The 115,476-nt window shown below is 40.8% G+C and overlaps 4 protein-coding genes and 1 pseudogene across 6 annotated transcripts; 4 read left to right on the plus strand and 1 right to left on the minus strand.

Moving 5' to 3' along the window:
• Positions 1–545: 545 nt before the first annotated feature.
• Positions 546–59,018, plus strand: CRY1 (cryptochrome circadian regulator 1). Its single transcript, XM_045826646.1, has 13 exons — positions 546–704; positions 32,971–33,079; positions 44,495–44,637; positions 47,552–47,736; positions 48,128–48,216; positions 48,781–48,921; positions 49,003–49,314; positions 50,467–50,618; positions 50,855–51,057; positions 51,161–51,256; positions 56,451–56,522; positions 56,597–56,703; positions 57,471–59,018. The coding sequence occupies exons 1-12, from the start codon at positions 547–549 to the stop codon at positions 56,701–56,703; spliced, it is 1,767 nt and encodes a 588-aa protein (XP_045682602.1). The 5' UTR covers position 546; the 3' UTR covers positions 57,471–59,018.
• On the plus strand, positions 22,436–22,548 carry LOC123810746 (annotated as a pseudogene).
• A 2,553-nt stretch (positions 59,019–61,571) lies between the features above and the next one.
• Positions 61,572–70,104, plus strand: MTERF2 (mitochondrial transcription termination factor 2). Its single transcript, XM_045826365.1, has 2 exons — positions 61,572–61,732; positions 68,546–70,104. Exon 2 carries the CDS (start codon positions 68,603–68,605, stop codon positions 69,758–69,760), a length of 1,158 nt encoding a protein of 385 aa, XP_045682321.1. The 5' UTR covers positions 61,572–61,732; positions 68,546–68,602; the 3' UTR covers positions 69,761–70,104.
• LOC123810585 lies at positions 70,098–74,823 on the plus strand. Of its 3 annotated transcripts, XM_045826366.1 has the most exons (4): positions 70,098–70,780; positions 72,703–73,027; positions 73,648–73,750; positions 74,714–74,823. In XM_045826366.1, the coding sequence occupies exons 1-4, from the start codon at positions 70,627–70,629 to the stop codon at positions 74,792–74,794; spliced, it is 663 nt and encodes a 220-aa protein (XP_045682322.1). In that variant the 5' UTR covers positions 70,098–70,626; the 3' UTR covers positions 74,795–74,823. The 3 variants fall into 3 exon arrangements, 2 of the variants coding, with proteins under 2 accessions (XP_045682322.1, XP_045682323.1); XM_045826367.1 differs by lacking the exon at positions 74,714–74,823 and having other exon boundaries at positions 72,703–72,953; positions 73,648–73,751; XR_006784277.1 differs by lacking the exon at positions 70,098–70,780 and having other exon boundaries at positions 72,168–72,953.
• Positions 73,383–88,649, minus strand: TMEM263 (transmembrane protein 263). The gene is made up of 3 exons (XM_045826368.1): positions 88,331–88,649; positions 78,656–78,722; positions 73,383–76,407 (listed from the first exon to the last, which is right to left on the minus strand). Exons 2-3 carry the CDS (start codon positions 78,717–78,719, stop codon positions 76,121–76,123), a joined length of 351 nt encoding a protein of 116 aa, XP_045682324.1. The 5' UTR covers positions 78,720–78,722; positions 88,331–88,649; the 3' UTR covers positions 73,383–76,120.
• Positions 88,650–115,476: the final 26,827 nt, after the last annotated feature.

The following is a 115,476-nucleotide window of genomic DNA, read 5'->3' on the forward strand; positions in this document are numbered from 1 at the left end:
GATCACTGCCTCCGTGCTCCGTTCTCACTGCTACCTCTGGATCCAGAAGCAGCGTGGCCCATAGTGGCTGAATCCTTGCTCATCCCGCTCGGTGGCTCGCCTCGGACGGGCCGCTTTTCCTCTAGGGCCGCCTCGGTAGGGCGAGGTTTCCGTGACGAACCTCCTGGGACTGCGGGTGCCCGCCGGGGCTGTCGTGGCTGCTTGAACTCCTGGAACTTGCTCGCCCTCTTAGGGTCTGCGGCCCTCGAAATTATGCGTGTCGTCCAGGCAGTTGCCGTGAGCGCCGGCTCCTAAAGGGCGTCACACGCGGACTCCGCCGACCCGGCAACCTGCGGTCAGCTTCCAGCTGTGCCTCCAGCGCCCTCTCCTCCGGTCCCTTCCTCGGACTCATTTTTTCCTTCCCCCACCTCTGCCGCCCTGTCCTCACTCTTTGGGTGCGGTGATCCTCCTGGAAGCCGAGGTGTCGGTTATGAGCTGGACCCTTGTTCCTTGAATTTCTCGGTAGAGGAAACTCAGCGGGGACCCACCGCCCGCCGCGCCCCCGGGATGGGGGTGAACGCGGTGCACTGGTTCCGAAAGGGGCTCCGGCTTCACGACAACCCCGCCCTGAAGGAATGCATTCAGGGCGCTGACACCATCCGCTGCGTCTACATCCTGGACCCCTGGTTCGCCGGCTCCTCCAACGTGGGCATCAACAGGTGGCGGTGAGTCAAAATCCAGCGGTGGGGGGTGGGGATTGATCTCGGTGTCTAATGAGCCAGGACTTTACACGCGATCGGCCCAACCTGAGAACTTCAACCTGGGACCGCCTTACTGTGCTGTTGTAAGAATTGTAGCAGCTTTGAGTATTAAATAGAGTGGGTTGAATAGTTCTCTGGCCAAACAGTGCTGGAACTCCTTGGCCTCCGTGTGTGAATTACGTGTGTCGGCGCTAATGGGAACTCTTCCCCTGGATTTATGGGGACTTCTTAGTGGCGAGAGTTAAACAAACGCCCTCCCTTTTCTCAGTGGCCGGTGGGTTGATTTCCTTGGCCTCTTTTGTGGCATTCGAAAGGATTGCGGTTTTTAGTGTTTACTTTTGTGTCTCAGGAAATCATATTATGGAGAAAATTATTCATTCAGTACAGTCGCCTCCAAACCTAGTTTTCTTCCACCTTGAGGTTGCCGAAGGAAAAACAGGGGAAATAACTGCCTGGTTTCTCTTTGCTCAGCTCTTCCTCTCGACTCCTCCTTGTGGTTGACTGGACAAATCACAGATTTTCTTTCTAGGCAAAGGAGAATGCTTCTAGGGATCAGAGCACTGGAAGAACCCTTAGGGACGCTTGATGATCTTTTCCTGAAATACCAGGCTGGATGATTGTTAGGCTTCCCGATGGAAAGGAATAATGGATCCACGAACAGATAATGGATCACCCAATAAAACAGAAAAATTCTTATTTGTAAAGTATATTTTATGCCATATGCTATTAGAGTTGTCCCAATTTTTTCCCCTTTTGCCCCTACTCTGCTCGGTAAACCCCTTCCCTTCAGCAGTCTCCTCCCCACCCCCACCTTAGTTCATGTCCATGGGTCCTGCGTGGAAGTTCTTTGGCTTCTTCACTTCCTATACGATTCTTGACACCCCCCTGTCTATTTGGTGCCTACCAGTAATGCTTCTTAATCCCTGCCCCTTTTCCCCCGTTTTCCGCCTTCCCCCTCCCAGCTGATAACCCTCCATGTGATCTCCATACCTATGATTCTATTCCTGTTCTGGATACTTGCTTGTTTTTTTTGTTTGTTTGTTTTTGTTATTGTTTTGTTTGTTTGTTTTAGATTCAGTTGATAGTTGTGAATTTGTTGCTTTTTTAATGTTCATGGTTTTGATCTTTTTCTTAAATAAGTCCCTTTAACATTTCCTGTAATAAGGGCTGGGTGATGATAATCTCCTTTAGCTTTACCTTGTCTTGGAAGCACTTTGTCTGCCCTTCCATTCTAAATGATAGCTTTGCTGGACAGAGTAATCTTGGGTGTAGGTCCTTGCCTCTCATCACTTTGAATACTTCTTGCCAGTCTCTTCTTGCCTGCAGAGTTTTTGAGAAATCAGCTGATAGTCTTATGGGAACTTCTTTGTAGGTAACTCTCTGCTTTTCTCTTGCTGCTTTTAAGATTCTCTCTTTATCTTTTACCCTTGACATTTTAATTATGATGTGTCTTGGTGTGGTCCTCTTTGGGTCCAGCTTGTTTGGGAGTCTCTGTGCTTCCTGGACTTGTATGTTGATTTCCTTTGCCATGTTAGGGAGGTTTTCAGTTTTTTTGTTCTTCCTCTTCTCTTTTCAGCACTCCTATGATTTGGATATTGGCATGTCTGGAGTTGTCCCAGAGGTTCCTAAGACTATCCTCATTTTTTTGAATTCTTGTTTCCTTTTTCTGTTCTGTATTAAAACAGACAAAAATTCTTGTCCTTTTTGAGCATATGCTTCATAAAGTTAAGATATATAGTATTTGGTGGTGATAAATGCTGTGGAGAAATATAGAGTAGAGAAAGGGGATAAAGAATACAAGAGGTTGGAATTAAAGTTGGAATTTTAAATGTGATTGGGAAAAATTGAGAGAAGGTGGTAAGAGAACAAGGTGATGAAACAAATACGGATTGCGGCTATCTAGGGGAGAAGCATTCCAGAGTGGTGAAAAGGCCCTAAGGTGGAAACATCAGGGAAAAGGCCCTAAGGTGGAAATTCCCTTAACCGTGGGAAGAAACAGCAGAAGAAGACAATATACCTGCAGCAGAAAAGCTGAGAGGAAAAGTAGTAGATGAGTCAGAGATGTAACAGGGCCATATTGAGGAGAACTTTATAGGTAGTTGTCAAGCTTTGTGCTTTTAATCATAACAAAGTGAGAATAATTACAGGGTTATGAGCCAAGAAGTGAGTGATCTGACTTAAGTTTGAAAATTTTCTCTGGCTGTGCTTTGGAGAACATACTGAATGTGATGGGGGAGGGGTGGTGCAGGTGGACAAGAAGCAGGAAGTCCAGTTAGGATGCTGTCTGTTCACCTAGGCTTGGACCATAGTGATAGTGGTATATGTGGTGAGAAGTAGTCAAAAGCTGAATGTATTTTGAAGGCAGAATCCATAGTATTTGTTGGCAGATTAGATATATGATGTGGGAGAAATAGAGGAATTAGGAATGCTTTCAAAATATTTGGCTCAAGGAACTAGAAGGATGGAACTACGCTTTGCTAAGAAAGTGAAGTTAGTCAGAGAGGCCATTGTCAGGGCGCTTGGAGTTCTCTTTTGAACTTGGTTAAGTTTGAGACGTTTATTGCACATCCAGATGAAGATAGCATTTATTCATTGAACATACTGGTCATGCACCTAATATATGCAGATACTGTTTTAGGTGCAGGACATTCAGCATAAACGAAATAGCTAAGAAACAAAAACAAACAAAAAATCCCTACCTTGTTGAAGCTGCATTCTAGTGAAACCATGAAACTATATGAGGGCATTAAGAAAGATAGAAAAGAGAATAGTATTGAATGTTAACTGTAATTGAGAAACAAAATTTAAAAGAGAGAGGGGAGGTCCATTGACCGAGCCTTGGGTACTCTAATGTGTGGATATTGAGAAGGAACATCTAGTAAGATAAGAAAACCCAGAGGACTGGAGTGTCTGAGAAGCTAAGAAATCACTTTAAAGAGTTTTTTAACCTATGTCAGGTGTTGTTGATAGATAGGTCAGGTGAGATAAGGGTGAAAAATTAAAAGTTGGATTTAGCATTTTGAGGCCATTCATAATCTTGAATTGAGTGGTTTCAGTAATGCAGAGGCAAAAAGCCTTTTTGGAATGGCTCAAGAGAAGCTGGCAGGAGAAAAGTGGGAGGCGGCTCACATAGACAGCTCTTCTAGCTCTTTTAGTTTTGCTGTAGGGGATCAGGGAAATGGTGTGGGGTATGAAGTCAAGAGAGTATTTTTTTTAAGATGTTTGGTTGTTGATGCGAATGATATAGGATGTATATATAAAATACTCATTAGCAGAATTAGTGTCATTAACATTGATTCTGGGAAAAGATGGTAAATGTAATATATATATATATATATTTTTAAAGATTTTATTTATTTATTTTTAGAGGGGGGGAGGGAGATAGAGAGAGAGAGAGAGAAACATCAATGTGCGGTTGCTGGGGGTAATGGCCTGCAACCTAGGCATGTACCCTGGCTGGGAATCGAACCCGGGACACTTTGGTTCCCAGCCTGCGCTCAATCCACTGAGCTACACCAGCCAGGGCTGAAATGTAATATATTTTAATGTATTAATAATATCTTGCAGTTATATAGTAATAATTCCCTCTTCATAGATTGTTAGGAGCATTAAATTACTTAACAAATGGAACCTGCTTAAAATGTGAGTGGTAGTAGTAAGTGCTTGTCATTTGCTATTAAATTGGAAGCCCTAGGTAAATACTAATTAAATGTCTGTAGTAAGTTTCTTCTAGAGCAATTTATAAGCTTATAAAATCTAGACTGTAAGGTTCTGTAAGAGAGGAATTATATATTGTTTAACTTTGTATATCCAGCAACTCACATTGTCACATAATGAGTGATATAAAACTGGTAAGCACAATAGGAATAGTCCCATATTTTCCTTTTTTAAAAAGATTTTTTAAGCTAGTAAATATTCCCTTTCTAAAAGATGGATAAAGATGTAAATAATGAATAGACAGACTGTTTTCTTCTACTGAAGACTAAGTTATAAAAAGGCAGGGACAGAGTTTTATTTAGTCTGTTCTTATAGCACCAAATTCAGTGCCTTTCATAAATAGTAGCTCAATTATTATTATTTGTTAAATGAAATTATATCCATGAGTCAGTAATTTTATATTTAAACAACTTTATTTATTTCCCTATTGATCATAGGATAATGTGCAGACTCTTTAGCCTGGATTCAGGCTATCATATGGGTTTCTGTCTTCTTTTTTTCATGCCCTTTCCTTCAATCAACATTTCTTGGATTTAACAGAAATCACATTTAAAAAAATTATTTTATCTAAGTGAACAAAACTACCTTTTGATATTGCCATCATTTCATTAAAGAAGATGCTTTAATGTAAAAAAAAAGTTTGAAGGAAGTTGTTGCAAAATAAAGGACAGTTCTTTGACTTGAATAAATTAAAGTTTATGAAAATTCTCTTTGCCTCATTTGATCTTAGACCAGTGAAAGCTTTATCTTGAATTTGTCACTTTTGGATTGAATGATTTAAAATAGTTCAATTCGTTTCTTCACTTATCTCGTAATAAAATTATATCACACAAAACATATGTATAAATGTTCATAGAATTACTCATAATTTCTTACTAGTCATAATAGCCAAAATATGGAAACAACCCAAAGGTCTATCTACTGATGAAAGGCTCCATAAAATATGGTATATCCATAAAATGAAATGTTATTCAGTTATAAAAGGAAATGAAGTAATGGTACATGCTACAACATGAGTGAACCTTGAAAACGTGCACAGTGAAGAAGCCAGTCACAAACCCCCCGCATATTATTTGATTCTATTTATATAAAATGTCCAGAATGGGCAAATATGGAGAGACAGAAAGTAGATTAGTGGCTTCTTAGCTTTGGGAGGGTTGGAAGAGTTGGGAGGTGGTAACTCAGGGTCACATGGTTTCTGTTTGAGGTGATGAAATGCCCTAGCAGGTTGCACAACTCTGTAAATATACTAAACACTATTGAATTGTATACGCATGTACACAAATACCAGCCCTTAAGGCCCAGTCAAAGTGCTGCCTTTTCCATAAAACCTTTCTCTATCACCTTGCCTGAGATGATTAACTCTTGTGAACCCTTAAACCATTTTACTCTTAGTACTTACCCTTAGTTTTTACCCTTAGTATTAATACTGATGTACTCCTTAGTGTGTAAATATTGATATACTCCTTATATATTCATTTCTCCCCTATTTAACAGATTGTATGTCTCCTTCTTGAAGAGAAGGTACCATTTCATTAAACCAAAAACTTATTTTGTGTTCCTGTTCATGGCAGGCACCATTTCTGGTATGGGGATACAACAATGAATACAACAGGAAAAAGTCCCTGCCCTTGAGAAGCTTCTAGTCTAGGAGGAGAATTAGTCAATAAAACAAATGCGATATGTCAGGTGGTGGTAAGTGTCCTGGAGAGAAATAAAGCGGAATGAATATGAGAAAAGAGACCTAAAGGAAGGGAGGAAAGAAGCTATACAGACATACGGGGGAAGAGCCCTCTTTTGCATTCTCCACAGTATCTAGCATTGTGTCTGTACAAAGAAGGCATTTGATAAATACCTTTTAAATTTCCTTTGTAAGTCTAGGGTTTAAGAGTGGGGCAGTTACTTCATTTAACTTAGATGCTAATGTATATCTTAAACTCATAATTCAGAAAAATGATTTTCAATGAACAGATTATTTTTAATATTTAAACTTCAGCGTGTTTATTATTACAGAGTTAATGCTATCACATGTAGAGTCTCTTAATTTTCAGTAACCAAATCTATAATTATACCTACATATTTACTCATTCTTTCTTTCTACTGCATGATTTCTGTGGAAGAGATAATGCTTCCTCTAATTCAAAACTAATCTCTTTATACCTCATTTTAAAAACTTTGCTCATATTTGTTCCAGGTTCTTTTAGGTGTAATACAAGTTGTATATACCATATTTAAGATGTACAACAAGTTTTGAGATATGTACCATATATAGTATATGCTGTGGAACACATTTTAATTATTCTTTCACCTTTTCTTTAGTCTTTTTGCAGATTGATTGCAATAAACATTTAAACATGCTTAGTCCAAGCTCTATTTAAAGAAAATGAAAACCAACAGAGGAGGAAAACCTACCCTTGACTGTATTCCTCTCCTGCAACTATGTTTCTTAGTTCTTATATAGCCAAGTTTCATGAACAAATTTCATGTCTGATACAGGCCTATTTCATTTCTTTATCACCTATTCACCCTTGAACTCACTTCACACTAGTGTCACTCCACATGGTACCTACTCCACCGAAACTGTTTTCATCCAAAGGGTACTTTTAAACTTTTCATTCCTTGACTTTCTACTGTGTTTGACACATTTGACCACACCTTCCTTTCTTCCTTTTGCTCTGGTCAGAGGGCCCTTCTATGTTTGTTTTTCTGTCTGAGCTATTAGTGTTCTTCCTTGACTTCTCTTTTTCTGTTCAACCCTTAAATGTCTCTGAGGTCTTTGATCTCAGCCGTCCTCGTTTTACAGCATTCCTAGTCAGTTACCGTCTATATGCCCAGAATTCACATCCACTGTATTTTTCCTGATCCTCAGATATGTATCCACTATATGTAGATCCCCTGCTATTTGAATGTAAAACAGTTCATCTTTTCTCTTACCTCTCTTTCAAAAACAAAAATTCCAAACTAAGTATTTCTGTGTTTCTCATTTTATAAATAGTGTCCCCATTTGCCCAGTTGCTCAAAACAATTTACAAATTACATTGTTCGTTATACATTTATTTATTCAACAAATATTTGAGTCTCTATTTGTATGCCAATCATTTTGCTAAATTCTGTGGATAAAATGGTAGTCACCAGATAATTTCTCTGTCCCTAGGGAGTTTACAGTATAGAGAGGGATTTATTCTGAAATAAAATAATCACAAAAATATCCCCATTTCCACTTTAGCCCACACCACCACCCATTGTGCCTAGATTACTTGAGTAGTTTACAAATCATTGTCCCCCCTTGCCCTTCTCTAATTTATTCTTTTTTTTTTAAGATTTATTTATTTATTTATTTCTAGAGAGGGAAGGGAGGAAGAGAGAGAGAGAAACATCAATGTGCAGTTGCTGGGGGTCATGGCCTGCAACCCAGGCATGTACCCTGACTGGGAATCGAACCTACGACACTTTGGTTTGCAGCCCACACTCAATCCACTGAGCTACGCCAGCCAGGGCTTTCTAATTTATTCTTTACACAGCAATTGGAGTGATCTTTTAAAATTGCAAATATGACCATGTTCTTAATTCTTTAAAATCCTTCAATGACATTTCCTACCCCTTAAAGTTCAAAAAGCCATTTGAGCTGAACATTGAAGCATGAGATGGATCTTAAAAAACAGAGAATGGAGTGGAGGGAATTGCAGGCAGAGGGGAGAAAATTCCAGACAGAGAAAATAATATGAGGGAAGGCACAGTATTCTGATACTCATGAGGGGGCTGGTATGACTTAATCATATGATTCATGAAAGATAGGGGGTGTGGCTTAGTGTTCTTTTGGCTTAGTATTCCAGATGATGGTTGCCTGACTCAAACAGGATTAAACAGAGAGAGTTGATTGGCAAGTGTAATTGAACAATCCAAGAGAAACTGGCTTCAGACATGGATTAATGCTAGGACCAGAAGACAATTTCTAGGACCAAATTTCTCTCTTTGCATCCCCAAACTTCACTTATACTGGGTTGGCTTTTCAGACAGGCTGTCCTCTGGATGGCCCAATTTCTGAACCAGTCACTGTGCACCTCTGATTGTCCAAGCTGGAACTGTGTGCCTCACGGGTGGAATCAGCTCAACTGGACTGAAGTAACTAACAAAGAATGAGTATGAAGTCAGTGGACGTGTCCTAAAACAACAGATGCCTGTTACATAAGAATTCAGATGAAAAAGTGGGATCAAGCCTGAATAACTTTGGTCCCTGTTTGAGGAAATATAACGCTGGCAGCTGAGTGAATAATAAAGGAAAGAGATGATGTGGTAGCGTGCAGGCTTTATCAACAGTTTCAGATAACACAGGCTTGAATTAGGGAAAAGGTTATAAGGAAGAAGATGCAAGAGACTGATTGTAGAGGTGCAGTGGACAGTTGATGTGACTGTCTGGACAAGGCAGTTCCATGGAGAAGGGTGTGAGGGAGGGAGTAGAGTGTCAGATTCTCATGCTTTGTGCTTCTTCGACAGTTATCCGTGAACTAAGTTAGAGCACACAGGAATAGACCATATTTAGATGAGGAAATGAATATGTTTATTTTAGGTCATTGATGAATGTGAGATACTGCTAAGATACCAACACGGGAAATGGAGAAAATAGGAGTTCAAGTTTGGGGATTAGAGACATTAGAGATGTGGATATAATATTCCACATATAAGTGAAACCTCATGGTGTTTGTCTTTCTGTGACTGACTTGTTTCCCTTAGCGTAATGATCTCCAGGTTCATCCACAAGGCAGAACGTATGAGATCCTCCTTTCTGGACATTCCTTGATGGAGATTCCTGAGTCTGTGTTCTAGTATGAAAAGTGAGGTACTAAAAAAGCCCTCTTACACCATTGGTTATTTCAAAAAGGCAAGCCTAAAAAATTGCACATTTTAAATATGTTAACTTGACAGCCTTGATGTAGGGTGAAACTCCAGATCTGAATTCTCCTACTCACTTCTTTATCCCATTTATTCCTGAGATGATCTCATCTAGGCACATACTTGAGTTCCTCAGGATTTCGTAAGGTCCATCTCCTGCCCTGACCTCTGTCTTGAGTTCCAGACCCTCACAGCCAGTATGTTTACTCAGATTTGAAATAAGCCTCTTAGGCGAGGCCTTGCCCCCTTTCCCTCATCTCTCATGGTTTTTCTAAATAATAATAAATAGAAACATTTACCTCATTCTGCAAAAAACCTAGGAGCCATCTTTCCTTCATTTATTTTCTCCTCACAACCCCACGTCTGGTCCTTCAGCAATTATTATGGCTTTTCCTTCAAAATAACTTACATACCTATTCAAATGTCACCCTTCCACTGCTGTCATACTATCCAAGTCACCAGCATTTCTTGCAGGATTACTGCAATAGCCTCCTGAGTTCTTTACTATCATTTTTATACCTGCCTTCCCAATCTGTGCCATGTGGAAGTCAGATGATTATTTTAAAAACCCTGATTAGATCACGTCATTCCTATGCTCAGAATTCTCCAGTAGCTTCCAGGGAGTGTGCATTTTCTGCTTCTTGGCCCAGAACCGTATTGCCTCAGACCACAACAGGGCCCGGTCCTCTGATGCCCATCCTCAGAGAGGCATTTTCTGACCATCTTATACAAAGGAATTGCTCCTGCTCCTTCCCCACATCTACTTTTCACCGTCTATCTCTGTGCCCTGTTTTTTCTTTATGGCATTTACCACTTCCTGAATTTATTTAATTATTGATTTCTTCCTTCATTAAATTACACAGGAGAGAGATTGATTCATTATTGGTTCCTCAGCCCTGTAACAGTGGTTTTCAGTGGTTGGTCCAAGGGCGCTTACAGGTTCCTGAGGCTCCATGTATCTGTGAAGTCAGAACTATTTGCATAATAACACTAAGACATTATTTGATTTTATAACTACCATTCTCTTACATGTGTACAGTCTTGTTTTCCGGAAGCTACATGATAAGTGATCACATTATTGCTATGATGGCTAATGGAATGTGTGCTGGTTTATTCCTGTTTTAAAATTTTTCCAGCTTTAATTTCTCACATACATGCTGATAAATATTGCCTGTAAGACAAAGCTCTTTGGCGTTAGTGAGTAACTTTTAAGGATAAAGGGTCCTAGACTAACAAGTTTGAGAATCGCTGCCCTAGAACACCTGGCACATGATAGGTATTCGAAAGTACTTGTGGATTGAATGTATAAATGAATACTGCTCTGACTTTTTAAGTATATTTTATTGATTATACCATTATAGTTGTCCCATTTTTTTATACCCTTTATCCCCCTCCACCCTGTACCCCCTCCTCTCCATCATTCCTCTTCACGCCCCCCCGTTCGCATCCATGGGTTGTACATGTAAATTCGTTGGCTTCTTCATTTCCTATACTATCCTAACCTCCCATGGTGTATTTCATACCTACCAATTATTTTTCTTATTCCTGTTCCTGTTCTAGTTTTTTGCTTAGTTTGTTTTTGTTGAAGGTTCAGTTGTTTATAGTTGTGAGTTCACTGTCATTTTACTGTTCCTGGTTGTGATCTTTTCCTTAGATAAGTTCCTCTAACATTTCATATAATAAGGGCTTGGTGATGATGAACTCCTTTAACCTGATCTTATCTGGGAAGCACTTTATCTGTCCTTCCATTCCAAATGATAGCTTTGCTGGATAGAATAATCTTGGATGGAGGTTCTTGCTTTCCATGGCTTGGAATACTTCTTTCCAGCCCGTTCTTGACTATAAGGATTCTTTTAAGAAATCAGCTGATTGCCTTATGTGAACTCCTTTGTATGTAACTCCTTTTCTCTTGCTGCTTTAGAGATCCTCTCCTTATCTTTAATCTTGGGTAATTTAATTATGATGTGCCTTGGTGTGTTCCTCTTTGGATCTAACTTCTTTGAGACTTTCTGGACTTGTATGTTTATTTCCTTTGTCAGATTGGGGAAGATTTCTTTCATTATTTTCTCAAATAAGTTTTCAATTTCTTGTTCTTCCTCTTCTCCTTCTGGCATCCCTTTGATTCAGATTTTGGAATATTTAAAGTTGTCCCAGAGGTTCCTAAACCTCTTCTCATTTTTTTTGAATTCTTTTTTCTTGATTCTGTTCCTGTTGAATGTTTACTTTTTCCTTCTCCTCCAAACCATTGATTTGAGTCCTGGTTTCCTTCTTGTCACTGTTGGTTCCCTGTAGATTCTACTTTATTTCACTTTGTATCGCCTTCATTCCTTCATTTTGTGTCTATACTCAATCATTTCTGTGAGCAACTTGATTACCAGTGTTTTGATCTCTGCATGTGATAGGTTGCTTATCTCATTGTTGCTTAGTTCATTTTCTGGAGTTTGATCTGTTCTTTCATTTGGGACATATTTCTTTGTCTTGGTACACCTGTTACATTATAAGGGACAGAGGCTTAGGCATTTGCCAGGGCAGGGCAACCTACCTCATTGCTTTTAGTGCCGTCTGTGGGGGAGGAGGTGCCAGAGAGGGAACAATGCCATTTGCTCAGCTTTCTCCCCACTTTTAGTAACTTCCCCCACTACACACAAGCAAATTGAGCCCTTCTGGGTGCTGATTCCCAGGTGTGTACATTCTAGGGCCCCATGGGCCCCTCTGGCAGACTCTTCTGTGAGACTGGCCATTTCTCCCACCACTGCAACACCCACAGAATTTTACAGCCATAGGTTTTTGAAACTTTCTTTTCCTGAGCTGGAACCCTGGGTTGTGCAGTCTCTCTCACTCCCTAGTTGTCCCTCCTGGTTTAACTGCACACCAGTGTGGGACCACCTGGTCCTCCAGCTGCAGCCTTGCCTCCTCCGCCCTGACCAAGGTCTCTGTCCCTGCTGTCAGTCTAGATGAATGTTTCTTCTTTAACTCCTTCATTGTCGGACTTCCATACAGTTTGATTTTCTGGAAGTTCTGGTTGTTTTTTGCTTTTAAATTGGTCCTTCTTTTGCTTGTGAGAGAAAGTGAAGTGTATCTACCTATGCCTCCGTCTTGGCCGGAAGTCCCTCTCTCTGATTTTGTTGGTGGAGTTTTATGTTGGCTTTCATGCATAAATTACACCCATAGCCTGTTTTTGCCTATCATTTTCTTTAAAACCTTAAACACCCTTGTAAAGTAAACTTGAGTACAGAATTTCTTTAGTATGTTTTTTATTCTGATCAATTATAACTGTCTTATCCACAGTTAATTAGAAACACTTTTTGGTGATTCACCTTTTATCAAGCCTTTGTGAAATATTCAATGTAGTTTTCAATAAAACAGGTTTCTTTTTACACATTTAATCAATATATATAAAATTTAATTATGTGGTTACAATAAAAAGTTCAGCTGGCATAAACAGGTTTAACTAATACAGTTGACTCTTGACAAAGTTCACTAATTGGAACAGGAATCAGATGTACTAGAAAAGAATAGCCTGCTTTTCTTAAGCTATAATTAACCATGGCCATCAGTCAATATGTTAACAAAGGATATAGAAGGATTATGTAGTTTCTGTATGGCAATAGCAAAAATAATTCTAGTAATATTAAAGATGTAACTACAGGTATTTAAATTTTGACTTTTTAAAATTAATTCTTACATAATTTTATTTGGTTTGGATTATTTATTTGTTTTAATAGATATTAGGGTTTCCAAGAGATGAAAGGAAAATGCTGTTTTATAAATGGGATTCTATTGACTAGTTATTTTTGCCATCTTTATTTAATCCCAGCTCTATCTCCACAGTAGTAACAATAATAACAAACTAAATATCTTAATGATGCTTGTGGATTTTTTTGTTTGTTTGATTGTTTTTAGTTTGCTCTTTTAAGTAATATGGGCCAGCAGGAATTAGAAGGCTATAAATAGGGTGACTTAATATAAAATTACTGTGCTGTAGTATATATGTACTGGAGAATGTGCTGGCCAATCCTTATATTGGTATTAACATATAGTGGGTGGTCATATTCTAATTTTGGTGTTAAAATAGGTTCTTTATTATAGTGTTTAGTGTAACTTTTTTTTGTAATGAGTTATAACTTTGGGTGATATAATGGGAATAGAAAGGAAAGAGTGAATTAAAAGGAAATACTAAAATGATTTGGTGACATATATGGGAGGTCTTAGGAAAGGAGGAGAAAATGATCATTCCAAGTCTGAGATCCCAGAGAGGACACATAAAATCAGAAGGGGCTAGTTTAGGGGGTTTAGTATGAAAAGCTTGTGTTTTTTTCTTTTCTTTTAATTGTTTTTCAAGTACAGTTTTCTGCCTTTTCCCCTCACCACCTCCCTCCCCCATTTCCACCCCCCGCCCCTTGTTGTTGTCTATATGTCCTTTATAATTGTTTCTGTAAACCCTTCACCCTTTTCCTCCTTTATCCCCTCCCCCTTTCCTTCTGATCACTGTGACAAGCTTGTTTTAAGGTGTTTCAAAATTAGGGTAACAACAGGATTCCAGGTATAATTGATTAACAACACTGAAGCTAGGAAGGGAAATTGGGTTGGATGTGTATATGAAATTGGAAGTCACCCTTTGTGAGGTGATAATTAAAGATAGGAAAATTCTGAGAACACAATAAGACACTGCTATACACCTTCTGGGTCAGTTGACTAAAATTAAAAGATCTGGCAGTACAAAGTACTGACAAGGATATTGAACAGCTAGAACTGTTTTTTCTTTTGTTTTTTGTTCTTTTTAAAAATTCTTTCTTTTGTTCTTTTTTTTTCCCCACTAGAACTTTCATACACTGCTGTTAGAAGTGTGAACAAGTTCACTTTGGGAAACTATGTTGAGTATTTACATTAACAATAACCTAGTGTGGAGTTTCCTCAAAAAGTTAAAAATGCTACTGCCTTTTCACCCAGCAATCCCGCTGCTAGGAATATATTCTAAGAAACACAAAAACACTAATTAGAAAGAATATATGCATCCCTGTGTTTATTATAGTTTTAGATCTGGAAATAGCCAAGATCTGGAAACAGCCCAAGTGCCCTTCAGCAGATGAGTGGATAAAAAAACTTGAGGTACATTTACATAATGAATACTACTCGGCCAGAAAAAAACGGAAGAATCTTACGCTTTGCAACAGCATGGATGGACCTGGAGATTATTATGCTAAGTGAGAAAGTCAGGCAGAGAAAGGAAAGTACTATGTATCTCACTTATAAGTGGAATCTAATGAACAAATTAAACTGATGAACAAAATAGAAACAGAGGCAAAGATAACATGGAACAGACTGACAGCTGTCAGAGGGGAGGTGATTGAGGGACCAGATGAAAGAGGGTGAAGCGAAGGGATTAACCAAAAAACATACATATGTAACACATAGACACAGACAACTGTGTAGTGATAGCCAGAGGGAAAGGGGCCCTGAAGGGTGGGTGAAGGTGGGCAAAGAGAGGGAAAGAGACTTTGCTTTGGGCAATTATGGGTACACGATGCAGTATGCAGGTGATGTTTTACTGACTTGTACAATTGAAAGCTGTATGGTTTTGTGAACCAGTGTCACCACAATAAATTCAATTTTTCAAAAAACTATCAAAGTCATAAAAGGCAAACTATCCTAAATTGGAGAAGGCTAAGGCGACATGACAACTAAAGGAATATGTGATCCTAGGTTGAATCCTGGACCAGAAAAGAGACATTAGTGGGATGTCCCATAAGGGGGATATTAAGTGTTCCCCTTAAGATGAGGAACAAGACAGGGATGTCCACTTTGACCACTCTCATTCAACAGAGTACTAGAAGTCCTAGCCATAGCAATCAGAGAAGAAAAAGACATAAAAGGCATCCAAAGTGGAAAGGAAGAAGTAAAACTGTCTTTCATTGCAGATGACAGGATGCTGTACATAGAGAACCCAAAAGATTCCACCAAGAAACTACTAGAACTGATCAATGAATTCAGCAAAGTAGCAGGATATAAAATTAATATCCAGAAGTCATTTTCATTTTAATATGCCAATAATGAACTAACAGAAAGGGAAATTAAGAAAACAATCCCGTTCACTATTGCTTCATAAAGAATAAAATACCTAGGAATAAATCTAACCAAGGATATAAAAGACATCTACTCAGAAGATTATAGACACTGGAGAAAGAAATTGAAGAAGATACAAATAAGTGGAAACACATACAGTGTTCATGGATAGGAAGAATTAGCATCATTAAAATGTCCACACTCCCCAAAGCAATCTATAGATTCAACACAATTCCTCAAGATTCTGATGACGTATTTCACAGAACTAGAACAAATATTTTAAAAAATTATATGGAAGCACAAAAGGCCCCACATACCAACAGTGTTCCTGAGAAAGAAGAACAAAGTTGGAGGAATTTGTTCTACCTAATATCAAACTATACTATAAGGCCTATAGCAATCAAATCAGCTTTGCATTGGCATTAAAAACAGACACATAGATCACTGGAACAGAATAGAGAGCCCAGAAATAAACCCACACCTTTATAGTCAATTAATATTTGACAGAAGAAGCAAGCACATATAATGGGCCAAAGAAAGTTTATTCAATAAATGGTGTTGGGAAAATTGGACAGAATATGTTCAGAAAAATGAACATATTACAAATCACCTTATTATATCACACACAAGAATAAATTCAAAATGGATTACAGACTTAAATGTTAGACCCCAAACCATAAAAATCTTACAAGAAAACATAGGCAGTAAAATTTCAGACATTGCTCTTAACAATATTTTTAGTGATATATCTCCTAAGGCAAGGGAAACAAAAGAAAAAATAAACAAATGAGACGATATCAAACTGAAAGTTTTTGCACAGCAAAGGAAACCATCAACAAAATAAAGACAACCCATGGAATAGGAGAACATATTTGCCAATACATCTGATAAGGGATTAATACCCAAAATTTATAAAGAACTTACAAAACTCAACACCAAAAAAAAAATCCAATAAAAAAATGGGCAAAGAACCTGAATAGACACTTCACTAAGGAGGACATAGAGATGGCCAATACACATATGGAAAGATGTTCAACGTCATTGATCATCAGAGAAATGCAAATTAAAGCCACAATGAGATATCACCTCCCACCTGTCAGAGTGACTGTCATCAATAAAGCAATAAACGAGTGCTAGCAGGGATGTCAAGAAAGGGGAACCCTTTTGCACTGTAGGTGGGAATGTAGATTGGTGAACCATGTGGAAAGCAGTATGAATATACTTCAAAAAAAGAAAAAATGGAACTGCCTTTTGACCCAGTGATCCCACTTCTGGGAATTTATCTGTATAAACCCAACACACTCTTTGAAAGAACATAAGCATTCCAATGTTCATTGCAGCATTGTTTACAGTTGCCAAGATATGGGGTCATCCCAAGTGTCCATAGTAGATGAGTGGAGGAAACAACTATGGGACATTCACACAATGGAATACTACTCAGCTGTAAAAAAAGAAGAAAATGTTATGATTTGCCACAGCATGGATGGACCTGGAGAATCTTATGCTAAGTGAAATAAGCCAGTCAGAGAAAAACAAATACCACATGTTTTCACTGATATGTGGAATCTAATGAAGAAACTGAACTAACAAGCAAAACAGACACAGACTCATAGACAGCAGGATGACAGCTATGGAGAGGGGCGAGTTTAGGGAGAGAGAGATCAAGCAAAGAGGTAAAAGGACTCATGGACATGGGCAACAGTGTCGTGATTGCAGGAGAGGGGGCACAGGTATAAGGAGGCTAAGTGGCAATGGAAAAAATACAATAAAAAATTCTCTTAGTGAAAAAAATTTCAATTTCCTGGAAGACTGCAAAACGCACCTGGAATAGTTCTTTGCTCAGAAAGATAAAAGGCAATTATGAAGTTGCCTGAAAGATGGCAGAAGGTAGTGGAACAAAATGGTGGATATGTTTTTCAGTAAAGTTATTGGTGAAAATGAAAAATGTGTCTTTAATTTTTATTTAAAAACCAAATAAACTTTTTGGCCATTAACATTTGGGGAAACTGGGTAAAGGGTATGGGAATTCTTCATAGTATTGTTGCAGCTTATGATTGAAATTATTTGGAAAAAAACACAACAATTCAGCCATTTCCCTCCTAAGTATATACATACTCAGTAGAAATTTGTGAACATGTGTTAATGCATGCAACACTCATTAATGAGAACATTAATGAGAACTAATGAGAACATTCATAGCAGTATTATTTGTAGTAGCCCCAAACTAGAAACAACCCAGATGCCTATTAACAGTAAAATGGATAAATAAATTGTGGAATCTGTATGAGAGGAACTATACACAATGACATGGATACAACCGGCAAATATGTTTAATGACACAAATCAGAAACAAAAAATGACTTCATGGAATAATTTAATTAATGTTATAATGCTATAATTCACCTTTTAGGACCTTGAATTTTTTCTCTCTACTTTTTTTTGCAGTGTTATTTAATTACATTGAGAAGAAAACTGACAACCTTTAGATAATTGTGTATAATTTAGGTCATAGATCAGAAAAAATCAGTATAAATATAATTTTCAGCATTTAAGAATACTTTTCAAAGAAATATTTTTTAGACTCTCTGCCTACAGAAAACTATTATACAGGGTAGGGAAAAAGTAGGTTTACAATTGCAATACAGGTAAATAATATAATAAGTAATAAGTAATAATACAAGAATAAACTGTTTAATGTACTCACACCTGTACACCATTTTTGCCCCACCTTGTATACAGCTCTGTAAGACATTTGCCTTTTATAAATGATTAACAGATTTTATTTCATCCCATGTAAGTCTCCTAAAGTCCCCAAATAGATGTCCTACCTGATTTTGTCTGTCCTTTTGGGGTCACAGTGCAGCGCTGTCTAAAAATAGACAGAGATTAGTAGGAAGCCTAGGTTACAAATACTTTTATGTGATTTTTGAAATGAGGGTGGCATAAATTACATATACTTGTAATAGTGTAATTCAGTTCCAGAAAATTACCTGATATTTCTGTTGAAGATCATTTTACACTGCTATCAAAATGTGAAATGCTGTGATAGTAAAAGACCCATATCAAACAAACATCATCTTTCTGAAATCTTACAGTTTTTCTGACAGATTTGATTCCTCTTTGCTTTCTTAATGTCTTGAACTTTAGTAATACAGCTTAATAAGTAATATAATATTTTACACCTTATTTTCATTAAACTTGAGAGGCATTATGATGGAATTACCTGGTTTTTTTTGTATCTCAAGAAAATGCCCACGTGATTTAAAGAATGAATGAATGAAAGGGCTTCAGATATAGTTTTCTACATTTTATTAGTAATTTTCTACATTTTGTTATAGTACTTTACTCTTAAAAAAATCATCAAAGTGGTATGAACCACACCAGCAGCGGACTATAAAGATAGTAGGAGCTAATACAGGCCTAAGTGTGGCTTCTTACATAAATAAGATGATATAGTTCACACAATTAGTTTATTAAGTACACTTCTGTTGTTTTTTCCTCCACTCAGAATATTTTTTCCATGTAATTATATAAAGTCTGTATGGTCAAGAAATATTTCTTATTTTTAGATGTATAAACACATGCATTTGGAATTTGTGGTCCATGACAGGTCCAGACCCTCTTGTTTGAAATTTAAGCAATGTTCTCTCTCTCAATCATTGAAAATGACTTATTAGTGGCTCTCTTAATTGGATATTTTTCATTCTTCCACCATTTGCTCTTTTTCTTTAGAAAGCTCATATAAACCTCCTGTTGGCCCTTATCATCCAAATGTCTGTCTTCCCCCTTTCTTTCGCTTCCATGCCTGGCAAATTATAGGCACTTAAGTATTTATTTAAATGAATCAATACATGGATGAAACTATTTAAGTGGTACTGCCATGGTGGAAAGGTGGAAATAATATTGATGTGGGGAAGAACTTCTAAACCTGTTTAATTCAGTGTGTCATGCCCAATCCATCTACTTTTGTTTTGTCTTGTTTTGTGTCACAGTCCTGCCACTGAAAACCTCTGAGAAACTTGAATTATATCTAGACTAAAATTAGCATTATTAGAAAAAGAGAATTTTCTGGTAGGACTATCAGAAAAGCAGTATGTGCAGCTCTGTTATTTGCTTTTGTACATATGTTGAACAGATTTTATTTAGTTCCATTTTAATACTCTAAAGCCTAGAAGTAGATTTTAAACATGATGTTTGGCCTATCCTTATAATGTCACATGCAATGGTTTCTAAAAATACACACGGAATAGTAAAAGTCTTAGATTTCAAGTACCTTTATGTGATTTGGGGATTAAGAAGGTATAAATTACATAGCCTTATACTAGTGTAAGTCAACCTCAGAAGTTAAAAGATACTTCAAATAAAGACTAATTTAAACTGCTGTTACTAAGTGCTGTCATAGATACTGACAGACTCAGATTAGTTATATATTTGTAAAACTTTAGAGATCTTCCTCAATATAATTGTCTTGCTTTTATATGTGCTTTAACAATAGGGGCTTCAATAATACAATGTATTAATTACTATAATAATAAAGTTACACATCTATTCTTATTAAACTTAGAGGCTCTGAGAACTAGAATTCTAAATTCATTTTTTATGTCCTATATAGATGCCAAAGTGTTGGTTGTATAAATGAAAGAATGTACCTCAGAATATGTGACTCTGAATTTTATTAGATTACTAATAATTAAGTCTCAGATATCTCTGAAAAGATTAAAAGTTAATGTGAATCTAAATGGATCTCTTTACCAAATGAGAAATGGTGAGATAATACTTCATGTTCATTAAGTTTCACTTCTTATCTTTCTTTCTGTAAGCATAGAACAAGTTCTATATATAGTTATATAGCATCCATAAAGACAAAATAGACGAAAAAGACATTCATAGACATTTCTTATTTTTAACTATGAAATCAAGTGTATATGGAAGGTGTTTGAGGCCCATTACTGGTTTATAATTTACTAATAATTAAATCAAATGGACCATTTTTTGTTACTGAAAATTGCATCAGACTTAGAACTTTTAAATTTCAGTTTGATTGTTCCTTCCTCCTTCCTCCTCTCCCTTTTTCTGGCCCTTTTCCCATCCAGCCTCCCAATCCCATCTCTCTTGGTCCATTCTTGCTCCTCTGTCTCATCAGTCTTTGTTTTGTTTCATATACTCTTGCTTCTCTTTTTGAATAGAGATTGGAATGTGATATGAGTTAACTTTTAAAACAATCACTTGGACTGGGTAGAAAAGGGGTATCAGGCAAAGGGCAGACATAGGAACAGCACTTAGGAGGCTACTATACATACCTTGAGGAGAGAGAATGGTGGTATGGATAAGAACGGTAATAGTGAAAATGATAGGAACACTTGGAATCTGGATAGAAATTTAAAAGGTGATATAGCAAAGGAAGTGGGCTTACTAAATCTGGACTCTAGAGTGGAAGTGTAGGCTGAAAATACGAATTTGGGAGTCACCAGCACATAGATGGTATTCCTATGATAGATAAAAGAAGGAACAGCCTTTACTTTGAATGAACAGAAGGAATGCTAAACAGAAGGCTACAAAGAAGGCTGGAGAGAGAGAGAAGTAAAAAAAAAAAGGGAAGGGTGGAATGACATTTGGATAGAAGCAAAGAATAAATGTATGCATTTCTAGAAGGGCAGATGGATAGAAGGGAGGGGGGAAGGGAAGTCAGATAAATGGGACAAACAGCAATGTCATATGGGGGAGAGAAGCATAACCAGTTATGGCCAATGAACTGTGTAAGGAAGTGCGTGACTGAGACAGTGTAAGGTCTCTGTATACTTCTGGTTTTCCCCCTGCTCTCAAGGAGCCCCTTTGTTCAAATTACAGAGCCACAAGATCAAAACAGCTGGAATGGTAAAGTCACCACTTGGAGAATAACTGCCTAGAGCTGCTGTGAACTCAGCATGAGCAAGATAAAAACTTTTGTTTTGTCACGCCATTTATTTGGATGTTGTTTGTTAACCAACATAAGTATATTCTATTCTGACCAATCAGGTGACACTTTGGCCTGAGTAGCTTCAAGGATGGGACTCATTATTAACTAAGATTGGGAGAGGAAAGAGAAGGTTTAAGGGGACTTTCAAAGGGAGATGTTAAATGGGCAGAATAGGCAGTAGGGTATCCAAAAAAAAATTCTTCTATGACCACTCTGTAAAATTATCCTCTCGTCCAATATCCGTCTACCCTATTTTAGTTTCCTCCATAGAAATTTTCACGACTGAAATACACTAGTGGTTCAAGAGCTTAGCATCTGGAACCAGCAGATTGAATGGGTTTAAAATTCTGGCTCTGCTACTTTTCTCTTTGTGAGTCCTTGGGAAAATTACTTAACCTTTCTATGCCTCAACTTTCTCATTTGTAAGTGAGGGAAATACTTGTATCAAAGGGTTGTTATGTTTATGCATGTAGTGTGCTTAGAGCAGTGTACAATATACACTTTCTAAAGATTTGCAGCTGTTGTCATCATGGCTGTCATCATCATCATCAAACACGCAAACTTCATGACTACAGGCACTTAATTTTATTCTCACATTTACCCTAGGGACCACAACAATGTCAGTGGAATCTCAATAGATTTTTGATGGATGGATAGATTGCATTATGTGACACTCACTTTTTTCAGTGGTGTCAGTATGGGAAAGATTTTGACCTTTGGCCTGTGTGACATGTGCTAGGTCATAGATATAAGAAAAGAATTAAAGAATTTTTCAGCATTACTGATGTCTTTTTTTTCACGGGTGAAAATTGAAATTTTATTAAATTATTTTTCCAGCTTTATTGAGTTATAATTGACATATGACTAGTCTTTTTCTGAAGGAAAAAAATTCAAATAGGACTATTAGATTACAGAAAAGCATTACACATAGATCTATCTGGGACAGCATGCTTTTAGCCACATGCTGGACAGATTTTATTTAGTTGTATGTAAATCCTTTAAAGCCTAGAAATACATCTTATACCTGATTTTGGCCTAACCTGGCAGAAGTTTCTAAAATTAGACAAGGATCGCTTCTTGGTCTTTTGGCTAAGATCAAGTGTAGTATCTGTTCTTATCAGTTTAAAATTAGACAAGGAATAATAAGAGGCCTAGATTTTAAATAGCTTTGTGTGATATTTTAGATCAGAGAGGCATAAGTTACATAAATTGTATTAGGGTAAATTGATTCCAGAAATCACCCAGGGTGATTTTAACCCTTTTAAATTATATTATTAATTTTAATAGTTTTCTGTAATTTTTAATATATATTGATAGTATCAATACTCATGTTACCTTTAAATATCATGCTTCTGTTTCTTCTATTACTGCACTTGCTAGGCCTACTAGTACTAGGTTGAATAGAAGTGGTGATGACAAACATCCTTTTCTTCCCAGTCCCAAAAGAAACACTTTCAACATTCACCATTAGATATGATGTTTTCTGTAAGTGTTTCTGGGTGCTCTTTTACACATTAAGGAAGTTGTCATCTAGTCCTAGTTTGTTTGGAGTACACACATCCAAATTAAAATTTTTATTTTATTGCTTAGCTGATTTACTTTGGAAAATATCTTTAATTAGTTTAAGATTCATCATTTTAAGATTTATCACATCACTAAACACAGTGCCACTCATGATATTTGAGTCACCAGTAATACAACCGTATCAGTCTGTTTTTGTAGCTGTTGGATGTAAAAATAATTCTGTATTTAGATGTACACATCCAACTAATTCATTGGCTTCTTGTGCCAAGCCTAGGTATTTACATGCAGAAGAAGTACATGTTACTTCTTTCTAAAATATAAATGACCTTCCTCTAACCAACCTTTCTTATATATTAGAGCAGCATTATGTAATGTTTTAAAATTGTGCATGTAGATATACTATACTGTCTATGAATTTCGTAATTTAGAAGAGGGCATTGCAAAATATTTGTTATAAAAAGGGACATGTGTCATGGTATAGGTCCACTAATTTCATCAGAGCTTTACAAAATACAGAATTTGTTTTTAAAATATGTATTGAATCTTAAACATTAAACTATTCTCCATAGATGAAATGTATATCACCGATATTCTGACAATTTGAATAATGATTAATTTAGATAAAAGCACTAAACATTTGTTGCAAACCAGAAAAAAAGCATATGTAAGCTTTATGCAATTTATAGAGAGACAAATTGCTATTTATAATTTTAAAATTTCTAATAGAACACTATAGACTTTGGTTAATGACTAAGATTCTCTATTTTTTCTTTATTATAGTTAATACGTGCAGAAATTTAATTTTTAAAATTTTATTCTGTTGTTTCATACAGAGGATAAGAAAGGATATTTTACACAGGGTTTTAATTATCTTAATTTATATTCTTTAAATCAGTTCTTTAGAGTCAGCAATGAATTGTTTTGGCTTAGTGATTCAAAGTGTAGTTTTCATTATTGAGCATATGATAAGATATGTTTTTATAAAGTGCAGAACCAGATGGTTTTATTCTGGTATGATACATGTTAATTCATAATGCCTTATTTTCAGCAGCAGAGGGATTATGTTGATCCTACCATTGCCTTTTTTATACTATTTTATAGACAGAACTAGGAATTCTAGTTACATAAAGCAGTTCTCGCACAGGCTGGAAAGTAGGTCATTGTGACTGGGAGTATACCAAACCGCCCATTGGTTGCTATAGCAATGACCTACTTTAAGAAATGATTTCTGTTGATTCATGTTGAGATCATCTTTGGAACTGGTATAAGGAAGCTCACTGCATATACTTTTTTCTACCAGCAGTAAACTAGTGAACTCTAGAGGTTAAAGAAATCCTTAAAATGTTTTAAATGAATAAATATATTTTCTCTCCTAGCACCTCTACAATTTATTTTGAAGTAGTACAGTTAGTGTTGTAATTAAATTAACATGAGAACTGTCTTCTCTGTAGGAAATACAATTATACAAAGGGATGTAGTGAGTTTTATTACCTCGGGCCTATTTAAAAACTAACCTGTTGCATGTATTTAATAGCATTATTGACTGAGCCTTCAAACGATTTGTTTCAAAGGAACAGTAAATATGCCAATTGGAGATCTGAAAATGTATACCTCTTAAGTGTGCCCTGTGTATTTTCAATATATAGTGTATTAAATCATCACATTCAATATTGGATGCCTGTCTGATACACATACACTTATAATATACAAAAGTTGAAATTTGTGTGTTCTCTGGAACACATTAAATCTGAATTGTAACAGAACTCACTTCCCAGTTGAGGGTAAAGGATGAAAGGTTAGATTTTATGTAGCATTCTTTCAGGTCACATTATTCAGCAGTAAAAAAATCTTATCTGCCAGCAAGTTGGTACTTTGAACCTAGATACTGGAGGTTTTATTTTATGGTATCAAGGAAGAATTAAATGCTTAGTTGATTCAGGGCCTTAATTGCTCTGTATCTTACCGTATGTGAGGTCTGTCCAGAAGGTATCCAGCCATGTAATATGAAAAATAGAGACATTTACTGAAGAAGATACAAGACACAAGAAACATTGTACATGGGACAGTGATACCTCAGTCCCCTCAAATTAGGCACCTTGGGACCTCACACAGTTTCCCCAACTGCCATCAGCCGCCCTGTCATATTTTCCTGAATCTCATTGATGGTGTGAAATCTCTTCCCTTTCAAAAGTGGTTTTAGTCTTGGGAAAAGCCAGAAGTCGCAGGGTACCAAATCTGGGCTGTAGAGGTGCTGAGTCACCTGGGTGACTTGATGTTTCACCAAAAAACTCTGCACAAGACACAATGCATGAGCAGGCACGTTGTTGTGATGAAGCTGCCAATCACCAGTTGCCCATAGCTACTGCCTTCTCAATCATCTGAATAGTTTCCAAGGAGGAATGTTCAGGCTTAACACAAAATTTGATGCAGATTTGTTGCTGTACTTGCTCAATCATTTTGAATGTGACATCCACACAGTACACATGTCACTCAACAGTGTCTACTGCCCCCACTTACTAGTATAGTGAAGTCGTCATTGTTCACACATGCACATTATAGTCCACTCTCCTTGACTGCCAGGTTACATTGATGTCACACAAACTATTCTCTTATATTAACAATGGTTCAACTTTTTCTGGACAGACCTCAGTATATTCACATGCACATTTGCCTTGTCACTGGGAAGATTTTCATCAAAACTTTGTCCAAAGTCACATTCAGGGCAAATTATAAGTTCAAGATGATTCTGTATACAGTTGTATATAGACTAATTCATTGTCTTCTGTTTTCATGCCCAGGTATTTGCATATAGAAACAAGTCACTTTTTAAATATATATAAATTATTCCCAAGAGAGAATAATTATAACTTCTGCTTAATGAATATCTACCAGGTGCTAGTGATTGTACTAGGTGATTTTATGCTGTTTATAATCCTTTCAACAGTGTCCATGACAACTCTACAGGTCATTTCATCCTATTTCTAAACTTACATGATGAGATTTGCTTGCCAAATGTGGAAACCAAAACACAGGTTAGGAAACTGTATACTTAGGAATGAGACACAAACACTTTATTTGAAATTCATCAGGAGAAGGTGGTGTGTGTGTGTGTGTGTGTGTGTGAGAGAGAGAGAGAGAGAGAGCGCGCTAGCTATAGTATAAGGTATAGTCTGAAAGTTTCTCTAGGATGAGGTACATTATGTCCTTTGACATTTCAGAGGATGGAGAAGTTACAGCTGGAAGGCTGAAAATTGGTAGGATATGAACTTGAAGAGATGGGAATTGGGAAAGGTATTTAGGCCAAGGGAAGAGCAAGGAGCAAATCCCAGGAGACTGAATGGGGAAAAAAGATGTAGTTTGATTTGGTGGGAGGGAACCAGGAACAGTAGGAAATGAATCTGGAACCGTTAGTTAGGGGCAAAGGAAAAAAATTGTTCTTTATTCTATAAAAATGAGCTTTTGAATACATTTGTACAGGAAAGTGTCCCTCAGGAATATTTGCTATTGTGTATAAAATGGATTAGAGCAGGAAGAGCCTGTTTGTAGGCAGATTTAAGACATTGTAGTAAATAATGCCAGCAAGAGGTAACAAGGTCTAGAATTACTGTAGCAGAATTAGAAGTGATAGGAAGGAAGGGACAAAAAAATACCAGATAACACATATAATCATGGTTCCTATGAATCAGGCACTGTTCTAAGAGCCTCACATAATATTAATTTATTTCTCACAACAATGCTGTGTATGATATAGGTCCTGTTACTATCCCAGTTTTGCAGGTGAAGAAATTAGAACATTTCAGGATCGATTAAAAGATAGTAATTTGGGAAATCTGTGCAATGGGAATATAGTAAAACCATGAAATTCATGCCATTGAAGTATTTCAGTTGCTTTGAGATGTTCACTATGTATTAAGCCAGGTTTACAGTACATACATACAGTATTTCTCCAGCTTTGGTCTACTTTGAAAAAGTATATGCTAATGATCAATTTTATACCTTTTTATGAAGTTTTTAAAAAGTGTATTTCTTCTTCATCCCCCTCCCAAACTCCCATTCCCCAAGGGTAGCTATTGTTAATAGCTTGGTATAATATCCTTCTGGTTATTTTCTTATGCACATATTACATAAGCAGATACATGCAATGTAAATTTTATCAAGATGATACATGCATGTAGTTTTAAAAGTCATAGTGCAAAAAGCCTTACAACAAAGGACAGCATCATTAAGTGTTCTCCATCCTGCTCTGTTTCTTTTCAAGTCTTTTCTATTTAAAATGTTTGAGTGCAAAATAAGCATTATATTGTTAAAAGTACATATATTTGAGTACACTGTATATTTGCAATTCTTATGGGAAATTACAGTGATTTAAATGATAATATCTATTAAAGAAGAACACCATCAGTAACATCTGTCATGGGGATATAAAGTACAGCATAGGAACTATAGTCAATAATATTGTAATAATTATGTGTGGTGGCAAGTCGGTGCTTAAATTGTCATGGGATCACTTCGTAAACTATGTAATTGTCCAACCACTGTGCTGTACACCTGAAACTAATATAAAATAGTATTGAAAGTCAACTGTAACTGAAAATAAAATTTAAAAAAAATAGCATCTGTGGAAGAAAACACCACATCTAAATATATTTTTATTCCTTTGTTTTATAAACTGCCAAAACAAAAATAATTCTTTGGTTGCAAAACTTTTCCTATTGTAATGCATTGCTTCAGTCCATGTCGTTTTCTACAGTGTTTTGTTGTTTCATAAGATGTTTATTGAAAAGCATTAACAATGATTATTCAGCTTGTGAACAAAAAAGGGAAAAATAAAAGACCAGTGATTAATTAATTGAGGTTTACTTATTCATTTAATAAATTAGTTAGGTCCTTTTTTCTTTTCCCATCTTACAGTCTATCATTGACCTGCTTGTACCACATAGAAATATTTCCACCTAAAGTCAAATTGCTATATAGTACCAGCTCTGGTGGAGAAGATACTGAAACTAATGGTACATAAGAGATTTGACAATTATCTCTGCCTTGAATTATCCTCCCAGGATATTTTAGTCTTGTGCTGTTTAGATGTAAGAAACTTAAAATTGCTGGTTCATGCAACTTTAATTTTTGATCTGACTACTAGTGTCTAAAAAGTCTTTTGCCAAGCAAATACATAAAGCTAGTTGTTTCCCAATAAACACTTATCACCAAACACTATAAGCTATTTATAGTTACAGGTAATTTTACAAAACTCATGTACTTTTATTGTACATTGTATAACAACAGCGATCTTTTCCCCCAAAGTATTTGCACATTGGTAGTGATGGGGTGGAGTGTGTTAGGGAGGTAACTAAACCAAGACAGAAAAGGGATGTGGTGAAATGTAAATGTGAGGATATGGACATGTGTTTCTTTTTGCTTAAGAATGACTGTGAGACTACCTAAGATGACATAATGGAATGTCTTTAACATCCTCCTGCAGACAGCACTGTGACCTCCCAAGCCCACAGAGATCATGATTCCTAAAAGGGAAAGAATATCAAACTTGACTAGGTTAGGAAGGTTACCAAAGTCACCAATACTTACATTTATAACAAATTAACAGGAATTTCTTGGTAAAATGATGGGATCAGAATGGGCAAAGAGAACAAAATGATCTGGACAGAACAAGATTCTGAAACAACTCTGTCCAATAGAACTTCATGCATTGATGGAAATGATCTTCACCTGTGCTGTCCAAAATGATAGCTATTAGCCACATATGTGGCTGTTGAGAGGCCTTGAAATGTGGCAAGTGTGACTGAAGAACTATATTTTTTAATATTAATTCATTTAAATGGCTGCATGTGTCAAGTGACTACTACCATACCAGACAATGTAATTCTGAACTATGCCTTTCCATTCATCTTAACACTCCTTCTCATGAGTAAGACACAATCACTATTCTTAAGAACACATGCCCTGTGGAAGAGCAGATAAATATTCACCTTAAGATCAAAAACTTAAGCTAAGTAGAGAGAAAATAAGGTATTTCCAGCTGAGAAGAACAGAATCTAGATGAAATGTTACAGAAAATTACCATGAGGCAAATGATGAGGTTGAACCTTCCAGGGGTGACATCTCTTTCAGATTTGTTCTTGGTAACTGGCTGCTCCATTTATTCACAATAAAAGATGCACAGTAAGTCTTCTGGTACTGCCCCAGAATTTCCCCAGATATCTATCATGTGTAAGCCTTGTTGGTATTTATTTCATTGAAAAAAATCTGTAGCCCCACCTACCTCATGAAATCTTTTTTAAAAAAATTCCATAGGCATTCCAACTGGGGATCAAACCCACAACCTAGGTATGTGCCCTGACAGGGGATTGAATCTGCAACCTTTTGGTGCACCAAATGACACTCCAACCAATTGAGCCATGTAGCCAGGGCTCATGAAATCTTTTTGAAAACAATCAGTCTGGCATACTCTACACACATAGCTAATGCCACATTATTTGACATCTGTATCAGTTGTTTTTTCTCTAATTAGATTAGAAGCTTGAAAATGAGCATTGTGATCCCTCAGACAAGGGTCTGATCTCCAAAATATATAAAGAACTCACATGACTCCACTCTAAAAAGACAAACAACCCAATTAAAAAATGGTCAAAGGACTTGAACAGACACTTCTCCAAGGAAGACATACAGAGGGTCCAGAGACATATGAAAACATGCTGAGTATCAGTAGCCATCAGAGAGATGCAAATTAAAGCCACAATGAGATACCACTTCACACCGGTCAGAATGGCCATCATAAACAAATCAACAAACAAGTGTTGGAGAGATTTGGAGAAAAGGGAACCCTAGTGCACTGTTGGTGGGAATGCAGACTGGTGCAGCCACTATGGAAAACAGTATGGAATTTCCTCAGAAAACTAAAAATGGAACTGCCTTTTGACCTGGCAATTCCACTGCTAGGATTATATCATAAGAGCCCTAAAACACCAATTCAAAAGAACCTATGCACCCCAATGTTCAGAGCAGTACAATTTACAGTAGCCAAGTGCTGGAAGCAACCTAAGTCCCATCAGTAAATGAGTGGATCAAAAAACTACGGTACATTTACACAATGGAATTCTACGCAACAGAAAGAAAGAAGGGGCTCCTGCCTTTTGTGACAGCGTGGATGGACCTGGAGAGCATTATGCTGAGTGAAATAAGCCAGGAAGTAAAAGACAAATATCACATGATCTTACCCTTAACTGAAACCTAATCAACAAAACAAGCAAGGAAAATATAACCAGAGACATTGAAATTAAGAACAAACCGACATGTAACCAGAGAGGAGATAGGAGGGGATAATGAGGGGAAAGGGCTGAAAGGTTTACAACTATAAAGGACACATGGACAAAAACAAGGGGGGGTGGAAACGGGGGAGGGAGGTGAGGATGGCTGGGGTGCGGGAGAGAGGTGGAGGGAAAAGGCAGAAAACTGTACTTGAACAACAATAAATTCAAAAGTATTTAATAAATTTTTTTAAATTAAAAGTACTGTCTTATAAAAAAGAAAGAAAATGAGCATTGTTGTCTCTCTCTTAGACAATTATAACACATTGTTTGCGAGTAGTTTTTATCGTACGCTCTACTACCAGTCAACGTAAAACGTATAAATACATTTCCCACATACAATGTGATAATATCCTCCAATAACATGCTCACATTCTTAAATTACTCATTTGCTTAGAGTGATTAAGTAGGATGTTTCCTTTTTTTTTTCCCGGTAGAAAATGCTGTAGGTTTTTGACGTTGGTTTTTCAGTAAGAACGTGAATTCATTTCATCGTTTACACTATGAGATCTATATTTTATTTATATAATTTTTATATTTACAAATTAAACTTTTGCGAATACTATTATTTAATGAAACTTACTGATTTAATTTAGGAACTTTATTAAAATACTAAGAAACTGACTTCTGGACAAGATGGAGGCGTAGGTGGACACACTGTGCCTCCTTTGCACAACCAAAAGGACAACAACAAATTTAAAAACAAAAAACAACCAGAACTGACAGGAAATCAAGCCGTATGGAAGTCCAACAACCAAGGAGTTAAAGAAGAAACACTCACCCAGACTGGTAGGAGGGGTGGACATGGGCAGCCAGGTGGAGAGGACTCAAGATGGAGGCAGCAGCTGGTGGACCAGGTGGTCCTACATTTTTGCTCAGATAAACGAGGAGGAACAACGGGGAGCGAGATGGACCAAACAACCCAGGGCCCCAGTGCAGGGAAATAAAGCCTCAAAGTCTCTGACTGAAAACACCTGTGGGGGTTGAGGTGGCAGTGGGAGAAACTCCCAGCCTCATAGGAGAGCTCGTTGGAGAGACCTGCAGGGTCCTAGTGTGTACACAAACCCACCCGCCCAGGAATCAGAACCAGAAAGGCTTAATTTGATTGTGGGGAGCGGGAAAGTGGCTGAAAACTGTCAGAGAGCAGAGCAAGCGCCATTGTTCCCTCTTGGACCCTCCCCCACGTACAGCGTTACAATGCGTTGACGTAGGTTGCCCCACCCTGGTGAACATCTAAGGCTCCACCCCTTACTACATAACAGGTGCACCAAGACAAAAAAAAAAAAATGGCTCAAATGAAAGAATAGATCAAAGCTTCAGAAAAAATACAACTAAGCGACGAAGAGATAGCCAACCTATCAGATGTACAGTTCAAACACTGGTAATCAGGATGCTCACAGAATTGATAGAATATGGTCACAAAATAGAGGAAAAAGTGAAGGCTGTGAACAGTGAAATAAAGAAAAATACACAGGGAACCAACAGTGACAGGAAGGAAACCAGGAATCAAATAAATGGTTTGGACCAGAAGGAAGAAAGAAACATTCAAGCAGAACAGAGTGAAGAAACAAGAATTCAAAAAAATGAGGAGAGGCTTAGGAACCTCCAGGACATCTTTAAACGTTCCGACATCTTTAAATGTTCCAACATCTTTAAACGTTCCAACATCAGAATCATAGGGGTACTAGAAGGAGAAGAGGAAGAGCAACAAATTGAAAACTTATTTGAAGAGATAATGAAGGAGAACTTCCCCAATCTGGTACAGGGAATAGACTTTCAGGAAGCCCAGAGAGTCCCAAAAAAGTTGGACCCAAGGAGGAAAACACCAAGGCACATCATAATTACATTAGCCAAGATGAAAGATAAGGAAATAATCTTAAAAGCAGCAAGAGAAAAGGAGACAGTTACCTACAAAGGAGTTCCCATAAGACTATCAGCTGATTTCTCAAACCTTGCAGGCAAGAAGGGGAGGGAAAGATGTATTCAAAGTCACAAAAGGCAAGGACCTACATCCAAGATTACTTTACCTAGCAAAGCTATCATTTAGAATGGAAGGGCAGATAAAGTGCTTCTCAGATAAGGTCAAGTTAAAGGAGTTCATCACCCTGCTCTTATTTTATGAAATGTTAAAGGGACTTATCTAAGAAAAAGAAGATCAAAAATATGAACAGTAAAATGACAACAAACTCACAGCTATTAACAACCAAACCTAAAAAAAAAACAACAAACTAACCAAACAATTAAAACAGGAACAGAATCACAGAAATAGAGATCACATGGAGGGTTATCAGTGGGGGAAAGGGAGGGGGAGAGAGGGGAAAAAGATATAGAGAATATGTAGCATAAATAGTAGGTGGAAAATAGACAGGGGGAGGGTATGAATAGTGTAGGAAGTGTAGAAGCCAAAGAACTTGTATGTACAACCCATGGACATGAACTAAAGAGGGGGAATGCAGGTGGGAGGGGGTGTGCAGTGTAGGGGAGAATAAGGAGGGGAAATAGGACAACTGTAATAGCATAATCAATAAAATATATTAAAAAATAATAAAATAAAATAGTAAGAAACTTGTGCTGTAATTTTAAAAAATTATATGTATTCCTTCTGGAAACCAATTTATATGTCAGTTAAAAGTAATAAGATGATAAGATGTAATTAGATGATGGAGTTGGCATTTTAACTTTTAGAATAATATGATTTTGCAATATTTTGTATATTCTATATATATATTTAATAATTTTAATAATATTGTCTCTCTAGATTTTTGCTTCAATGTCTTGAAGACCTTGATGCTAATCTGCGAAAATTAAACTCTCGTCTGTTTGTGATTCGGGGACAACCAGCAGATGTGTTTCCTAGACTTTTCAAGGTAATTATGCATAAAATATTAATATTTCATCAGAGAAGACACATATTTGGTAAATAAGGTGTTTTGGATAACTTAAAGGGTGGGAAATACAAGTTTTTAAATAAAAATTTTGTGTTTTTCTTTATTTAGTAAAATAGTTACATGTGATAAAATCAGACAGTAAAAGCAATTTTTCTTCTGCCTTAAACTGCTAGTTTTCTTCCCAGAGTAACAACTATCAGTTTTTTGTGTATCCATTACAAATATTCTTAGAATAAATAAAAATGTATGTGTGTAGGTGTTTAAATATGTATATGTGCACATATTATTCATATACATACATATCTGTGTATTTGTATGTCATTATCCCCCTTTTTAAAAACCAGGATGAAAACACTGTTACACCATTCTGTGCAGTACTTTATTTACATAACCATGTGTTTTGGATATTGTTCCATATTAGTTCCCCAGTCTTTTAAATGGCTTATCATAGTATTCCATTGTATAGATACTCTATAATTTCTTTAACTAGCTTTCCACTGAACATTAAATTATTTTTCCACAGGCCTTTTGCTAATACAAATAATGATGTTAATGAACAGTCTTGTCCAGATATACATTATCTTTGATCACACATGCCACTACATTGTTGGAATAATTCTTAGAAGACTTTCTCAGTCTAATGCAAAACTGTATGTTTTTTTTTAACTTGGTAGAACCTTAAAAATCTTGTCTTATTTCCCTCTTTTTTTTTCACATGAAAATATTAGTCCTAGAGGATTAGGACTAAGTTGAGCAAGGCCATACAATGAGCTCTTGGAAATGCTCAGTCCAGAAACTGAGTTTTTTGGCTTTTTTTATTCATACCTTCCTAGTCACTACCATTAGAACTCCAAATGTATATCTTCTTTTTTTCTTGCAGCTGTTTGCCTCATCACATTTTTATAATAGCAAAATTTCTATCTAATGCAGAAGAGAACAATTCCTTTCCCTGAGTGAGAATGTTTCTAATGCTGAGTCAAACCAGTACTACCTAGACTTTTCTCAGTGGCATGAGAGAAACCTTTAATGTTTAGGTTTTGACTAATGCGACAGTTTTAGCTAGTGACAATTGACTGCATTAAAGCGTGTTCACCACTGTAACTGCTTAGAGTCAGAATTTAACTTAGGTACATGGACGAGATCTGAGGAGAAAGCATATCAGAAACAATGGTAATAGTTTATCGACAATGCTTGAGTAAAAAAGTAATGTGGGTAATTGCTTGAACCTTATCTCTAAATTCATGTGGTATAAGTAAGATGAAGCCTAAGAGGAATTTAGTCACTTTAAAAATAACAAAACATTTATTTACTTGTTTTTAAAAAACTTGTCTTAAGTCAGCAAGTCTTTTGTGTTTGTTTTGAGCTTTCTTCTGCCTAAAATAGCATATTATTAGATCACACTGTCTTCTGCAATTAGATGATGTCCTGTCTTGTCAGTGTGGCAGAGAGGCAGTGGTTTCCACGTGAGCTGTAGAATACAGATACATGAACACAAGCATATGCACATGAAGTGTGAATTATTTTATTCTAATTTTTCCTTGGGCTGTGTACCATAATCTATATAAAATGCTATTTATGAACACTTCCTTTCATATTTATTTGCTCCTTGCAGAGCCATAGAGGAAGTTAATTTCTTTTCTATTGTATGGTTTTTTAAAAAAAAACTTTTTGTTTAGGGCTACTACACGTATGTGCTTTAAAAAAAAACACAAAAGAATATAAAGTAAAAAGTTAGTCTCCTTCCTATCCTAACCTTTACACCCCCAGTTTCTCTGTGAGAAAAGATTCTTTTGTCCGTAACTAGCTGACTCATTTACATTATTTCCTCAGGTTTTATTATTCTAGTACAGAACATAGTGAGTCAGCTTTTTAATAGGTAAGTAATCCTATTGCCCACATTAGCAGTAAAAATAGTTTAGGTCTAATAATAGTACCTTTAGTTTATTGGGGTGGTGACAGTGTTTCCAGTATTAATGTCCCACTAGTGTGTGTCTTCTCCTCTCTGTAACATTCACTCATTTTATTCCATTTATATTGAGTGGGTTTAGGAATGGGGTCAGAGAATTTTTGTATACATGTATATGTCTGATAAGCTGTTGTCTTATGTGTTTTCAATCTAGAATTTTTCTCAGTTAAATTCATATTTAATATAACCTATCATGATGACTTTTTAAAAAACCTTTTTTACATTCTACCGAAGAAATGGTAAAGAAATTTAACAGGCACTAGCCTTGGCAAAACTTGGGTGGATAACACGATTAATCATAGGTATCTTACATAAAAAGTAAAATAATAATAATATTATTATTACACAGTTAAATATTGCATTTCTGGAAACATTTAATGCCAAGCTGGAAAGCTACCAAGATCATGCACATTCCAGGCCCTGCGGAAACTTTTTATGCATGACTAGTTTCAAGTGTTGGCTTAAACCATCCTCATTGTGTCCAAGAAACAGACATGGCTAAAGTCTTTATTGATGGACATACGAAGCTTAATAAAATGTTTTGTTCAAAATCCCAGAATAAATCCAAGGAAAATATATGAAATCACTAACATTTAAATGTGTAAAATTTGTTATCCTTTTTGAGTTATTTCAGATTCTTTATTATTTTAACCATTTGAGTAAGATAATTAATTCAATACATATTGATTGAGTACCTACTATATATAAGGCAGTGTTCAGTGTGCCAGGGACCTAGTAGTGAACCAAACAGAAAAAGTTTCTACCTTTATGGACTTACACTATATAGGAAAGGAGACAATAATAAACAAACAAGTAAATATACAATGTCAGGTGGTATTGGGTGCTAAAATAAAGTGTGGAATAGTTAAGTGCCAAGATGAGGGGAGGGTAGTTACTTAACATGGAATCATGGTGTCACTGACAAAGTGATATTTGAACAAACATATGAAGGGACTGAGGCATGCAAATATCTGGGGTGTGATATATTGAATCCACAAAATTTTGCAGCTTGTTCCATAAAAATGTGGAGTTTATTTTCTTATGGCCTTAAACCCGGGTTGGCCTTATAACTCATTTTGATCAAGTGCCAAAGAAGACACTGAGTTTCAAATCCTAGACCTCAGATGACTCTTTGACCTTTTGGAGTACTTCTTGTACCATGCAAAGAAACCTGGGTTAAAATAACGCATTATGGGAGACCGTGAGCAGAGAGAAAGAGAGCCATCCAATGGCTAGCACCAAGGTCTGAGATGTGTAAGAGAGGTATCTTAGGTCCCTCCTCCACGCAGCCACACTGCCAGCTGATTGCAGGTTCACAGTTGAGCCAGTGGAAACCAACTAAAGAGCCATCTAGTTAACTGACAGACTTGTGAGAGTTAATCATTTGTTTTAAACTACTAAGATAACTTCAGCATAGGGGAGGAGTACTGCAGGCAGAAGGAACAGCAGTTACAAAGGCCCTGATGTGGAAGTGTGCCTTGCCTTGTTTAGAAACAGCAAAAAGGCCAGCATGGCTAGAGCACAGTGAGTGAAAAGAAGACATAGGGTCAGAGAGGTTGCAAGGAGCCAGAGCGTGGGCCTGTGGAGCACGGGCCTGTGGTTTACTATGAACCATTACTATATGCCAAGAAATTAGACAACATGGGTGAAATGGATACATTTCCAGAAACATACAATTTCCCAAAACTGAATCAGGAAAAAGCAGGAAACCTGATTAGATCAATAACAACTAGCAAAATTGAAGCAGTACTCAAAAAACCACTGACACAAAAAGCCCTAGTCCAGATGGCTTCACAGGCGAATTTTACCAAACATTCAAAGAGGAGCTAACACCTGTCCTTCTCAAAGTGTTCCAAAAAATTCAGGAAGAGGGAAGACTCTCAAACTCTTTTTATGAGACCAGTATTATCCTGATCCCAAAACCAGGTAAAGACACAACCAAAAAAAAGAAAATTACAGGTCAATATCTCTGATGAACATAGATGCCAAAATTCTCAACAAAATACTAGCAAACTGAACCCAACAGTACATTTAAAAGATCATACACCATAATCAAGTGGGATTTATTCCAGGGATACAAGGATGATATAATATTCACAAATCAATACATGTGATATATCACATAAACAAAATGAAAGACAAAAGTCACATAATCATATCAGTAGATGCAGAAAAAGCATTTGATAAAACGCAGTACCCATTTATGACAAAAACACTCAGCAAAGTGGGAATAGAGGGAACATAAAGGGCATATATGAAAAACCTCCTGCCAACATCATACTCAGTGGGGAAAGCTAAACACAGTTCCCTTAAGATCAGGAAGAAGACAAGGGTGTTCACTTTCACCACTCTGATTCAACATAGTGCTGGAGGTCCTAGCCACAGCGATCAGACAAGAAGAAGAAATAAAAGGCATCCAGATTGGAAAGGAGAAGGGAGAAAGTGTCTTTATTTGCAGACAACATGATGGTGTACACAGAAAACCATGTAGGCTATACCAAAAAACTACTTGACCTAATAAGGGAATTTGGCAAAGTAGCAGGGTACAAAGTCAATATTCAGAAATTGATGGCATTTTTGTACACCAACAATGAACAAGCAGAAGGAGAAACTAAGAAAAAGAATCCCATTTATTATAGCAGCAAAAAAACAACAAATACCTGGAAATAAATTTAACCAAGGAAGTAAAAGACATGTACTTGGAAAACTATAGAACACTGAAGAAAGAAACTGAGGAAGATACACATAAATGGAAGTGTATACCCCATTCTTGAATTGAAAGAATTAACATCATTAAAATGTCCATACTACCCAAAGCAATCTGTAGATTCAACACACTCCCTATTAAAATACCAAGGGCATATTTCACAGATCTAGAACAAATACTTTAAATATTTATGTGGAACCAAAAAAGACCCTGAATAGCCACAGCAATCTTGAAAAAGAACAAACTTGGAGGTATCACAATACCTGATATCAAACTGTACTACAGGGCCACTGAAAACAAAACAGGCTGGTACTGGCATAAGAACAGACCCAGAGACCAATGGAACAGAATAGAGAGCCCAGAAATAAACCCATGACTCTGTGGTCAATTAATATTTGACAAGGAGGCACTAGCATACAATGGAGTAAAAATAGCCTCTTTAATAAATTATGTTGGGAGACCTGGACTGATTGTGCAAAAAAATGAAACTAGACTACCAACTTATACCATATACCAGAATAAACTCAAAATGGATAAAGGACTTAAGTATAAGTTGTGATATCATAAAAGTCCTAGTGGAAAAGATAGGCAGTACAATTTCAGGTATCCCACACAGCAATATTTTTGGTGATATAACTCCCAGGGTCAGGGAAATAAAAGAAAAAATAAATAGGACTATATCAAATTAAAAATCTGCATGTATGTAGAAACCATCATCAAAATGAAAATGGAACTAACTATGTGGCAGAATATATTTGCCAATGATGCATCTGACAAGGGTTTAATGTCCAAGCTATATAAAGAATTTATACAACTCAACACCAGAAGACACAGTCCATAAAAAATGAGCAGAGGACCCGCATAGACACTTCTCCAAGGAGGACACACAGATGGCCCATAGACATATGAAAAAATGCACAACATCATTAGTCATCAGATGCAAATTCAAACCACAATGAGATATCACCTCACACCTGCCAGAATGGTTATTATTAATAAACCAACAAAGAACAAGTGCTGGCAAGGATGTGGAGAAAAGGGAACTCTAGTCCACTATTGGGGAAATGCAGGCTGGTGCAGCCACTGTGGAAAACAGTATGGAATTTCCTCAAAAAACTAAAAATGAAACTGCCTTTTGACCCAGTGATTCTACTGCTGGAAATATACCCTAAGAACCCTGAAACACCAGTTCAAAAGAACTTACCCACCCCTATGTTCATAGCAGTACTACATACAATAGCCAAATGTTGGAAACAGCCTAAGTGGCCATCAGTAGATGCATGGATTAAAAAACTGGGATACATTTACACAGTGGAATAATATGCAGCAGAAAGAAAGAGGAAGGAATCCCTACCTTTTGGGACAGCATGGATAGAACTGAAGACTATTATGCTAAGTGAAATAAGCCATGTGGTGAAAGACAAATACCATATGATCTCACTTATAAGAGTGTTCCCGAGGAATCTAATGAACAAAATAAACTAATGAGCAAAACAGAACAAGAGACATGGAAACAGGGAACAGACTGACGGCTGCCAAAGGAAGTGGGGGAGGGAGGAATGGTGGAAAGAAGGGGAAGGGATTAGTCAAAGAACATGTATGAATGACCCATGAGCACAGACATCAGTGGACTCCAGTCCACTGTCCTTGGCTGCCAGGTTACATCACACAAACCATTCTCTTATATTAACAATGGCTGGCCTTTTTCCTGGCAGACTATATATGTTTATATAGTCTGTATGTGTATGTGTGTGTGTATGTATGTATATCCTTGTATTATTCATTAGCAATATATGATTTGAAGGTAGACTGTGATAAGAATGCATATTGTGATCTAAATATAAGGATCTATTTCTAAAAAGTTAACAGAGAAGTTTAAAGTGAAATACTAACAATACTTGACTTATTCAAATGAAGTCAGGTAGGGAACACAAAAGAGATAGTCAAAAATAAAACTTAACCAAGATGGTAAATTTAAGCCCACTGTATCAGTAGTTATATTAAATGTAAATGGTCTACTTGAAGCTCTTTATTTAAAAGGCACAGTTTGACTGGATGAAGAATACACAAGAACCAACTATATGCTGATTAGAGGAAACACTTAAAAAATATGAAGAAACAGATAGTTTGAAATAAAAGACAGAAAAAAATGTATTTGCAAACAGTAGGCATAGGAAAGTAGAATTTAAGACAAAATTAGCAGAGATAGGGAGTGAAGTCTCACTTCAAAAAGATAAAACCATCGTAAATGTATATTATCTACAAACAGCATAAAAACTGGAATCTCAAACTAATAAAATTCTGGGGAGAAACATAAATTCACAATCATAGTTAGTGATTTTTATACCTCACAGTTATTGATAGAATATACAAAAATCAATGAAGATACAGATGATTTGAAAAATACTATCAACCAGTGTGATATAACTGATATTTATAGAACACTGCCTAAGAACTATAGAGTATACATTCTTTTCTAGTGCATATGAAACATTCACTAAGATAGACCACACACTAAGCCATAAAACAGGTGACCACACACTAAGCCATAAAACAGGTATCAATAAATTTCTGAAGACTGAAATCTTGTAGAACATATTCTCTGACTTCAATAGAATTAAATTAAAATGAATAGCAAGAGAACAGCAAATATTTATAACTGAGTCATAATGGAAAGGCAATATAGCAAAATTTTGGGATTCAATCTATAGCCGTGCTTAGAGGAAAATATCTTTCAATACTGTATTAGAAAAGAAGGAATCAAAGACGCTTCCACCTTAAAAAATAGAAAAATTAGACCTGGTCGGGTGGCTTGATGGGTTGGAGCATTGTCCTGTACACTAGGAGAGTGTGAGTCTGATCCCTGGTCAGGACACATAGCTAGGTTGCAGGCTCACTCCCCCATCATGGCACGTGTGGGTTGCACCCCACTGATGTTTTTCTCTCACATAGGTGTTTCTCTCTCTCTCTCTCCCCCCTCCCCCTTCCTCTTTTTCTAAAATCAATACACATATCCTTGGGTGGAGATTTTGTTAAAAATATAAAAATTAAACCAACAATAAGCAGAAGAAAAAACAAAGAATAAAGAGAGGAGTGGAGATCAATGAAACAAATAGACAAATATAAGGAAAATAAATGAGCAGTAACTTATTGTCCCTTGGTCCAAGCGCACCCTTATTTGCCCTGCTTTGTGAAGATAGGTGCTGTAAACATTACTCCTTTCCAGCTGGCTTGATACCAGGCTTTGTCAATACTCGTTGCTGGTGGTTCTCTGCAAGTTTATAGCAGGTGAGAAGAGGCTTTCCTTCTTGTTATCCCTGTGCTTTTTTTTCTGCCACCTTACCCAGTAGATGAGCGTGTGGGAGGCCCAGTAACACTTACCGCAGTAGGTTTTCTGGACAAGCCCCAGCCTACGTGCACACTCTGGCCGGTTTCCCTGACACCCAGTAGGCCCCTTTTACAGATCAGCTCCAGCCGACCCACGTCCCCTGGTAAAGTTCTCTGCCACCCGGTAGACCACTTCTACAGGTCAGCTCCAGTTAGGTTTCCTCGTGCTCTACGTGAAGTTTCTCTGCCAGCCAGCAGACTGTTCTTATGAACCGTTTCTGGCCCTATTCCTCCGTGAAGTTTCTTTCTGAGAGGGAAGGTTGTGTGTAAGCAGGGCAAGTAAGGGTGGGCTTGGAGCCAAGGGACAATAAGTTACTGCTCATTTATTTTCCTTATATTTGTCTGTCTGTTTCATTGATTTCCATTCCTCTCTTTATTCTTTGTGTTTTCTTCTGCTTACTATTGGTTTAATTTTTGTATTTAAAAAAAAAACCCTCCTCCTGAGGATATGTGTATTGCTGTTAGAGAAAGGGAAGGTTGTATCTGGGCTGTGATAAGAATTATAGTAGTAAGTATTTGGCATATGAATGAATGCATTTAATGTTTGGGGAATTTTCTCTTCCCTGACTTTTCATTTTTTTCTTGTGGAGAGATGTTCACTGTTGTATCCCCAGGGAAGAAGCGAATGATCTCACTGTTGAGTTAGCGGAAAGGGCAAAGGTGGTGTAGTATAGCTCAGATCGGACCTTTTCTCCTCAGCTGCAGAGAGCACGTATCCTCTGCTCTTCTTCCATGTGATAAATGTTACAGGAGCAGCCCGCACTGGGGGGAAGGTGCTGCTTATCATTAGGCAGGCAAATCCGTGTAATTCGGGGGTGAAATATTAACAGGCTTACCTGCCCTTAAACCTAATATCTTTTGTCCAATTCAACTTTACAAATAATGTGGTCTTTGTTTTGGCCTTAGATCTCTTGATTTATGTTCCCTTCCTTTATCAAAAAAGGATAAAGGTGGGGGAGAGTTATTGACTCTAACATTTACTTTCTAGAAACTAAATAGCTTTTGTCAATAAAAATTTATAGAATTATCAACAAAGCAAACAAGCAAGCAAAGTACAGCCAAAGACATTGAAGTTGAGAACAGGCTCACAGTGACCAGAGGGGAGAAGAGAGGGGATAATGGGGGGAAAGGGTGAAGCGTTTACAGGAACAATGCATTATAAAGGACACATGGACAATAACAAGGTGGGGGGTGGGAACAGGGGAGGGAGGTGGGGAGAAGTGGGGGGAAACGGCAGAAAACTGTATCTGAGCAACAATAAAAAAAGTAAAAAAAAAATTATAGAATTAAAATGCAAACTACTATTTAGAAAAAAAAATTTTTGTAAAATATATGACAGAAAGGTTGCTATCATTAAAATGTAAGGAGCTCTTGCCCTGACCAGTGCGGCTCCGTTGGTTGGAGCATCGTCCTGTAAACCAAAAAGGTCTGGGGTTCAGTTCCTAGTCAGGGCACATACCTAGGCTGCAGGTTTGGTCCTGGTTGGGCCTGTACGAGAGGCAACTGATCGATGTTTCTCTCCCTCCTTTTCCCTATTTCTAACACCAATGAGCATGTTGTAGGGTGAGTATAAAAAATAATGTAAGGAGCTCTTATAAATCCATAAGAGGAAAATTAACTTCAATAGAAAACCAAGCAAATATAAACTTCAACTTGCAGAAGAAGAAATATACAAATGCCTAGTAATAATAATAGCTATTATTCATTGAGGTCTTCTTCTTACTATGTCCTAAACAATTTATAGGCATTATCGCATTTAATCTTTCAACAAGCCAGTAACATTTTTTTTTATTTTACTGCAGCAAACACTTACACGGGCTTATGTGCTAGGTACTCTCTAAACATTTTACTTATATTGTGCTCATGTTTTAGATAAGCAAACAGATTATGAGAGTTGAGCAATTTGCACAAATAGTTGAGCCAGTCTTTGAACTCAGGACTTTAGATCCTGTGTTTTTTGACTACTACTCTATACTGCATTACTGTAAAACAAATGTAATATTTTCCTATTCTTGTTTTAATCTTATTTTTAAATTTCAAAAGCAGTACATGATTGTATTAACAAATCTGAAAAATGCAACAGTGTGTACAATAAAAATAATTACATTATTTATACTCCAAAATTCTATGCCTCAAAGTGAGTAGTTATTGACAGCTTGGTAGGAATTCTCCAAGACTTTCAAGAAAGGAAAATATTTTAAATGAGATATTATTTTTCTTTGTATACTGTGTGTAGGTACCAGTGGTACCACTATTGTATGTGTGGATTGTAGCTGTATGGGGAGTAAACACCGGTGTACTGCTGATGCGGGGGTAAACTGGTACAGTGTAACCGGTGGAAAATGTGACAGTGTGTATCAAATATTTAAATGTGCATATAGTGTCCATTAAATATTTATCAAGGAATTATTTCTAGAAAAAATAGTACAAATGCCCCTAGATCTTTAAGACTTATGCGTAAAGACCTGCACTGCAAGGTTTATAACAGTAATTACCAAACAGAAAACAAACAGAGCCCACTGTTGCTGACAGCCCTTGTCTAATCTGTACAGGTTTGAAGAAGTACAGTGTGTTACTATATAGTCAGTTAAATAATGGTAGAATTACAGGTGATTTTTTTTTCTTTGTAAGATATATCAGAGTAGATTTTAGAATGTAAAAAACTTTACTATCCACCCTAGGAAGTAACTTAATTTCCTGAAGTCACAGCCTCCTCATTGCAAATCACTATAAGGAGCTGTGCAGAACTTATTAATACAGCACCTGACAATAAATAGCTGCTATTATAATTACTATCTCCATTATTTTCTAGTTAACATTTTTTGGTAATCAGAAATAAAACAGCAAAGCTTACACCATATTAACTACCAATTCTTAGAGGCATCCGGCATAAATTCAGACATTCTGGCGCTCTGTGAACTTGAGAAAGTCCCTAAATTTTTAAAACGCCCATATCTTCAAAATGGAGATACCAATCAAAGTGCCAAACTCTAAGGGTTCTTTTGAGGAACAAATGAGATAAAGTAAGTATAAATTATTTGAAAAAGGAAAGTACTATACAAACACATTTAGTGTAAGAAGCTGGTTTTAAGCATATTGCTAGATTGTCTTATGTCTAGCACAATTTTTGATATCTAGGGAATGTACATTTCTTATTTATATATTTTAAATTTATAAATTGTACATTTGCTTGCTGCATATTTAAAGTTTGATGCAAGTATAATTATTTGATAGGGAAATCATGAGCTTTTCCATTTTTTTCAGCCTTCATTATTATTACAGAAAAACTATTTTTAAAATTTGTGTATACTTTGCCCCTTTTGTCTTATCTTAGGAATGGAACATTACTAAGCTTTCAATTGAGTATGATTCTGAGCCCTTCGGAAAGGAACGAGATGCGGCTATTAAGAAACTGGCTACGGAAGCTGGAGTAGAAGTAATTGTACGAATTTCACATACATTGTATGACCTAGACAAGTAAGTATTTTTTCTTGTTTTCATTTAGTAAAGTGCACATAATATTTTTCACCTTAAGTATTTTTAAATATACAGTTCAGCAGTAGTAAGTACACAGACTAATAAGTTTTAACCTTTGGGACATAGGTTTGTAAAATGGAAATAACATATACATAATAGAGTTGTGGGAGAATTAAATAAATAAATATTAAACCCTTACCATAACAGCTGTGATTTTTACTTACCCAGTGACAGGTGCCAAACTTACAGACATAGTGCACAAGATTAAAATACTCAGAATTTTAGTTTCAAAACTATTAAGAATATAAAAACTCTTCTTGACTGTTCCAACTCGTTTACCCTTTCTGGGCTCTTAGCAATATTAATTTTATAGTTTATATGATACATAGGCATAAACTGCCTTGCTTTATTTTGTATGATTTTCTTAGCTTACTTTACGTCATGTGTGTATATCTTGTCGATCTAGATTTTAAATCCAGATGCAAATTGTATGAAATATTACTTTGCATAGGTGTAGTCCTCTGAACAATGGCATAGTATTACATTTTTCAAAGTGTATTTCTTGAAATACCAATCCTTAATAATGCTTTGTCCAAGAAAAAGTCCATGGTCAAGTTTAAATTTAGGAAGTATCCTATGCTGTGAATTTTGAAGGTTCAAAAGATTTGTTAACTTATGAACCTTTAGTCTACTGTTGTACTTATAAGTGCTGAATTCTCATAATTTATGTTCCTTTTAAGTTATTTTACTTTTTAAGTTTCTTATACATTTTATCAAGTTAATAAAGCCAATTGTAAGTAACATGACAAAATGGTGGTTTGATTCAGCAAGGGTCTTATTTGATATTAAACCAGAAATCATATATCCTGTAGTAAACTTGCGTTCTAGTTTAGTTTACCAGTTTTCTTAACTTTGAGTTGATAGCAAGAAGGAGGCAAAACAGGATAAGAGCAGTTGCTTCTACATAGAAGACAGTGTTACGCAAAAAATTGTATTATTTATTGCATTGGATATGAATATTAACCATATATAATCCATTGTAAAACAATGTAACATATAGAAAATACTTTTCTAAGGCTTTTATTTTGTTTGTTATATAGTTAGCAGTAGTGTCATTGCAGTATTATTATAGTTGACAAATTTCATTGTGACCCTATGTATAAACTCAAAGTATTACACCAAAGCAAAATTACTAAAATCAGAGAGTCTAGTCTTTATGGTGATGATTTCTTATATGTGTAATTAATACATAATATATGTGGCATAATGAAAATGTACAGTATTTGGATTAAGAAAAACCTTACTTGCCATTTATTCGCTATGTGACGTTGACTCATTTGTTTAGCTGTCTTGGTAGGCTTTAGTTCCTGACTATAAAATGATGGAGTTGGATTTTACCAGTAATTCTTTTTTAAGGCTAAATACTAAGCAAATGGCCATAATGAAAAACAATAATTTGTTATACCCAAAGTGTCTTAATTCAGACTACCATTGGCAAATGCTAATCTTTCCTTTAGTACAACTTGATTGAAGCAATTAGTGATCAGAAGTAAACATAAGTATGTACATAAGATATATAAGATATGTACATAAGATATGTATATAAAATACGTATGTCAACATTTTTAACAAAAGCGTAAGCACAGTAGAAAACATCAAGTGGTTATCACTACAGTAATATAGAATCCTAATTAATAAGACTTGTTTCTCTTTTTTTTTGGCATTTCTTAGGGTTTTTTTAAAACTGTTATTCAGTTACAGTTACAGCCATTTTTCCCTCATTACTGTCCCCTGCCCTACTCACCCTCCACCTCCCACATTCAATCCCCCCACCCCATTGTCTTTGTCCTTGGGTCCTTTATACATGTTCCTTGACTTGACCCTTCCCCTTCGTCCCCCCACTATCTCCCATCCCTTGCCCCTCCCCTTTGGTCACTGTTAGTTTGTTCTTTATTTCTGTGTCTCTGGTTCTGTTTTGCATGCTTGTTTGTTTTGTTGATTAGGTTCCACTTAAAGGTGGTATTTGTCTTTCACCGCCTGGCTTATTTTGCTTAGCATAATGCTCTCCAGTTCCATCCATGCTGTCTGTCACAAAGGGTAGGAGTTCCTTCTTTCTTTCTGCTGCATGGAATTCCATTGTGTAAATGTACCATAATTTTTGATCCACTCATTGACTGATGGGCCACTCAGGCTGTTTCCAGCACTTGGCTCTTGTAAATTGTGTTGCTGTGAACATAGAGGTGCATCGGTTCTTTTGAATTGGTGTTTCAGGATTCTTAGGGTATAATCCACAGTGGAATTGCCAGGCCAAAAGGCAATTCCATTTTTAGTTTTTTGAGGAAATTCTATACTGTTTCCCACAGTGGCTGCACCAGTCTGCATTCCCACCAACAGTGCACTAGGGTTCCCTTTTCTCCATATCCTCGCCAGCACTTGTTTGTTGATTTTTTTATGATGGCCATTCTGACCAGTGTGGAGTAGTATGTCACTGTGGCTTTAATTTGCATCTCTCTGATGGCTAGTGATGCTGAAAGGATGCTAGCATCCTTTCATGTATCTCTGGGCCCTCTGTATGTCTTCCTTGGAGAATTGCAGAGACTCTTGGAGCTGAGTTATATTTTTACATTTCCATATTTTTGTGTTACTGCCTTCAGACTAATTTAGCCACTTGTTTTTTTCACTCGGAGGTGCTTAATGCCCTTTATCTTAAATGTTTTGTATAGTTTTTGACACCTAACAGATGTCTAGAAAATGATTTTTAGATTCATTAGCCATTTTTTAACAAGTTTCCTGGTCATTCTACTAGAAGTCTTAAGTAATTTTATTTACTTTACAATTTTTAAGCCTTTTCAGAGCTTATCAACCAAAATATATATTTTTTATACTAACTTGATTTTACTAACTTTTGTAATAGGATCATAGAACTCAATGGTGGACAACCACCTCTTACTTATAAAAGATTCCAGACTCTCATCAGCAAAATGGAACCACTAGAGATACCAGTAGAGACGATTACTTCAGAAGTGATAGAAAAGTGCACGACTCCTCTGTCTGATGACCATGATGAAAAATATGGAGTCCCTTCACTGGAAGAACTAGGTGGGTGTAAATGGTAAAAAGGTGAAACTTAAGAGCTAATAAATCACTCAGGAAATCTCACTTCTGAATTGACATGTATTTTGCACTAACCGAGTAAGGAAGCTAGGAGAAGAAAGTAGAAGAAAAACTAAGAAGTGGTAAATCTGTGCTTTATTTATGTGTTGTAAAATATGTGATCTTTCTGTTGTCACCTTAAAGTATACATTTTAAAGAATAGAGAACATGTTATGTCTTTCATATGTGAGAATCCAGGGTCATCGATTCATTTTGATGCTACCATCATAATTTTTTGCAAAGTAATTTTTCTTGTAATTATTGTGGCTAAATAAAAATTATTTATACTCGAGAAGAATGATATTTTTTAAATGTATTTATGTATTTTTTATTTTAGGTTTTGATACGGATGGTTTACCCTCTGCAGTATGGCCAGGCGGAGAAACGGAAGCACTTACACGTTTGGAAAGGCATTTGGAAAGAAAAGTATGATAATATAGATCATGCTTATATTTCCAAGTTGGCATTTTAAAAATAATTTCACTCTTTTTTAAAAACAAAAAATAGGCTGTTGAAAAGAAGAATTTAGAGAAACTTAAAATAACACAAACCTAATTATTTGAAAATTAACAGCTGTCTCTTCATTTGAATAGTATTTTCCTCCTCTTCTGATTATTTCCTTTTTAGCTATTGCCAACACTACCTCTTCTGTTCTTTTTCTGTAAGTTGGTATCTGATGGCCATAACTTTGAAGCCAGGATAGAGTTCTTCTGTTTCACCTTTATGTCAGTGGCAAAGAGACGGGGATGGTGCTGTCAGCTTTGTGTTAGGAGTTTGAGGGTAATTTTTCACATGAATATGTGCTACATGAGGATGGCTGAAACACAAAGAAAATGCTCACTTTTATCCTTTCTTATTTTTTATTAAAACATATCATTTGTGTCTGGAGTAATATGATTTTATTACCCAAGAACTATATAATAGTTTTTAAAAATTTAAATCTAATTTAAAAGTGGAAAAGTTAGCATAACTCTGTCTGTATGTTTTCAGGCCTGGGTGGCAAACTTCGAAAGACCTCGGATGAATGCGAATTCCCTGCTTGCCAGCCCTACCGGACTCAGTCCTTACCTCCGATTTGGTTGTTTGTCCTGTCGGCTGTTTTACTTCAAACTAACAGATCTCTACAAGAAGGTATTAACTGAAACTGGATTTTGTTTTTCAAAATATTTTTTTAAAAATTGCTTATACTACTTCTTTGCTTTTTAATCTTAGGTAAAAAAGAACAGTTCCCCTCCCCTTTCCCTTTATGGGCAACTACTATGGCGTGAATTTTTCTATACAGCAGCAACAAATAATCCACGCTTTGATAAAATGGAAGGAAACCCCATCTGTGTTCAGATTCCTTGGGATAAGAATCCTGAGGCTTTAGCAAAATGGGCAGAAGGCCGGACAGGTTTTCCTTGGATTGATGCCATCATGACACAGCTTCGTCAGGAGGGCTGGATTCACCACCTGGCCAGACATGCGGTTGCTTGCTTCCTGACACGAGGTGACCTGTGGATTAGTTGGGAAGAAGGAATGAAGGCAAGTGTTCTAAATAATTAGCATGGTCTTATTTTAAAGGACTTGATACCTCAGTAAAACATTTTTTGGAAGTTGTCTATTATGTAGATTCATTTATAATCTAGTTTTTCAGTGGACAAAGCATTTAATTCCCAGAATACCATCACACTCCTGGAGACAGAAGGGTGTAATCAGACAGGAGATACGGCAGAAACTGATTCAGTTAATCTCAAGTCATTCGTACAACTAAACCAGCCTAGCCATCAAGGGAAGCGTAAGATTGAACACCGTGGGCTTAATTACATCAACATACATTTAGGTGATCTTTTCTGTCACAGAAAGGATTCACCCAAGAGTTTTTAGAAATAATGAATTTATGGTATAAATTTTAACATATATCCCATTTTACCTCACTTCAACAACACAGCTTTTTAGTAATACTTCTGTTGTGTAAAGCGAAGCATACTGCATCTTGTGGCCCCGTCTTGTGCTTATGCACATGTTTTGCCTTCTTACCTATATCACAAATTTCCCCTCTCCAAGGACCGTTCCTGATCCTGTGCTTTTTTTGCACCTGTTACACATGATCTCTATATCATGTATAGCGCTGGACATGAGGTAGATGTGTAGCACACACTTCATGAATTTATCTTAGAAATCAGTAAATATTTTAATTCTGTTTTCCTTTCAGATTAAGAAATCCCAGACTTAAACTCTATAAAGCCAGTGCATTTTCAAAGGTCATTTATATTTGGATGCTCCCTTTATGTGGCCAGTGCACCAAACTTCTGAGATTCTGTTGGTGACTTGTTTGGAAGCTCTTTTGCTTTCTTGAAAGTGTTTACTCTTTTATTTTTCTTCCATTTTTTTATCTCCTCATGTTCCTTTTAAATCATTGACTTGAATAATTTTTTTACCCTCCTCCCACATAACACTGCAAAGGTTAGAAAGGTAAATTCTATTCAGAAATCCACTTACATAACTGATTTTTTTTTACCTGAAATAACTTATTATAGAACAAAACCTAGACAAGGAAGCTAACTTTGGAATGTTTAATTTTGCAGTTCTGTGCTAGGTTTTCTTTGTCTTAACTTTCAGTCTGCAGAGACCTGGAAAATGCTTGCTTTGAGAATCTTGTGTGTGTAAACTAACTCGTTACTGTTATTTCTGAAGGTATTTGAAGAATTATTGCTTGATGCAGATTGGAGCATAAATGCTGGAAGTTGGATGTGGCTGTCTTGTAGTTCCTTTTTTCAACAGTTTTTTCACTGCTATTGCCCTGTTGGTTTTGGTAGGAGAACAGATCCCAATGGAGACTACATAAGGTAAATCGAGGGTGATTATTTTTCAGTTTGGAATAACTAACCCAGGAAGAGCTTTTCATATTTAAGCAACATTTAAAGTATACGCCACTCATGATGGTCAGCAGAGATGAGAACGGTAAACAAGTCATTTAAATGCTGTTGACTTGATTTTGGTCTTTTATTGCTAATAAATAAATAGTTTATTACAATTTGTTTGTAGTTCATTTTATTAATAATTTTCTCCCTTCTCCCAAAAGGCGGTATTTGCCTATCCTAAGAGGCTTCCCTGCAAAATACATCTATGATCCTTGGAATGCACCAGAAGGTATCCAAAAGGTAGCCAAATGTTTGATAGGAGTTAATTACCCTAAACCAATGGTAAACCATGCTGAGGCAAGCCGTTTGAATATTGAGAGGATGAAACAGATCTACCAACAGCTTTCACGATACAGAGGACTAGGTATGTCAGTAACTGCCTTTGATTTGTTTCTTTGGCAGCTGTTTATGTTCCTGCCCTTGATTTGATCTTGGTCATAATTTAATAAGAATTTTTTTTCCTTCAGGTCTTCTTGCATCAGTGCCTTCTAATCCTAATGGGAATGGAGGCCTCATGGGGTATTCTCCTGGAGAAAATATCCCAGGTTGTAGCAGCAGTGGAAGTAAGTGAAAAGAGAAATTCTGCACTTAACATCAAGAGATTAATAATCAAATATTTATTTATTAAGCCTCACAATTAATTTGATTAAAAACAAGGCAGCATGTGAGGAATGCTCATTTTTTTAAAAAAGAAGTCAGATGTTCAAAATTGTTATTAAAAGTAAACCTTTTTTAAAAAACTGAAACTTCCTAAATTCAGACATAGCCTGCATCCTTTTGACGGAGAGCAGGTGCTTTATCCTCCAAAAATTAGCTTAGGGAGAAAGGAACAAAGACGCTCAACGTTTTGACTACCTACTTTGTTTCTGGTGCGAGGAGACTTTTGCCACATTCTCACAGTAACCTGGGGAGGTGATGATGGCATTCTCATTTTATAATTGGGGAAATGAGCCTAGAAAGGTTTGGTAATTTAACCAAGATTCCAAAATTAGTAAGTAGTTGAGCTAAGATTCAGATCCAAGTTGGATTAGTCCTAAAGTTCTTTCTTTTTTTATTGTTATTGGTCAATATTTTTAGTTTTTAATTGTTTTAAAGATTTTATTTACTTATTTTTAGAGAGAGGAAGGCAAGGAGAAAGAGAGGGAGAGAAACATCAATGTATGGTTGCCTCTTGCACGCCCCCTACTGGGGACCTGGCCTGCAACCCAGGCATGTGCCCTGACTGGGAATCGAACCAGCGACCATTTGGTTTGCAGGCCTGCACTCAATCCACTGAGCTACACCAGCCAGGGATCCTAAAGTTCTTATTCTTTCCTGTATCACTGGGCCTCTTCTGCATATATAATGCCATGTATAGTGTTTATAAGATAAAGTGCTCTATTACTGGAATGTGTTTTACCTGGCAGTCAAATAGTTGCCAGTGGTGGCAGTATGCTTTAGAAATAAATGCTCTTTCTCAGAACTTTGAACAATTTGAAGTAAACTGATAAGGTAGCAATAAGGTATCATTTCAAAAAGTTCTTCCAGATCTGTTTTTCAGTTCATAGCCTGCCTTTTCTGCCCACATGCGAGGCTGGGGGACAGAAGTTCTGTTAAGCACTAAGACAACAGACAGGTAGCAGCAGGGTGGGAACCATACTGTTTCCTAGTCCACTCAAATCTGTATTTATTATTTGCAGTTACCTGCAAAAACCAATCATGGTAGTAAGTTAAACTGGAATAATTTTGCTTCCCAAATCTATAAAAATGTGCTATTTTATGATATAACAAGATTAATAAATCTTAAAAATCATCATGTAAGTATTTGCCTGTAAAACACTTTGTAGGCTAGGTGCTGTGAGGCTTTCAAAAGACATAGAAGACAAAACAGCTACAGTGAGCTTACAGTCTAATTGAGGGTGTGGAAGGGAAAGAAAAACAAACGAAAAAAGTGATAAAGTGTAAGATGCTGTCTCCACAAAAAGGGAGAGGTTGTTGAGAAATGAAGGCAGAGGGTGGGTGGGCAGATGGAGGGGAGAGAGGACATTGTAGACCTGGAGGGGGGGACGATTGTGGGAAGACCCTCAGGATTTGGACTGTGCTGTTACAGATTTCTCCCCTCAGGATTCCGCCCCATTTGAAAGGATTTAGGTACTTCTGAAGCTTATCCCTTCATGCCCTATACTTATCCTGTTCGTAGGCGTCTATTTTACAGTGTCTCATAAGGCACAGGAAAGGGCAAGATTCTTTATGACTTTTCTTAGGTTTTTAAATGATTCTGGAAAATTCTTAATCTCTGCAACACACATTGCATTTCTTTCCTCTTTATAGATTTATTTTTTTGCTCATGAAATGAATAAGCTATACATAAATACATGTTTTGAAGCCTTTTTGTTCTTATAATAAAACAATTTATTTAATTTATAGTTTAATTTTTTATTATAAAATATCTGTTTGGCATTACTAGTCATAGGGGAAGATCAGACTAAAACTACTAGGAGATAGTACTTCGCACCCACTTAGGGTGATCAGCTATCACTGATTACCTGGAATTGAGGGGTTTCTTGCGCATGGGACTTTCAGTGCTAACACTTGAATCCTGGGAACACTGGGGAAGGTTGGTCATCCTGTACCCATTCAAGTGTCTAGAATGAAAAAAACAGTAACAAGTGTTGTAGAGGGTGTGAAGAGGCTAGGACCCTTATACACTGCTAAGAGGCGGTGTGTAAAATGGCACGGCCACTTTGAAAAACAGTCTTGGCAGTTTATTAAAAGCTAAACAAATTTAAAATACAACCCCGAAATTCCAGTCCTAAGTATCCAAAAGAAATGAAAATACATGTCTACACGAAGACTTCCATGTGAAAGTTTATTATAGCCTTATTTATAATAGTCAAAATATGGCACATCCATATCAAAGGAAGATTAATTCTTAAAAAGGAACAAAATACTGATACGTGCTGCAACAGAAACCTTAAGGATAAACCTCTAAAATATTAAGTTAAAAAAAAGAAGCCAGACACACAAGACCACATATTGCGTGATTGCATTTATATGAACTATCCAGAAAAGGCATGTCTTTAAAAGCAGCCAAGTGGATTAGTGGTTACTTTAGACTTAGGGGTTAGAATGGGGAGTGAATGCAAGTTGGCATGAGCGATCTATTCATGGTGATGAAAAATATTCTAAATTTGGATTGTGGTGATAGGTGCACAACTCTGTAAATTTAGTAAAAATCACTGAATTGTATACTTAAAACAGGTGAGTGTCATGGTAATGTCGCTTATACCTCAGAACTGCTTAAAATCCACAATTTACTGTAGAGAATTTAGAAAATTCAGAAAAATGGGAACAGAAATCACTCCACAATTCCATCCAATAGAGACAGTCAGTATTAAAATTTTGGTTATTTCTTTTTAATATCTTTTTAATGTAATTTCTCCCCTATAGTATGTTTAAGTTAGAATTTTTTTAGTGGAAAATCCTTTTGTGGGATCCTTTTGGTGCTATTGATAGTGTAACGTAAAGGGAAAGTGATTATATAAACTTTGTTCCTTTAAGAAACTTTTTTTGTAAACAAGAAATACTTTTTAAAAAATTTTGTTTTCACTCTAAGATTCTCATCTTCTGTAGTCTTGGCATTTGAAATTTAACTGCTGTAATGTCACTGATGACATACGAATGCAGGGATTTGTGGTATTTGTAAGTGACTAAGCTGTTCCTGGCCAATTGATCAGCAAAGTTCTGTTCTCTAGTCATTGTCTCTTACAGGTATTCTCGCGCAAATATAATTTCCTATATTTTTATGGGGGAGTTATAGGCTGTAGATGTATTTTTGAATTTGGGGACTCAGGAAGATACTAAGTGTCTGCTTATCATTTAGCTCTCTGAGGAAGTAGAATCCCGTGTTAAGGACATTTCTCATTATTTATTGAGCATATTTATTTTTACTCTCCTCCCAAAAGGTAATCACTTTCCTCTGATGCTAGTTTTGCCCATTTTTGAATTTTATAGAATCATAGCCTATTATAGAATCAGTATTTTTTGTGCACGGCTGCTTTCATTCATTTTGTTTATGAGATTATTCTCATTTATCTTAAAACTGTAAGAGGAATAAAATTGATGAAGTTGAGAAAATGAAACCAGTTTATGACTTGGCCTAATGGCGACCTCTGTGAATCATTCAATAAAACTGACCTTTTCTTCCTCAGTATCTGCACTGTATCCTGTACCAGCTTCCATCCCAACACCTAAAATTACACCTCTTTGTACTTAGTGATTTTATGTGTCTGCCTCCTCCTACTTGATTGTGAACCCCTTGAGGACAGACAGATGTCTTCATAAGATATGTATCCCCATGACCTGCTATAGTCTGTAGCATGAATGGGCCCTCACCAATGTGTACAGTATGAATGTGATCATTGAAAATGTATTGGTTGAGGTATTTTTTAATTATAAATATACATTACATAGAACTTACCATTTTAACCATTTTAAATGTACATTTTAGTGGAATTAAGTACTTTTCACATTGTCATGTGGAGTTTTAAATAGTGTTGAACAACAGCGCATGGCAACAAGTACCACTGCTAGGGGAATCCCTGCTGATGATACGACCAGGAGTAGCACCACTCCGTGGTGAACTTGCCATTGTCCACAGTCTGACTTTCAACCTTACAAGTTCAAAAAGTGAATGTTTTCACTGCAGAGGTCACCATTTTGTGAATAACAGACCAGAAATTTTAAAATCTGTTTATTAAAATACCAACAGGGAATACTAGGTTTTTAATTTATGGTGGAGATACCCCTTTCCAGTGATAGAAGGCCGCATCTCTGATCAGGGCATCCACTTTTCCAGCTTTGAATACCTGAAAAGCTGAATTATTTTATCCAGAAGAAATTCTAGTAAAAGTAAGTAGATTGTCTTATTCAGGCCATGAGGTGACTTCTCTAGAGGCTGGAATACTCATGTTTTTATGAGCATGAAATTCTAATAAAAATAAGTAGATTGTCAGGTGACCTCCCTAGGGGCTGGAGTGCTCATGTTTTTCCATAATCCGGACACACTGTGCTGCTCTCAGTTTTACGGTCATGCTCCGGTAACGTGGATGCTTTTTAGAAGGGCTGATATCATTGCTCAGGGCAGGCAACTGCTGCATTGTCAGTGTCTCCTCCTTGTTGTGTGACTTGAATTTTTTATCGATGGGAGACACACACACACACACATCAATATGTGGTTCCACTTACTTATGCATTCATTGGTTGCTTCTTATATGTGCTAAGACTGGAGATCAAACCCACAACCTTGGTGTATCCAGATGATGCTCTAACCAGCTGAGCTACTGGGCCAGGGCTGATTTGAATCGTTTAATTCTCATCTGGCAGGCCCTTATAAATAAATACCTCCAGACACCTGTTTCAGACAGGCACTGAGGGAGGAGTGTGGGGTAGAGCAGGACAGGAGGTGAAGGAAGGGTGAATATCTCTCTGCTGCCCTATTTGCCTTTATGGTCAAGTGGCTGTTGTCATCCAGTAAGGAGGTGTTTTTTAGAAAATAACTACCGGTAATTTTGCCTTTGAACCGTCAGTATTTCTACCACCCTAAATTTAAATTTTCCCGATTGGGCATGTGATTTTTGGATCATATGAAGGATTGAGGTTTAGTCTTAAAAAACACATATGGTCTTGTATGCAAATACTAAAATTGGATTTGTAGTCTTAATACATACAACTTGGAATTTATTTTAAGTAATTTTACTGTGTTTTAAACACTAACAGGTTGCGCTCAAGGGAGTGGCATTTTACATTATGCTCATGGAGACAGTCAGCAAACTCACCTACTAAAGCAAGGTAAGAATAAAGCACTTGAGCGTACTGGTCTTTTCACCTTTCCTGGTTTAAACATACACTTTTGAAACGTGCAGGAGGAAGAGGCTCCATGGGCACTGGCCTCAGCAGCGGGAAACGTCCCAGTCAGGAAGAAGACACACAGAGCATCGGCCCGAAGGTCCAGAGACAGAGCACTCATTAGGTAAGCGTCTCCCAGCCCTACTTCTCGCATTAGTGCGTGTGTAATCAACATAAATTAAGACAATTTCCAAAATGGAGTGAACCTCCATTTTCCAACCAGAGAGGCATCCATTTTTCAACGACTGTTATAAAATCAGTTCTTAAATAAGAGAAGTGCATCTATATTGAACTAAGTGCTGTACTCAGTTTTATGGTCATTTTAATCAATGCTATTTAAATGTAAAAAGCTTATGAATTTATGTTCAAGTTTTCTTTCTCAGAAAAAGACATCTTTTGCATTTCCTATGACCATGAGTCTAAAACAATGAGAGTGACTTTTTAATGTTAGTGGTAGTAATACAGCCCCTTTATGAGCTTTCCCCAGTATCTTTGCCTCCTAAGTCTTTATAAATTGCTTTTATCTATTGTGACACCTCTAAAATCTAAATTCTTTCCACTTTGGAGATAGTTTAATTTTTTTAAAATGTTGGCCCTTTGAAAATATCAAAAAGCCATGCCTATCTTCAGTTCAGTTAGGTATGGGTACTATTGTGTGATTTAAATTTATATGAAAAGTATTTATACAGTGCATTTGACAGTTTTCCAAGTCTTTTGTTTCTTCAGTTACCTTAAACTATTTACTTTTAAAAAATTATTGCTGTGTTTTTATTGCCAGCCTTATTAGACTGTAAATTTCTTGAAGATAAGATCAGTAAACATTTATCAAATTTTTAAATTTATTTCATTGCAATTAAGGTTGACTCAATTTCTTTTCCCCTTAAATCACAGAAAACATTCAGGAGGAATACTGTTGCAGCTGAAATTGGTGGAGACTTCAATACTTTTTTCAGTTAAATTATTTTAAGATGTTCTTCATTGATGGAAAGCAGTTGTTTCTAATGACATTTCTGTGGTTTTTAACTTTTTAATGAACTTCACATAGGACACATGGTAATTTGTATATAAAGAACTTGGTAAAAAAAAGAATTTGCTTAATGTAAATATAAATAACACAATTAGTATAGACCCATCAGTATATTTTTGATAATTTTTCATGTATGGTAAAAGTTAAAGTGGCAAACTGATATTCTGATATAAAAAAATCAAAGTTTTGAGAGCCCATGTGGGAAAGTAGGAGGTTTTTAGACTTTCTTAAAAGACTTTGTTAAAATCTTCTTGACATCATTGTTTGCTTTAACTGCGCACTCTGTGTTAGGAAACGCGTGCAATAAAAACCGGCAGTCACGGCCTCTGTCATCACGGGCAGGACCTGTGGCACGGCTCTGCGTGTGTCCGTTCGACCAAACTTGTGGGAGTGTCACGTGCTAGGTTTGCTTCGTCTCCTTCCTTGTTCATTTGTAGCCAAATGACCTTTGTTATTAAAGTATATGCATATACAGAATCTTGTGTATTTGATGGTTCTTTTTCTTTTTTTACTTTCTGTTTGTTTGAGGAAAGGGGTGGAACATTAGTTTGTGAGATGTGATTATACGTTAGAGGGATTCTGGTATAAACCACGTCACCATTTTGAATGAAGGAACAGCTACCATATAGACAGGTGGGCAAGAGTAGGCTTAGAGTTGTGAGTACACGAAGCACAGTTTATGTTTTGTATCATTATTTATTAAATATTGTATTATTTTCCATATGAACAACTGTAAACCTCTTTTTGCCTACATACCCCTGTATTTAGTAAAATAGTATTTTTCAAGATTATTCCAAATACAAATAGTGTCTTTCAAATACTTTGTACTTTTAAAAATAAAGTTATCTGCAAGAAGTATGTAAAACCAAAAAGATTTGTTTCAAGCAACGGGGATTGTAACCATGAGTGAGTCAGTATAGGGTAATAGGTTAAGAATATGGACTCTGGAGTCAAATACCTGGCTCTCACACTCATGAGCGCTGAGATCTTGGGCAAGTGATGACCTTGTGTGCCTTCTCCGTTCTCATCTACCAGCGGGGGTGAGAGTGGTGTCCGCTTCATACTGCATATGAAACGCTCATGGCAGTGCCTGGCATCTGGCAGGACGTACTAGATCAATGTTAGCTGCGTAGCTCACTGGACGTCACAGCTCTGGTTAGCTGCCATTACTGTTACTACTACTGTTCTTTTCCTGTCTCTAGTAGGCTCATTCTTGCCATTATAACAAATAGCCTTTTGTTTTCCCATCTTTAGTAGTGCTAGATGTTCAGTGTGACCGTCATATATAAATGTAACTCAAGATAAATCTGAGTCAAAAATCCAGAAACAACCATTAATTTTAGATGATATGTATTTTAAAGTATACTGGATAATGAATTAATATTGATCAATAAATTCTGTTACTGAGAAAAGAAGAAAATGTGCCTTATGTTCTTTCACCACTGTTAATAAGGAGTAATAATTTGTTTCTCATAATATCCATATTTCACCTCATACTCTTTGGACCTGGATGCACTGTACAGAATTGAAAAATTCATAGACCTAGGGTTTGCCCTCACCATCCAGGGGAATAAAGATTCAATTTTAATATGAATAAGTATCTCAGTAAAAGAATACTGTTTCAGCAAAGGCACTGCTATGGGGTGGGGGAGGTTGTTTTGGAAAGCATTTTCAGTTTGGTCTAAATTGTGACTAACAGATCACTGAAGGGGAAAGAGAGGCATTAATCGGTGTGCTCCAACTGAGCAGATGCACTGCATGTGAACACAGTGCTCTCCCCCTCACTAGAAGGGTTGTGTTCTAAAAACCCTGCCCAGCCCCGTGGCTCAGTGGGTTGGACATCGCCCTGCAAACCAAAGGTCACCCATTCGGTTCCTGGTCAGGGAACATGCCTCGGTTGCCGGCCAGCTCCTTGGTTGAGGGACGTGGGAGAGGCAGCTGATAGATATTTCTCTCCCTCTCTCCCTCCCTTCCCAGATCTCTAAAAGTAAATAAAATCTAAAACAACAACAACAACAAAAACCCCTGCCCATTGATAGTTGAGGGATTCAAGACCTTTTATTCACTCAGCAAATATTTCTTGAACTCTTACTACCAAAAACTGTGCTGGCCACCTGGAAAAATTGAGTTGAGAGAGCCAAACTTCTGAATGAACCTTCGCAAAATCCTTATATTTTTCACACTCATTTATAATAAAGTAGTAAATTTTGGATATGAAAAGCTGTAACAGTATTGTTTTTAATGCATCTCTTACATACTAGAAACTTCAGGATCTTCCCACAGTTTCAAGCATGTCTGTGATTTTCTTACAGACGATATGCATAGTACTAGGTTCTTTCCCCCATTTCTCCATCCAGGCTTTTCTTTTCTTCTGATCTTATGGTCCTAGAAATACACTATTTAAATATTTAGAATGGAAAGGTCTTTGGGTAACGTTTAACACAGCTGGCATAGCTGAGTTGGTCATTTTCAATTTTGATTTCAATTCACAGGGTTATGGGCATTATCATTCCTTACATGGTCATGTGGAGCCCTGGTACAAGCTGCCAGCACCCTGGTGCACATCTCTCCTCCCTCCCTCCTGACCATATAGTTCTAAGGCCTGAATTTACATCCCTTAACTTTCTCTTCTCTATCCTTCCCTAACGCCTTTTCCTAAATGCATGTGAAACACTGTGGTTAGTCTGGACCCCAAGTCACTTTATTTCAGGAAAAACTGTTCGATAAACCATGAATAATAAGGTTTTTGTATGAAGGTAATTTAAAGGGAATCGATCTTGAGACAAGGAGCCAGGACTCTTGCTGCCACTCTGGAATTAAAGTCAAGTGGCAGTCCCTCTCAGCAAAGCCTATTGAGCACAAATTGGATACTAAGTCTAGACTCAAAGATTTAGTTAGCGTAGTATTTCCTGAGTCCCTAACCAAACATTGTTCGTAGGAAAATAAAATCATCGGTATCCACAGGGAGTTTGCTCCATGAGACGAAAGAGAGGGCAGTGTGGAAGAATTTCAGTGCCGTATGTTAAGGCTGTTGGAACTGTGCACCGTGTACTGTGGGAACACCACGCGGCGCACCTGCAGCCTGGGGAAATCACACATCTTTCCTGACTCCGGCTGTACACGCGAGCGTAGGACAACTAGGCAGGGGAAGCGCATCCTGTCCTTGGAAACATTTAACTCTGGTTGTCATTAATTATGTTATTGGTTGTTAATGTCTTTGTCCCCCACTAAAATGTAAACTCCCCGAACAAGAAGTGTGCTTTATTCCCCTTTGCCTTGCCCACAGCCGCCTTCTCATTACTGCTTGACATGCTTGGCACTTAATAGGCATTGCCATAAACGTCCGTTGATTGATAGATAAACGTGAGAGTAAATGGGACTGACATTAAGCTTGTCTTGAAGGAGAAATTAATGAAATCGGCATCACAAGTAGTAATTGGAATGTAAACCATCTGACAGTTAACAGCGCGAATACTTCGGTGGCAGGAGGGAGGTTTTTAAAGACGTTATCTGCCACGTTCTCTGACTGCCGAGTGGAGGACTGGGACGGTGGGTAGTAAAGTGGGAAGGCTCCACACGTTCCAAAGAAATTCGGGGCTTTTAAAACTACCTTTCTTTTGTAAAACATTTATTTTGGGAATTCAGAATGGCTCTAGTTTAAAGATACAGTGATTTTTGAGTTAATTGTACCTCTGTGACATTCCCCAAGGGACAAAGCAACCGAAGCTCCAACTTTTGTCAAATGCTGGGTAGGAGAGGGTGTGAAAATGCGAGAGGCAATGAATGGCCGTGGACAGGCTAAGTTCCCCGGAAAGCCAATCTACTCACCACTGGCCTTGCTGCGCTCAGGGACGTCGCGAGGGTCACGTGAAGTGTCCCACATTCTGATTGGCTGCGTTAGGGGGCGAGCGTCAGTGTGCTCAGAGACCTCTGGTGCTCTGATTGGCTGCCGATAAAGGGGCAGGTGCCCCGGTTGGCACAGCGGGGCGAGTTCGGGAGCTGCCGGAGGCCCTGGGTCCTGGACCGGGTCCTGGGACAGACAGCGGGCCATGGGCAGCTTCTGCGGGTGAGGGAGGAAAGCCGGGGCCGGGACTCACGGCTCCTTGCAGGGAACGGACGCCGACAGGTGAGTCTTGCCCTTTCTCCGCCCCTGTGGGCGATTGCCCCTCGCACAGCTGCGGCAGGGTCAGGGGTCCAGGGCCGCCCACCGAAGAAGCGGACCCGGGCCCACTGCCCAGCTTCGCCTGCCTGGCCTGTGGGGACGCCCGGCGCTGCTGGTCGGAAGTTTCTGCGGAAACGCACAGGCCGCACCCGAGGGGTGTGTGACTTTCGATTGCTACCCAGGATTTTGTTCTTGGGACTTCATTTTTTCCTGCTTATGTCCATCGGAGTTAATGTGAAACTCAGCGGTTCGCGCATATTATAATCGAAATTACCGGTGTTATAGAGGGGCCCATATTAATTATGAAGACTTTGCACATTACAGAAGTGGAGTTCACTCCTCAAAAGTGTCTAATACGAAGTATCACCCTGCGTCTTGACAAACATTTGCAAAGAGCATTATTATGTGTAGGGCACAGGGCTAACTAAGGGCTGGACTCTGGAGCCAGGCTCTTGGGTCTGAATGGCCTTTCTTAGGTGAGCAAGCTTGGACAGGTTACTTTACCTGTGACTTTATCGGCTTTCTCAGCTTCAAAATTGATTGTCATATATCCGAATACTCTGTGATTTATGGTATTAACTCATTTCCTCTTCACAGCCACCTGGGATATGGTGTCCCCATTTTTCCCGATGCTCAAACCACGGCACTGAGAGGTGGAATCACTTCCTCAAGTCACAACCAAGTGGGAGGGAATTTCAGGGGGGAAATGGGAAGAGTTTGCAGGAACAAATATAAAGGACACATGGACAAAAACTAGGGGTGGGTGGAAATGGGAGGGAGGAGGGGAGGGCTAGGTGGGTGGGCTGGGATGGAAGTAAAAGATAGAAAATTGTACTTCAACAACAATTAAAATAAATTTTGAAAAAATAAAAAGGTCACATCTCTGGGCCATCAAAAAAAAAAGTCACAACAAAGCATGAGGGGGAATGAAGCCCAGGCAACCCACAGTTTTAGCCAGTTCAGTAAGTTGTCTCTCGAACTTGGTTTGCTCAGTTTCAGTTGACAAACACTAATTTTACTCCTCTGTGGACCAAGCTCTTTGCGGGGCACAGGGATGAAGCAGAAGAGCAGTCACACCCAGCCCTCCCAGCCCTCACGATTTCATGCAGGTTGATCATAGTTGGGCTGCCGGGTCTGAATCCTGCTAAAATCTTTCGCAAAATGAGTGTTGGTCTCTCTCTTCTTCTTCTTTTTCTTTCTTTCTTTTTTTTTAAGAGTCTGGCTCCCATCAGGTTCTCTGATGGGTCTGTAATCCAGAGGTATGAAGAAATGTTTTCCTGGCTGGCGTAGCTCAGTGGATTGAGCGTGGGCTGCGAACCAAAGAATCGCAGGTTCAATTCCCAGCCAGGGCACATGCCTGGGTTGCAGGCCACGGCCCCCAGCAACCGCACATTGATGTTTTTCTCTCTCTCTCTTCCTCCCTCCCTTCCCTCTCTAAAAATAAATAAATAAATAAATCTTTAGGGAAAAAGCAACATACAAAGCAGTAAGGCAATGGAGCGATGCTTTAGAAATGTTGAGGGAAAATGATTTCTAACCTAGATTTCTATATCCTGTGTAGTTTGCCATCAAGTGTGAGAATAAGGAATTTCAGATACACAAGTTCTCAAAAAAAAAAAAGAAATGTTTTAGCAAAAGAGCTCGTGTTAGCATAATGCCTGACACATTGTATGAGCTTAAAATTAAGCCAGAAAAACTGCTGGTTGAATGAATGACAAACTTAGAGGAGTATAGTGAGTGCGACAGTAGGATCAAGAGCAGCTTGCTGGGGAAGACCACATGCAAGGTCACCTGCCTAGGAATGCTTCCTAGACTCACCAGTGCCAGCCGACTGGGGGGTAGGGAAGCAGTTCATGGGAACATGACCAGTCCCGGCCCTCGTGGAGGGTGAGACAGAAACAATACACGAACAGCTGCAGTTAGGACAGTGGCACAGGAGAGCCGTCTGTGGTTCCATGAGAGCCTGTGGTAGAGACGGGAGTCTCCACCTATTCAAGAAGGTCAGGGAAGTTTCCCTGAGGAAGTGACACTGACCCTAGGAGTTAGGGGCACGTGGGGCCCAGGGACTAGCCCTCAGTCTCCAAAGACCCTGTGGTGGGAACGGGTAGAGCGGTAGAGCGCCAGGGACTGACAGGAAGCAGATGCAGCTGGATAAGGCGGGGGGCAGGGTGGGGGAGGGTACGTATTGGATGGTGGAGGCCTTGCAGGCCATGTGAGGTATTTTCATTTTGTTGTCTCTATCCTAAAGTGCCATTGAAAAGTTTACTGCAGGGAGGTGACAGGATCACTTTTTGAGAAGAAGCCCAAGTGGATTAACTGAAGCTCCAGACAAGGACAGGGTCTCTGGAGGGGGGAAAGGTAAGAAGAGGAGAGGGTGTAGAACCAGTCCCTGAACATGAATGAGCCTGCGAAGGAGACAGGTAAATGGAGGCCAGATGGGTAGGAAGGAAGGGGGAGGACTGAGAGGGTGGGGAGTCCTCAGAGTCCAGTGAGAGTGTGCCACAGGGGGAGTGGGCGGCTGTGCTGAGAGCCGCAGAGGTCAGGAGAGAGGAGCGAGAGCCGCTCGTTGGCTCTAAGCACATGGAAGTTGCCTTCATTGGGTTTCCATTGCCTTCAGCTATGGAAGTAGGAGCAGTGGGAATGGTGAGGGCAGGTTCTGCAAGAAGTAACCAAGGGGAGGAGGAACATCGGGGTTTAGTTGCAGCAGCAGTGACAGGAATAGCCACTGAGGCGAGGGTGGGAGCCTCAGCGTGGAGGATACAGCGGAAGGAGTGACTGTGAGAAAGACGGGCGCTGGGGGTCTGGGCCCAGATGGGTTGGGGTTCGCACTGGAGCCAGGATGACCCCGGGTGATGAAAGTGTAGGTGCAGGGAAGGGGAGATAGCAGGAGGCTTAAGTTCGGTGTGGAGCTGCTCCCCTTTCTTTGTAGAAGTGAGAGGCAAGGGCACTGGTTAAGAGCGAAGGAGGGGATAGGTGCTGGGGGGAGGCTGGAGGTCCGACTTGAGATTGGACCCATTTGGCGGGGACTGTGCAAGAATGAGTTGACCGGAGATCGTTTCAGAATGGTCTGGCAAGGCCAGAAATTAGCCTCTTCGCTCATTCAAGTGGCTGCGCAATAGTAGGGAAGTGAGGATGGACGCCAGCTAGAAACAGAAGCTACATTTAATGTATAATAGAGGAGGCATCAGAAATCACGGGGAAGGAAAGGGTTGTTCAGATATGGTGCTTGGAGGTAAACTAGTGATAAAAGCTATTTTGATTCTCAGCTCACAGCCAGAAATTTTAAATGAATTAAAGGAACTGACCTTTAAAATTGAAACAAAAATAAAGAGGGAAATATGGATGAATTTTATCCAGTCTTCTGGTGCTTAACAGCAGTGGGGATCATAAAGAAGGGGAAACTGCCCGGGGCCCTTCGACCACTTCAGATCAGCCACTTTGTACTGGCTCGTGCTGGGCTGTGTGTGTTTGAGCCTTGAGGACGTTGTGCTGAGTGAAGTCAGCCAGACCCACAGGACAAACACTGTATGATTCCACTCACGTGAAGTACCGTGAACAGGCATATTCGCAGAAACGGAAAGTAGAGTAGCCATCGCCAGGGGCTGAGAGGAGGAGGAGCGCGAGGTTAGTGTTTGGTGGGTACAGAGTTTGTGCTTCGGGAAACGGAGAAGTTCCGGAGACAGTAGAAGTGGTCGCACGGCACCGTGAGCTGACCTAATGCCACCGGGGGAAACAGACAACAGGCAGGAGTGGGTGATTCACAAAAGGCAATAAATACAATTTATTAAGAAAAGCTCAGTCTCACTGATAATAAATTAAATGAAGTTAAATTAGTGTAGTATTCATTTTCACATATCAGAATTACAGTTGATGAGAGAAGCATTCATACTGCTTGTGAGAATGTCAGTTGAGATGGTTTTTCTGGGTAGTAAATGAATAACTTCACACATCTCTTCAGTAAGTAATTCTACTCCTGGGAATTCATCTTAAAGGAAGAAATAAGAAATGTGGACAGATATTCAGGATATAGCAAAAAATTTACAAATAGTCCAACTTCTCGATACTAGGAAATAAATTACAAAATTATAGTATAACCATCCCACATATCATACACTCATTTTAAATATTTAGAGTGTTTACGATGCCAAGGTCAGATATAGTGGATAAAATAAAAGAGTAAATTGCATGAACAGGGGGTAGGCAAAAGTAGGTTTGCAGTGGTGAGCACACGGAACAGAGTTTATTCTTATATAATCATCTATTAATTATTATGTCAACACGACTGTAAGCCTACTTTTGCCCACCCCTGTATAATGTGTGCTGGTTGCAGAGGAGCCACATTTGCGCTGTTCACTTTTGTAGTCAACTGTGTGCATTCATCAGAGAGAGAGAGAGCGAGAGAGAGAGAGAGAGAGAGAGAGAGCGCGCGAGACAGCTTCCGTTGTTCAGACAACTCACCCGAACACCTGACAGTTTCCCCTGGAGTAAGCAGAGAAGGGGAGATGGCCTGCTTTTCCCTCAGCCCCACTGGGCAAGTGCATCATGCCATGGTCTGTGCGGTTCTAATATTTAATGATCTGTTACTTTTTTATAGCGTAACCCCCAGAGTAAGCCAACCACTTCGTCTGGGGCTCAGTCAGACCCCGGGGTCTGGTCCAGCCCCGGAGAGTCCCCTGGCTGCACTGGACTTACCAGGAGGTGGTGTGTTGGTATCCAGCGTGGTGCCTGCTTTAAAGATTTTCCAGGAAACTTACGAGTTTTTGCTATTTTCACTTCATAGGTTGAGTTTAGAACCTAGCTGGTGTATAAGGTAGATATATAGATTTAAAAATTACAATAAAAGGGGCAAGAAGCATGGGGAAAAAATGGCCTTACACATCAAAGTATGAACCGTTGTCTGCAGGCGATGAGATTAAGAAAGACTTCCTCCACTGCCTTGTACTTCTCAGAATTCGGCAGATTCTCTATAGTGAGACTGTATTACTTTTATAAGCAGTCATTTTGCTTATAAAAGCATTGAAAATCCAGTTTTCACACTTTTCAGTCATTCTTTGTAAATGACGTACTTCTGTCTAAACTACAATTTAAAGCCACACCACTACAAGGATTTTACGAAGCACCAGATGGTTCCCAGAGACGGCTGCCATTTATCGAGTGCTCGCTGCGTGCCAGGCTCTGCACAAAACACCTGACGTGCATTTAACCCCCGTGATAGTGCCCTGAAGTTCACCTGCTGTTCCGTTTTACAGATGGTGCTATTGTTACTGTAATTAATACTTACTGAACATTGACCGTGAGGACCTGTTCTAATTACTGCTTGTTGGCTTGTTTAATCTGAGGCTAAGTAACTTCCCCTGGATAATCCACGAGGTGGGCCCAGCACCGGGCGTGGGCAGTGGGGCTGCCGAGCCCGCACTCCCTCCAGCGTGGGGTGTGGACGTGAGGCCCGAGCCCATGGGGCCCACGACAGTGGGGCGAGGGGCTCCAGCCCAGATGTGCCCCTGCCCTTCCTCATCATCTCCTTCCTGTTGAAATCTGTGGCCTTCTTAGAAATGTTTTAAAATGCTTTATTACTTCTATTTGGCTATTAGAGAGTTACTTGAAGGAAACTGGCATTAGGAATTACCTGAGGAAAACTCTGGTTGAACCACCAGAAGTAAAACAGAAGCCATGCCTACAATCATTTCCGACCTCGCAAGCACTCACTGGGCTAAGTACACCAAAAGGAGAACATTGTTACTTACTGTTTTCCCTTAGAGAATCATCGTTTACATGGATTTGTTAGGACAGGCTCGAAAGTGGAGAGTCCTTGGCTTATATAGCAAGGGTATCATTAAGGGCAGGGATGGGAAATGGCTTTACGGTTTTTCTTCAAACCTACGAATAATAAGGGAAGGCTGCCAACTAGCCATGCAGCTCAGTACTACACTTTTGGGGTCGAGCTGAGACCCCTCACTCTCGGGGACTAAGTGTGAAAACAACACACGCATGTTCTCATTCCCAGAAATATAAGAAGACGGTGCAGCGCGGCAGGCACGGCGGGCCAGCCCTGGGTACCTGCAGCTGTGGGGCGGGGCCAGCCGCCCGGTCAGACCGCCCTGCACTCGCCCGCCCCAGGCACAGCCCCCACGCACCCCCTCGGCTCCCCGGGGGCAGTCACCGGGCCCCTCTCGCTGTACCTGGCTAGGGCTTACCTCAGTTCTGGATTTATAAAGAGGATTTTCCCTTAATTCTGATCCAACAAGCATACATTCATTAACTCACTTTAAGTAAATTACCTGACTTATTTTGGGTCGTAGTTATTCAGCAAAAATATTTACTCTGAAATATAAAATTAGAGGTGACCCTTCCCATTCTTAAAAAGTATTTGCTTCCGTTAAACATCATCTTAAAAAGGTCAAATGTTAAAAAACGAAAAACCTGTGTGTGTCTGTAAGTAATTACATCTCTTCAAGAGCAACATGGGAGTTGGAGGAGTGGCAATTTGTGTCAAAATAACATCCGCGGCCTGTGAATCTTGAGACTTTTTCTGGTCTGTGAACTAGAAATAACTACTTCACACACCGCAAAGCTCAAGTAGACAATGTATTTTTAAGATGTCTGAGTGAAGAGGTATATTTTACAAATTATCCAAAAGGAGATACTCAGTATTTCACACGAGCCGTCTTCCTGTCTGATCTGAATCCATGTTCTTTCCATGCTTCCCACTCCCAGGTCAGCTCTGTGTTCTGCAGCTCAACACCCTGTATGTTAAAACCTGTGTTTTCTTCCTCACAGGCTCCCCGAGCACATCCTGAGCCCTGGGACGGTGGGGCTCTCCAGGGGACCCTGGGCATGCTGTGGAAGCTGCTGCTGAGACCCCAGCCTTGCAGGCTGTGCTCTCGCAGAAGGGTGCTGCCAGCCCCCAGACACCGACCTTCGGTGGCACGCTTCACCTGCACCCCTGATAATCAGTCAAAGAAAGAAAATGAGAGGACAGTAGAAAAGCTCTATCAATGTTCCGTTGACATCAGGAAAATCCGCAGATTGAAAGGATGGGTACTTTTGGAGGATGAAACCTATGTTGAAGAAATTGCAAGTATTTTACAACAGCTGGGTGCCGATGAGACCGTGGTAGCCAGTATTCTGGAACGCTGCCCAGAAGCCATTGTCCGCAGTCCCGCTGCCGTGAGCATCCAGAGGGACCTCTGGCAGTCAGTCTGCAGAAACAAGGAAGAGTTGGTCAAGTTAATAGAACAGTTTCCAGAATCCTTCTTTGCCGTTCAAGACCAGGAAAACCGGAAACGGAACGTTCAGTTCTTTCAAGAGTTGGGACTCAAAAATGTGGTCATTAGCAGATTTTTGACAACTGCTTCTAGTATTTTTCATAATCCTGTTGAGCAAAATAAGCAAATGATAAGGATTCTCCAAGAGAGTTATCTAAATCTAGGTGGCTCCGAGGCCAACATGAAAGTTTGGCTCCTAAAATTATTAAGCCAAGACCCATTTATTTTGTTAAATTCTTCCGCCGCTATCAAGGAAACACTCGAGTTTCTCCAGGAGCAGGGTTTCACAGACTTTGAAATTCTCCACCTCCTGTCCAAACTGAAAGGGTTTCTTTTTCAGCTTAGCCCAAGAAGTATACAGAACAGTATTTCCTTCTCTAAAAGTGCTTTTAAATGCACAGATCATGACCTGAAGCAATTAGTGTTGAAGTGTCCTGCCCTTTTATATTATTCCGTTCCCGTTTTGGAAGAGAGAATTCAGGTGTTACTGAAAGAGGGCATTTCCATAGCTCAGATAAGAGAGACGCCAATGGTTCTTGAATTAACACCGCAGATAGTACAGTACAGGATAAGGAAACTGAACTCTTTAGGCTACAGAATAAAGGATGGGCATCTAGCAAATCTACATGGAACAAAAAAAGAGTTTGAGGCTAACTTTGGTAAAATCCAGGCCAAAAAAGGAAGGCCATTATTTAACCCTGTGGCACCATTAAACGTTGATGAGTAACTTGCTGGCTGGTATTGCTTCTTTCTGGCAGTGCAAGTGAACCGAGGAGCAAAGACACACGATTCACGCAGTTTGTCGGCACCAGGAATTTTAAGAAACTGCTGGTTTCTGAGTTGTGTGTCAATTACCCATGAGGAAATAATCTCCAACTCATTTGCCTTATGTGTGTGTAATTAATCCTTACCTGGATTACCCTCAGGGGATACGTTTATTGCTTTTAGACAGAAAGGGAGAGAGAGAAACGTGGATCGGTTGCCTCCCCTACCCTGACCAGGGATCAAACCTGCAACCTAAGTGCGTGCCCTTGAACAGGAATTGAACCTGCAACCTTTTGGTGTACGGGACGACGTTGCAACCAACTGAACCACCCAGCCAGGGCTCATTTGCTGTCTTTTAAAATATAAGTTGCATTTATTTTAAGTAATGTTGGTAATTTGACTTTAAGCTATATTTTTAAAACTCCTATACTATTAAATGGCACGTCGGTGTGATATTTTATAAGTGAATCGTTTCTAAGAAACTGACATGTGTACTCCCCTTAATTCAAGGTATGGTTACGTTTTTTAAATTTGCATAATACGTTTCAGGCTAGCCTTCTTCCTCAGCACCAACTCTGAAACATCACTCCTGTGGTCTGAAGTCTGCAGCTTAGTGTCAAGTGAAACATCATCAAATGAGTCCGTTTTTTAGAGAAAGCTGATTTTATCTCCTGGTTGCAGTAAGTGATTGTCTTTCAGAACCAAGTATGACTCATCATCCAAAAAGAACAATCAGAGCTTACTTCTATGGTCAGTGTGTTCGAAATTGACCATTCTTATCTCATGAAATGCTTTTAAGTGCATTCATTACCCTCCCCGTTTGTGCAGATGAGGAAACGGAAGCTTAGGGAGGCCACTCCGCTGCCCAATGACGGAGCCCAGGCTCACTGTGCTCCGCCTGCCTCTCCAACCTCGGGACTAGGGAAAGGACTGCCTGTGAGTGGGCAGAAGGAAAGTCACCCCTCCCTGACCCGCCCAAGGAGTGAGTACCAACAAATTTAGGGATTTTTATGGAAACTTCTCGGTAAAATTCCTTAAATGTGAAGTGATTGAATTTATAAACAATTGAAGTACATGGAGCATTTTAAAATTTTTTCCTGAAAATCCAGGTCTGCCTTTAAAATGAAATGGGCATGATGGTTTTAGTAGCATTTCAAATTTCTATTTCTAAATCTTGTTCCAAGATAAAAATTACCCCACATAAAGACTGGCCCACTTTCAGCTGTGCAGTTTGAACTTTGTGAAAATACACAACCAAACAATTGACTCTGATATCCAAACATCCATGTGCATGGCCTTTTAAGAAAAAAATCGTGAAAAACTCAGGCCATCTTCATTTAGCACATGCAGGTAACCCTCACTATGAACAAACCTGGTCTGTTCTTAGGAGAGTGGAAGAAATCTCTGCAGCACCAGCTAAGTGCCAGGCACGTGGTGCTTTCTGACCCTGCGTTTGGTACCATTGTTCACTATTGTACAGATTAGGAGGCTCAGACACAGAGAGGGTCAGCTGTTTACCCCAAGTCACATGGGAACGCTTGTTCAAGGAAAAGAGCGACCATCAGTAAGTACACTGGGGGCGGGGGGCGTGGTGCAAAGGTCAGTGAGCACCACAAGTGCATCCAAGGAGCAGAATCTCCGTGTGTGGTAGGACTCCCCTGGAGGACATTAGTTTGTGCTTGTTGGCTGGACATAATTATCAGTGGTGCTCGCTCTGTCAGCTGTCTCAGTTTGAAACACATTACATGGTCACCTCTTAGGTGTCAGTTTTGGGATGTCTACTAGCTATGAGCAGAGGTGTCAGAGGCAAATGGCCAAGTCGAGTTGGAGAAGTCAGGACTGGAGACAGGTGTCAAGCTGTGACTTGTGATGAGCTTATCCATCCTGGAAAGGGCTAACCAGAGGGAGAAATCTGCCAAGAACACAGGGCATGGTCAGTACTATTCAGTGCCACTGGAGGTGCCAACTAAGACACAGACAAGAGTGACTGATGGATTTGGCAAACTGGAAATCATCAGCCGGTCCTATCAGCAGTGGTTCTGGTGCACTGAGAAAGGTACGAAGGCACCTGGAGTGGGTTGAGAGAATAGAAGAAGAGGTAGCAACTCGTTTTTCAAAAAATTTTGCTATGACATTTTTCTTTAAAGCAAGCAAATACAAAGACATGTTTACATGCCAGTGGGTATGGCCCAAGAGAGCTGGACGACAGAAGGAAAACTGCAGGATTAACGTCCTTGAGGAGCGAAGAGGGGCAGACTGGGTAGGAGCAGAGACTCTACTTCTGGCCCTTGGAGCATGGGAATGGGTGCAGGCAGGTGATGGAGTGGGTGGTGTGAGGGGCGGGGGGAGGGGGGTTGCCGTCTGACCGCCTCTCTTTACAGAGGACGGTAGAATGGGAGGAGTGGAGTATATGCAGCAGCAGAGTCGGGAGGAGGTGCTAAGTGGTCATTTCAAGGAGCAGGAAAGCGCACATGCAGGAGGGTGTGCAGGAGAGTTTTGCAGATCTGAGTGGCCGTGAGTGCTTTGCGGCAGTTAGTTTAAAGAGCCTAGTCAGTGCAGCGGCACATTTGCAGACGCAGCCTGAGGCACAGACAACCAGAGAGACCCAATGGTCTCGGAAATACACTGGTAGCTCACTCTAACTGGAAAAGATTACATTAGAAAAATCCACAGTTGTAGTCAAAAACCCAGTTTATTTATTGACTTTAGACTAAATCTTACTCCATATTTTCTTTTGTAAGCCTTTGCACCTGTCCATTCTTGCATTTTTCCTTAGATCTTTCTGAGTAGACTTGAAAATATTCAAAGCAACAACATAGCAAGGATACTCTTACATTAAACACTAGAGTTAAATTTTACTTTCTGTGTGAAAAAAGGCTCTAGTAACAAAGTTATTTCCTGTAGGTAATTTATGTATAGTTATACTAAATTCATTTCTGTGGCAAAATGTAACTGGCTGCCCAAGTAAACACGGTCACCAGGAGGACGCCGGTGCTGAAGGCGGACAGCCTGGAAGGTCCAGCGCACGGGCTGCACTGACGCCACCGCGGAGCGAGGGACTGGTCACCGAGCAGCCCCACTTCTGTTTCCGGATGTACCCTGGGCGGGCTGTGACTGAGACTCACTCAAAAGTGATGTGGGAAATTCAGCTAACGGTGAGAGTTAGCCTATTGCACGTTTGTAGAAAGAGAACAGAGATACTTTCCCCACGTGGATTAAATCAGATCAGGTAAGGGCAGCGCCAGGTGGGTAAGTAGATGCTCAGTGAACACCCACTGCCTACCTTCCTCCAACTGGTTCCCATCCCTTCGAGTCACTTCTGTCCAGGGAGAGGTCTCGGCTGGTTCCACAGCTGCCTGAGAGACAGGGAAGGGCTCCCTGTTGGTTATCGTCTCTCTGTCAGTTCGCACACTTTAGAGAGCGTGCCTGGGAGCCACCTGCACAGGTGGTTCGACTGCCGTCCTGGGCCCCACCCCGCAGAAACCCAGCAAGTTGGGGTAAAACCTAGAAATCCACATGTTCGATCTTTTTTCTGAATTGTTTAAAACACATGTGCATTTATTGTGTTGGCATCAAAATACATGTTCGGGGGGGGTTTTTTGTTCATTAACATAAAAAAATTTAAAAACTGCTTACAGTACTTTCTGAACTCCATGTTAACTACAAATTTGAAGGGTACCCTGTTTCAAAAATGTCCTTTATTTCCTTAGATCTTTATGAAACGTTTCATATTTTGCAGATCATAGTGCTTTATTAACAGATTCATGTATTCTTTTCCCATTTCTTTAATACAAAAAAAAATTCAGTCACCAGTTATTTTTCATCTGACATTTCTTTCACTGCGTGCAGGATTCGTATCAACATGATTGGAGCAACCAGTGGGTCACACAAGTGTACCCTCCCTGTGCCAAGGACCCACTCCAAAGACAAGCGGAATAACAGACGCCTCCAGGTATATACAACAGTCTTCGTTTCTCGAAGTGAATGAGTGCTACTTAACAGGTCGAATTGCTAATCTACAAAAATAAACTGGAGAAGACTCAGGTGTACAGCTAGACCTATCAAATGGCAGGTTCATTTCAACAAGAACCTCCATAACTAACGGTTCGTGTGTGTGGTTCTCTGCCGTCGCTGTAAAAGCCTCTCCTGAACTGTTGCAGTTTGGAGTTTAAAACAAACTTGGCAACGTGTGCCAGGTGGCTCTCCTGTAGCAGAAATTGATTACAACCATTTTCCTCACGCAGTTCTAAAGACAAGCAAAGTTAAAAATAAATATGCGAGCACACAGTAAATTAAAGTTTAAATTTAGAAATTCAGGTACAGAGCACAGCAGAGCCTATGACTAAAGATAAATTAGAAATATAAACTAGCAACAATTCCTTTCAAATAGCAGGAAACACGTTCTCTACTACCTTTATTTAGATCATTATTTATGGTCGTCTATTAATTTTGGATTCTCTTTTCAAAACCCTCTTCTAATTATGGTATCTGACCAGATACACCAGCTCAAGTAAGTATACCTTAAATAATACAGCGTGAAATGGCCACTTAATTTCTGATGTAGTAAACTCCTTATTAAAGACTTCAGTTTTGTATAACTGTAGAAAGGGTTCAAGAATCTTTGTAGATTTTCTAAAAATCCCTTCTGGTGTTTATGAAAGCTTTTACAAGTTATGTCCTTATACATTTCTTAATCCACATTATTAATGTATAAAACTGAGTCATTTATGAACAAACATTTAAGCCTGTGCTGGAGTCGCCTGCTTGAGTTCTCAGCGACGCTATCTGGCTTCTTTACTCCAGAGCCTGACGCCTTTCGTCCCCTCCCTTGGGAGGGGCGGGGGCGGGAACCCTGCAGGAGGGAGGCAGGGTTTCTGGACGGAAGTGTCAATAAAGAAAACTGATTTTTTTTCAGGCTTGGATTATAAGGAATGCTGACTATGTATGCACTTTAAATTGTTATGAAATGAAAACCAGAAAGATGAATTTCAGCTAAGTCATGTTCTTGCGAATGAAGGAGATACGATGAGAGATGTAAAGGGAGGATACCCATCGTTCATAATCAGAAACTTCAGCTCCCTGCCTGAAGTTGACTTGGAAAATGATACAAAGTCTACAGCTGCTTTGAAGGACAGTTAGGTAACATTTTACAAGCCTATAAACCACTGAAGCACGATTCACAACTAATCTATGGAGCCCATTTCATTCCATTTAAAAGTCAGCCCCACTTATTTGTGGTTCTTTTACTATGTTTTTAAACAGAAGTACTGCTAATAATTTAAGCCATCCTAGAGATAAAATAATAGGTGGGAAGAATTCTTTTTATATCTTGGACGTTCTAGGTAATTTTTAAGAGCTTCAATTTATTTGTTCCTCCTTAATCTGAAACGCTCCCAACATATCTTTGGGCCAGCAAAGAAACGGCCCTCGGGCACTGTGAGGCCTTTGCCGGGCACTGTGAGGCCTTTGCCGGTGGAGCCCGAGCCCCGGCTGGAGCACAGCGTGTGGTCGGAGCACAGCGTGTGGTCGTAACTACCGGCAGTTAATGGAAAGTTCGAAAGCGCTCTCTCCTCTGCTAAGAGCAAGAAATGCCTTTATCCACCACTCCTGAGGTTCTTAGAGAGGGAAAACTAATTCCATAAACAGCTTGTATGAGAATCCATATATAATTCTAAGAACGGCACATATTTGGGGTATTAGAAAAGATGTTATGTAAGGCATTGATGATTAAAATTAATAGAATGCATGTCTAACAAAAGATGGTTAACACTCAGGATCAGAAAACCATTTGTCTTTTCTTTTAAATTTCTCTAAATCCTGCTACTTTTACCAGCTTAAATAAGAAAAGAATGCTTCTTGGCCTAATCAACTATGATTATTTAAAAAAAAACTAAGACGTCTGAAACTATTAGGCACATCAAAAGTACAGTTTATGTAGGTCGAAGTTTCCCTTTCTAAGGGGCAGATGAGTCACCTGGCACGTTATACATACGTAACTGTAAAGACTGTCCACTAAATTCCACTTTCACATTTTTAGTTAAACTGAGAGACATAGTAAATATTCAAATATATCTTCAGTTACAGCTGAGTAAGTGTAACATTTTACCAGATAAAAAGCTGGAATTTAAGTACGAGAAACCTTCATACACTGTGCTAGTATTGGTCTCTTCTTTTTAGACGAAAGCCAGTCATCAATACTTTCAACACAGCAGTTTAAGAAGATAAATGTCCAAAAACAGTTGACTTAAGTTGTGGTCCATAATTTAGCAATTCAATGCCACTGGCATCATAATGCTGTGGAGAGCGAGCGGATCTCCGTGTCTTAGTCAGATTTGTCTTTCTTCTTTCCTGTTAAGGGCACTTTGTTGACGACAGCGGATCCGACGGCCGTAACCCCTCCAGCCACAGCGGACACGCCGCCTTTCACCAGCCCTATTCCCATGGAAGGCACAGTTGTAACAGCTGTTTTGGTCACCTCCAGACTCTTCCCACCAATCCAAGCCACACCACCGATGGTGGCACCAACAGCTCCCTTTGTAACACTGAAGATACCCCCGGTCACACGGGACAACATGCCTGGCTGCTGCTGTGGGTGGTCTTTCATTGAGCCTGATGAGAGAAAACCAGACAGACAGACATCTCTATAAGACAGTACAAACCATTAAGCAGCCCAAGGCTCCCTAACAATCAGGAGGTGGTTTTAAGAAGGCCAATCACATAAGTATAAATGTCCATGTTCAGCAATGGCTAAATTTATAAAAACCAAATTTTTTATTGAAACTATTTGAATAATAAGCATAGTTAATATAAATTTTTACATAAATAAAAAGGCTTAAGATACAGATAAGCATTTGAATATATAATAAGGAATTATACATTCGAAGGGGTGAATATATAATTCAACCTCTACCCCTTATCTGGGTTTCACTTAAAGCATTTTCACTTACCCAGAGTCACCCATGGTCTGAAAATATTAAATGGTAAATTTCAGAAATAAACAATTCATAAGCTGTAAATTGTGTGCCACTCTGAGTAACGTAGTGAAATCTCGAACCACCCCTCCAGCCCACCTGGGGAGTGAACAACCCCAGTGCCCGGTGTGGCCGCACGGTACACACGGCACAGTAAGACATTCTGAGAGAGACCACGTTCACACGGCTTCTTTCACAGTATATCGTTGCGACTGTTCTATTTTACTCTTGTTAACTTCTTACTGTGTCTAGCTTATAAACTAAGCTTTATCATCGGCTTTATCATGTACAGAAATAACAGTATTTGTAGGATTTGGTACCACCTAGGTTTCGGGCAGCCACTGGGGGTCTTTGAATATATCCCCTGTGGATAAGGGGGAACTACTGCATTAATCACAAAATTATGATGGAAAGGATTACATAATCATTCTTTTATAATCAAGGTCAAGGCCAGTAACACTAGGAAAGGGGGGAAATCCTGACTTGAGGGTAAAACAGGTGACTGCTTCATGCTGAACACCTCGTGTGGGGTGATAATGCTGTGCGAAATTTGGTGCACAAGCATTTATTTAATAAACATAATTTTTCTTTAAACATTTTTTGAAAATTTTCAGTTACAGTTGATGGAGGTAATTTTCTTAAATAAGTATTAGTGCTGTTTATATCTTTAATTACAGTTTGCTCTTCATTACCACCATATAAATCATTTGCTTTGCAGACTACTCCTGCTGAGCAGGTTGCCATACACAGCTGTTCCTGGAGCTGGCTCTCTTCCTTGACAGTCGTGCTCCCAGATACACCCTGTGTCTGCCTCGTGCCTGGCGACTTTCTCACAAAGTCCTCATTAACTTTCTCACTGAGCCCTGACTTCTTTTCAAAACTCAGAGTTCTCATCCTAAAGAATAAAGCCAGGAAAACAGGTGGGCTAATCATGTTCTAGGCGATTCCTCCACTAAACTAAAACTAACCAGCTTAGTTATTACCCCCATCCTCTTTTAGGGTGAAATACGAACTTTTCACTGTGTTTATTTTCCTAGCAATTCCATTTTTGTCTGCCAACATAAGAAATAGGGAAAAAAGTTTGGACAGCGGGCGACAGAACTGGGGACAAAATACAACACCCAGGGCTGGACACTCAGCCCTCGCCCCTTCCAGAGACACCCTGGTCCATCTGCTTGTCCCACCTGGTCTGTCAGTCACTCCCTCACTTCCTCTCCAGTCTGATTCTTTTTCTTACCGATTGTGATTGTCCCGTACGAGACACGCAGTTGTCTAAGGAGATCACTATTTGAGTTAAGTGTAACAATATTCTCTACCCAAACCATCAGTAAAAAATGCCCGTGGGCATTTTCTGTATCTAGTCAGGACATTTAGCTGTACAGTTAGTGTTTCCGAGGAATTTTGAGGGTAAGAATGAAATGACTCAAGGTAAAACAATTTCCAAACTCAAAGAATTTAGGCAGGCCCTAGGACCATGTATAACAGGAAGAGAGCTACCAACTGTAATGGAATGATGGGACTTGAACAACACATCTCCAGTACCTTGAGTTTCTTTAATGTACAGTGTCAACACTAGACACAGTTCACCTTTCGTCTGCACCCACCCCACTCTTTACAAATGAAAGAACTTTCTTGTGAAATGGTCTCACAATAAGAGTAATCGAAAAATAGATCTTATATAATAGAACAATTACATTATGGCCCCATTCACCAGTATTTGTGTTTTCTTTTAGAGGCTTAAATAGTTTCCCATCAGTTACTTTTGGAACCTATTTAACTGACAAGGTAAATGGGTTATGTTGACTTTAAGTTCAATAAAAACAATCAGAACTTTAGTTCAGTTGGGTATTTTTTTCCACTCTTGGTGTTAACAGATACATACTTACCTTCCGGTGGTTCATCACTAAGGTAAGATGGGACTTCTTGTTGATTTTTATCTGCCTGATTCATGATCTAAAAAACACACAACACACATTTCACTGTAACCTCAACATGTGAGACTGCCTCTTACCACATGCTCAATTAAGACTTGACTGAGTTAGGTAAACAACATTTGTAAACACCTATCACAAGTCTGCTTCATCTTGTTTCTCTTACTTTGTGGTGTCTAAGAAATACTTTTAATTACACTTTGGTGGACAGTTCAAATTCTAAACACCAACTAGAGAGTGGTGGGAATGGCACGAGCTTTCCCACGTTGCTGCTGCTGCTTTGGTGAGCGGGAAGCTGACCGACTGCAAGAAAGCTGGAGGGTGCAGGTGGGCAGGCCAGAGTTTTTCAGTGCTTCGTTCTACAGAACACTGGCCAACTTCATCGTAACTTATTTCACGGCAGACTTAGAGGGACACGCGTACTGTATCTAAAAAGTGTTATCTGAGAAGTTCCTTAAAAAAACATGACATCCTCCTGTAGAGGTGACACGGTCAATCTGAATCACTAAGATCGATTTGATTACTTTTTTATTGTTGTGTTTTAGAGCGTAAGTAGGTAACAAAGGAATCCAAAATTTACCGTAAAAAAAGAAAGTACTATGATTACCTCTAAATACAAGTAGAAAAAGAACCTAATAAATAAAATGAACCTTAAGTTGGGATGAAGAAAACATAAACTTTGTTTTCCCAGTTTCCTTTACTATTTTAAAATATTTATTTTTATAGTCGTTTTAAAAATTAAAACAAGTCGACAGCGGCCTAAAAGTTTTCTTGCTTGGCCAGAAAACGAGGGTCGCGGTCCTAGCAGCCGACTACGTACGCCCTAAACATTCCCACGCAGCCTGGATTCCGGCCCCTGAGCATGCGCAACACGGATGAAAAGGGCTCCGTGAAATCCTGCCGTTTGAGACTTGAGGGCGTTACGATACGTGAAACAAATCAAAGCACAGCCAGGGAACCACGGCGGAGGCCTTGCCAAACGGCAGCAAGGAGAGGAGATGGCAGAGTGAGGCGCGGACGGCGGAGGCCCGAACAGGCCACGGCGGGAGGCTGCCGCTGTGGGTGAGACGGGAGCCAGGGGAAGGCAGCGCCAACAGAGGGGGGTGCCGTGTCCTGCTTTATACTCTTAAGAGGTCCTTCTGGCCGCTGTGGGCAGCACACACAGCAGGAGCGCAAGGAAAGACATGTCAGATTTACCATAATGTTTTCAGGGGTTCTCTGTATCGCAGCATGTTTCAGGACAAAGTGGTGAATTTTAAGTGGTCAGAGGAAAGTCAGGGAAGTTTCCCTTTCCTTAATGATTCCTAATGCTTTTAAAGCACCAGATGATGGGATAAGAATTCATCTATATTTCAATAATTGAGGCAAAACAATGGTGATAAACGAGGGTGGTCGAGGTAGTGGCTGTGAGGAGTGGGATTTTTCAAAGGTAATTATAACTTCATGCAGTTCAGCTTGCAGCGCGTTTAAAACCTCAATCCCGTGTAAGATGGGACCCAGTAGTGCATGCCAGGTGCTTACATAAATGTCCTTTAGTGGCTGCGGTGAAACTCTGATCCAGGCCGCGTATCAGGAGCGCCTAATCTCATGCTGGTCCAGTTTGTGACCTCAGCACGTCACCCTCCCCACCCCACCGCACACACACGAGACTTAAAGTGACAGTGAAGACGTGCAGGTTCCGACAGAAAAACAAAACGGAGGACTATCAGGTGACACGTTACTGGGAGGAGTTCTTGACTGACTTGCCCTCATTTTAAAGCTCCCGTAAACGAGAATGTTAAATTTGTTTCTGTTCATATGTCTTTATCATCATGATACGATCATGAGGAATTACACAGCATGGTGTTTCAGGGGCTGAGATCAGACGGCCTGAGTCTGACGCCCAGCTGGACTATAAACTGTGGTGGAGGACAAGTAACTTCACAGATCCCTGTTGTTCAGGGAACGTAAAAGAGAAATCAGATATTCTAGCCCTAGCCCTAAGGTGAGAATACTGTTTAACAAATTCAAAACAAAACACATAGAAATTCCTGGCAGAATATATGTGTCCCTTCCTCAAGAATAAGTATTTTGGAGCTGCTTTTCTTACCCACTGGACTGTTAGCTCCTAGGAGAGAGACACTCTGTCCAGCGTGTTCATCCCTGTAACCTAGTGTCTACATGCCATGCACACACAAGTCCAGGTCACCCGGCACTGACAAACATGCCCCCACACCCTGTACAGAAACACGGGAAAATTACACACACACACACACACACACACACACACATCTTACCTATTTTAGCAAGTTTAGGAGTTTAAAAACAGGTATGAGTAACTGCATACATTTCAAAACTGCCTTTCTGTGTATATCCCACAAATCTGTACTGAGTCTTACCTTTTCCTCCTAATACAGAAGAATCCCCTTAAAAAATACTCTTAGTTTTTCCACACAGATCTTGTAATTTTTTTAAAAGACCACCACTTAGAAGATTAGAACTGGTTTAAATTATGATAGCATAAAAGACATGTGCAAATTCATCTAAATAACGTGAACTGACTGTATCCTCCTGTGGGCGGGCAGGGAGGAGCCGCGAGCAGAGCGCCTGGTCCAGCCTGTGCTGCAAGAAGCTAACTGAAGCACGAAGAGAAAAGAGGGATTAAACACAGCGAGTGGCTAATCTGGCAGTTCAGTGAGATGCAATAATAATCTGAACTCTGCCAGTTTTTCCAGTCTAAGTAAGTGTTTGGACCAAACACTGAGGAGCCACTCTTGATTTCCTCTTTTTTAACATCCCCACCCAATCATCGGTGTGTGGTCACCTAAATAAATCCAGCACGGGACTCCATCGCCTCTGTGGCTACCACTATCAGGGAGGCCACCACAACCTCTTACTTGCACCACAGAATCTCTGAACTGGCCCCCAAGCTTGCACCCTTGGAAGGCTGGCCCTTTTGGTCTAGCTACGTCATCCTTTGCTTAAAACCCTCCTACTGCTTGCTGTTTTTCTTAGAAAATTCGGAGTCTGTCCCTTCACCTCCAAGGCCCAACCAACATCTCACCCTCCGAAATCATTTCCTACCACTCTGCCTCCTGCTCCTTCCAGTCCAGCAGCACGGCGGCCTCCTTGCTTCTCCTGAGAGGCTCTTCCCCGAGATACACACAGGCCTGCCTGCCTGCCTGCCTGCCTGCCTGCCTGCCTTCCTTCCTTCCTTCCTTCCTTCCTTCCTTCAGGTGTGTGGGCAGATGTCCCCGTACCACAGGTGTTCCCTGACTACCTTGCAGTCGATGAGCACACTCCTACTCCTCTCCCTGTCGTTACCACCTGGCCCTGCTGTGCTTTCTTCACTGCACTTACTGTCACCTGATACATGTATCTGTTCACTCGGTGTCTTTCCTACTAGAATGTGAGCCCCATGCAAACAAGGCTCGGTTTTGTTCACTGTTCTGTCCCCAGAGCCATCATCGATGCCTGATACACGGACACCCAAGTACTTGAATTTTCTGTATGAAGTAGAATAGAACCGTTGGTATTAATGCGAGAGGAAAGAATGTAAGATGTAAAATTTCTAGTGTGAGCAACTAAGTAGAGATGATGAGGAGGACACAGGACAGGCGAGGAGAAACCATTGAGTTCTGAGAGAAGACAGTCTTCTAAAACTGTTTTTATTGTGAGGAGAACACAGCCGAAGATCTACCCTCCGACAAATAAGTGTACAGTTATTATTGTTGACCCCAGGTACAACGGAAGGATTGCTTCTGAACAGCTGTCTTTGAGATGCCTTCAGGGCATTCGCAGGTGTTTAGCAGACGGTTGGATTTAAGGGTCTTGAAACCCTTGGAACTCAGCATGAAGTCTGAGTGGTGTCAAGATTCCTGGAGTGGTTTGAAGTGATGGCTGGAGCTGCGGAGCGTGGGGGGCGTGACCCAGGAAGAGAGAGAGAGAAGATGACTGATAACTGGACTGCTCATATTCCGGAGCGGGGAGAGAAGCCAACAAAAACACACAAATACACCTGAAAATTAACAGTCCAATGAGAACAGCCTCATGGAAGGCAAGAGATGGATTTAGAAGCTTCCTAGAAACACACACAATGCAGACGGTAAGATAAGTTATGGGGAAATGGAAATGTTACAATTAGAGAATATAAAAAGCATATATTATTGATCCAACTTTTTTTTTAACTCCCATAAAAAGACTGGAAGGAAATATACCAGAGTGCTGGCAGACTGCTAGTAGGGGGTGGGAAAATTATATACACAAACACACACATATGCCAGTATATATTTTTCCAACCCCCTCCTGGCAATCTAGATATGTGTATATATAGAGAGAAATATATGTATTTAACATCTATATTTCAATTTCCTACCATAAACAGGTATTGCTTTTGTAATTAAGGAAAAATACATATTTTCAAGTCCTGGAAATCAGTGATATACATACAGGATATCTGTAAAGATTACTCAGTTCATCTGCCTAGTTATTCTAGGTGTTCATCCTCAAATCAAGTTGATCATCTGAAAAACCATGCACCTGAATCACAAAAGGCTGCCTTGAGGAAAAGGGCATCACTGAGTCTCACACGTGAGCGTGTCCTTGCAAGGGAAGCCCTGACGGTGTGCAGAGCCGCAGCACAGTTGTACACACTGTTGTACACACTGTTACGGAACTAGCCGCTCACTACATCACTTGCAGCTTTGACAGGGAGCTCTACAGGAGAAATTTCTTCAGAGGTATTCAGAAACCTTGTGTTTCCCCAAAAACACTTAACGTGTTTTCTTCGCGTCGAGATCTGTTTACTCTCCTGTATAAAGATAACAAAGATGTGATGTCTCCCTTTTCCCTTTGGCTTCCAGGAAGCTCAAAGCTAAAATTCCTGCTCAACTAGGTAAGTTCCGCTGGCCTGCATAGTTGTGTCCCATTCTGCCTGCCCCTCACTCCACACCTCCTGGAAACTCCCACTCTTACTGCTATTTTCCCTGGTCTACAATTTGAGCATCTTATTTATATTCTTACCATTTTGTTAGTACGTGTTTTTGCTATAAACTGACACAAACTATGTGTGGAATAAGTGGGAAAAATATCATCTGTATCCATATTAATGAAAACATCACAAGAAAAGATGTGCACCGATATATGGTCCAAATTTCCGGTTTAAAAAAAAAAAAGACTTTAAGCCAGAATCACGCTTTTCAAATGTACGTCTTTAAGATCAAGCAGCGGTAAGCCAGGGGCAGCAAGAACCACGAGAGAGACACTATGCACGCGTTTTACTACCCAGTAACTTAAAATACTCCACTGTTTTTAAAGATACACCAATCGCAGAGCTGAAGCGCCGGGGAGCTTTTAGAGATGGCTAGGCTTCCCAGAAACGTCATTCTCGCCTGGCGCTTCCTCGGTGTGCTCAGATTTACCAGCCCTGTCCTCCCCGTCCAACCACATTCCCACACCCCCTGTGGCTTGGCTTTGGCGATGGGAGTGTTTGGGGTAGAAAAGTTTGAAATGCAGCAATTTAGATGGCTATCATGCAGAAACCTCCACAGGCACATTTAATATCGTCACCTAAAGTTACCAATGGGATTGATTATCAATAAACAGGAAGACACAAGGGAGGGTCTGGCTGGGCTCCCTGAAGCCGGGCTCCCTGGACCGCAGGAACTTGCTGTCAGCGGGGTCGGAGGCCCCGCTGAGGGCGCTGTTCTGCCTGTGCACGTGTTCCTTACGCTCGGGGTTCTCTCGCACATCACTGGTACGAACAGCAAGGATGCAGCGTTAAAATCCCTCTACGACTCTTAGGCTAATAAAAATTTTGCAGAAGCCATATTTAGAATATATAGGTATGTTTCTGAATTCCCGGTTTGATCAGAAGACACCAAGTTACCTTATGAAAGAATTTTTGCTCAAGTCTTAACTATAATGCCATCTTCACTTTTACCCCCGTAAACCGTGCCCAACCTCTGCACACACGTGTGTCAAACTTCTGGCGACAGCACCTCTTTATGGGTAGCGTCACCCTGTCACTAAGGAGAAATACTGGCTGGCCAAAAGTCCGTTTAGTTTTTTTCCTGTAAAATAAAAGACACGTTTTTCAGTTTCACCAATAACTTTATTGACTTGGATATTTTGAGTATGCCAGCTCTCTCCCGCAAGGTAAAATGTTGATTGCTCTTAATTAGATTGCATCATCCGGTGAGAAATCTCCAACGCAAATCTCTGCAAACCACTTCTGACACGTACCATCAGTCACAGCGCCTTCTCCACACACTGCACATACCTATGTTTGCATTCGTTGCATTTTCACCTTTCTTGAAATAATAAAGCATAATACGCCGAAAATGCTGTGTATTTCCTTCCATCTTCAATATTAAAATGGCCATACACAAATTCACCCATTTGGTAAGTTTTTTTAAAATGCACACTGATAGGACATCTGTCACCATACAATCTAACAAAATTGTTTAGAAGGAAGTTAAAAATGACTAACTGCTACTAGAGCCATCTTAACGGGGGAAAAAACAAGCAAGCACTTTGGCCAACCCAGTACTTTTCTACATCCTCATCCTGTGCCTTATCACCATTGCGGTGGGCCCGCTGCTCTTAACTCGGGAACTGTGAAGACAGACATACACCTAATCTAAAACTATGAAAGGTGAATAATCTGCTAGTGAAATTTAAAAGTATACACATGGAAACAAATAACAGGAAAAGTGTCAAAATGACAATTTTTAAATGTTACCCTTCAACCAAATTATTAAATTCTATGCACACTGTCTGCCTTAACCTCATGGAGTCATTACTTCAACACACACTTGCGTTCCAACCGTGTGCCAGGCGGGCGCCCTGCCCTGTCAGGGGCTGCAGTTTGCAGCGTGATTAAGGACACGCGGGAATACTCTTGGCCAGAGTTTACAATCACGTTTGGGGCCACTTTCCCGGCACTTATCAATTTAGTTTCATTCAAAAACAAACAAAAAATATCTGCTCTCTAGGGATTCATAATGCAATCAAGTTTCTGTCTTTTTTCTTTTAGATATACTTTTCTAAGAAAGGCAAAAATGGAAAACAGCCTTGAGGGCAGAACAAGTAATTTAACTTGTATTCTGGACATAAACCCGTTTTACCCCTTGGTCCTGGCCTAAACGCACCACGCCAACGGGAAGCTGGTTCCAGGGTGAAACGTGAAGCACTTCCCTGCCATACACTGTGGTTCACGGGCAGCTCTCGTCTGCTACAACGGCGTCGCAGCTGTAGCAGCTGGCCAATATCGAGCAAGGATTAATAATGCTCTTCCCTAGGGGATAATTTCCTCCAATAATAGAAATAAGTAAACAGCGCCTCTGAGGAAGCTTGCTTTTTTCAAGGAAAACAGATGAATCAGTGTTGTTTGCGGATATCTGTAATGCTTCACATATATATGTTTTAATTAATAATGAAAACAAAGTCTGAAAATAGCACATACACATGCCTGTGGCTACCCCTCCCCCCATTTACCGAAGGAAGCTCAGTAGCACTAACCCGCTGTACAAAGCCTACCACCAAATACAGTGTACGACAGTTCACCCTCGATGCCGCTTCCAAGACCTGTTATTAAACAGTCAGTGCTAATTTCCCTATAAGAAAAAGACTATAAATGAATTAGCTAAATTCTTCTGCATACTCTATGTATTGGAACTCAGTCACATCCTCCCTCCCATGTGAGGGTGAGTTCTTGGCCAAATAACTACAAGGAGTTTCGGATATATGTATATACAGAGCATTAACACATACACACACCAACAGGCAGTGAGTGAAACACCAGCTTACTGTTTTCAGGCCTCTCTAGTTAAACCACCCATCCTGAACAGGCTACTTTTAAATACAGGCCTTGCCTAGTAAATCAACAGCAAACAGACTACAAGAAATACACTGAATCTGGCAGGAAAGGAAAAAAGGATCCTCCAGTAAAACGCGCAAGTGATTACCTAGTGACAAGTAACAACTGACAGTATCAAAATGGCAAAGTGTTGCCCTGAAATGAAACACTAAGCAGAATCACAGCACACTATCAAACCAGATAACCAGCACACCGGCCATCTTCACCAAGTTACTGCTTGGTGATATTTGTGCGCTCCTGTGTGTCAGACACTATATTAAGTTCTGAGGTTTCAGCCTGAACAAGCATACAAAGGCCCTGCTCTGAAGGTGTTTATATACATAAAATCCAGTGAGATAGTTTGAGGAAGTAGCACAACAGCAAATACTCAGTGACTGAAACAAAGAAGGGTCAAGATTTTTCCTGGAATTAAATAAAAATCGAATACACAAGAACTACTTCAAGCTTTTCTATGTACCTACATGTAGACAGATTTTTACTGGGTATGGTTTCTGGCACATCTGTTATAACAATGGCTAAAGGCATGAGATTGTAAAAAAAAACAAAACAAAACAAAACAGGATGCATATGGGTTTATTAAAGGTTACTCCCTTCTTTAAAAAAAACACACATACAACAGGTACAGGCAGACACAGGCATGTATCTATCTGTTAGTGTGGTAGCAATATTCCTGGGGAGTCCTTGAGCGCACCCACACGAGTGGAAGTTGTAAAGGCCAAACAATAGCATAGAGAAAATAATCACAGGTAGTAAATAAAGCCTTTTCATTTGGAATTAGCTCGGGGTTCACAGAAGTGTGATAGATCAAATAAGAATTTTCCTCTTTCCCTGGATGTTTGTAAACCCTTCCTCCAGGCCCCTTCTTCCCCCACTGATCCCTTTAGGTACTAGCAAGTCTTTTTTTTTTTTTTTCCTCCTTCCTCCGTTAGCAGCGGGAGTGACGTGGCAGGAGAGGCGGAAAATGACCCTGGAGGAGCCGTGGCTAGGACTGAACTCAGCACCTCCCTCTGCTCCACGTTGTAACACCCAGCACACCCCCACCCCTGTAGGATTCCAGAATTTCTGTCTTCTTTCACAGAAGAGGCGATTTCTTTAGGAGAAAGGATATGATGACAAGTGGAAGCCTGGGGACCAGTCTTGACGCTGCGTGTGCCTTAGCAAGCACGGTTTTAATTTAGACTCCGGAGGCAGTGATGGCACCGACGGGTGCTCCAGCGGTCCCCAGTCACCCCCGGGCGCTGCCAGCACCTCTCTCCAATCCCACACTTGCAAGTTCAGGTTAAGCGTAGGGATTAGAGCTTTCCTACCCACTAAGAGCACCGGGAACGTCCACTGGGGTCCAAGGCTTGTGTGCCAGAACCCCAGAGAGCGCTTTATCAACAGGTCAGGAGGTAGTGGGGCGGGGAGCCCAGCACACAGCCGCTCTGCTGCATCCGTCTCCCCTCCCAGGCTGCTGACTCCCCCATTCTCCCAGCATGACACCCAAGGAGCTAAGAAGTCAGGCGGAGGCTTCCAAGGGAGTCCCCGATCTCAAACCTCTGCAGAGGAGTCAGGGACCGGTAAAGAGGGGTAACCCCGCCAGCGAACCTCCATCTGTCCCCAACACCATCTAGCCCCTCCCCCTTTCCCGCTCAGTGCCCCCTAAGGCCCCACTCGCAGCAGCCAGGCTCGGAGACAGAGGAGGTGAGGGGCAGAAGAGCTAACGGAAGAAGGCGACAGAGAGGAGGGCAGGAAGCTGGGACAGCGCCCCCAGCCCTCCCAGCACGACTTACCGCCACGATCGGGGGCCGCCGCCGGAGGCCGGGGCCGGCAGAGGAAGCGGGCAGAACCGAGAAGAGCTGAGGCGGCCTGAGCTGCTGGCACAGCCCCGGGCGGCTGCGGGCTCCGGAGACGCCTTCTGAAGCTGTAGAGCCAGAAGACTCCGTTGACGGCGGCAGCGGCCTCTGGCTGCGGACGTGGCGCCGGACGCCGACCCGCCCCCTCTGCGACTCCCCAGCTCCCGCCTCCTCCCGCGGCTCAGGCTTGACGCGCACGCGCACCCCAGGCCTCTCCGCGCCCACCCGTTTCTCGAACTGCCCAACCCTCACAGCATCCCCCAGCTGCCGCCTCCCGAAGTGCGCACGCGCAACGCACCCCCACCCCAAGGTCTGCTGCTCCCGCCCCTTCATCCCCTGGGCGCCTGGCGGCGGGGAAGGTGGGGGGGGGGGGAACCCTGGCCGACATGCGCGCGCTGGGTTGGGGGGGTCTCTCCGCCCTTTTCCTCCGCCCTCCAATCAGATCAGGCGAGGGGCGCAGAGCCCTGGAAACGCAGAGGTGGCAGCTCTATGGGGTCCCAAGCTCAAGCCTTGGTGGCTACCCGAAGTCACCGTTCCCTTGCAATAACGGTGGCTCAGAATTCAGAACCTTCGCCCGAGGGAAGGTGGGGTGGTCGCCAATTTCTAAAGCTGTATCTTTGCCTTGGGGTCTCAACCTTTTTCCCTTCCCTCCTACTCCTCGGGCCAATGGCAAGCTGGGCCTTTTCCCAGGCTTTTACTTTGGGACTCTGCACACCTTGACTGTGGAGGTGACAGGGGTGACGAGAGGGAGTGCTCACTTCTTATTGTTATTACTACTGCTGTAAATAGTCCCCGCCCTTGAGTTGAGCTCTTTGAGAGTAACACCCCTCTGGTTCATCATCCTTGCCCGCGCTTCCTGCGGTGCCCAGGGCGCTGCAGGCACTCTGAGCACGCCCAGAGAATGGGTGTCTAGTGAAAAGGGAAGTGCACTGGGTGTTAGAACACCTGGCGTCAGGCCGCTCCCTGGCGGATCTGGAAGGCGTTGAGAAGAGCGGAGCACTGGTGAGAGGATCCTGCCTGAACCTGAGCCCGGCGCGACGTGAAGCCTCTGGCTCTGCGCTTCCAAGTGGGTTTGTAATACCCACTTCACAGGTTCTTGAGAGGACCCAACGTGTTACGCTGTGCAGAGGCTGCTGAACTACGTAAACGGTATCTGTTAACTTTTCTTTGCTTCTTTCCACACCTATAGAGTGAAGATGACAGTAAGTCAGTTATAGGTTTTTGAGAGAAGCAAAAGGTACTGGGGTTGAAAGGTCTTTATGAAATGAATTCCTAGGCCACGGTGAGATCTTCACAATCTAGTTAGTGAGATAAAACATACATGTGAAGCAACTGATAAATGACCTCTCGTGATGTTTTCTTTCTAAGGCAAAATACGCGGGGCGGTGCCACTGAGTGACTCGGCAAGGCTCAGCAAAGGGCAACCAAGGAAAGTCTGGAAGACTCTGCCTTCAACCCGGGTCTTCCATAGAGTGGTTAATGCTTTCAGCCTACTCATTGATTTATCAAAGCAGCGAATCCAATCCACTTAGACCATTGTGCTGAAACTGTCAAGATATTTTAGTTTTTCAGAACTTAAAGAGCTCATTAAATAATCTTGTTGATTTAAAAGACAATGTAGATGATTAGGAGAATCTGCGGATTGTTGTGTTTACCCCACATGTGAAGAGGTGTATACCTGCTCTGTTTCCTTGTTCCACACAAACCTTTCTCCTTCGTGGCTGGTCTTTCCAGGGTGAACGCTAGGCAGAGTGATGACGTGTACAATTACAGTCTTTCTTCCTTCCCTTTCCACTACTTTCGCTCTACAAGAAAATGTACCGTAATCATTATTAGGGTATGAGTGATTGCCAAAGCTGTAGCCATCCTGGGAAATTTTGTATTGCTGTGGTTATTAAAGCCATAATCCACAGTAGGAGTTGAAAACAGCTCATAAACCAACAGAGATATAGGGGAGTTGGGGGGGGGGCAGGTTGTGAGTTCACGAGAACTTTCCAAAAGTGCAAGTGTAAGAGGTCCCATATTCCTTAAAATCATGACACTAAGCATGTCTTATTGCCTCAGTATTCTTACCTATGAAATGACCAGCACCACTCAGTGTCCACCCATCCCTAGATCTAAAATGAACATAAATGCTGTGATTTTGCTGGAGTGGCTTCTGCAAAGGGATGCTGTCTGTGTCTGGGCCGCCTTGGCGCAGCAGCAGGAGCTGCACGGAAGTCAGGCTCCATTCATTTTATCGATTGAATCCACTCAGGTCTTGATTCCTGGCCTGAAATCCCATTCTTAGGTTGTTAAAATGAAACTTTCATTTCTGGCTGTTATTTTTGAAAGACGGTATGATGCCTTAAAATAATTCTTAGTGCCTTCAGGCAATAACTTTCTTTTAATGGACAAATTCTTAATATAGCCTTTATCAATTATCCAATCTCTTAAATGGCTAAGTTTTCCTCTAGTGCAGGGGTGTCCAACCCGTGACCCACGGGCCGCATCTGGCCCAGGATCTGGCTATGAATGCGGCCCAACACAAAATTGTAAATTTACTTAAAACATTATGGGATGTTTTTGTGATTATGTGTAGCAATGTATTTCATGTGTGGCCCAAGACAACTCTTCTTCCAGTGTGGCTCAGAGATGCCAAAAGGTTGGACACACCAAAAGGTTGGTTACGCAGAGCCTTTTGCATTATTGAAAAACTAGAGAAATTAGATGTGACATTGCATGCTTAACAAGGTGGGGTAGTTCAAAAAGTAAGGGCCAGAAATAAGCAAGCTGGAAACCAGAAACAGGAAAGCAAGACATAAGTCATATATAGGCTGATAGCACATTGAAATTGAGGGGGAAGCCAGTCCAACCTTCTACCCAACACACAAATCTACCTTCTAGCATATGCACAATAACGGCTGTCATCCGCTCTTCTCAGTGTTTCTGTGTGAACTCATTTAAATGACAACTCACTTAGCGTGAGGTCCATACATTTTCCTATGTTTCACCATGTCTTATTTTTTTCTAATCCTTACCCGAGGGTATTTTTCATTGATTTTTAGAAAGAGAGGAAGGGAGAGAGAAAGAGAGAAACATCGACTGGTTGCCTCCAGATGTGCCCCCAACCAGGTTTCCAGGAATAAAACCTGCAACCTTCGGTATATGGGACAACATTCCAACCCACTGAGCCACCCAGCCAGGGCTCGCCAGGTTTTTATGGATGTAATGCATCAACCTGGCATTTTGAAATAAACTGGACAGTAAACAACTTTATGTGGATTACCACCCAATGTAAATTATTTTGCTTTTCTGTCCTCACTTTCTTTTTAAGATTTTATTTTATTTATTTTTAGAGAGGGAAGGGAGGGAGAAAGAAAGAGAGAGAAACATCAATGTGCAATTTCTGGGGGCCGTGGCCTGCAACCCAGGCATGTGCCCTGACTGGGAATCGAACCTGCGATGCTTTGGTTCACAGCCCGCGCTCAGTCCACTGAGCTACACCAGCCAGGGCAATGTGTCCTCACTTTTTCACTACTCTGACTTGCCTGGCTCAATTACCTGGACTGTTACTGGTTTTTCCTTTTCTGCCCCAATATCCTTCTTAATTTTTTCTGTGATATAACAGTAATAACTAAAATTTATTTAATACAAGTTTTAGTATGTATTATCTTATTTCTTCCAACAATATAATGTTGCAAGTACTATTATTATCCCCATATTCATATGAGGAAACTGAGGCACAGAGAAGGTAGATAATTTATTCACTGGCCCAAGCTAGTGAAGAGCAGATCTAGGAATTGGACACCATTTTTTCTGACTAGGGCCTCAGTTCTTAGCCACTATATTCTGAAAAAGGAAAAAGATGTCCCCGATACTGAGTAGCTTGCCTGATGCCATAGCCTGGATCTTGGTGTTTCTGGGAGCTGACCTGGCACAGCTGGGCCTTGGGGTCTCCTGTGGAACACGAACAGTTTCAGGGAACATCAACATCAGAAAAGGTCGCTCTGACTTCCAGTCAAGATGGCGGCATAGATGAACACAGCTTGCCTCCTCGTATAACCACACCAAAATTACAACTAAAATATGCAACAGCCATCACTCAGAATCATCAGAGTTCCAGTTGAATGGAAGACTGACCAGTACGGAATTAAAAGAAACCACATCCATCCAGACTGATAGGAATGGGCTGGTCCCACATCCACATGTGGGCGATAAAAATTAAGGAGGGATATTTTAGGATTGAGAAGTCCCATGCCCCCAAGCCCGAAGTTCCAGGGCCAGAAAGATAAGAGCCCATAATTTCTGACTGAAAACTCACTGGGGATTCAGTTGCTAGAAGAAATAGCTGGAGCCCCAAGCAATTCCTCTTAAAGAACCCATACACAGACTTAATCAGACTCACTCCCTCTGAGCTCCAGCACCCAGGTAGCAGCTTGAAAGGCACCAGTAGCATACAGGGAGAAACTGAAGTGTCTGGCATCAAGGGGAGCCTTGGGGGATAGCTTTCCCAGACAGACATGTGGGCAGAGGCCATTGTCCCTTCTCTGAACCCTTTTCACATAAAGCCAGCAGGCCAGTGCCATATCTGAGACTCTATCAACTGGCTAACACTTTGCCTCACCCTGGAGATCCCCAGAGACTTGTGCCACCCAACTTAGGGGCCCAGCCAGGCTGCTTTTCCATATGAATGGCTGGTCTTGGCTCATGCTTCACAGTTTCATAAATCCTCTCAAGCAATAGCTAGCCTCAGTGAGCCCCCAGCCCTAAAACCTCTTGCTCAGGAGCCCCAGGCCCAGCATTAGCAGCAACCAGCCTCGGTTCACGTGGAACTCTCTAAGCCCAGCACAAGTAGCAGCCACCTTAGGCTGCTTTATAGCTCAGGCAGGGCGGCCTCGGGCAAAACACAGGTAGTGGCTGACCTTGGTCTGCACCACCCAGGAAACCCCAGAGCCCGTGGACAACTACAGACCACATCAGTGCACCACTACCCTGCCCACACACAGCTGATCCACCACAGAGGGCAAAGATTCGTGGTCAGTGGTCACAGCCAGTCCTTACAACTGATAGGCCTAAGTAAACCCCTCCCATTGATCTGCCAAACAGCAATCAAGGCTCAACTAGAAGAGGAGAGTATACTTAGCCCACATACAAGGGGTGCACCTCAAGTACCCACCTTGGGTGATAGGGGAGGCTGTGCCACTGGACCCTACAGGACATCTACTTCATTAGGCCATGATACCAAGACAGGGAGTCATAGCAGCTCTACCTAATACATAGAAACAAACACAGGGAGGCTGTCAAAATGAGGAGACAAAGAAATATGACCCAAATGAAAGAACAGATCAAAACTCCAGAAAGAGAACTAAACAAAATGGGACTAAGTAATCTATCAGGTGCAGAGCTCAAAACACTGGTTATAAGGATGTTCAAGGGACTTAGTGAGGACCCCAACAGCATAAAAAAGATCCAGTCAGAAACAAAGGATACACTAAAAGAACAATTGACAGGGAATCAATAGTAGAGTGGATGAAGCTGAGAATCAAATCAATGATTTGAAACATAAGGAAGCAAAACACACACACGCACACACGTACACACACACAAAACAGAACAATGAGAAGAAAAAATCCAAAAAAAATGAGGATAGTGTAAGGAGCTTCTGGGACAATTTCAAGTGATCCAACATTTTCATCAGGGGTGCCAGAAGGAGAAGAGAAAGAACGAGAAATTGGAAATCTATTTGAAAAAATAATGAAAGAAAACTTCCCTAATTTGGTGAAGGAAATAGACATGCAAGTCCAGGAAGCACAGAGAGTTTCCAAAAAGATGGATGCAAAGGCGCCCACTCCAAGACACATCATAATTAAAATGCCAAAGTTTAAAGATAAAGCAAGAATCTTAAGAACAGTGAGAGAAAAGCAGAGTTATCTACAAAGGAGTTCCTAAAAGAATGTCAGCTGACTTCTCCAAAGAATGCAGGCTAGAAGGGACTGGCAAGAAGTATTCAAAGATGAAAAGCCAGGACCTATATCCAAGATTACTCTATCCAGCAAAGATATCATCTAGAATGGAAGGGCAGATAAAGAGATTGCCAGACAAGACAAACCTGAAGGAGTTCATCATCACCAAGCCATTATTATATGAAATGTTAAAGGGACTTATTTAAGAAAAAGATAAAAACTATGAACAATAAAATGGCAACAAATACATATCTATCAACAATTGAATCTAAAAAACAAACTAAGCAAACAAGAACAGAGACAGAATCATGGATATAGAGAGCATTTTGATGGTTACCAGATTTTTGGAGGGGGGTATGGGGAATGGGTGAAGAGGTGAGGGGATTAAGAAGTATAAATAGGTAGTTACATAATAGCCATGGGGATGTACAGTAGAAGAAATGAGTAGCCAAAGAACCTATGCCTGACCCATGGACATGAACAATGATGGGGGGATTGCCTGAGGGAGTGGGGGGTGCTGGGTGGGTGGAGCAAAGGGGAGAAAACTGGGGCAACTATAGTAGCATAATCCATTAAAAAAAATAGGTCCCTGCATGACCATGATGGATCAAGACAAAAGTAAAACTACTTCATGATCATGTCTGAACAGAGAAAAACAGGAGCCTTATTCAAGCCTCCAGATGGAATACACACACTGAAAAATCAGACTAATACAAGTAGCTGTTATCTTCTTTATCACTTGCAGCTTTAGTCTCATTCTTGTCTTCTCTCTTTCTATATAAAGATTTATTAATCTACCCAGTCATAGAATTACCCCTGCTTCTGACAACATCTATTTTTAGAGCAAAGTTCCCCGAATCACCTAACACAAACCGAAATCTCACTAGAACTCCTTTGTAACACCCTCTTACTAACGTGCCTCACGGTTTCCCATAGTATGTGTTCCCCCTTGCTGCAACAAGTAATGAGCTCAATTCGTTCCACCACAGGCATGTTCCTGGTGATCCTGGGCTAGAGAGCATTGACAATTTGGGCTGTCCGGTATGGTGCATGTCCGTGAAGTGAGAAGCATACTACTTAGACATTTCTTGCCAGTCAAAGAAACAGAACTGCCCTCCTATCTCCAGCTACAGGATTGTCACACCAAAGCTGGTGGGTCTCCTTCATTTTCGTAGATTCTATACATAGAGTGTTTGCTAAATGCAAACCTTATCAAAATATAGTGAAAAGAAATAAATGATGCTGGAATAATTGGACCTCATTTTACAAGGAAAAAAAGAACTTCAACCTGTCGATTCATACCTTGCACCACATGCAAAATAATTCAAAGTGTATCACAATTCTAAATGTAATATTATAAAAGTTTTAGAAGAAAACAGAAAATCTTTGTAATCTTGGGTGAGGCCAAAAATTTCTTAGCACAATCCATAAAAGAAAAAATTTTAATTTATAAAAACTTACACTCTTTGGATGGCACTTTTTTTAAACTTTTTTTTATTGATGTTGGAATACAGTTGTCTTCATTTTCCCACCACCACTTTGCCCCACCCTACCCATACCCACCTCCCACACCCCTTGGCTCTGTCCATGGGTCCCTCACTCATGTTCACTTACAACCCTTTCCCTTCTTCCCACGTTACTTCTCTCTCCCCTCCCCTCTGGTTACTGTCAGTTTGTCATCAATTTCAATGTCTCTGCCTATGTTTTGCTTGTCAGTTTGTTTTGTGAATTAGGTTCCATTTATATGTGAGACCATATGGTATTTGTCTTTCACCGCCTGGCTTACTTCACTTAGCGTAATACTTTCCAGTTCCATCCATGTTGTTGCGAAAGGAAGGAGCTCCTTCTTTCTTTCTGGATGGCACTTAAAATGAAAGGATAAGCCACAGGCTGGGAGAAAATATACACAAAATGCATTTCTGATAAATGACTATGTTCAGAGTATATGAAGAACTACAACTCAACAAGACAAACCAATTTTTTAAAACATTGACATAAGTGAACGATAACCATAGAAGATGTACGGATGCCATGAGAAATGATGCTCATCCTTACTCATCAAGGAAATGCAAATCAAAACCCAAGACAGCAAATGCTGTTGAGCATATGGAACAATTAGAATTCCCAAACATTGTTGATGGAAATGCACAGTGGTAGGGACACTTGGGAAAACAGTTGTTTCTTAAAAAATTAATCATATATTTACTGTATGACCCAGCTATCCCACTCCCAGATATTTACCCAAGAGAAATGAAAACATGTTCACACAAGACCTGGACAAATATTTTATAATATCCAAAAACTGGAGACAATCTAAGTGCCCTTTTATTGATGAATGGATAAGCAAATGGTGGTACATACATACAATGAAATCTACTCAAATATAAGGGACAAACTAGTAATATGACAATATAAATGAATCTTAAATGTATCATTCTAAGTAAGGTACTATTAATGAGTATTAAGTGCCTACTTTTATAAGGACTTAAACTGGATATTTATAAATAAGTAGAGTGGAATGATTACGATTTTCCACCAACATCCCATATAAATGTTAGACCCATGCAGAGGACCAGTAATAAACCTAAATTGCTTTTTACCTTTGAGCAAAGCACCCAAAATGGTAGCAGAGCTCTCCTAGCATAAACCTTTTCAATGGTGAAGAGTTAAATGTGGATTGGCAAAGATGGACAAGGTGGAGATTTTAAACATTACAGAATAGAGCAACCCAAAGTAGAACAATAACAATTGATTATGTTTACCACGAGACAGGAGACTTACTGAGTTAACATTTTCCACATGCCCCCCTCCCTAATACAATGTGGTTTGTCTGGGGTTTGTGTGAACTACAGTAAGAGAGCCTCTCAGTTCAGCCTGTGTTTAGGAACAGTTGCCCGCCTATGGTTTAGGCAACACTATATGCATTCTGAGGGTTATGGTCCCTCTTGTATAGGTGAAGAAATCGCCTGAGAACATCTAGCACCATAAATCAGGTCCTCTGAAATTGGGGTAAATGGATTTCTCCCCAAGTGAAACACTGATGTCAAACAATGTGAAAAAGCCAATGAGTTCTGAGAGGGGAAAACCTGTTGGAGGGCACCTTTTGATACTGTCCTCTGCACTCACATTGAATATGAGTACATTGACTCACCAAATCCCTCACCAAAGTGTGAAGGAGCTAGCATTCATCTCCTCCTAGATCTAAAACTGCCAAGCTAAAATTTGGCATCAGGGACTGCTTGGCCTACTTTCCTTCCTCACTTTGAGGGCACGTCCTTACCCTTTGAGGGGCTGATCATTTATTTGCCAAGAGATTAATTAGCTTTTCGGAGCCTCTGTGCTAGTTTGTAGTCCCAAAATAGAGCACTAGTCCCACTGCCCATTGCTTCTTAGGAGGACAGATTATAGGAGTGACAAAATTTGAGCAAGATATATTTGTCAGTGCCTTTATGCTTCTAAAAAATGTGACCTACAACACCCTTAACTCAGATGGTCTCTCACAGATTGCCTTATATGTGCCTCTCCCCTCCTTCCTACAAGATTCCTTGAGTAGATTAAACCTCAATTTCAAGGTAATGTGATTAGGCAGTGTGATGTGTGAATCAAAGTCCAGGTGCTATAACCAAGCTTGGTTTTTAATCAGGATTCTACTGCTTTGATCAAGGTTACTTGTCTGGGTTATTTTTTTTCCTGATCTCTAAAACTCGGACTAATAATAGTCCTTATCTCCTAAGATCGCGGTGATGATCAAGTGACATGATGTATTAAACTGCTCCCCCACAGAGTAAGTGCTCTGTACATGGTAGCTGTTTGCATTGGGATGGACGATTAACCGTTAAAGGCACAATGTCCTCTCTGTTTAAGCTGTTGAGGCCTGGGAGGAAATTGGATCTGCCAGGGCTCTCAGCTCCATAGAGTCTGAGGAACATGGATGTCTTTCATCAAACTGTTGATCAAATTAACAATCTAAATTTTTAAAAAGATTTTATTTATTTATTTTTAGAGAGGGAAGGGAGGGAGAAAGAGAGAGAGAGAGAGAAACATCAGTGTGTGGTTGCTGGGGGCCGTGGCCTGCAACCCAGGCATGTACCCTGACTGGGAATTGAACCTGCGACACTTTGGTTCACAGCCCGCGCTCAATCCACTGAGCTATGACAGCCAGGGCTAACAATCTAAATTTTGCACACTATACCCAAATGTTTAATACATAGAGGGTCTGTCCAGAATGTATCCAGCCACATAATATGAAAAATAGAGAGATTTATTGAAGAAAATACAAGACACAAGAAACATTGTACATAAGATGATGCCACCTCTGTCCCCTTCATAGTAGGCACCTTGGAACCTCACACAGTTCTCCCAATGGCCATCAGCTGCCCTGTTGTATTTTCCTGAATCTCATCAACTGTCTGAAATCTCTTCCCTTTCAAAGGCGGTTTTAGTTTCAGGAAAAACCAGAAGTCGTAGGGTGCCAAATCTGGGCTGTAGGGGAGCTGAGACACCTGGGTGATTTGATGTTTCACAAAAAAACTCTGCATGAGATGTGATGCATAAGCCCCCCATCACAGGCACATTGTCGTGATAAAGATGCTAATCACCAGTTGCCCATGGCCGCAACCTTCTGAATCATCCAAATACTTTCTATGGAGGAATGTTCAAGCTTAACGCAAAATTTCATACAGATTTGTTGCTCTGCTTGCGCAGTCATTTTGATGCGATGGTCGCACAGTACACACGCTCATTCAATGGCATGTACCACCCCCACAGACTAGTACAGTGAAGTCATCATAGTTTGTGCATTCCAGTCCACTCTCCTTGGCTGTCAGGTTATACTGATATTGTGCAAACTGTTCTCATTATATTAACAATGATTGGACTTTTTCCAGCAGACCTCATATGGCATTCTATTTTTCTACAATGTATCTTGATGCTCCCATTCCCTTTGATGTCAGGGGCAAATCACAAATTTGCCCATTATTAAGGATAACTCAGTCGCTTTCTATTAAACAAGAAGTCTTTTTAGAGTCAACTTAGCCTCTTTGGAGATTAATGCTTAATCTTTCAGGGTGTTCTTCCCCTTTTCCTCTCCCAAGAGGCTATTTGTTGTGCATGACTTCATGGCAATGTAGAAGAGTGGCTGCTCTGTGAGTGGGTGCTTGGGCTCTCCACTAGATCCCCACCGGTGTTTCAGGCTCTCTCCGAATCTCATTTTTTAGTGCATTCTCATCCTGACTTCTAAACACTGAGTCCCAGGGCTCATGTTTCCAAAATCTTAATAGAAAGTTACTCCCTAGATTGAGTAACTTTAGTCACTCATCTAGCTCTAGTATCATAGCTTTAAATGTTTTGTGTGTGCTGATTACTCCTAAATGTAGATCTATAGTCCAGACCTCTTCCTTAAACTTGAAAAAGGCAAAAAAAATTTTCCTGAGGACAAAGAAAATCAACAGAAAATTGTTGACCCAAAGCAAAATAAAATGATTACCCACCATCCCAATATGAACTTTCAGAAACTCAATGCTTCAGTGGAATCTAAGAAGTGGAATGCTTCAGTGGAATCTAAGAAGGGAAAACACAGCAGAAGTAAAAAAGCTCAGGAAAGAAATGGCCAGATAACAGGAGGTGACAGCTAGATGGCTGGAGGGGGTGAAGCATCCAGTTATGGTTACCAAACAAGAAACAGAGTGACAAAAAAAATTTCAGAACATAGTGACTAAATTATAAGAAGCACAAGGAAGACTAAACGTGACTGAAAGCACAATTATGGGCATAGAAATTAGAAATGAGAAAAGAAAAGGTGAAACAATAAAAGAAAGATATAAAAAGGATTATAGAGAAAATGACAACTAATGGAAGACATGCAAAATAATTAAGTCCTCTAAGGAGAAAAGCAAAACAATGGAACATACAAGTATTTATAAGCAAAAACTTGAAGTATGTTTTTCCTTAAAAAAATTAAAAGTCTACATTTTGGCTGGCCCATCATAATCTAGGAAAACTTGTTCAATAATGGTCAACACAATATCCTACTAAAATCATTGGGCTTTAAGCAGACACACTTTACCTCCTTGCACAACCACAAGAAGGATCACAACTAACCTCCAAAACAAAACACTCCCAGAACTGCCGGAAAATCAAACTGTCTGAAAGTCCGACAACCAAGGATTTAAAGAAGCCGAATTCATCCAGACAGGTAGGAGGGGCAGAGTTGGGGAGCCAAGGTGGAGAGGACTCGCAGCAAAGTAGTGGCTAGAGGACCAGGACAGGCTGCAGCTGGCAGAGCAGCAGTCCCACATTTGCGTGCAGATAAACTGGGAGGAACAACTGGGGAGCGAGATAGACTGCACAACCAGAGTTCCAGCATGGGTAAATAAAGCCTCAAAACCCTTGACTGAAAAAACCTGTGGATGTTGTGGCAGCGGGAGAAACTCCCAACCTCACAGGAAAGCTCATTGGAGAGACCCACAGGGTCCTAGAACATAAACAAACCCACCTACCAGGGAATCAGCACCAGAAGGGCCCAATATACTTGTGGGTAGCAGAGGAAGTGACTGAAAACCGGCCAAGAGCTAAGTGGCACTGTTCCCTCTTGGACCCCTCCCCAACATACAGCGCCCTCCCCAACATACAGCGCCTCTTGGGTATTGCCCCAACCTGGCAAATACCTAAGGCTCTGCCCCTTACTACTTAACAGGCACAGAGACAAGACAAGACAAAAAAAAAAATGGCCCAAATAAAAGAACATATTGAAGCTCCAGAAAAAATACAACTAAACAACGAAGAGATAGACAACCTATCAGATGCATAGTTCAAAACACTGGTATTAGGATGCTCATAGAATTGGTAGAGTATGGTCACAAAATAGAGGAAAAAGTGAAGGCTATGAAAAGTGAAATAAAGGAAAATGCATAGGGAACCAACGGTGACAGGAAGGAAACTGGAACTCAAATAAATGTTTTGTACCAGAAGGAAAAAAGAAACATTCAACCAGAATAGAATGAAGAAACAAGAATTCAGAAAAATGAGGAGAGGCTTAGGAACCTCCAGGACAACTTTAAACATTCCAACATCTGAATTATATGGGTGCCAGAAAGAGAAGAGGAAGAGAAAGAAATTGAAAACTTATTTGAAAAAATAATAAAGGAGAACTTCCACAATCTGGCAAAGGAAATAGACTTTCAGGAAGTCCAGGAAGCTCAAAGAATCCCAAAGAAGTTGGACCCAAGGAAGCACACACCAAGGCACATCATAATTACATTATCCAAGATGAAAGATAAGGAGAGAATCTTAGAAGCAGCAAGAGAAAAGGAGAGAGTTATGTACAAAGGAATTCCCATAAGACTATCGGCTTATTTCTCAAAAAGTTTGCAGGCAAGCAGGAGCTGGAAAGAAGTATTCCAAGTCATGAAAGGCAAGGACCTACAACCTAGATTACTCTATCCAGCAAAGCTATCATTGAGAATGGAAGGGCAGATAAAGTGCTTCCCAAGTAAGATAAAGCTAATAGAGTTCATCATCACCAAGCCACTATTATAGGAAATGTTAAAGGGACTTATTTAAGAAAAATAAGAAGGCTAAAACTATGAACAATTTAAAAAGCAACAAACTCACAACTATCAACAACTGAACCTAAAACAAAAACAAAAACAAACCAAGGGAACAACTAGAACAAGAACAGATTCACAGAAATGGAGATCACATGGAGGGTTATCAGCAGGGAGGGGGCGGGGGGAGAACCAGGCAAAAGGTACAGGGAAGAAGAAGCATAACTGGTAGGTACAAAATAGACAGAGGGAAGTTAAGAACAGTATGGGAAATGGAGAAGCCAAAGAACTTACATGCATGACCCATGGACATGAACTAAGGAGGTGGACTGCTGGTGGGAGGCAGGGTGCAGTGTAAAGGGAAATGGGGGGGGGGGAATGGGACAACTGTAATAACATAATCAGTAAAATATACTTAAAATTAAAAAGAATCATTGGGCTTTAAAAGATAGACTCTAACTTCTAGAAAAAAAAGCATGGGAGAAAATCCTCATGACTTTGGGTTGGAGAAAGCATTCTTAGATAAAACTCCAAAATCACATTCCAGAAAACATAAAATCGATAAACAAGATAATCAAAATTGAAAATGTTTGTACTTCCTAAAACACCACTATATAAATGAAAAGACAAACCACAGAAAATATTTGGAAATCATGTATCTGATAAAGGACTTGATTCAGAATATAGAAGACACTCAGTAAGAAAACAACCCAATTTTAAAATGAGCAAATTAGTACACATCTCACCATAAAAGATATATGAATGATGAATAAACCCCTGAAAAGTTCAAAATCATTAGTCATTAGGGAAATGGAAATCAAAATAACAATGAGGTAGCACTTCACGACCATGAACATGGCTCTAACCAAAAGACAGGCCATGGTGACTGTTAGTGAGGGTGTGGGGTAACTGGAACCCTCGGACGCCGCTGGTGGGGCTGTAAAAGGTACAACCACCTTGGAAAACAGTTTGGCAATTTCTTGAAAAGGTAAACATAAACTAACCAGATGACCTGGCAATTCCGCTGCTAGGTATCTGCCCAAGAGAAATGAAAGCATATATCTACGCAAAGGCTTATATGCAAATATCCATAGTGTTATTCATAATAACCTAAATGTAGAAACAGACAAAATGTTCATCCACTGGTGAATAAACAAAATATAACCCACTCAATTCTCATTACTCGTGAATTCCACATTTGCAACTTTGCCTTCCTACTAAAACTTGTTTGTAACCCCCAAATCAAGACGACGATTTCCTGGCCATTCTCAGACAGCGCGTGTGCAGAGCAGGAGAAACTTTTAGTCATCAACAAACGTGTTCCCGGCTGAGGTTGAACGAAGTCCACTTTGCCTTCTCAGTTCAGCTCTCTTACTTCACACAGTGTCCTTTTGCAGTCTATTTAGTGCCGTGTTTTTCACAGTTTGTGCTTTTTGTTGATAATTTTGTTCAAAATGGCGTCCAAGCCTGGGGCGGAGATGCTGCCTAGGGTTCCGAACCGAGTGCGAGAAGCTGCGACGAGCATCGCAGAGAAAGTGCACGCGTAAGAGGAGCCTCGTCCAGGTGCTCATTACAGCGCCGCCTGCCCCGAGTTCCGTCTCAGGGAGTCCACCACATATCACGTGACGAAGGTGGCATCTCCATTTGGTGGAGTAAACATACTTTTTTCGATAAACCATTTTCACCTGGGGTATAAGAGGATATTTTCTTTGCAATGGTAAAATTGTTTCACAGTCTTGAATTTGGGAAGGTCTTTCTAACAGTGACTCAGCATTCAGATGCCATTAGAAAGAGTGCTGAGTTTGGCTGTATACAAATCTAAAACCTCTTCAGGTAAAAGAAACCACAACCAAGGACAAATAGTAAACTGAGAAAACGTACTTGCAACCCATATTAGAGACAGAAGAGGTTTAATCCCTGCACTAACCAACTCACTACATAAAGGGCTGCTAGACATTAAGACGAAGTGAAAAAACACGGTGGGAAAAGTGGGCGGAGTACGAGAGCAGAGTCCAAAGGAAAGAGAAGACAAATGCCTCTGAAGTGTGAAAAGGTGTCAACCTTCACTCCTCGCTCATGCTGAGACGCGAGTGTAAACCACCCTGAGACACTGTCTCCTCGATCAGATCGTCAGAGACCCAGCCGTTCAACGACACCGCCTCTTGGAGAGGCCCGTGGAAATGCACGCTGTCCTGCCCCGTGCTGATGGAACACCCAATGATCGATTCTGCCGAAGGGCAATTGGGCGATATCTGGCACCATCGCAGGCCCATCTGCCCTCTGACTCGGCAATCCCGCTTTTGAGACTGGATCCTAGTGACACACGTGCAAGAGGATAGAATAATGAATGCATGTTCATCATTACAGCCTTATTTCAATAGGAAGGGGGCCGGACAGACTACGGCCCACCCACAAATGCAATGTGCAAACAAACAAACAAAACAAATGAAGAAACTCTATGAACTCATTTGGAAAGATCTCCAAGATAGATTGTTGGGATTTTTTATTGTTTTGTTTGATTTAATGCTGACTTCAGACTTAGAGTTTGTCAGTTATGTATCATTTAAACTTTCTTTAGAGTCCTTGACTCTTCCAGCACAGGGCATCAGACCTGCGGCTGCGAGGTGAATTGCTTTAGGAAAGAAGTCAGAGTTAGAAAAACCACTGAGCTACAGTTAGGGTTAAAAAAAAAAAGAGAGAGAAGCAACCAGCTGGACACGAGGAAGAGCTGACGAGCTGACGAGCTGACGTCAGGTGAGAGCAGCACCTGGGCGCTGGGGAGGGCGGGGGGTTTATGCTGTCCACGCAGTTGGGCTGCTTTCGTGCTCTTGCTCACAGCACATCCTGCTAGGTGATCCTCCCAGAAGCAGACACTCGGTGAGACGTTCTGCATTTTTCCTGGGAGGCCAAACTGGACGCGGCCCATCATCGACTCTGAGTTCAATCTTTATCACTCATTCAACGTTAAGTCGCAGGTACTCTTTCCCAGGTCTCAAGCAGGGTTCAGATTCTCCGCCTGTCAGCCAGCGGGCTGATAAACATCTCTCCGGCGGCGGCAGCCCTGGGCTTGGACGTCAGTGGTCGCCTGGACGTCACTTTTGTTCCGCGGAGCGAGCTCTGCGGGCCACGTCCAGTCAGAACCGCTCCCGTCTGTCGGTTTCCACGGGTGACGCTTGCTTGCTGTTGTCTCGTGTCCTTGTCCTCGCTCGTGCGCAGTGTTTCCCAGACTCAGGAGTCTGGGGAAATGTGCAAGGTGCCACCGCGGCCATTGCCCCCTTGGAAAACAGGCAGCTCCTCTCGCACGACACGACGGGCCACCCGGCCCACTGCCGAGGCTCCCTACACGGCTGTGCGTCCCGGGGAAGGTCTGGCCGCCCCAGGAACTCCGTACGTGAAGGGGCTTAGGTTTCTGCACCTCCCCTGGAGCAGGAAACTCATTGTTGCGTGGTGATTTCAGGGCATGCTGGGAAGTGAAAAGCAAAATCCAGAAGAATGAAGATAACGTGCTACCCTTTGCCAAATAAAGGAGCCGAAAACGAGAATACACACTTGTATTTGCCTAGTGGAATGCTGGGATGGTATGCCAGAAACTCATTTATGAATGACAGGCGGGAATGGGATAGACAGGAACAAAGGCAGAGAGAGACCTCCGTGTGCACCATTGTATGTAATTTCCACTTCTGAACCGTGTGAATGAATCAGTCACTTAAAAATTTTTTTAATTAGAATATGATATGCTCATCATATTGAATCTATACAGCAGTTAAAAAATAAACTAGATTTATGTGTATGAACAAGTGGATATCTCAAAAGCAATGTGCACTAAAAAATAAAAACAGCTTGCAGAGAGATGTAAACAGTGAAATATTATTTATGTACAAAAATTAGACATACCCAAAACATCCTATATATTTCTATAGGTGCATTTATAGGTAGGAAATCTATAAATTCATGCACTCGCAATGTCACATAAATTTCTTGGTGTGACTATGGCCTGAGAAGGAAGGGAAGATGTTGGAATTGAGGGGGCAGGGAATCAAAGGGAAAGTATCAGTAAAGGTTAATGATTTTACACAATATTGTTGAGCAGTTATTTAGGGATATGCTGCATGTTTTTGAGCAAAATAATAGCATTATTTGAACTGTCCTTGGGCAGACCGATTTCATAGCCCACTGTAGGATAGATTAAGGAGGAACTGAAAGAAGAGGTATCAGCTAGGAGATGCCTGAAACAGACCAATGATATAGACTAGAAATAACAGAGAACTGTACTAGGGTGAAGGGAGAGACAATGACCTCCAAAGACGCCCCCATCCTAAGCTCCAGATGCAGGGAATGTGTTCTGTTACACGACAAGGGGGATTGTTACGGATGGAATTAAGGTGCTCATCAGCTGATCGTAGAAGCAGTGGGTGAATGAACCCAGTGTAGTCACGAGGAGCCTTGAATTGGGAAGAGGGAGGCAGAAGAGACTCAACAGACCGTTGCAGGGTTTGCGATGGAAGGGAGCCAGGAGCCTAGGAATGCAGCAGCCGCCAGAAGCTAGAAAGGTAAGAACACACGTTTCTGCCCTGGAGCCCCCACGAGGGCCGGAGCCCGGCTGACGCTGATCTGAATTCTTGAGAGGCCGCTTCTAGACTCCTGACCTTTAGAGCCGTAAGATAAAGTCCTGCTGCTGTAGGCAACTAAGTTTGTGGTGGCTTGTTGTCTTAGTGTTCCACAAAGGCATTTTATGGTCAGAAGTAATGATTCTGGAACTCTTTTTTTTTAGATTTTATTTATTTTTAGAGAGAAGGGAATGGAGAAAGAGAGGCAGAGAAACATCAACGTGTGAGTGACACATGGCTGCCTCTCACACACGCCCCTCGCTGGGGACCTGGCCAGCAACCCAGGCGTGTGCCCTGTTGGGGAATCGAACTGGCAACCTTTTGGTTCACAGGCCAGCACTCAGTCAGTCCCCTGAGACACACACAGGGCAAGATTCTGGAAATCTTATTGGAGGTCCAGGTATATGTCCCAGAGGAAAATGAAATGTGAGTCTGGGTTTGGGGAAAGAGACTGGAGCTAGAAAGAGATAGCCGAAGCTCTGGAAGACAAGGAAACAGGGATACAAAGAGATAATTGGAAGAAAGAACCCCAGGGGACACCTACACTTGGGGGGCCAAGAGGAGAAGGGAGACCCACCCCCGCACGCAGGGATGGAGTGGAGAGAGAGGTGTCAGCTAAGCAGAACCACACCACATCTGAGCCCAGGAGAGAGCTGCAGGAGCCTGGGAGAAGGAAGCAGATAATAGTTTTAAATGCTTCAGAAATACAAGAAAAAAAACCCCACAAAAAACACAAAAAACCCTGCTTCACACATTGGTAGTTTTTAAACAACCCCCACCCCACCCCCAGAGCCAGGCACTGCCCCAGGTCACTTCCATCAGAATCTCTGAGCCTGGGGACCAAAGCTCAGGTGACTTCAACACGCAGGTAGGCATGAGAACCAGGCGGTGCCATTGGTGAGTGGGTCTTTTCCAGCCACCCAGGACCTGACACCAGGACCTCAGCTGAAAACTGTGGACTCTCGTTCTCCCCCACCACGAGAGGCACCGATAATTGAGATAGACACCCCCACCCATTGGTGGTGGGAGTGGAAGTGCAGTGTTTGCTGGGGGAGCTTTCCTCTACCTGAACCCGAGAGAGAGGAGGTCCCAAAGAATCACTTGTGAAATATAGGGGTGCGAGCAATAGAGGAAAATACCTTATTCTCACTCTTTCATCTGCTGAGGGAAGGGCTTACCAATCTGTCCCCGCACCCACCTGAGCAGGGGCTGGAGAATGGAAAGGGCAGGCTTCTCACCCGTGTAGCCAAGAATTGCTCGGGAAGTTGCTTATGGGGGTGGGGGAGAAGGGATGCACGAATTGGCCATATCCTCCCAAGCATCACCTCCTCGAGGAAGTTTCTGTGGTCCCCCAGTGTAAGGGATCCCCTTGTCCCCTGTTCTCCTGAACTGTTTTCTTTTGGAGTGTGTATCTCATTGTGATTCTTTGTCCATTTCTTCTTCTAGATGGAGAGCTTCACAGGGTGGCGGTCATGTCATTTTTTTTTGTTTTTGTTTTTTGATTTCATTGTATTGGTTTGGCCAAAAACTCCCTATGTGTTTTGTTCATAAAATAAAAGACACAGTTTTCCTTTTCACCAATAACTTTACTGACGTGGATAATTGGAGTATGTCTGCTGTCTCCCACGTGGTAGAACATCGTTCTTAATGTCTTGATGTCATCGCTATCAATGTCAACCGGTCTGCCCGACTACGGAGCGTGGCCCAGCGAGACATCTCCAGCACAAGACTTCACAAACCGCCCTCGACACGTGTGGTCGGTCCCAGCGCCTTCTCCCTACACCGCACGGATCTGTTTTTGCGTTTCAGTTGTGCTTTTACCTTTTGTGGAATAATAAAGCATCATATGCTGAAAAGGGTATTTTCTCCCATCTTCAATATTAAAATGGCTACACAGAAATTCATCAATTTTGATAAGTTTTTTTAATGCATGCTGATATGACAGCTGTCACAATACAATCTAACAAAAGTGTTTTGAATGGAGTTAGGGAAAAGTAAGTGCTACTAGAGCCATCTTATGGAAAAAAACAAACTTTGTGGCTAACCCAGTATCTTTACCTGGCCCAAAGTAAGCATTTGCTGAATGTAATTGGATAAATGGATGATTTTTAAGAAGAAAAGGAGATCTTCTGTTTTGATAAAAAAATTATCTATAAAAGTACAAACATATGAACAGTATAAGCATTAAAAATTGGAGAAATGCACAAAACATTAACCCTAATTTCATTTTAGACATAGGACTTCAAGTTATTTTTATTCTCTTTGTAATGTATAAAATTTCTACAGAGAGTTTTCCTAATCAGAAACGAGGAAATCAACGATGTAGAATACAGCTGCAGGAGACATATGTTCACGTTTGGGTCCTGGGCTCGGAGAGAACTGGGCGTGAGTTTCCTCTGCTACTTACCACCTGCGTGCGTGACCTGGGGCAAGAGTCCTCACCTGTAAGTGGGGATCGGCAAAAAGGATTTAAGTGGGAGAATACACGTAGCACTCAGTACTGAATGGCTGCCTCAGCTAGTATTACTGTGGGGGAAAATACCACTTTTTCCTTGGAACTGTAATGAGTTCCTACTGAAAATGTGTGTATAAATTCATCCCGTTGTAGTTAACATTTAAATGCTAAAACTTCGGCTTCACTTAAAATGTAAAATAATATAGTGGATGGCCAGCAGGTGGCAGCATGTCATGGTTTCTTCACAACATTGGACCAGCCACAGACGGTATCTTTGCTGGGCATTTTGTTAGAATCTGTTTTCGAAGGAAGGAAGGAAGGAAGTTTAGAGTTTATCTAATTCGACTCCTTCAAATTACCGGTACAGAAGTCTGGGGACAAAGTAAAAACAGGAGCACAATCTATTCACTCACCAGGAAAGGACGGTGCGGGGGCGGGGAGAGGTGGGGAGAGCCGTCTGGCTGCGTGCTTCACACCGAGCGTGGGTTATTCCCACGACACCCTCTGAGCTCGTCAAGTAAACTTAGACTATGTGTGGAAGGAAACATCTTCTAGTTCTCAAGTGGAAATATCAGTTCCGGGAATAGTGTATTTCTTATCCGTGCAAAGTAAATGCTTGATGAATCTCAAAATATGGAGATTTCCCTCCGTCACTTCTTTTAAAAATATTCATTCATTCATTCATTCATTCATTCATTACTATTTTTCAGTTGACAGAGGCACTGCCTGTCATTATAACACTGGACTCTCACAATCAGGAGCAATGTTATTTCTATTGTGCGGACTGGGGATCGGAGGCCCCCGAGAGGAAAAGGCCCTTCTAAGCAGGGAATGTGAATTCAGATGCGGGTCATTGGTTCGTTCCTTTGTTCGTGCATTGGAAACAAGCATGTATCCAGTTTCCGGTATGTGCGGTCTACGCTAACTGCTGGAGATGCATACACTGATGGGGAATACACCTCCCAAAGGTCTTGATGTCTGTCCTCATAGGGTCCGAACTGCACGACACGGAGCTCCTGCCTCTTCTCACCGCGCAGACATCCGCACGGTGCCCGGCACAGACGGCGGGTACCCAACAAGTATCTGTTACACAGCGCGGCCTCAGCACAGCCAGCCACGGCGGCTTTCGAGGCCACTGAATTGCAATGAGGGTTTTTACCATTAGTCAAATATCATGGGCTCAGAATGGTTTTATTAACTATCTAAGGATCTGGTAATATACTTATACTCTCTCCTGCTCCACAAAGCACTTGAGGGTTACAGGATGCTCACCCAGCCAACAGTCTAGGCGTTTTGAATTATAGCCAGACCTCTTTCAAGACGCTGGAGAAGAGCTGGGTCCACGTGGCATCGGTCGGACCGCTAGATGGCAGTAGCGGCACACGCTGTCTCCAGGCAGTGGTGGCTCTCACCTCTAGAAGGGAAGGGGCCTTCAGGAGTCGTAGGTCCCTACCTCCCTGCGTCACAGACAGGAAAGCTGAGGCCTCCAAAGGGAAGGACACTGGCTAAGGCCAGGTAGTTTCACTGGCCACTCTAAACGGACAGAACTGTATACAGGTTGCTGACTTTTGTAAGTTAATAGTCGCAGAAGTTTTCCTTACCGATCCATTCAAAAACGATTTCAAGTGTTTGGTGTACAATGTCTTTTGGCAAAAGAAGCAGCAGTACAAAAGGATGGAAATGAGGTTAAAACCAGTCTGCCTCCCACCCTGACCCCTTATTCCCTCCCCCAGGTGTCTTCCCCGGAAGCTCCACTGCTACTGGCCCTTCAATAACTGTCCAGGGACATATTTAATTAAACACACACACAGACGCGTCTGGATATAAGTGCACCATGACCGAGTGTGTGTGTGTGTGTGTGTGTGAGATCAGATGGATACAGCGTGTGCATGGAGTATAAAATAATACGAACGAAAGCACGAAAGCTGTGGACCTCAGGAAAATGTCTCCTTCGCTCTCCCAGCCGCCCCTGAAAAAAGAAAAAGAAGCCCGTGAAGTAGCCTCCAAACTCTGGAGTGGCTTTATTTTGACCACTTCTCTGTTGATTTAACAGATTAAAACTCTGCCAGCGGCACTGATAGTGTCAATCTGGGCAAATCCTGCCTTCTGAAGCTCTCCCCGCTGTAATTAAATTACTGTAAATACAATTAGAAGGCCCCTCTAGGTGGTCTGCGTGACACCAGCCCCCCAAGGAATTGTCTTAAGATATTTGAACCAAAAGTAAAGAGCAAAGTGGCGGAATCCCCTTAATCTTTGGGGGCCAAGCCTTTGAGGATTTCTGGCCGTGAAATAACAGGCCGTGGGTCTTAGCACCAGCGGCACTTTCAGGAGAAGTTTTTCTCAACCATCACTGGCCTTCGGGGTCAGTACCGGGGGCTCCGGCCTCTGCTGCCAGCTTCCTGCCCCCCACCCCTCCTCCCAGTCTCCACCAGTGATCTGGGAATTCTGCTTCCCATCTGGAAGATGGGAGTCCGGGTGGCTAGTACTTTGCATCCAACACCTTCCGCATGATAGTGTTGAGAGCTGTGTTGCTATGTGGTCCATGTGTGTTGCTCAACAAGCTTAAACTTTGCATAGCCCGTGCTAAACTAATTTGCGTCAATTTGTCTACATCATGCCAACAATCGTTGTGAGAGTCTTGAATAGAACATACAAGGCTGCTGATAAAGGCCCTGGAGCAGATGCCGCCAGCCATTCTGCGGGGCCTCGCCGTCCTAGTTCCTCACCATGGTTTCTCCATATCCTAGTGACAATGTTAGTTTTTCCACCCTGGGGTGAAAACTTTTTTTTCCCCTGAGACAATAGACAGCCTTATACAACTGGCACTCCAACTGACTTCTTTTTTTTTTTTTTTTAAAGACCTGGCTGTGGCTGAATTCTAGCCCAGCATTTCCTAACCACCCTCTCTCTCTCTCTCTTTCTTTCTTTCTTTTTTTCTTTCTTCTTTGCAAGTTTTAGAGAAAGCAAGTAGAATTAAGTTTTTTTTAGAAAGATTTTGCACAACTGTATCAGGCACTTTTCTACTTATCTGTCATTGTGTTGTTGAACTAAAATGTTAAGCCTAGGAAGTGATCAATTTTTATGGAAAGACCTATTTTTGGTGAGTAAGAAAATAGCATGTAGGACCAAAGACAGTAGAGGCGATACCAGCCAAACCAAGTCGTTTGTGCTGTATGAACCGTGGGAAGCAATCTCACCTTTAGAAGAAGCTTCCATTGCTTTTCAAAGCCAGATCTGGAAATACACAGACCCAGCGAGTTTGGGGGACGCACCGGAGACCCTACGGGAGCTAACTGAATCTCCCACTTAGTCTGTGGTTTACTCACCTGTTTGTGGGTTTTGTCATTTTTGTAATGCTTCCCCCCACATTTACCCATTAGGGATCCAAAAACTACGCCGAGAGCCCTGTCTGCTGTGGCTCAGTTGGTTGGGCATCATCCCACAAAGCAAAAAGTTGCGGGTTCAATTCCCAGTCAGGGCCCATGCCTGGGCTTTGAGTTTGGTCCCCGGTTGGAGTACGTACAAGCGGCAACTGATCGATGTTTCTCTCCCTCTCTGCCTCCCTCCCTTCCCCTCTCTCTAAAGAAAACAAAAATAAAACCACCCTGAGAAAACAGATGAATGTCCAAATGTTTGCAATCAAGTGTCACGACAATACGTCTGTGCAGGAAGAACTGGCGATGATTTCTTCAACAGGTGATTACTGCCTACTATGTGCCAGGCACCCTTCCAGTATCAGGTGCAAGGATACAGTCCTCGCTGTCATGGCCCCTGAGAAATAGACACTAAATAACAGACCAGCAAATATCTATAACAGGCAATGGGAATGCCAAGTTGGGGGGGTAGGCAGTTAATAAGAAAACTTAAGGGGAGAATGTAGTCAAAGAGCTACTTTAGATACAAAGAAAAGAGGAGATATCACGGAGGAAGTGACATCGGCACAGAAACTCAAAGGAAGGCGGGAACAAGCCTTGAGCGCATCAGTGGTCCAGGCAGAGGGAACAGGGGGAGTCACAGTCCCCGAGATGGGAATGGCTTTTGGATGCGCATGGCCGGTGCAGCCAGAGAGCACGGATCTAGGGCAGAAGGAGGTAGGAGGTGAGAGATGGAGACCCCAGGAGATGAGAACAAACAGGCATGGCCACTGCTGTGTTGTCACGGGTCTCCCCACCACCCAGTGTCACAGTGCGTCCAGAGGTCAGACTGATTCCTTGCAGAGAGCGCCAGAGAAAGGTGGGCTGGCTCATGGGTCAGTGAGAGTGTCGGGAGCGGATGGAAGCTAACTGACCTGCGAGGAGCTGCTCATGATCACAAGCAATTGTTATGAACTGAATGTGTCCCTCAAAATTCATACGTTGAAATCCTACCCCCCCAGTGTGATGTTAGGAGGTGAGGTGGTTGGGAGGCAATTAGGCGATGAGGGTAGAGCCCTCTTGAATGGGCTGAGTGCCCTGACAAAAGGGAGCTTTCCTGCTGCCTCCATCACGCGAGGACACAAGGAGAAAAGAGCCAGCTGCAACCCAGAAGAGGACCCTCCCTGGAACCCCACCATGCTGGCACCCTGATCTTGGACTTCTAGCCTCGGGAACTGTGGGAAATTCCTGCTGCTCATAAGCCACCCGGTCTGTGGCGATCCGTTAGAGCAGCCTGAACAGACGGAGACAGTGATGTTTAAGATTTGCAAAGTAGAGCGACACTGAGATATAACTTTTCTACCTGTGATCCGGCAAAAATCAGAAAGCTGAACAATGAATGTCAAGGCTGGCAGAGAGAGAGGGACGGCAGAGCCGTCACGTGCAGCCGGCGTGAGGGCAGACAGGTGCAGCCAGCCTGAAAACAGAAAAACACACAAATCTGGAATTACTTAGGCAAATTAAATACCTGCTGGGCTATGCAATGACCTAGCAGTCCTGTTCCTAGGATTCACACATCCCACGGAAATTCTACTTTGGAAAAGAGACTGCAGCCGAGGGTGTAAAAGTAGGACCTTGTCAGACCTGCTCACCAACCAGGACCTCGGGGACACTGCCTCCTGTCCCCTTGCGGCACCAACACTCCATGTGTCCCTTCACGGTAGGCACAGCCTGCGGCCCCCCCCCAGGAACCGCCAGCACAGATCTCACACACGCTGGCGGCGGGGCCACTCACCCGCCAACAGCAAGGTCGACCACCGGCCCCCTTCCCTGAGGACCCCAGAAGTCGGCCCCGCCCCTGCGTGTGCAAGGCCAAGGCTAGGGCGCAAGCGGAGGCCTGAGGAGGACGTCTTGATATGGGTCCCGCAGAAGTGACGCCTGCGAGAGTGGGGCTGGTGGGGCAATAACGTGGGTGTGATGAGTTACAGTTTTAATGTGCACATTTCACCTAAAATGTCATCTGGTGTGCTTGAGTGTGATGCTGGTGTGCTACAGAGTGACGGGCTTATGATCACGTAATAAAGGAGTGTGCGATAACGGAGGGGCGTTATTTGTGCCGGACCCCGGTATTTAAAACGAGCACATCCAACAGTTAAGTGTGTTCTATCTGTCCGTCTCGACAAGCACACCTTCCGGACGACCTGGAAGGCCCCGTCTGCACTGGGCGCACAGCGGAGCCGGCTCCCAGCCTAGAGCCCATCCTCCGCTCTTCCCGCTGCGTGCCCGTGTGCGGACCCCCAGCCCGCACATTCAAGTGCCAGCCAGGCTCCCGCCCCTCATTTCTTTTTTCCAGAAAGACCTGAGGAAGAGGCCTGCACAGGCCCTTTTATGAACTTGGAATATTCTGAGGTCCAGAGCACCCACGTAAGCGCGTCTCCTTGACCCGGTGGATTCTTGCCCCATGAGGTGTGACACAGCCAAAATTAAACAGCCGGAGTGGAGCCCCCCAGGGTGAGGGGACAGGCCACAGGCCCCTCCTGCCTGGGGAGGAAGGCGGTGCCTCTGGAAAGCTAAGGGGCGCCCGACTGCAGCGGGGCGCGGGGGCCATGTTGTGGAACACAGGTGGGCTTGATTTCTCAAGCAGGAGGGAGCCTTGGGGGTGGTTAGAGCAGAGCTTTATGATAATAAAACTAGACATGGAAGAAGGAGAACCATGTTGAGACAAAGGTCAGACTGCCCAAATACTAAAAAATATCACTTACTAGCTATGGAGTCTTGGGTGATTCTACTAAATCTCTCCGGGCCTCAGCTTCCCCATCTAGGGAACACGGTGGAATGAGAGAGATTGACAATCTCAGAAGTCCCTTCTGTCAGGACCCGGCTTCGCCCATCCGTACAAGAAGTGGGGTGAACCAGATCAGGGGCTCTAAACATGGGCCCCAGTGAGGAGTCTTGCCTCCCCCAACCCCCACCCCAGACCAGCAAAATCAGGATCTCTCTTTTTTTAAACAGAGATTTTGTTTACTTGTTTGTTTGTTTTTAGAGAGAGAGAGGAAGGGAGAGGGAGAGAGGGAGAGAAACATTGATGTGAGAGAAAAGCATTGATTAGTTGCCTCCTATGAGCCCCGACCAGGGATGGAACCTGCAACCCAGGCACGTGCCCTGACCGGGAGTTGAAC

This window comes from Phyllostomus hastatus, unplaced genomic scaffold (assembly GCF_019186645.2).
Source record: "Phyllostomus hastatus isolate PE091 unplaced genomic scaffold, TTU_PhHast_1.1 phas_scaffold_755, whole genome shotgun sequence".
Taxonomy (NCBI): Eukaryota; Metazoa; Chordata; class Mammalia; order Chiroptera; family Phyllostomidae; genus Phyllostomus; species Phyllostomus hastatus.

Excerpts from the sequence above, each read along its gene's own strand:
- LOC123810585 (XM_045826366.1), top strand. The coding sequence starts at position 70,627 with ATGAGGAAACGGAAGCTTAGGGAGGCCACTCCGCTGCCCAATGACGGA. Across the intron at positions 70,781-72,702 it reads CTCCCTGACCCGCCCAAGGA|GTAATTTATGTATAGTTATA; the intron begins GTGAGTACCAAC and ends TATTTCCTGTAG. Across the intron at positions 73,028-73,647 it reads CGTGGATTAAATCAGATCAG|GATTCGTATCAACATGATTG; the intron begins GTAAGGGCAGCG and ends CACTGCGTGCAG.
- CRY1 (XM_045826646.1), top strand. The coding sequence starts at position 547 with ATGGGGGTGAACGCGGTGCACTGGTTCCGAAAGGGGCTCCGGCTTCAC. Across the intron at positions 48,217-48,780 it reads AAAGGCATTTGGAAAGAAAA|GCCTGGGTGGCAAACTTCGA; the intron begins GTATGATAATAT and ends GTATGTTTTCAG. Across the intron at positions 51,058-51,160 it reads TTCACGATACAGAGGACTAG|GTCTTCTTGCATCAGTGCCT; the intron begins GTATGTCAGTAA and ends TTTTTCCTTCAG.
- TMEM263 (XM_045826368.1), bottom strand. The coding sequence starts at position 78,719 with ATGAATCAGGCAGATAAAAATCAACAAGAAGTCCCATCTTACCTTAGT. Across the intron at positions 76,408-78,655 it reads TAGTGATGAACCACCGGAAG|GCTCAATGAAAGACCACCCA; the intron begins GTAAGTATGTAT and ends TTCTCTCATCAG.
- MTERF2 (XM_045826365.1), top strand. The coding sequence starts at position 68,603 with ATGCTGTGGAAGCTGCTGCTGAGACCCCAGCCTTGCAGGCTGTGCTCT.